The following is a 121,896-nucleotide window of genomic DNA, read 5'->3' as shown; positions in this document are numbered from 1 at the left end:
CTATTGTAAAAAGAAAGATTGTGTAAATGGGAGGGAAGGTAAGAAGTGACCTTGTATTTTCCTTTTATTTACTTCTTCTGTTCTTTTTTATTTGATCCGTTTATTTTATCACGCTTGTCAATGCAAAACTTTATAACTTTAATTCTCCCTAATTAAAGAATATAAAAGTTATATATTATGATACTACTTATTGAGACGAATTCAAAATGATCCAACATAAATATGTGTTTCCTTACATATAATTCACAAAACACGGTCAAAGGAGGTGTGGTGAATAGTGTAAAAGTCAAATCGGGTCAAGTAAAAAAAACAGAGGAAGTAACTTTTACACTATTTATATACTTTACTTTGACTAATTTTGTTAAATTATGATTAAGAAAAATAAATAAATTTGGAATCGCGTTAGATTTGTCCCACTTAATAGTTATGGTTTTGATTGTAAAAGTTTTTTATTTTTATTTTTATTTTTTATTTTTTATAACCAAATAGGAGTAGTTTCAATAAGGGGTGGAGTATATATTACTTCGTATAAACATTGACTGAATGAGTAATCATTACACACAGCTACAACCGTACAAAGTCTAACCAGTTCACAATATAGTTACGACATTTGACACCATGCCACATCAAATCAAAATCGAGCACCTTTAAATCAATTTAGTACTCCAACAACGTCAGTCGCCAGATTACATAAATAAAATTCAATTCCAGAATTCACAAGTAACAAAATAGAAGAAAAAAAAAAACAATCAAATTTAAATTAACATACATACAAATGTACAATAACCTAATCACAAAGTGCATCATAATAGACGATTAGGATTTAGGAGTAGTGTTAGTAAGTGGTAGAGTATAAATTATAGACAAAGACTCCCAAGACTAATCGTTTGGCTATAAAGAACGCTCACATCTCATCTGCTGTCCCTACGCCACCGACCTCTCAATCCCCAAAATCTTCTGCAAATGATAACAACTCTCCCTCTTTCTCTCTCTAACACACTCTTACAAACCTCACACCTTCCTCCTTTCTTACCCGTTTTCTTTTCTCAACTATCAATCATCTCCTTCTTCCATGGATAACACTAAACACAATCACAATGATAACAACAACATTAACAATAATTACACCAATAATAATAATAATAATAATAATAATAATAATACCTCTCATTTCTCTTCCGATTCCTCCGCCGCCGCAGAAACCACCATCTCCGCCGGAAACAACAACAATAGAGACCAGTTTCTAAGACATCTCAACAAACTATCACACAAGATCTCTAAACCCAGTTCCCTAAACCTCCCACCTTCCAACCTAGCAAGTTCCGGTTCCAATTCCAATGCTTCAACGTTCAGAAAACCACCCAATGAACCGCCGCTACCACCCCCAGTTCACCCACCACAACAACAACCCCCAGTTTACAACATCAACAAAAGCGATTTCCGTGATGTTGTTCAAAAACTCACCGGCTCACCAGCTCACGCGGCGGCTCCGGCGCCGCCGCCGCCGATTCACGCGCCCAAGCCGGCTTCTTCCCGGCTCCAGAGAATCCGACCGCCGCCATTAGCGCAGCTTAGTCCTCGTCCTCCTTCGATGCTGGGTTGTGGGGTCAACCCTCATTCTCCTCTTCCACCACTGCCGACGTGCCACGCGGCAGCTGAGAGTCCGATCTCGGCGTACATGAGGTTTCTTCATAGCTCCGTTGATTCCTCCTTTAATCGGACGGGTCAGATGTTGCCACCTCCTTCTCCGCCGTCGACGGATTTTTCGACGGCTCTTCCTCCTTTTGGGTTTTTGCCGTCGCCAAAGTCGCCGTTCCCTTTTGTTCCGCCGAATATGATGTTTTCTCCGACGGGAAATAGTCCGTTAGGGTTTCCAATTTCGCCGACTGTTCCTGGAGTTCCTAGCCCTAAATGAGAGGAAGAAGGTAAATTTTCTAGGAAATATTTTTTATTTCATTATAAAATTTATATATAAATTTATAGATTTTTCATGTGATCATTTCCCAGAAATGTATGATGAAGGAATTGATAGAATTTAGTTTTGTGGTTTTTGTTGGCTAAAGTTAGGGATGTGCAATTGTGCATATGATGGTTGATGATGTAAATGGAGTAGTGAAGAGGAGAAATTTGATATTTAGATGTTAATGGAAAGGAAATTTGATTATACTGTAGTTTTTATGGTGAAATGTGATGAATTTTCTTGGATTATGAATTTACAAATTCGGTATTCGAATGTTTAGTCATATGAATACTTATATGATTCTCCGCAATTGGTAATCACAGCCCTTTTTTTTGGTGAAATTCTTGAAATTGCATGTGTTATTATGGTGGTAGACTGGTAGTCCTCTATAATTGCTGTTAGCTTAGACTTTCTTGTATTCTACGTAGTATGATGTTAGACTTAGAATTAAGTCATTGGTTGAAGAATTAATCTGGTGAAAAAGCGCGGTTGTTCTTAATGGTTTCTTGGTTCATTTGAAAATCTTGGTAGTGTTGAAAATTTGAGTGTATGGGTAACCTTTTGATATGCTGTTGATCAAAGTTCATGACTGTACATCGCAACCTGTTTTTCAATTAACAAAATGAAGTTTTTGTTAGTGAAATGTCTGATCTGGCTGTTGTGGTTGAATTTTATGCAATTAGAAGTATTGACTGGATCTACTGTGAGGTGGTGCTTTGAAGTTTTGTAGGTGCTTAATCAGCTTACGTCAACCTCCTCTTCTTTTATGTAGTGTTAGTTGCATGTCTGCTTGCAATAAGCTTCTGGGGTGGCAATTAAATTCCCAGTATATTTCCTTGTTCCCTTTCCTTCTGTAGAAAAGTTCAACATATGATTGGTTGCTTTGTTGCTTAATGAATGGGTATGACCGTATGAGGGTATTCTTTTAGAAAACAACATCTCTTTGCCGATTTAGAATTGCAAGGAGTAAGGTTTCGTTGCTGCCTCACTTTGATACAATGGAACCTATAGGCATAGCAGGTGGTGATAGTCTTTCATTATGATACAGGACATACTAATGAAACACAGCTGAACATGATGTTTACTTATGAATTATGACTGCATGATGCATTATCTTCTCAATATACATCTGTAAGTTAGCTTCTGTCAAAGCAAATCTATCATTACCAGTGTTTTAGGTCCAGTGCTGGAGATTACGTTCAATCTGCCCATGTTTGAGGTTTAGCTTTGTCATCAAGAGATTTAATGTTACTTTCTCTTTGCTCAGTATTCCTGTCTGCCAATGTCGTGTGAGCTGTAGGATAAAAAAACTTCTTGCAATTATGAATCTGTCGGATATATGTGTAGCTCTCTCTTATTCACTACTTGTGTTGCTTCCCTTGCTAGATATTTTTGTGTTTGGTAATGTGAGAAGTTGCTTGACACTGCTGAAGTCAACTCATTAAACCCTGGCTGTGGCGCTGTGCTAAATTGCCTTCAGCTATGTTTAATATCTGATATATATGTCAATTTGCTGGTTCTTTATCCCCTCTATGATCCTGCTAGTGTCCGTTGTTCTGTGTCTTTCGTTGCATCCTGGTTGAAGGTAAGTAGCTACCTCATTGCATTCTGTAGAACCTAGAAGCCCCATATGGCGTGTTCTAATCCTTTGACCTTTTGATATGTTGGTTTATATTCTGGATGTCACCCATTTTCTGAAATTAATGTGTTTTTTTGTTTTTGTTGTCAACTCTTAACTATGGGTTTACATCCTTCATCCCGACCTCATTTTTCCTAATTTTGGTTTCTCTTTAGGCAAAGAACATGGTTTCACGCTTCAGGAGACGATGAACATGTAGGTCTAGGAGTCATATTGCATTATAGTATTGATTTAAGGTAGGTTGTTTATGGTAAAAAAAAAAAAACTCATGGGTAACAGGTTTCTGCCTTTTCTGGGGCATGTGCAGTCTTAATTGTAACTAGAAACAAAGTCAGCAATCAGTGATGATATACTTGTATAATGCCACTATCTTACATGTTTTGATAGGTTCATCCATGTGTTAAACTGTTTTTTTATTACCGTATTTCGCTGTATGGTTATTTAAATTTATTATCAGAAGATTGATTGGCGTTGCTCGTAATCTTTCTTGCATACGACGTATCTTGTTGAAGTTTTCTTTTCACCATCATCTATTTTTTCCCCTTTGCACGTATTCTTTCGTGATCCTAGATGGCAACCCATATGATCCGGAAATTTGTTTATGTGATAGTGCCATACTGCCATGTTTAATTGTTTATAGCGTTGGATTGACTTGGTAATACTATCATATTTGTGTCAAATTGGAGTTATTATATTCAAAATTATTTGCTTCTTATTGCAAGGGATGAGTTGCATGTAAACTCCATGTTGTATCATGTTGAAACATTTGTTACTGAGCCTTTTTGTTCAAATGAGGCAATCGTAGAGGGATGGCATAAGTCAGAGTAGTTGCTAGTCTAGCTACCCATGTAGTGTTATTTATTACAGAGAAAAGTAGTAGTTTCTGGACGTTACAAAGGTGTTCTTGATAATGCAATATGTGGTAAAATAAAAATAATTGGCTTAAAAAGTTTCTCCTGTTTTGGTCTATGCTATAATTGCTAGATTTGGAAATCAGTCAAAGAACACTTTGTAAAGAGGAAAAGGTGGGATTAGAAAAGAAATAAAGGAAAGAAATCAGCAGGGCACTGTGCTTCTTTGGTGCTTTGTGAGCTAACTCTTACCAATTTGCTCTGTAAAAGTGTTGGTTTTCATGGTTTTTGGTGAAGTTTTTTATGTTTTTTGGTGAAGTGGGAATCCTTGCTTTGGCCCCCTTTGTTTTGCTTTACGGAGGCCAATCTTTTGGGAAATGAGCTTGATAACGCTCTACTTTGCTCACCCATCATAGGCCAATACTCACTACATCCACCATCAAAAGCAAATACAATGAACTGGTGAGAAAGAAAATTAATATCGGCAAAACTGATTTGTATTTGATTATCGGACATATACGAGTATTTATTTGTGTATTACGCCCAAGCATTGAGTTGAATTAAACAAGATTTTATTTGATATTCCCTTCCGAATAACTAACATGCATGATAATAAGATAATTATTACGAGCATATCCAATTTGATATATGTACAAAATTAGAGAGTCTATTATGTTCACCCGGGTGTTCTGTTCACTCGGAGTCATTTGATCATTCAATCAACAAACAAGTGATTAAATGAGCAAATGACATCGAGTGTATACAACAAATTCTAACAAAATTATCCTATCTTGCAGATGTAATAAAAAACAAATTGATTAGATTTCAATCCAATTCAAATGATCTATGGAAAACATCTTTTGTTTGTTATTGTAATTTTTTTTGTTAAGTTCCATTAAGTCTATGTCTGTTATTGACACAATATTTTCCTTTCACCTTTATTTGTTAATAATAGTAGTATAAGAAATATCGTAGTAGTATTTCCTTTCACATGAGTGGGTGAATGTTGTTAATGTTGCTTTAAAATGTCGTTATCCTAGTGTTGAGGATTGAAGGGGAATGAGAGGCCCACTCCAAGACTAGCGCACACAAGTTGGGCGAGTCTAAAGGCTTTTTCCTTGTAAAAGTGATGTTTTGAATTTTAAGCTTTCATCCGTCCATTAACCTTCTAATTAATATGCTCTTTGCATATGTGATAAGATGGGAGAAATGATCTTGTCAAAAAAAAAAAAGTATGGGAGAAATGAGAACCTACTTTTATGCGGCCCAATTAAGAGCAAATTTAGATATCAATTTGATTAGGAAATTGTTATAGGCACAAGCAATGTCTTGAGTTGTTGCTTAAGGAAATCGTACATGGGAAATATTATCTCAAATCAAAATCCGCGAAAGTTAGAACTCTTAGAAGGCTTTTGAGGGGGGTGGGGAGGGGGAGGGGGGGGGGGCTCATACATATATGTTTGGAGTTATTATTTGTGTCCTATCTCCCTACAAGGTGGACTATGATGATTCTGACTCTTTTAGTATGAGAAAACAAACCGAGTACATGAGGAAAATAAAGAAGATAGTACTCTCTAATATCATTGTAGAGTAAGAAAATAGAGGGTCTGACCAGCACATGTTTGCTTGATATTTTTCACCACAGCCAAAGCATCACCTTCCACCCTCATAGCCAAGTCGAAGAGCACATTGCAAGATTGCATGCTGTAGCCTCTGCCATTTCTGTATCGCTTTCCACCTCAAACCTCTTCACTGCAGCTACAATGATTTGCCTCAAATGATCCCTCGCCACAACACTAACGCTCACATACGATCCCTCCACAATATGTGCATCAACGTTCAGCATAATAGTTCCCCAGGGAGGCTTGGCCTGCGAAAGATAAGGTGGGACAGTAGCAACAGCAGCAGGATTACCACAAACACTCATTGTTGAGAGTCTCCCAACTAGGGCCAAACGAACATGTTCACCTAGACAAACGGAGCAAGCTTCAGTTCCCGGCTTTGTCAATGGCTAAATGAGTGAAAAATCATTAATTATTCCTAATACGAGTATTTAAATCATTGATTAAACCCTGACTAACTCCATAGAAAGAAAATAATAATATCACATAATGGTCTAATGGATAATAGTCCTACTTTTGAATGAATGGGACAAATTCTTAATGAGGATTGAGGAAATCATGGTATAATATGGTACTCCATATGACATTTTTCGTGTGTTTGAATAGAATGACAATACGACATTATTTAGGTGTTTTGAGGAGTTGTAGTAAAGTTTACCCTTTTACTTATTCTTATACTTGTATAACTTGTACCAAGTACTTTACATACAACATATAAGAAGTTATCAAGCTTTGCTTGGTGGGGAAGTGGGGAACTCACTTTGTGACTTTAAGGTCACAAGTTCAAGCCCTACTAATTACAAAATGCTTGGGAATAGAGGGATTTCCATACCTTTTCCCTTCACTCTCAAGCGTTGACCTACGAGGAAAAAAAAGAAAAAAAAAAACATATATGAAGTACTTTCTAACAAACTCTCATTGGTAAAAAGTAAATAATAAACAAATAGCTCTTCTTCTCTTCTGTTGCTCAATCAAAATAGTAGGTTATTCTCTATTTGCAATAACTTAATGAAACTACAGTAACATACAGCTTGAGAATTGGAGTAACTATAGACCACTACCAGGTATGGATAGTTGGAAGCCCATACCATAATAAAAAAATAATATTTATAAAAAAAGAAAAATTCACTTTCTCTCTCTTCCCCTCTTCTCTTCTGGGTTGCAGCTCCTCTTTCCCTCTCTTCCCCTCTTCTCTTCTGGGTTGCAGCTCTCTTCTATGTTGCTGAGTGCAGACCCTCCTCTTTCTCTCTCTTCCCCTTTTGGCCTTTTCTTCAATTTCACTTTCAATTTTTCAAATTTGATTTTCAATTTTCCCCAATTTCCTTTTCAATTTTTCTATGGCTTTTACAACTTTCAATACTTCATCAACTTCTAGTGTTTCTAGCGACCGTGTTTCTGCTACTCGCTTCTTCGCCAAAGCAGCAATTGGCCGCACCACTTATGAAAGTTCAGAGTTCGGTCGAAATTGACGACGATAACTGGTTGTCGGTGCTCAGCTATTATCAACATGTATACTGTTATTATTGACTTATATACTGTTATTATTGATTTGTGTACTGTTATGGTTGATTTCTATGCAGTTATTATGGAGTTGAATATTGTTATTAAGAGAGACTAATTTTTTACAGCATAGGAATTATTACGCAAAATTACATTTTTACCCCTGGTATGGACCCAACGAGCCCATAACTGATAGTGGTCTACACTACTCTGAGAATTGGATTTCTATATTGGAATTGGACCGATTGCCATGCTTGGATAAGGAAATTTTAGAATAGGCCGAATTTCATCCTATTCTATAAAACAAAGTTTATAAAAGGCCCATTTGAGCTGTAAAAAAAGGCCCATTTAATTATTTAACGACACCTTGTCATTAATCCAACTAGTCTTACAAAAAAAAAAAAAAAAAAAAAAAAAAAAACAACAACAATCATCCTGTTTAGGCACAAGTTGTCAATTCGGGTTTGGGTCGGGTCGGGTCAATTCGAGTTAATGACGTAACTTATGCAGGTCGGGTTTGAGTTGGGTCATGCTTGAGTAGGGTCACGTCGAGTCATATATCTTATCGGGTTTGGGTCGGGTTACATTTGGGTCAGGTGAACAATAGGTCGGGTTTTCAAGGGTTAAAACGGGTTAGGGTAATTCTCGGGTTCGAGTTGGGTTCGATTCAAGTCAATAATTTGCGGGTTAGAATCGGGTCGAGTCATTCTCGGGTTTGGCCTAGATCGACTTGGTCTCCCTAGACAAAATGTTTTGATCAACAATAATAAGGTGGTCTAAATTGAATTTAGGTGATTTGAAATCAAGTCAGGAACAATTTGGGTTGAATTTAGGTCGGGTGAATAACAAGTCGTGTTTATTTCAAGTCGGGTTTGTAACCAATCGGATTGAATTTTTTGGTCAGGTAAAATTTAGGTCGGGTCAATAACAGGTTGGGTTGAATTTGGGTCAGGTCAATAACAAGTTGGGTTGATTTCGGGTCGGGTTTGTAACAGGTTAGGTTAGGAACGGGTCGGGTTGAATTCAGGTTGGGTTAGTAATAAGTCAGGTTAAATTCAGGTTTTGATGGGTTAAAACGGGTTTTGGGTCAATTTCGGTTCAAGTCGGGTTTGGTTCAGGTCAATAATTTATGGGTTATATTCGGGTCAGGTCATCTCCAGGTAGGTTCATGTTCGTGTTCGGGTCTCACATACTCGGGTCAACTCGGGTCTAGAGTTGGTTTTATGTCGGGTTTGGGTCACCAATTTTTTGGGTTCAGATAGGTCGGTTAATAATCAGGTGCGGGTCGATATTTCAGGTCGATTCAGCTTTAAACAGCTCTACCTAATACCCTCTGGTAGTCCAATTGGGTGGGTGGAACCATCCAATTTGCCTTTAAACGACCAATTTACCGATTTACAACTTGTATCGATTTCATTAACTCAAGCTTACCACGAACATTTATGACAACATATAATGATCATATATGGATCCAACCGACATTACATGACCCCGAGATGTATCCCTTAAAATCTCAATGTTTTTTTACACTGGGCCCCAAACCTTCGAAATTTCTCAAAAAACGTGGATATTAGACTTCAATTTTGGAATTTTTTGACTTTTTTTCGCCCGGATATAAAAATTGCCAAAATTTTTACCATGGTCCCAATTATCCTTCGGGAGTCCAATTGGGTGGGTGGAATTTTGCCTTTAAACGACCAATTTACCGGTTTACAACTTACACCGATTTCACTAATTCAAGCCTACCACGAACATTTATGACACCAAATAATGATCATATATGGTTCCAAACGACATTATATGACCCCGAGATGTATTCCCTAGAATTTCAAGACTTAACGACACCAGGTCCCAAAGACTCCAAAAATTCTCAAAACGCGTGGATATAGACTTCAATTTTTGAAATTTTTTGCCTTTTTTTCGCCCGGAAATAAAAATTGTCGAAATGTTTACCATGGTCTCTAATACCCTTCGAGAGTCCAATTGGGTGGGTAAAACCATCCTATTTGCCTTTAAACGGTCAATTTACCGGTTTACAACTTGCAGCGATTAAATTAACTCAAGCCTACTACGAACATTTATCACAACATAAATGATCATATATGGTTCCAAACGACATTATATGACCCCGAACTGTATCCATTTAAATCTCAAAAATTTTCGACACCGGGCCTCGAAATATTCCAAATTACTCAAAAAGCGAGGATTTCAATTTTGAAATTATTTGACTTTTTTTTTACCTGGAAATAAATTTTCCAAAATGTTTACCATATTCCCTAATACCCTACGGGAGTCCGATTGGGTGGGTGGAACCAACCAATTTGCCTTTAAATGGCCAATTTCCCGGTTTACAACTTGCACCGATTTCATTAACTCAAGCCTACCACGAACATTTATGACAATATGTAATGATAATTTATTATTCCAAAAGGCATTATATGACTCCGAGATGTATCCCCTAAAATCTCATTTCTTTTCGACAGCAGCCCCGAAACTTTCGAAATTTCTCAAAAAGCATGGATATTAACCTTCAATTTTTAAATTTTTTTTCTTTTTTTTCGCACGGAAATAAAAATTGCCGAAATGTTTACCATGGTCCCTAATAGTCCAATTGGTTAGGTGAAACCATCCAATTTGCCTTTAAACGACCAATTTACCGATTTACAACTTGCACCGATTTCATTAATTCAAGCCTACGACGAACATTTATGACAGCATATAATGATCATATATGGTTCCAAACGGCATTATACGACTCCAAGATGTATCCCCTAAAATCTCATGCCTTTTCGACATTGGGTCCCGAATCCTCCAAAATTTCTCAAAAAAGCGTGGATAGCCTTTAATTTTGGAATTTTTTTTTTAATTTGCCTGGAAATAAAAATTGCCAAAATGTTTACCATGCTCCCTAATATCCTCTGGGGGGTCCAATTGGGTGGGTGGAACCATCCAATTTGCCATTAAACGGTTAATTTATCGATTTACAACTTGCACCGATTTCATTAATTCAAGCCTACCACAATCATTTATGACAACATATAATGATCATATATGGTCCAAACAACATTATATGATCCCAAGATGTATCTCCTTAAATCTCAAGCCTTTTGAACACCTGGCCCCGAAACCTTCAAAATTTCTTGAAAAACGTGGATATTAACATTCAATTTTGGAATTTTTTGAATTTTTTTCGCCCAAAAAAAAAAAATTATCCTGATATTTATCATGATCCTTAATACTAGGGGTGTGCAAACCGGGTACCCGGTCAAAATTTTAGGACCCGGACCCGGAATTGCTTGTAACTGGATCCTAAAATTCGGAACCAGAATTGGAATTAGTTCAACCGGGTCCTAAATTTAGGACTTGGAATTGGAACCACCGGGTACCAGTTCCGGTTCCAGTTCCAGGTACCCACTTATTTAAATAGTTATTAAAATATAATATAAATTATACTTATTTAATTTTATTCTCATTTTTAGCGTTTAACACTTGTATTTAGATGTACATTAAGATATTTTATTTATGTTGGGTATTAAATTTTTTTTTTTTTTTTTACTAACTAGATACATTTAACATATTTTTATTTTAAAAAACTTATTTGGTGTAGCATATGTTAGTTAAACGGGTACCCAACCGGTTCTGGGTCAAAAAATCAAGAATTGGAATTGGAACCGGTTGCAACCGGTTCCTTAATTTATTACCTGGAATTGGAACCACCGAGTCCGATTCCGGCTCCGGACCCACCGGTTCCTAACCGGTTCCAATTCCGAGTACACGGAATTTTTTCTCACCCCTACTTCATACCCTCCGATAGTCCAATAGGGTGGGTGGAACCATCCAATTTGCCTTTAAACGGTCAATTTAACGGTTTACAACTTACACTGATTTCATTAACTCAAGTCTATCACGGACATTTATGACAACATATATAATATGACCCCCGAGTTGTATCCCTTAAAATCTCATTTCTTTTTGACACCGGTCCCCGAAACCTTCGAAATTTCTAAAAAAAGCATGGATATTAGTCTTCAATTTTGGAATTTTTTGACTTTTGTTCGCACGGAAATAAAAATTGCCAAAAATTTTACAATGGTCCCGAATACCCCTCGGAAGTCCGATTAGGTGGGTGGAACCATCCAATTTGCCTTTAAACGACCAATTAACCGGTTTAAACCTTGCACCGATTTCATTAAATCAAGCCTACCACGAACATTTATGAAAAACAATAATGATCATATATGGTTCCAAACGATATTATATGATCTCGAGATGTATTCCCTATAATTTCAAGACTTTTAGACACCGGGTCTCGAAAACTCCAAATTTCTCAAAAACATGGATATTCGCATTCAATTTTTGAATTTTTTGACTTTTTTTTCGCCCGGAAATAAAAATTGCCGAAATGTTTACCATGGTCCCTAATATCATCCGGAAGTCCAATTGGATGGGTGGAACCATGCAATTTACCTTTAAATGACCAATTTACCGTTTACAAATTACACCAATTTCATTAACTCAAGCCTACCACGAACATTTATGACAACATATAATGATCATATATGGATCCAAACGGCATTATATGTCCCCGAGATGTATCCCTAAAATCTCAAGGATTTTCGACACCAGGCTCGAAACCTCCAAAATTTCTCAAAAAGCGTGATATTAGCCTAAAATTTTGTAATTTTTTGATTTTTTTTTCGCCTGTAAATAAAAATTGCCGAAATGTTTATCATGATCTCTAATATCCTCCGAGATTCCAATTAGGTGGGTGGAACCATCCAATTTGCCTTTAAATTGTGAATTTACCGGTTTACAACTTGCACCGATTTCATTAATTCAAGCCTACAACGAACATTTATGACAATATATAATGATCATTTATGGTTTAAAATAGTATTATATGACCCTGATATGTATCCCCTAAAATCTCAAAGCTTTTCGACACCGGGCCCCTAAACCTCAAAAATTTCTCAATAAGCGTGGATATTAGTCTTCAATTTTGGAATTTTTTACTTTTTTTTCGCCCGAAAATAAAAATTTCTGAAATGTTTACCATGGTTCCTAATATCCTCTAGTAGTCCAATTTGTGAATATGTGGTTCCTACAGGCGTAGGTACCTTGCAGCATACAGTTATTTCACGGAAAGAACATACTGTATAAATGTAAAGAACGTACGGCTATAATGAAAAGAACATATTATTAAAATATAATGAACATGTACCTAAACTGAAAAGAACATATTTACACCCAAAAAAAGAGTAAAAAGAACATATGTTCATGTTCTTTGACTGTCAATATAATATACTTTTATTTATAATATTATGTTCATTGCTTATTGTGTATTGTTCTTTGAATTTTGTTTTAAAATTATGATGGGTATATATAAATAATGTTCATTACATAATATTTTCATGTTCTTTATTAATATTACAGATGCTCTTTAGATATATACGAAGTATAAAAAAACATAAAATTGGATGTTCTTTATAAAACAGTTATATGTTCTTTATAAAATAATTATATGTTCTTTATAAAGTAGCTACATGTTCTTTCTACTTTTCTTGTCTGTACCAAGCAAAGTAAAGACTGTTGTACCTTAAAATTTTCACAATTTGGTGGGTGGAACCATCTAATTTGCATTTAAATGGCCAATTTACCGGTTTACAACTTGCACTTATTCCATTAACTCAAACCTAACACGAACATTTATGACAATATATAATGGTCATTTATGGTTACAAACGTCATTATATGTCCTCGAGATATATCTAATAAAATCTCATTTTTTTCGACACCTGGCCTCGAAACATTCGAAATTTCTCAAAAAGCGTGGATATTAGGCTTCAATTTAGAAATTTTTTTTACTTTTTTTGCCCGGAAATAAAAATTGCCGAAATCTTTACTATGGTCCCTAATACCCTTTGGGGTTCAATTGGGTGGGTGGAACAATCCAATTTGCCTTTAAAAGACCAATTACCGGTTTACAACTTGCGCCGATTTCATTCACTCAAGCCTACAACGAACATTTATGACAACAAATAATGATCATATCTGGTTCCAGACGATGTAGACACCCATTTGTGTCTCCCCAAAACCAAACCCAGTGATGAGTACCTTTTCACATCGAATCATAATCGAATGAAGCGAAAGTGTGGAAAGTTTAGTGTTGCGGATAGTTTTAATTTTTTTTTTCTCTTCTCTCTGTTTTTGAAAACTTATTTTAAGAAAACAGTCAATCCAGTTTGGTTGGTCCATGATATGGGTCAAATATTAGTGTAGTTGGATGGGGCTTGACAAGAGCTTTTCAACGATATATTATAAGCCCAATTCCGATGAAAATTGAGGAAGTTACAGCCAATTTACTAAACTGGGCCTGGTTTGAGCCTTATATGCGGCCCAATGATCTAGGGGAGGGCCTAATATGATTTATCATTCCTAATGCAATTATGAATGGTTTTAGTCTTCTAGATTCTTCTAGAAGGTTCTTTTCATTCCTAATTCAATTAGCATTGATAAATTGACTTTCGTTGACTTTTCAGAGTTTTAATTAAAATCAAAAAGCATTTTCGAGGAAAAGATACGATTTTATCCTCTAATACGGCAAACTTATCTGATTTTCAAAAACGCGTCAAAAACAGGCCTGGCGCCTGACTCCAGGCATTGGCGCCTGGCGCCTGGTGCTAGCCATTGGCGCCTGGCGCCAATAAGCTGGTGCTGGCGCTAGCTCTGTTTTACGTGCGTCAAGTGCTCTGTTTTGATATTTTATCTTTCTGGATGATTTCTCTATAAACTACGTATTAAAAACTCCGTTTTCATTCATCAATTCTCACGAATTCTCACCTACAATCAGTTTTCATTCGCAATCATTAATTCTCTAATTCTCTCTTAATCATTCACCAATTCTCATCAAGTTTTCTTGATTATTTCATCTCTCTCTCTCTCTCTTTTTCATACAAAATTCCGCATTCGCAAGATCCAGAAACACCTAGCCATATTTGAAGTTGCCTTCGCCCTAGACGTGAAAGGTTTAATTTCTGAGGGTTTGGTCCCAAATCTCTCTTTCAATTATTTAATTTAATTGTTTGTTTATTATTTTCCTTGAAGTTACTAACGTGTGTATTTTGTTATCAGAAAGAGGTACGAGGCATTAAATTAAGTACTTTAATGGTTTTAATTGATTTATGATATAGAAATCATGTTTACATTGTTATTATGATATTCCTAGTATCATGTTTAGGGAAAGAGTTATAATATCAAATATGCTTATTATGATTCCTGCGATGCTTCCTATGTTCTTCCTAATATTTATGATTGTTAGTACCATGTTAGGGTTAAAGCTTTGATTTTTATTGCTTAGTGACATGCTAGGATTTGTTATTTAATCTTGTTAGTATCATGCCTAGGATCTTGCTAATATTATTATGCTTTAATATTAACATGAACATGATTATGATTATAATTGTTATAATTTATGATGATTATGATATTATTATTATTATTATTATTTTGATGATGATTATTTTATCTATGATGATATTATTATTATTATGACTATTATAATGATTGATATTGATTGATTATTATGTTGCTTGATTATATTTATTGTTATTGCTTGATCACGCCTTTTATTACATGTTTAAAGGGAATTGGTACTTGTAATCATGCTTAATAAGATAATTAATAATCTTGTTAGGGTTAATGTGATTATAATTCAAGTGATCGCCAATAATAGTTTTATTTGTGCATTAAATTCAAGCAACATAGATAAACAGGTTTAGGGTTAGTCTTATTGATTGCATGTTAATTAAGTGGATTGCTAAACATCGCCCGCAAATCTCCACATAAAGCCCACAAACTTATATTGAAGTTACAATATTGCCCTTGACCTTAAAAAAAAAACACAACCTCAATAAAAATCAAAGTACGGGGATGTCGAGGCTCGTGGCGGCAAGGTGGTTGGCTCGTGGCGGCAAGGTAGTGGTGGCTCGTGGCGGCAAGGTGGTGGTGGCGCCAGGTCCGGCAGCCACGTCCACCGGCCTGGCGTCTGGGCAGGACGCCCAGCCACGGTGAGTGGCGTTTGGGACAGGCGCCAGTCACTGTGGCTGGGCGTCCTGCCCAGACGCCAGGCCGGTGGACGTGGCTGCCGGACCTGGCGCCACCACCAGCCACGGGCCGTCCTGGCCAGGCGCCCCAGTTGCCTTAAATTTTTTTTTTTTTAATTTTTTTTTTTTTTTTTTTTTTTGGAAAATCCGAAAATTTTTCTATTTTTTTTTTAATGTGTTTGATTTTTTTTTTAATAATTATTAATTTTATGTGTTATTTTTTATAAGTCTAGTATATATATTTTTTATAAAATCAAATAAAAAACATAAATTTCCACATCCTAAATCAAAACATAAATTTAATAAACATAATTAAAAAAAATAAAAAAAAGGCAAAAAAAAAATAAAAAAATTAAAAAGTAAGGGCGGCGTCCAAACCAGACGCCAGTGCACTGGTGGTGGCGCCTGGCCTGGACGCCAGTGCACTGGTTGAGGCGCCTGTGCTAGACGCCAGTGCACTGGTTGTGGCGTCTGGCCTGGACGCCAGTGCACTGGTTGTGGCGCCTTGCCTGGACGTCCTTGCCATGGTTCCGGCGTCCAAACTAGGCGCCACCTCGTTTTCCGTCGAAGACGACGTATCTCCGGCAACCCTCGCCTCTCCGGCCTCCCTGGGCAACCCAGTACGACTCTACATTTGTTAGATCGAGATTTGTTCACTTTGGGTACGATTTTAGAAATGGGCAAAATTGTCAAACCATGTCTAATTTGTGGGCTTTATGTGGAGATTTGCGGGCGATGTTTAACAAATCCCATAATTAAAAAGCGCACATGAATACGATCAAAATAAAGTAGAGGCCTATTATTAGGGCAGGTTCAATCTCTTTTAGGTTGGATTTGTACCTTCATCCCCGAACCCTTATTTGGTTCAAGACCTTATGGAGTTGACGATCTCTTTGATCGTTAAGGGGTGTAATCTTCACCCTGTGAATGGTTTACAAGTTCCTAAAACTTGTTGGCGACTCTTTTGCTCTATCTTCTTCCCTTTTGGACGCCACTGTACTTTAGTGTATGATCACAGTGGGGTTCAAGCTAGGGGTTAACGTTTGAAATTTATTCCCCATAGACGACATTATATGACCCCGAGATGTATTCCCTAGAATTTCGAGACTTTTAGACATCGGGCCTCAAAATCTCCAAAATTTCTCAACAAGCATGGATCTTAGACTTTACTTTTGGATATTTTTGACTTTTTTTTCCCTCGGAAATAAAAATTGGCGAAATGTTTACCATGATCCCTAATACCGTTTGGGAGGCCAATTGGATGGGTGGAACCATCCAATTTACCTTTAAACGACCAATTTACCAATTTACAACTTGCACTGATTTCATTAACTCTAGCATACCATGAATATTTATGACAACATATAATGATCATATACGGTTCCAAACGGCATTATATAATCAAGAGATGTATATCCTAATTCTTTAGGCTTTTCGACACCAGGTCCCGATACCTACAAAATTACTCAAAAACCGTGGATATTAGCCTTCAATCATTTTGACTTGTTATTGACCAGACCCAATTTCAACCGACTTGTTATTGACCTGACCCGAATTTTACCGTACCTATTACTTACCCAACCTAAAAATTCAACCCAATCTGTTACTAACCCGACTCGAAATTAACACGACTTGTTATTGACCCGACCTAAATTCAACCCAAATTGTTCCTAACCCGATTTCTAATCAGCTTAAATGCAATTTAGACCACCTTATTATTATTGATCAAAGCATTTTGTCTTGGGAGATCAAGTCGGTCCAGGCCAGTAAAAGAAAGGAGCACCATCATCCTCAAATTTAAGAGTTAAATATAGTATATATTTGTTGTATGGTCAAAGGAGATAATTATCTTCCTAAATTATAGACTATAATTCCCTAGTATATTGTCATATATATTATTAGGGGTGTTCATAAATCGGTCCGGACCAAATAACTGGACCGGACCACCCAGGACCGAACCCGGACCGAACCGGACTGAATTAATCGGTCCGGTCTTCGGGTCTTGAAATTCATTTTTCGGGTCTTCGGTCCGGTCCGGTCTAAATCCCTATAAAAACCGGTTTTGGACCGGACCGGTTTTTTTTATTAAAAATATGTGTGAAACCTTAAATAATGGTTAAAATTATCCTTAATAAGCTTAGAAAACTTTAAATTTATAAGTTTTTTCGCACTAAACATACAAAAAAAGACGTAAAAATGACGTTATAACATAGTTTTTCCAATATTTTTTTTGTGTTTTCCTAAACTTTGTAAAAAATTTAGTATTCTTTTAAAAACAATTCGTAAATCGGTCCAAAGCGGTCCGGCCTGGGTTTTGGACCGATTCTTTCGGTCCGGTCCGGGTTTGGTCCTAACTTAATCGGTCCGGTCTTCGGTTCTTAAAATTCTAATTTCCGGTCTTCGGTCCAATCAGGGTCGGTCCGGTCCGGTCTTGGACCGATGAACAACCCTATATATTATAATCAAAAGAAATAATTAGTATGATAAAAATGATAATTATATACTTATAGTTAGTTGAACCAGAATATGACCTGACTTGGAAATGACTCGACCTGATTGTAACCTGTAAATTATTGACTTGAACATAGCCCGACTTGAACCCGAGGATAACCCGAATTGAAAATGACCCAACCTGATTATAACCCCCAAATTAGCGACTTGAACCGAACCTGACTTGAACCCGAGAATGACCCGACCTGATTATAATCCACAAATTATTGACTTGAACCGAACCTGACTTAAACCCGAGAATGACCCGACCTGATTATAACCAATAAATTATTGTTCACCCCACCCGAATATACCCGACATGTTATTAACCCGATCGAAACCAATTAAGAAGTATGACCCGACGTGACCCGACTCAAGCATTACCTAACCCAAACCCTACCCATATATGTTATGGAATTAATCTAAATTGACCCGACCCAAGTTGACCCGACCCAAACCCAACCTGCTTACACGAATTGACGAATTAAACTATGTACTATTACAATCTAATACAAAATTAGTTAGGAATTGATGTACTATTATGACGATTTAAACTATGTAGTGGGCATGTAAATGACTAATAATAATGTTGTTTTTTTTTTAGAGTTATAATCTAATATTTTTTTGAATAAAATTATAATTTAATTTATACCTATGAAATATTTTTTTTGAGGAAATTATACCTATGAAATATAGTTATGAAATATACTAGGGAATTGTAGTTTATAAGTTAGGAAGACAATTACGGAGTATCTCCTTTTACTATACAACAAATATATTTTATATTTAACTCTTAAATTTGAGGATGATGCTTCTTTCTTTTGTTGGCCTAGATCGACTTGGTCTCCCTAGACATAATGCTTTGATTAACAATAATAAGGTGGTCTAAATTGCATTTAAGGTGATTTGAAATCGGGTCACGAACAATTTGGGTTGAATATAGGACGGGTCAATAACAAGTCGTGTTGATTTTGAGTCAGGTTAGTAATAGATCAGGTTGAATTATTGGATCGAGTTAGTAATAGATTTGGTAAAATTCGAGTCGGGTCAATAACAAGTCGGGTTGAATTTGGGTCAGGTCAATAACAAGTCGGGTTGATTTCGGGTCGGGTTTGGAACAGGTTGGATTAAATTCCGGTCGGGTTAGGAACGGGTCAGGTTGAATTCAGGTAAGGTTAGTAACAAGTCAGGTTAAATTCGGGTTTTGACGGGTTAAAACGGATTTGGGTCAATTTCGGTTCAAGGCGAGTTCGCTTCAAGTCAATTATTTATGAGTTACATTCGGGTCGGGTCATCTCCAGATCAGTTCATGTTTGGGTTCAGGTCTCACATATCGGGTCAACTCGAGTCTAGGGTTGGTTTCAAGTCGGGTTTGGGTCACTATTTTTTCAGGTTTAGATGAGGGTTAATAATCGGGTTTGAGTTGGGTCAACTTTGGACAACTATAAGACTCATGTTGAGACTTTGCTCAAGACTTGCAATAAACTTACCCTAAATTACTTGAAATAAATTCAAATAGCACAACCGTCACTTGTCACCTAACTCAACTCTATAGCATTAAGACAATCTCTTTCCATCCCCTATTCCCCTCTATCCATCTCGTCACATTCTTCTTTCTTTGAGAAAACCCCAAAAGGCCAAAGAGGATTGATAACCAATGTGCATCAAGCATTAATCATTATAATGATTCATTATGATAATTCATAGGCCATTCTCATCATGCAATCATGTACCCGCCCAGTGTCCTTTCCAAGATTTTAAGTCAGAATGTAACGAGAACACAATACACACGAAATTTTCTCCCATTTCCGTGTCAAATTTCTAATGGTGTTGTATGTAGGGACAACATACAATGATTGTATGTGTATCAGCTCTCCCGAATGTAAAGTAGGCTTCCTATAATTTCAATCAACACCACATTGTTAAGACATAAAAGACCCGGTCATACTACTTTGTACCTTCACAGGGTAGACTTAAGACTGCCCACTTGAAAGAGATAACAATCGTTATCCGAGTAGCGTGACCCATGGAGCCGCACCGTATTCTTCCATACCATCACAAGTCATTTTCATTAAATCGAAAAGTAAACAAAAAAAAAAGGATTATCTTACACAAACTTGAGCTGGACATAAGAATCTCATATTGTAGTATGTAATACTGTCTACCGATTTTAGTCAATAACTTTATGGAATAGACATCACTACCATCAGTCCATCAGCAAGGACGCTGGCAATCCCACCTTTCTCAATCCTCATCCATTATTGTCGAGCAATACAATTCGATTTAATAATATGAATCATATGATAAGAATTTAAAGACAACTGGACGATTAAATTATATCCCATTCTTGCTGTGTTGCCAATTATAGATAGATTAAAGCTATTCAATAAACAACATAATCCCTTGTTTTTCAAAGCCGCCGAAAACTGTAAAGTGTTCACATTACCTATTGTTGAAAACAAAAGGCAAAGTTTTTCTGTGATTAATTGAAATTCAGCTAAATATAACAAACAAACAAAATTGGTGTTAATACCTCTTAATTTTGCAATTGGTTATTAGATTCAAAGTATTTAAATAAAACCATCTAATCAAAAGGGCTAAAAGCCATCATCAATAAACTGAAAGATATTGATACCGAACATTTGTACTAATGAACAAACTTCCATACACTATTACACTGATTGCTTAATAGACCATGCTCCATTATGTACTATGAATCTATGATATGACAACGCTATTACTATTCTCCAATTATGTATTATAACTAATACACCAATTCCTTCACACAAGTAGCAGTATTTTGAAACCAAACTTCATTAGAAAGGTTTAAGTGGCCAATAAATTGAATAATGCACCGAAGAGATTAAGCTTTTCCAGAAACTACAGTGCAAAGGAGTTCAAGTTTTTCTACAAAAGTGCCTGAATTGTTGTGTCATAACAAAAATTCCCTATCTAGGTGAAATCCTAGTTTACACCCCATAAACCACATAAAACCTTAATGTCACTAACAAACAACACCCTCGAGCAATAAAACATCAAGTTTTCCATAATTCAGATGTAAATCATCACTCACTGAAGAGCCAAACCATTAAACAGAAATATGAACCTGTTAACTATTTAAAATCAATCAAGTTGCGTAACTGCATAAGGTCCAACAACCTAATCACAAGTTTCCTCAGTGACCAGTAAAAGTAACACAAGTTGCAGTTGTAACTATTAAGGCAATGGCCTAAGGTATTGCTAGATTAATGGACCACAAACCTCAAAATTAAAGTAAACATTAGATAGGAATCCACAGCTACATTGCTATAAGGAATCGCATTAATTGCACTTGGACCACAAACCTCAAAAATAAAGTAAACATTAGTAGGTACCAGAGGAGATTGAAGCCACTTCAAATCAAACTACACAAGAAAATAGAGGCAGACAGATTTGCCATATTAATATATAAGAATGGCAATCATAGACATCACCCAAGTTGACAATGTTGAATCAAAGCAATACTTGTTCAGAATGAGAAAAACCCCTAAAATCATAAACAAGCACCCTTCTCCTTTTAAAAACCACTATGGAGAAGGTTTAAACCCTAATTCCAACGTTAAGACACTCTTACTGTTGTTCACCGCCTTCTGGCTGCTTGGGAGCCTCCTTGATCTCATCAGCGCCATCATCCTGTAACAACATTAAGCAAATCCATATAAGAAACAATAGATCCTCCACACAAGTAATTTCCATGAGATACCAAACATAAATTGTTCTTAGCACAGCAAGCCAAAAAAAAAAGCAGCTAATTATTAGGGTAAAGAAGCTTTACCTGCATATCCGATGTCCACAAAGTAAGGTTGTCACGAAGAAGTTGCATAATCAAAGTGCTATCTTTGTACGAATCTTCTCCTAGGGTGTCTAGCTCAGCTATGGCTTCATCAAAAGCCTGAACAAAAAAGAACAGAGCAAAAGTATAAGGCATACACCTTTTTGAATAATCAATGAGATGTTCTTATGTAACTTTTATCAGATACATTAGATGGCATACACACCTCGATATATTATAATTTATCACAAAAATTTGCGTATCTTCTAATTTGAAGAGCAAATACCTGCTTTGCAAGATTGCAAGCTCTGTCAGGAGAGTTCAAAATCTCATAGTAAAACACAGAGAAGTTAAGAGCCAATCCAAGTCTAATAGGATGAGTAGGAGCAAGCTCGGCATTTGCAATATCCTGAAATAAAATTCACAAACACAAATGCCATGAGAATTACACTCTACTAAAAGATATAATTTGTTCAGAAATAACATGTATCATCCCACAACAAAAATTTGATCCTGCTCTAGTCAAATTCATACCAAAGTAAATAATTGTAGCAAATGAAAGCTTCATTCATAGCCTCAATATTTTGACACCAACTGAAATTCAAAGTTTATTACGGAATATCCTAATTCAAAGTCCAAATTCCAATTATCTTCTAAAATTAAATGAGAAAATTACAGAAAATGAAAACTTCAACCTCCATATCTCAATTTTTGAAATCTACCAAACTTGTAACATAACAATCAAATTTCAATCCGCAATATTGGACAAGTGGCTTAAAAACAGATCAAATCCTCAAAATAATTTCTCAAAAACCTAATTCCAGCAAAATGCACAAAATTATAGCAAATCAACGCAAAAAACACAAACAAAAACCAAATCCAAACCCTAATTAACAGATCTACCAAATAAATCGAAAAGAATCATTTGAAAAATTAATTATACCTGAGCAGCCTTGTAGGCGGTGAGAGTACTCTCAGCGGCTTCTTTCCTCTCAGCACCAGTCTTAAACTCAGCCAAATACCTATGATAATCTCCCTTCATCTTCAAATAAAACACCTTAGAATCACCATTACTAGCAGCAGGAACAAGCTTAGTATCCAGAAGTTTCAAAATACCGTCACAAATATCAGACAACTCCTTTTCAATGCGAGATCTGTAATCGCGAATAACAGAGACATGGTCTTCATTGCCACGACTCTCCTCCTTCTGCTCAATCGAAGAGATGATCCGCCATGAAGCACGTCGAGCTCCGATGACATTTTTGTAAGCAACAGAGAGAAGGTTTCGCTCCTCAACGGTGAGTTCCTCGCCTTCCGACGCCGCTGAAACAACCTTCTCCATGAACTCCACCATCTCCTCGTAACGCTCGGCTTGCTCCGCGAGTTTCGCCATGTAAACGTTCTCTTCCCTTGCTGAGACCGCCATTGTTGGTTAGAGAGAGAAAGCTTGGGGAATTTTAGAGAGAGAAAGAGAAGGTTGAATTTGGGGATCCTTGAGTTTTGTTTTTAGGTTTGTGTTTTGAATTGAAAGGGGAAGAGAGAGAAGGGGGGTGTATTTGATTGGTGCCAAGCTGTAAATTGGTAATGATTGTGTGGGGGGGGGGAGCAACTTTTTTGGGGGGTGAATGAGGGCCGTTGGATTATGATCGGACGGTGGGAAGAGGGGTGTCAGTTGTTGAAGAGTGAATTAGTGATGTGTAATTAAATTTAATGTTTTTTTTTTTGGATTTGATTGACAGCGTGGTGTACGGCGATCATGTTTTTTGACTTTGAATGTTTGGGCTGTGGGAACTTAGATGTGTGGTGGTCCATGATAATGAGGTTTAGAAAGTTGGTGTAAAGTGGGCTGGGCTTGTTTTTAGGTTGTGTTTTTTGTGGTTTGGACCAAGGTGGTTTGTTAAATATGGTAGATAGAATGAATTAGTAGGTTGTTGTAGCTACCATCATTGTGCTGCATGACAAACTGGGTTTATTATTTAGAGAGTACTAGACTAGTGTGTGTAATTGTGTGTTGTAAAATTGAGGGTTATGAACTTGAATGAGGACAGAGTGAAGGATAGCTCAAGTGGTTAGAGCTTCCCTCTCGGTTTTAGGAGATCGTGTGATCGATTCTCACCACTGCCTTTTTGGCTCTCTATGCACCAAAAAAAAAAAAAAAACTTGGATGAGGAAAGTCACTTTAGGCTATGTTCTATTCATCTGTTTCAAATTCTTAGACAAATAAAATTAAAAAAAATTAAAGAAATCAAACTAGAGCATATAAAATCTTCATATATTCATATTTTATGGCCAATTATGTAATAAAAGTTTTATAGATAAGATATTTGAAAAAAATACAACCCTAACCTAAGGTCATGGGTTGTCACCTAATTTTCATTCATTTCAGGTCTCATAAGATCATACTACCTCCATTACATATTAGTTGCAACTTTGGGGTATTATTCGTGAGACATAAAAAATTCCAAAGTTGCAACTAATATGTAACATAGGTGGTAAATTTATTTTTGATAATATGGAAAAATAAGTTCTGATAAGGGTTACCGAATTTTAAATTACAATTAAAATAAGTTCATATAAATCAAAATAAATAAGTTCATGTAAGTTAAGTGAAAATCAAGTAAATAGAACATACCCTAAAACTATATTTTTGATAGAGTTTTTTCCCTAACATAAGACTGTGAAATATATGAATAAAGTTAAATCAAATTGAAATATAGGATCAAACCTTAAAACAATCAAACCAGATATGAACACCTTATATGATATAAAGAATAAACGTCATCCCTTTTAAATAAATGATCATATAATATGAACTCACACCGTCCATACGCACCAATCGGTTAGCATTCAAAGATTTCAAACGACCCCATATGCTCAAAAATCAAAAACCCTCGTAGAAAATCATAGTATACCTAAATCATTGTCCATGAAGACATTGATCACATCATCATCCTCCTCCCCTAAACCAAAAAATAGAAAGCAAGGGGAAAACGTGTTGGGCTACCTTTGTATTTTAGCGAGAACAAGGGCCCAAAAGAAGCAAACTTCCTTTTTCCTCTCAAAGAAAAAAAGAATCTCCCAATTTCCTTTTCTCTTTCTCTCTTATCTTCAATTGTCATTGTAAATTGTGCTCATAATAGTACATCACTTTCCTACTTGTCTTTCCTACGGCTAAATCTAATCCTTCAATATCAAAACTTCCAAATATTTTCACAGTTTTTTAAATGCTTCACTGAAAGCTTCAAGATATACTAAGTACTATCATTTTATTTCTAAATTATTAAATTCTCTTTTACTATACCTCATTCACTTTACCTTAATAAAATATAGATCTTGCTAACATACGCCTCAAAGCATTGGATAAGCATTTAAAACATTACTTAAAATGATATTAATTTGGAAAAAACATGGCAAAATCACGCGTCGATCGACGTAATTAATGTTCATTCAGGGCGTCTCATGGGCAGCCGGCCACACCGTGTGGCCACTTAAAGTAATTCCTATAACATTGATTGAGTAATCCCTTTAATACCGATGGGTTAACCCATGTACCACCGACTGGGTAACTTTATAACAATGATGAAGTAACCATTTTAACACTGACCAAGTAACCTCCATTACACTTGCGAAGTAACCCTTATAGTGGTTGGCCACACGGTGTGACAAGCCATATATAAGACTTTATGGTGTTTATTTTAATTTAATCTTTCTATTTTTAGCTAGCTTATCCTACGCCTCCGGAGCGTTCGTTAGCTTTTGCATTAAAATAATATCTAGTAAAAATGATTCATTTTAGTAAAACAATTTCAGTTTAGTAAAAATCAATACATTTAAAGAAGAAATATATAAAAAAAAAAAAAATTTAGTTCAATCATAACTATTTAGTTCAATAAAAATAGGATCTATTCTCATACGATTATTTTCAGTTCAGCTCTAAGCCTCTAATGAGTTCAATTCAGCTCCTAATTTCCTTTCTCTTATAAAGTTATAATATATTCATTTCAGTTCAGTTTAGTTCAATTCAATTTAGTTCAACTCTAATAAGTTCAGTTCAGTTCAGTTCAGCTCATTTAAGTCAATGAGAACATACCCATAATTCAAGTTCGGTAAAAATAAGGTGAAGTAAATATAACCTTAATCTCTTGTACTCTTGTTATATGGATTCTCGTTATTTTTTTTCACAACCACACTATACTGTAAAAATTATTTAGGAGACCGCAATTACAAAAGTAATGCATCTATCTATATATTATACTAAAAGACAAGCGCCTCAATGTGAGGATGACAAATGTCACTCTTTCATTGGCTTATCTTATGTATAAAATATATCTATATAATTATTGTTTACATATTCAACCATAGTTATTTTTGTTAAACTTCAAACAATAAAAGCAAGTTTCTATACATGCATAAGATTTTCATGATTTCCTAACATAAATATTGATTTAATTTTTTTTATAATAAATATATACTTTCCAATACTACAAATAATCCATAAAGTCTTTCCAATCTTTATTTATAGTCAATTTAAAGAATAATAACTAATTTGAAGCAATATGATTAAAGTGGCATAATTAAGGAACAAATATTACGTATTTTGAAAGGCTAATATTTTTTTATGAAAATTAAATAAAATCGATAGAATTTAGTTTGACGTCAATTATGAAATCAATACAAACATTTTTTAAAAAAATCAGATGTACAATAAAATATTGTGCACCTATTATAAAATCTACCCTGTAATGAATGAAAGTTATTTATGCTTTATTGATAAAAGTTACCCAAAATAGTCTACAAGTTATCTGAAGGGTCTGTTCTCTTCCGTTGAAATTCAGTTCAGTTTTGTTCAATTTAGTTCAGCTCAGTTCAGTTCAGTTCAGCTCTTAATTTACGTCTAATGATATTGCTAATGATATAAAGCCAAATTTCATTCTTTTAACCTCTTATTACAACGACAACAATAACAACAACAACAACGACAACAACGACAGTAACGACAACAACAACAACAACAACAAACAACAATAATAATGATAATAATATTAACAATAATAATAATAATATTAACAACAACAACAACAACAATAATAATAATAATAATAATCAATAAGTAATAAATAATAATAATAATAATAATAATAATAATAATCAATAAATAATAATAACAATAATAATTGAAATAATAATACTAATAATAATAATCAATAAATAATAATAATAATCATCAATAAATAATAATAATAATAACAATAATCAATAACAATAATCAATAAATAATAATAATATGTACATTTGTATATACACATATGTATAGTAATAAATAATAAATAAATAATCCGTAGTTAAAAATCACTAATTAATAAGTTCAGTTCAGTTCAGTTCAGTTTAGTTCAGTTCAGCTCAGTTCAGTTCAGTTCAGTTCAGTTCAGTTCAGTTCAACTGAGTTCAGTCAATCGGAACAACCCTAAATTCAATTCAATTCAAGTAATCGGATGAATACAAAAGTTTTTGATAATGATACAAAATAGTGTAAAAATTACTTTTATCGTTTGTTGTACTCCTTGACAAATATTGAATGCTGAGCCGAAATGTTGTCTTGGAAAAAAAATACATAATCTTGAACATAAATTTAATTTTAATCGGCCTTTCATTTTCTATACAACGTCTTTTACAATGACCTTTTGTTTTTCTTGCATAAAAAAAAAAAAAAAAAAACTGAATCAATAACCAATCTAAACAAGAAGAATAAAAGTTAAATTGAATTAGACATTTGACGGAAAAAGGACAGATATAAAATGTATTATAACTATTACTCGTGTTTTAAATTGTAGTATTCGTAATAACAATGTTATTACTTATGAATTTAAAAATCGTGCATTGCTCATGTACTATACTAGATATACAACAATCATGTGCAATAATTTATGTTGTTTTATACATAATAATACTTTTAACTATAATAGTATGTGTATATAATATAATATTTTTTATAATATAAAAAAGTATATGTATATAATATTTTATAACACGTGTCCTCCATACCAAGTGTAGTCCCAATCATCACTACACCAATTGGTTGTTGGTGTAGTGGTGATTGAGACTACACCAGGTAGCGAGGACCTGTGTTCGCTCTCCTGCAACAACAATCGGAAGGGGAATGAAACCTAATAACCTAGCTCAAATCTGGATTAGCCCAAAGGGTGAACCGGATAGAACACGCAAAACTCAATGCATATATGACGGGAATTAACTTATCCTTTATCAATCTTATACAAAACTCCAAAGTCTAAATTTTTTTTCAAAATATAATAATAACATTTGTAAATTTTTGTTAATATGAAAGATATAAACCTATCAAATTGTATATATAGTTAAATTGTTTAATAACTTATATCGAATGCGTAGTTTTATTAAAATTATTTGCATGTAATCATTAAATGTGTTGGATGTTGTGTAGCAATGTCCAAAAATTTAGTTGAGCGACTTTGATTTAGTGACTGTTCGGTAAAAAGATATTGACTTCAATCTTGAAACCTAATAGTCTAATAAATTCTAAATAGAAAAATTAAAACAAAAGGAAATGAAAATAGTAAATGGCTTTAAATATTGAAATAAACATAACCTTTTAAATCAATTTAGCGAAATCAAGAGACAATTTTAAGGCTTTTAAAATTAAATGGGGGAAAATATATGTAAAAAGAACATTTTTATATATATAAATGTCCATGCACTATTATAAGAGTTTTGTTAACCTTTTTATAATTAAGGTAGGGATAAATCTTAGTAATATATACTCCGTATATTTTATTTATATAAAATTATCAGTATCCATACCTATATACGAAGTATTTGTGTTGTATACTATATTTAATCAGCTGTTGGTTATATATGTGACTATTATATAATATATAGTTTTTGGCACAATGGTTAACTTAGGAAAATATATGTTCTGGTAGGTCAAATATAAGGCTATTATTGTGTTTATAGATTTAATGAGTGCAACGGGTAAATAAAACATGTATATATTAGATTGATTGTAGCTACTGATGTGGATGGTATGATAAGAAAATTATAGTTTTTTCTCAACAGGAGATATAAATAAATTAGTCCACTTCTTATATAGCTATGTGGAGTAATATTCAATTATTTTTCAATTAATAGAATAACATTATAAAAAATTAAAAGAAATTCAAATAACATAAAATACTATTCAAATAACGTTCCTTTAATTTTTTTTTATTGACCATTAGTAACCAAGTCCTTTAATAGTAAATGAATTATCTCTGTTTTTATTTTTATTTTTCCTACGGGTTTAATAATTTGATTTATAAAACGTGCATCGCACGGGCACTATGCTAGTATAATAACAATGGAGGATGTATTTTAAATGAAATGAAAATTGATTTTAAAAAAATGGAAAGAAAATTGATTTTAGCAAAATGGAAAGAAAATTAAATTCATTCTCAATTATTTTTCTTTCCAATTTATACTCCCCTTTAATTTTGCCACGTTTCCACTTTCATCTCTCTCCAAATCATTTTCTCATTTAACAATTTTAACTTTCTCTCTCTAGTTTGTTTACTCTTTGTCGTTTTCCCTCTCTTCATGTGCTCATAAACCCAGAATATATCTTACTTAAAACCTCTCCACGCTACTACCAATCTCAAGAACTTCCTCAACCCAAAAAATATAATTTTATTTTGATTTGATTGGGAAAAAAATGGAGAGGTATGAAATAGTAAAAGATATTGGGTCTGGAAATTTTGGTGTTGCTAAGCTTGTTAAAGATAAGTGGACTAATGAATTTCTTGCTATTAAGTTCATTGAAAGAGGTCATAAGGTTAGCTTATTTATTTATTTTTTTAAAATTTTTTAATTTAATAAAGTAGCTAAAATTTACCTTTTTTTTTATGTTCAAAAGTAAATTTGGTGGATGATTTGATCTGGGTTAATGGTAAATTTTTTGTATAGGATTTATGAAGGTTTTTGTGATTTTTTGTTGTAGATTGATGAGCATGTACAAAGGGAAATAATGAATCACAGCTCTTTAAAGCATCCCAATATTGTTAGATTCAAAGAGGTAATTTTACTCATTTTTATTAATTATGAATTAATCATGCTGGAATTAATTGGGATAAAATAGCTTGTTGTTTTAATAGTTAGTCAGTTTTTTAATCAATTAATTAAATAATTTTTGTTGTTTGTGGTTGACTGCAAACTTGTTTGTGAATTGGACTAAAATTGTGGTAGTAATTTGATATTTTGGGTATGTTTTTGGTTTTATTTTAAAAAAAAAATAAAAAAATTTCGATTTAATGAGGGTAGTTTTGGAACATCGATGAGAGATTGGGGCCAATCCCGGGGAGGCGGGATTGGCCAAGCAATTCTCGTGTAATAGTATAACTTGATGTGATGGAATGTTGTGTTTTATTGTAGCTTTTTTCATTGAAGCTAGGCTTGTTATTAGACTTAAAAAATTGTAAGTGAAAGGAAAAGGTTGATCAACAACTACCAAATACTAGTACAAACTATGTCGAGAATAAATGACTAAATAATTTGGATCGTACAAGCAACTTAAGAAGCATTAGTGGACAAACCACGAACTTAAGGTGGAGGATGACAAAGACATTAGTTATATAAGTCAATAAAAAGCATTGGCTTTTTTGGTTAATAATAGTATATACTAGCAAATAATGCACCTTACCATTAGAGCTACTCAATTCGTCGTTCCTTCCTTGACAATATGATTCTTGTTGTGAGGAAATGGTGTCAGCACCTCATCTGAATTTATTCTTTGATGTTCAGAATCAATTTTTGGCCAATCAGTTGTAGGGTAATTGCACCATTTTCTTGGAAGTTAAGTGCTCGTTGGTATAGAATTGATGTGGACAACATGATTGGCATACAAATTAAAGGAATAATCGAGTGCTTAAAAAGTTGGAATGATGGGATTACTGCATAAGGCAATTGCAGGCTTACTCTTAGAGGAATGAAATTTTCTAGTGAAAACAGAATCAACAATTTTTTATTTCGTTTGAAAATATGTTGAAAGAGGAATTTCGGTTGCATTTTCTAGACTTTGGTAGTGTGTAAAAATTTACAATCAATGTGATCTGAACTTCTCTTGCAGGTTTTGCTGACTCCGACACATCTTGCAATAGTTATGGAATATGCTTCAGGTGGAGAACTCTTTGAACGGATATGTAAAGCTGGTAAATTTAGGGAGGATGAGGTACTGAACCTTCACTTTTGTGTTAGAATTTTTCAGAAAAGAATTACTGTTATCCATTCATTAGAAACAACAATGTATAACTCATACTAGTTGAATGACTATATGAGTAATTGAAATGTCCCCCCATATTCGCTTTTTTTTTTTTTGCTTTTTTCTTATTTCTGATTTATGCTGTTGTAATAATCCTTTCAGTAATAATCATGTATGTACCTTACATAAGCTGTCCTGTTTTTCTTTTTTGTCTCAATATGTTTACCTCACCAAATAGGGGGAAGGGGTGAATAAATTATATCATAACTAATCACTTCTCTCTTCTTTTTTCATTGTATGTATCAGGCAAGGTTTTTCTTTCAGCAACTAATTTCCGGAGTCAGTTACTGTCATTCGATGGTATATTGTGATCTTCCTTTTACTTGCTTCTTACTTTCCATTTCTCTGCTTATAAACATAACAGTCATTATCCTAAAGGAGATTCCTTTGTGCAGGAAGTATGTCATAGAGATCTTAAGCTAGAAAACACACTCTTAGATGGAAGTGCTGCACCACGAGTCAAGATATGCGATTTTGGTTACTCTAAGGTAAATGTTGCGGAGTATCATTCAATTTCCCTCTTAATACTAATCTGTATCAAATAACTTGGTAAGGGATGGGCGAGAATTCTGATTATTAGTCACAGAGGACACACAACCTGGATGCTACATGAACTAAAAAGAAACAAACTTGATGGACTTATAGTGCAGGATTTTCTTCAAACTACTTGCTACCCTACCTTGCATATCTAATTTTTTTTTCCTGCTACACTGGCCTTGTCTTTGCAGTCTTCAGTGTTGCATTCCCAACCAAAATCTGCAGTTGGAACGCCAGCCTATATTGCACCAGAAGTGTTATCCAAAAGAGAGTATGATGGGAAGGTAATTTGTAGTTTATAGCATATATTGGTATAATTGTGTTTTGTTTACCTTTTAATGGTGCTATTCTGAGCCTGAGCCTTGGAGATTTTCATTAATTTATATTTTGGATTGTAGATTGCAGATGTGTGGTCTTGTGGAGTCACCTTATATGTCATGCTAGTAGGAGCTTATCCCTTTGAAGATCCAACTGACCCAAAAAACTTCAAGAAAGCCCTCGTTGTAAGTTTGGCATCAATTATCGACTTAAAGTGTGTAGCTGAATTCAACTTATTATTAACATTGTCATTCTTTTCTTTGCTGAATATGACTATATAATGTGACAGCGGATACTTAATGCACAATACTTGGTCCCAGATAATGTTCCAATATCCCTAGAGTGCAGGCACCTTCTATCCCGGATATTTGTGGCCAACCCTGAGAAGGTAATTTATGCTTTGATCTTTTACTTTGTATGACTGTATAGTCTGAAGAGGTGAGTTGTTGAATATCCTGCTTGAAACTTGTAGAAATCCACATCTAAAGCCCCCAAGCCAAGCCATATGGAGAGGATAATGTTGTAATTTCACCGTTTCCTGTATATAAAATACTAAGTATAATCATATGACATACAAAGTATCACTTCGAAATAAGAAGATTCTGAGTTATAAGCTATGTTTGAGGTGGGACATATGTTCCACATCCTTTACAGTGATAAGTTGTTGGATGATTAGCTCATGCTTCATTCCCTGATCATCTTCATTTTTATTTATCCTTGTATTTATTTTGCTTATTTGCTCTCTATCTTTCAATACGTAGTGAAAATTGACTATACAGTTAAGGGTTACATTAAAAACGTACCTAACTGAGTTTATGTGTTGGGTCTTTGAACAGAGAATAACAATTTCAGAAATTAAAAACCATCCTTGGTTTTTGAAAAACTTACCAGTGGAACTCGGAGAAGGTGGAAGTTGGCAAAGCAATGATATCAATCAACCACCCCAGAGCGTCGAAGAGATATTGTCTGTAATTCAGGAGGCACGACAACCTCTTCAGCCACCTAATGTTACAAGCGGACTACTTGATTGTGGTAGCATGGATTTTGATGATTTGGATGCAGATGTAGATCTTGATTACATGGAAAGTAGTGGTGAATTTGTATGATTGTGATAAATTATTTACAGTGTTACAAAAATGTATCATATGTAAATCATAAACTCTTTCGCCCTCAGGAGTAGGCAAGCATGAGTGTCGTGCAAAGAAAATGGCCAAATGAGGCAATATATATATTTGTCGCGTTCACTATGTGTAATTTCCATGCCAATGGAACCAAGTTCAGCTATAATTTTAATCATCAATATACTCAGTTGTCACACAATCAGTTCGTTTTAACTCTGTTTTATTTTTGTTTTCTTATTGGTGATGCAGATTAGAGGTGGACCAAGAGGCCAACCCATTGACCTAACCACACTCATGAACCAGCTCATGATGTGATCTGAATGTTTAATGGAACAAGAGGCCACCCTATTGATCAAACCACACCCATTATATTTAGCCGCTCTTGTTTATTCAAAAAAATAATAAAATAATAAATAAAGGAAAATGCAATAGCTCCTGGCTACATATATGCTAAAAATTACAATAAGTGAATATATAGCATTAATTATACTTTTGTCAACGAAAAAACTTATACTAATTAGCGTAATTTTGTCATGCAAAACTAAATTAATACCAATTTTTTTTTGAAATGTATTAAGGGTTTGTTTAGTTCTTTTAAATAAGTAAAAATGAAACGAACTAAATGCCACATCGTCGGCGAGCCTCTGATCTACTTTCTTAGGGTGTTTTTTCGTTTTTCCTGTTGGTTTTTGGTCTGGTCGAACTAGCAACAAGCGTCGCTGCCCCTTTTCGGCCGCCTCTTATCCTCACCGGCCTTGAAGCCGGCATGCCGCCGATCTTCTATTCCGCTTCCCCTTCGTTTCTCTGCTCCACCGCCTCGACCGTCGTCGCGGCGTTTTGTATGAGAATGGAGAGAGAGAGTTATCTCCCTCTGAGTCCCTCGCGTAGGGCCGTTCTCAGTCTGGTGCTTCCAGCCGTCGCTGCCGCGGTTCAAGGGTTTGTGGGGTTTGGGCCTCTCGGGCGGGTCTCTGCGGTTCGGGCCTTACTGTTCGGCGGTGTCTGGTTTGGGTTGGTGAATCTTGGAGAGTTGGTGGTGGTGCTCGGATGGGCTGCGGGGTCAGTTGTTATGTTTACGTTCTTAGTTTTCTTTTTTAGGTTTCCTTCTGTTTTTTCTATTAGTGGTGTGTGTGGTTTTTAGGTCTCTTTTTTCTTTATTTGTGTGTGTGGTTTATTCGGGTTTGTTATTTTTTCTTTTTGTGTGGTGCGTTTGTGTGCTATGGGGAGTGCAGATCGGTGTGCCGATCTTCTGGTGCAGGATTTGAGCCGGGTTTTTTGGCTATGGGGTTTTTGTTTGATCTTCTTTTGGTTTGGGCTGAAGGGTTATGCTTCCAAGCCGAAATCCGTGTTTGAATCGGAGATTGTTTTGTCAATAATAAATTGTATGACACCAAATTTGAATTCAGGTCGAGGAGTACAGGCTTCTGAGTCAATTAAGGTTCACGTCAAGAACTACAACTTATTGCCAAACCCCCTTGCAAGAGGCTGCATAGGACAGCGTTATATGAGACAAGGGTATTTCAAGAAGTCGATTTGCGCATGCAATTGTAGTTTATTTTATTTCGAACTTGTAATTGGTTCAATTGGCTTAGTAATGTTCGATTACGATTTCTTATGTAAGTGTCGTATGGCTTATTATTAATGAATTTTAATCTTCCCCCTAAAAAAAAAACATGTAAATAATTACTTTTTAAGTTTTAACCCTAAGAGCTACTCCGTACAAAGTAATAGTATCCATAAATACAGTAACAATAATACCACAATACTCCGTAGTATTTTTTTTTTTTGATAAGATGCAATAGTAATATTGTAAATATATATACCACAAGAAATGACACGTGTCATTCTTGGTGTCAGTTTTACTATGGAGTATTATGTTATTGATGATGCTTTCGAGTTGTACATACCCTACTCTTACTTTAATGATTGTTTAACTCCTCGAGGACGTTTGTAGACCCGACAAATGGGTCATTCGAGTCGGGTCAATTTCAGGTCAGGTCGAGTCAAATCGGGTTTCAGGTATGGCTCGAGTCAAGTTCAGTTCGGGTCAATTTCGGATTGGGTATGTTCGAGTCAGACCATTTTCAGGTCAAGTTTGATCAAGTCATATTCGAGTCAGGTTAAAATCAAGTCGGGTCATGTTCGAGTTGTTCCATTTGTGGATCAAGCTCAAATCAATAATTTAATACGAAGTATTTTGTTATTATTGTAATGTTCTGATTTACTGAACTGAGCTGTACTAAATTGAACTGAATATTTTATGAGAGAAGGAATTGAACTGAACTGAAATGATCTAAATTAAGCTTAATAGAACATACTCTAATTCGATTTATGAGTTTGGCTATGCTTGAAGATGAACAATTTGAGTTACTTTGGCACTAGACATTTTTAGTTCAATTACAGGGTAATTTTAGTTTGGGTCATTTCGAATACCGGGATTGTTCGGGTCAAATATTTCGGGTCAATTTCAGGACGGGTCATTCTAGTTTGGGTAAATTATGGGTCACATCGAGTTAGTTCAGATGTCGGGTTAAGGTTGAGTTAACTCTATTTTCGAGTCAAGTATGGGTCAATTTCAAGTTTCGAGTCATTTTCAGGTTGATGTTTTTGGGTCAATAAATGGGTAGGGTCATTTGTGTCGATATTTTTGGGTCAATCAATAGGTCTGGTCATCCGAGTCTGGTCTTGGTCAATATCGCCAGGTCTAAACTAGAAGTAATAAACCTCGGCCCCACGCGAAAATAGGGTGATTTTGGAAAAGCCTAAAAAGGCATTTGTAGTTAAAAGCCCGAATCAGGTCCGAAAAAGCCCGAAAAGCCCGAATTCGGTTCGAAAAAAAACCCGCTACTTTTTTTGTGGGTTTGGTCACGAGGTTTATGTTACGTTAAGGCCCGGCCCGACCCGATTTGTTGGTCACCTCTAATCTAGAGCAGATCACACTAAGCCCGACCCGATTTTTAAAAAAGTTCGGACGGGTTTGGGAACTGGATTTTTGCATTTTTAGTTGATTTTTTTGGCCTGGCCCGTCCGAAAAGCCCGTATGGCCCCAATAGGTCTATGGTAGACCCTGGTTCATCTAAAATAGGTGGACCACTAACCCAAATACCACAATCCATCATCACAAACACATTACAAATAAAGCGGCCCAACCTCTCATTTCTTTCTTTCCACTCCAACAATACTCTGACATAATAAATTCTGAACTTATAACCATCAACACAAACACTACGAAAAATTCTCGTTTCTCTCTCCTCTGAAAATTCAAGCATAGCCATGGATGAAAAGCAAGAAAACAATGCAGAAAGGTAAATAAAATTTCTGAACTTATACTTTGTTTAAATTTCTTTGAATTGCAATTAGTCGTTCGTAGTTGTTATAATTTGTTGAAATTTCATTCGTAGTTTTTGTAAATTGGGTATAATTTTTGAACAATTTTCACATTTTTTAGGGGCCCAAATTCTTCTGATAGTGATGAAGATCAATTGTAAGTAAATTAAAACCCTATATAATTGTTGAATTTTGAAATTAAATGATGAATTGAAACCCTGAGTTATTTGAACAGAACAATTTCTCAAATCCGAAACAGAAGGAAGAAGAAATTGGATATAACAAGTCCAATTGTTGATCCAAAGATAGATAAGCAACATTCAGAAAATGGAGAAACCGGGTAAATCATAGGATCAAATATTTCGTGTTTTTAGTTCATATAATTCGTAATTGCTGTTCAAATGATTTGTGGTTTTAGTACATATAATCTATGATTATCGTTCAAATATTTTGTGGTTTTAGTTCATATATTTTGTGATTACTGTTCAAAAATTGATATTGTTATTTTTTAAACTAAGAAGCATTTATTTTATAAGTTCAAATATTTTGTGTTTTTAGTTCATATAATTTGTGATCAATGTTCAAATATTTTGTGGTTTTAGTTCATATAATTTGTTATCACTGTTCAAATGTTTTATGATTTTATTTCATATAATTTGTGATTCCTGTTCAAATTTTGGTACTGTTATTTTTTAATCCAAGAAGCATTTGTTTTATTACAGCAACCAATCTGAACTTCAACCCAAATCCACCACCCAACACCAATCCAAGAAGCTGAGAATCAAGCTCAAAAGGAGGTTGAGAATCAAGCTAAAAAGGAAAGTCAAAAGGAGATTGAAAATCAAGCTAAAAAGGAAGCTCAAAAGAAGGCTAAGAAAGAGTCTCAAAAGAAGAAAGTTCAGAAGAAGCAAGAAAATGTTAAGAAGAAGAGAGAGGAAGTTTAGAAGAGTGAAATTAAGGAGAAAAAAAGAAAAAGAAGAGATAATGTTGATGATTTCTTTGATGTAGACAATGTTGTGGATCTAAATTATGATCGAAAAAGAAGTAAAAAAATCAGATTAAATAAGGAAGAGTGATCTTATAAAGAAGGAAAAAAAAAGTTAAAATGGCGGGATTTGAAAAACAAGGTGAAGTTGTGTTTAATTAAGAGAAGAGTGTGTTTAATGTCTGGTCCACATAGGATAGGTGGACCAGGGTCTATGTAAGAATTTGTACGTATGGCCCGACTAGTTTGGGTGGATTTGGGCACACGTTTTCCGCCCTGAAGCTTGGCCTGACCCGACCCGCCCCGAGAAATGGGTAATTTTTTTACCTTGGCCCGTCCATTGATCACCTTTACTCTAGTCTAAACGTTGTCTAGCAAGATCCATATAAAAAATAATATAAGGGAAAAAAAAAACCGGCAAACGAAGTGGTATTGTTCATGGAGTAAAATAAACAACAGTGCCAAAGCCCATTTGAAAAAAGAAACCCATTTAAAAGAAACGATTATATCTGACGGCCAGAAATGCCCTAACCTATTCGGATCTAAAAATGATCTCACATTAAAACGGGTCATACCATTCAAATATATAGTCATCCTAACTTAAAACCCTAGAACTCTCTATTCTATATATCAGTCCCTCTCTCTCTCTTCCATTTCCCTTAAGCCGCTCTTGCTCTCCAACCATGAAGGTTTGTTCATCATCCTCCTTAACAATATTTCCTGGGTTTTTATCTGATTCTTTGAATTCCTCAAATTTCTGGGTTTTTATTTATTCAATGTGTTTGTTTCTGGGTATTGATTTTGGTTGATTTTGTTTTGTGTTTGCAGTTCAATATTGCTGACCCTACTACAGGGTGCCAGAAGAAGGTCGAGATCGATGATGACCAGAAACTGTGAGTTTTTTCTACCAATCACTATTAAATTTTGATTTTTTTATTAGGGTTTATGAGATTTATGAATAATCTGTCGTTTTATTCCTTATTTTTCACATGCTTTTGAATTTTTATTTACATGGATTTAAATCTGCCTATTTGCTTGTGTGCTCAAATATGAAAAATGATTAGTCTGTAATGGTTTGTATATACTGCAAATCATCTGTTTTTAGACTGATTATTAATAAAATGTTGGTAGTATTGTGTTAATTAGCTGACGAATTTGTGTAAGATGTGAATTACTCTCTTAGTATAGGATTAATATCTTATTGTATGATTTCCTGTATTTATAATTGGATAGTATCGATTGTATGAATGACTTAGCTAAATTATTGATTAAACTGAAATGAGGGCATTCCTTTTTGTTTGAGGTTATGATGACTGAGTGGTTGAGTAAGAAGGGTGTGTTTCAGAATTTACATTGGGTTATAGTTTAGGAAAATGTAGTTGTTTTATTGATCAGTATGCAATAGATGATCTGGGTGATTGTGGTTAATGGTTTTGCCATTATTCGCTTGTTAGTAGTTTAAGGCAATCGTTAGCGTTGCTGGGGCGCTGTGCTCATTGAGCAGATGGTGCTTTCAGCCCTTTACATTGCCGATAGCTGTTTGAGCTAACCAATGCTTGCACTACTGCCCTTACTTTTGATGGCTGCGTGCACTTAGGTTCTCGTATATGTTACATGAGTTTGCATTTCACTGTACAATATGTTAATCATTGGGAGATTTTCTAGTTTTGTTTGTTAATCATTGGGAGATTTTCTAGTTTTGTTTGTTAATCATTGGGAGATTTTCTTTGAATTCTTGTGTTGATGGATTTTGTTGATGATATTTAAGTGAGGTAGTTACCCTTGGTGCACTTGGTTGATTTAAGCTTATGTACCTTTTGTTTTAAACAGCCGTATTTTCTATGACAAGAGGATTTCTCAAGAAGTCAGTGGAGATGCCCTTGGAGAGGTATGTATGCTTTTTCTTTATGCAATTTTAAGTTTTGAATGTTGCTGGAAGACTAATGTTTTGTTGCCATCCTTATCTGCAGGAGTTCAAAGGGTACGTGTTCAAGATCAAGGGAGGTTGTGACAAGCAAGGTTTCCCCATGAAGCAGGGTGTGTTAACTTCTGGAAGAGTTCGTCTATTGCTCCAGAGAGGTATGTTATGGATTCATGCTTTTGTTCTCTTGCTAATTTGTTGAGTTACAATTACGTAAGTAATATTAAACTTGGTGTTTGTTAATACTCTTTGCAGGAACACCTTGCTTCCGTGGTTACGGAAGGCGTAATGGAGAGCGTCGTAGAAAGTCTGTCCGTGGGTGCATTGTGAGCCAGGACTTGTCTGTGTTGAACTTGGTTATTGTTAAGAAGGGTGACAATGATCTCCCTGGTCTTACCGACACTGAAAAGCCAAGGATGAGGGGTCCCAAGAGGGCATCCAAGATCCGAAAGCTCTTCAACCTTTCCAAGGAGGATGATGTCCGCAAGTATGTGAACACATACCGCAGGGAATTCACTACCGCAAAAGGTATGAGCTTTAGGATACTTTTATAAGGATGTATGATATAATCTGGTTTCCTCGTTATCTAATATCTTCCTAATTTGATGGACAGGCAAGAAGGTTAGCAAGGCTCCTAAGATTCAGCGTCTTGTTACTCCATTGACCCTGCAAAGGAAGCGCCGAAGAATTGCTTTGAAGAAGAAGAGGATTGCCAAGTCCAAGTCTGATGCTGCTGAGTACCAAAAGCTCCTTGCTTCCAGGTTGAAGGAGCAGAGGGAGAGGAGAAGTGAAAGTTTGGCAAAGAGGAGGTCTAAGCTCTCTGCCGTTACCAAGCTACCATCTGAGGCTGCATAGTTTGAAGCTTTCTTGTTTTGATTGAATCAATTGATGTTGTCTTGAAGTAGTATTGTCATGAGATAATTTAATATGTTTCTCAAAATTTTGAGTTAGAGACCTGAGTTATATCTAGTTTCATCTTTTTGAATCAGGAGAGTAACATTCTTGTGGATGCTTGTTTTTTTCAGAGTTGCTCAAATACTTTGGGTTATTATTACATGTTTTCTTAGAAATATATTACCTGCATTTCTGTATTTATTATGTTAAGTATGCCTGATTCTTTTTTTCTAGACTATAATGTGTGGTCGGGTATTCAAGGGCTGGGGTTGGGTATGGAAATTGGAAATATGCTACTCAAGTACTCGGGCTTCACAAAATGTTTAGGTAGTTTTTTGTACTGAATTTAAGTTAAATTGAACTGTAATTGCTGTTTCAAAAATCAATCTTAGAAGCTGAATCCATGTCCGTTTTGGGTTGTTTGATGAGTTTTTCATAGATTCATTGAAATAACTTAACAAGCTATACAATTTATCAAATGTATTTTTTTAATTTATTGCAGTTCATAGCCGTTGAAAGACATTTTTTTTGATATGAGTTCAAAAACTAGTGTGTAGCTGTGTACTTAGCAATCCCATTTATAAGATTAGAACTCAAATTTGATAGAAGTTTACAATGTTGGAATCTATGAACTTGTTAAAAAAAGGATCTTTTCCTACGTTGTAAAAAGTTTAAGAATACTCTTACAAACAGCGTAAAATTTAGCATTTTATAAAGCAAAGTTGTTTTACACAATTTTACAGGCAAGTGAAAAAATATCTATTGCTGAAGAAAGGAAGTTACAAAGAATGGTATATAGAAATCCACAATTGGAAATACATTCATGAATGATGAAAGTCACAGCACTGACTAAGATAAATCCATACTCTCGTTTAGAATTCCCCAAACTTGATCCTCAATATCTTCCCACGAGTTGGCGTCCTTCAAGTCCTCCCATATGCTAAAAATAGCTCCCAGAATGTTATCCTCATGGAGAATACAATAGCACCTGTCAGCAAGCATTCAAATTACACTGTTTAGCGTTCAGGCATAAAATTCTAAAAATGCTCTGTACATCTCAAATTAGAAAGAGAGGGTGGAATTCCTGCTTTAAATTACAGAACTTGAGCTACCATAGATATCACCCTGTTTAATATACATTCCTGGAAATCCTACTGTATTATTATCTGTAATAAAACCTTCATACTTCTTTAATAGGGCCGGCCTTAATGGTGATATTAAGCCTATTAATTTAAATCGTGGCCTATATTTTGGGATGCCTGACAGAATCATGACCTATTTTCAACAACAGAGAGTATTTATTACATTCAATACAAACACTTAAACAGCAACCATATTACATCCCTAGAAATCCTACAGTAATGCCAACCTGAAATGTTAAATATTGGTGGCTCATGTATGTATTGACATGCAAGCAAAAATACACATTCAGATGCATGCATATTATCAAAAATAAAAGAGTTCAATTGAGTATTAAGCAATTCAGTCTGCATGACAGCACGAGTCGCATAAGATACTTTGTATAAAATAGCTATAACTCACATTGCACGGTAAGAGGCCCGCTGAAACTTCATGACCTTTTCGGTCAAATTATTTTGAGATCCCTCTTTGAAAAATGGAAGCTTATATCTGGATAGTAGCTGCTTAAGCAAGTGCGGATTTCCTTTAAATATATCTAGGTGAATAGGGATCAAGTCGAGAATAGGATCACCTGAAAATGGAAGCATGGGACTAATTAGTACTGTTCAAGTGCTAGAATAAACTAGGAACATCAGATTATTAGTCAAGAGCTCTCACCAACTGATAGATTGCTGAAGTCAAGAATGTGAGAAGGTTTCCATGACTGCACTTCTCCATTTTTCATGCTTCCATTTCCAGATGGATTGTCAGAATGGTCAGATAAATGGATGCTACTTTGAGGCTCTAAATATAAGTTGTCATCCATGATGTCCGAATGTATCCAAGAACATGTTGCTCCCTGAAATATATCATTATTTTCTTGATTTTGTGTTTGTCAATGAATACAATATGAAATACAAAAGTACAGGATTACAGCATGAAAATACTTTGTACTTTCACCATAAGTCAACTATCAATGTAAGGGTTAAGAATTGTACCTCAAATACAGAATGCAACTTCTTGATATCATTGGGAAGGTATCCAACAACTTTCTCAATGAGGCTATCTGGTATAGGGTTTCCCCTGCAAATAGCACGCCAGTATAGTAAGAAACAATGTGGATCCAAGAATATAGATGTTGCATAAATTTAATATTGTAAATGATACAGAAAGGTCTTTTGGTGCTTGTTTTGATTTATATTGAGTCTTTGAGCATAAGAAATCGTAAAAATTATCCAATATTTTAATTCAACAGCAAAGGTTTATCTCCTTTTTGTTCTTTTTCAAGTGCACAATGTAGCTGTGACAGTAAGCAGTAAAAACCACAGCAATAAAGCTCTGAATTCAGAGAAAGAAGTATATATCAGGCTTCATATAACTATATCTTCCAAAAGCGGAAAGGGTGGAATGATTGCATTGCTCAAGTCATATATGTCAAGGTAAAAGTACCAATCATTGTATGCTGGCTTAAAATTTTCAGGAGTTAGATTATAACCTTAAATTATCTCAAAAGTCAAGGGTCATGATGTGTACTCTGCTTTGATGGAAAATTTGTTATAAGATATAAAACCAAACGTCATAGTATGAACATGAAGGTTCCCAAGTCTCTTTCTTACTGTATGGTTTTCCCAACAGAGGAGGGAAGAGTTTCCAGGAAAAATGAAGACAGAAGCTGTTATAAAGAATGATACAGGCAGAAGCTGTTATAAAGAATGATACAGACAGCATAGTAAGTAGAACATGGCATAAAGGAATTTTTCAGCAACATAGAAGCCTTTCAAACATATTTTATAAACCAAGGAATTCAAAACACAACAAAAAGGGCATGTAATCTCAGATTACCATTTTTTCAAGTGGCTCACGACATCCTTTTTAATAAGGCTGTGGAGAAATATTTCCCAGACTGCAGCATCATTAGAATCAAGAGAGTCAATTTTCATTGAAGTAATACTGGGAGCCAAGCCAAGTTCCCTTCTGATATTTGCTAAATTTAAGTTATCATGCTGAGGTAGGGGCAATATATGAAGGTTATGTAGTTGCTCCCCTAAGAAAGAAGCCAAATCCAGTGCATTCTCCCAAGACAGTGAATCCTGTCTGCAGTAAGCAAAGATAAATTCAGTAAGATAACTAACATTTTTTTATATAGATGCTAAAAAGGAAAAGGGAAAATAAAACTAATTTATGCTTCCAGGGTCAACTTACAACTCAGCGAAAATTTTTCCTTTGCATCTTTTTGTCACAATGTAAGGCCAGATCTTCGTGTTTCCAGGTAGATTACTGATTTCAGAAGCATTGAGTCCTGCATTTTTGTAATCAAACAACTTTTTGCTCCATAAACCAAAAGAATTGCCATAACCTTTGCAGCCCTCGATTGTTGAAATGTTGTCAGCTATCACATGAGGCATTCCTTTACCATCCCAAGGTACGATAGTGTAATATCCATTGGCAAGAGAAATAAAACCACTGGCCAAGACATCAGGAACATGCTCCTTCAAAGGAGATTTCTCTTGTAATAGTAGATTGTAAAACTCAAGCTGCATGTTAATTAAAGGTCAAACTGATGGCCACACTATCTTTGTTCTAACGGTAAAGGAAAATATCTCTGGATATTAAAGTCAAATAATATACCTCAGTGCCCAAACTATAAACTGAAGATTCCAGCCCTCCTTCAACATAGATTTTAATTACATTCTCCGCAATCAAATAAACCTGTACAGAAACAAAAGAGAGCCAAAACAATTCAGTTGACACCTTAGCACCTAATGTATCATAATAAGAAGTCCAAATCTCTAAGACCACGAGACCAGTTTGTCAAAAAGCTAGAAAGAAATCAGGCAAAGAGGAAATCCAAAAATAGAAACCCCAACACTAGGTGGAACTCATCTTATTGAGAGAATTTGGTCTCAGCCAAACTTAACCTCTTAGAACTCAGTGAATCTAACACCAATATAGTTCAGCATCATAACACCTGAACATGGACCTCTCATTGTCTAATAATCTTTTCTTTGCATGATTCGAGAGGGGAGTTATGGGGAGAAAAATTTTGGTTAGCTGCAACATGCAGAAACAAGGGTCTACATAATATCATAGTTATACCTTACAAAAAGAAAATACAGAAAGCTTTACTACCATTCTCTAACCAGGTACATTGAAGGGTCTAATACTCATGATATAATACAGGACACCAACATAGCATAGCTCATTCAGACAAAGGACTTACAGGATTACTGCCTGTGCCGACAGGCAACTTTTCATCATTGCTAGGAGAAGCCAAATTGTGATACTTTCAAACCTGCTCAATGCATTCTAACCATTCCCCTGCATTAATGGCAAGACATGCTCCCTGAACATATAAAAGATTTTACAAATAAGCAGATTGTAGGAAATTGCATCACTGCAACAAGTAAGTAAATTGAATAGCATGCAATGAAGCAGTGGGGCAACATCACCACTAGCACAGCCCACTAAAGCCCATGCAAAAGTAAAATCTGTACCTAAGAGGATATAGACTATAGATAGCCTATTTCTGAAAATGCAATAATACGACAAGAGCATAAATGGGGAAGAATATATCATTTATTAACAGAAGACAAAGGAAAATTTAACTTATAAACATGTTCTCATTAATTCATCATAATCTGAGCGATTTAAAGAAAAAAAAGAAAATCAGCTACCAGTGTACATCCAAGATGATTACAAAAGAAGCAAGGGAAACCCATCAAGATTATTCACTAGTCTTGTCAACATAAAGAGGGATAATAGGACGGATATGGTTTATAAATAAACACACCTACCGCATCCTCTAATTGTGAAAAAAGTGACAATTTTACAGCAGAATCAGAGATTTGGAACACTATAACCATGTTTTTTTTTTTCCTTTCCATTTTAATTTTATATTAAAAAAGCTCTCTGGTGACTAATACATCACTTGCCTTAAAATAGCCAACAAGATGAGGCTACTTTTCATAGAATTTTGATTTAACTGACCTTTCCTTTTTCGCACAAAAAGGATAATTGAAAAATGATACTATGCTAGTTACAATTCAAATCCATTTCCTTGGCAAGAGGGTCACCAGGGAGACTTTACTAGCCACATGCTTCTGACGGATTCAACCTCTGAAGCCATATGATGAAATTCAAAACACTCTTAATAAAGAACATAAAAGAACATCTCATTGCATTATTAGAAGTCCCAATGTATATGTCTACTTAATAAAGCTTGTGTGGCATTTCTCACTTTCAAAACACTCTTAATAAATTACCCCCAACCCCTAAAAATGTCTTATTTCATTACCAAACCTAATGTACCTAAAATATATGGAAGATAAGTTATTATAGGTCCCAACTCCCGAATAAAGTGGACAAATCAAACAACATACATTACAAAAGCAAAGTGCCTTAAACTTTGTTAAATATAGAGGAGTCCCTTTTTGAGACAGAAATATTAGGGATCCAGGAATAGCAGTTGAATTACATAAACTCATGTCACAGCCAAGAAAAGCACTTGCATTACAATATACACAGACAGCATTGCAGACATCCATAGATATACATGCATAAATAGTGTTCATAGAAGTAAATCATCAGAATGAAATGCTATAGTGAATTACTGAATTATATTAAATAATTAATAATGTATCTTAGTCATATTTTCTCCTCAGAATCATGATCTGTGCTGCTGGAAATTATTGCCATTCTCAAGCCATTGGAGCATTGATATTAAAATCTACAGGAGGGAGAGGTTATAGCAATGAGAGGAAAACATACCTTCCATATCAAGTCTCTCATTTCTGGTTTTCCTATCCAAAGCCTCCATAACCATTCTCTCATCTCTCTCTGTCCGATGCAGTTGGAAGAGCTCCACATAGAGTTGTAATGATCCCGATGCTCGTCCAAAAACTTTGATAAGAAATTAATATTATATGGAAGGTCATTATTCCAGACATTACAACAATTAGCAGCAGCAGCATTGCTAGCACTATCATGGCACACATGGTCTGATCTGATTCGTTTTTCTTTCCTAAGCACATCTCTTGGTTTCGAACAATTTCTAGCACAGGATGTGACCTCATCCACATCCTCAATATTTCCATCATCAAGAGCAAGAAATCCAGCACGGCAAACCCCTTTATGACGGAATCCTGGAGCCAAATCCAGACATACATACTCAAAATTTGTGGAGTTAACAAAATTTTGTGTAACTGCAACAGTGGGCTCCAGGTTCAGCACACAATGCCACCAACCACTTGGGACAAATATTGTTTCACCAGGCAATTGAGTACACTCCAAAGGCTTGTCTTCATCAGGAAGGAGTGGATAAAATTCCAGCCACCACTACTAAGACAAAATCAAAACTAAATAAATACATAAAGGTGACTGGTAGAACCAGCAAGTACATGAATTGACACTAGTACAAGTTTACATCAGTTTACCTGTAAAGATGATGGGGTCTCGATATTCACATCACCGTCCTCTTCATTTACATGCACAGTAACACCTAAAGGCACTTTACCTGGAGGATACAATGCCCACCTATTGTGACAGAAATTTTAGGGTCAGCAACCAAGCCTTTAAAAGGGAACATTTACTTATCTTCAATTTCCATTAAATTAAAAAAAAGTCATTTCTTTAATTGAAAGCATTACTATTTTACCGATAGGCTAAGAATGTCAACCATAAGCAAGTAAAAATATGTCAAAAGAATTCATCTCCCCCTCACATACAATTGTTGAGCTGAAGAATATGACAATCAATAAGCAATAGCCAAGAGGGAAAAGTGCAGAGAGAAAAGTATAAAAAGCTTCTAATTTAGGTAATATCCGCTGAATGGCCATAATACCATATCACCATGTACTTCTTAGAGAGTTTTAATAAGAGCTACTTCACAAGTAATCACCTCATAGAATATAAACAGCTTGATTGCTTTCCAGAACCCAAACTTTCATTAACCCTTGTACTTTTTGCTTGGCTATTCCTTTGAGGGGTTGTATTGTGATGCCACCAAGCTACCCCAAGCCTCAGATTAACCTTACCTAAGCTAGGAGACTTAATAAGAACAACTTGGAGAATATACCTTTAAGGCCTTGGGGAAGAGGTTGTGTCTTGTGTATGGCAGAGGGTTGTAGAGTGAGAAAGTTATGTAAGAGGTCAAAAGGTGGAGAAATTAGTTTCTATAGTTCCATTAATAAAATCCTTCCCCAGGTTTCCTTCCCCCGCTCATAATTTCAAGTTTAAATCCATTCATAATTCGCATTCTATACCAGGTTGTAATGTTCAGCAGAACTAATAGTAGATTTTATTACCAACTAACGACAATTTCAGAAATTTCTTGAAAGAATTCAAAATAACTTGAAGTAGAAATAATTTGCTAGAAAAATATTAACGGCGGCTGAACTTAACATACTTCTGAGGCCCACAACTGCATACTTTTACTGCACAATACATTGGCAGCTGAGAGCCTCAGAGTGATTTTAACGCCATGGATTTTTTTAGAACAGTTTTTTTGGAAATATGGTAAGAAGAAAATTTCATTACTCATCCAGCCATTCTGCAAGTAGTGCTAATCAACAAAAAATAGCAAAAAATTAATTCGAATGTCAATACACTATAAAACACACCAGAAAGGCAAAATATCAATTATTCTTTTATCCACCAAGCTTTTCAGTGATAAAAAGAACACTAGATTTCTGATTTTATAGAACTAAATCCCAATCTTTCTATCCTTCATTTCAGAATCATAATGAAAAACCTAGAATAAATGATATTTGTTATGTGATGCTATTTAATACACCGTACCAGATTCAAAGTCTTTCAAGTGATAATGCATTCTAATCTCTTCTTGATTGTCTTTCCAAGTTAATAAGGGTAGAAGTAAGATATTGCCATCCTCCACCCTCAAAAAAGTAACCAGGGACAGTCATACCTGCTAGAAATTTAACATCCTCAACATGGATAGAGAAGAGATGAAAAGGAGATGCTATCAGAAGCACACTTGCAGCTCTAGTTAGAAGAGTTTTGGAAGATCTAGCACTACTGAAAGTTTGAAAGCCGCAGACACTATCAGTATTAGGAGATAGAATTGCACTTTACCTAGCTACTTATGACAACTATAATTTTTTAATTTCCTGTCAGATCCCTCAACAATATGGTCCCCATCCAAAGGATGCATGTTAGCTGAGGGTCCCTATCCAAAGAACGAATGTTAACTGAAAGCATTTCTAACATGCAGAGGGCTACACAGACTTCTATTCGCCAACATCCACCTAATACAAATCCTCCTGTGGGAACGGGATGGTTATAATAAGTGGTACTTGATAGAGGGACAAATGGACAATGGCTTGTTATGGATGCTATAATAAGAAATCATATAGTGGGATTAAGAAGAGATTATTGACCTGTATGTATACAGAAACTATAGGCTATTGTTAGCTATTTGCCTATTACTGACAAAGGCACAACATTTGTGTTCCATTTTATTATAAGTTGGCTGTTTGGGATAGACCCAAGATATGTAAAGAGATGGCCAAATAAATTTCATGTAAGCAACAGAATTTCCAAACGTCATAAATTCAGTAAAAAAAATTGACTGAGTAACCACTAGAGAACAAAATTAAACACAAGCTTTACCTTTTACGGCCACATAGAAGAGTGTTCCAAGCACTAGTAAGAGCTGGATCCACATGCCAGGAAGCTCCAGACCTCTCTGGTCCTATGATGAACCACCTATATGGTGGACGTTGATCTGGGTTCAGAACATTAAATAAGTCCTCTTGAAAAAGATGAGGCACAGCATACTCCTTCAGAAGACCTGGTGCCACTTCTCCAAACTGCAAGCAATATATGTTTAAGTTTTCAACTAGATAAATATAACTTCAGCCATGTAACATAGTTGTGATTGCACCTTTTCATCAAATATATATAGAGGATCTTCATCATGCTGAAGTTTCATGTAGGAGACATAATCCTTAAATTTCATCTTAATTTTCCGAGGACTCCGTTGAGAAATTTTGAAAGTTGTATCCCCATAATTGAGCAATAGTTGGTCCAAAGTCCATTTCTCTCTTGCTGGCCAGGAATCAGCTAAACCAGCAATCAAAACCTGTGTAGTAGTCAATAGTCAGATCAGAATCGTCAGATAGTATGGAAATTCTCGTATTTCCAGGCAGAGCATCATTAAAAGCCAACGTACAAACCATTCAGTAAATTGTAGCTATTTAGGACCCACAATCAAAGAGTTTGCATCTTGCTCAGAGTGGTGAATTGATGAAGAAAAGGTGGATAAAGGAGTTGGGGAAGGGAGGGTGGTGTTATTATTTTACTTTTTTTTTTCTCCCAAGTCAAGTGTTTTTCCCACTAAACTTGCTTTAATGTTAAAATTCCTGTAACAGCCACATATAAGTCAAACATACCGGCTTCTTTCCATCATACTTGTTTTGGAAGTCCTCCATAGAAAGATTGATTTTCCTCTCCACATTTCCATTATCCACGGAAAACCCGCCCAGTGAGGTATAGCAACGGTACCACCTCTTGTACAGGAACAATGAGTAAAATCCTGCATTGATATAGATGAAAGCTTAGCGAACAAGAGCATAGCAGAAGTGATTTATCAACCTCAATCATTCATATCATCCTATAAAGAAACTCTTTATTGACACCAGGAATCCAATATGAGAAAACATTACCTTCAAAATGCAAGAGCTTCCTGAGAGGTGCTTCATTTCCATGTGCAGTATTTCTATAATTAACATTCGAAAGATGCAAAATTCATTGGAAAATAGTTCAATATACACAAGAATTTTAATCAAGAGACTTGTCTTGTAAAACATACAGTTGAAGTGTCGTGTTCTTCCATGAACCTTTATATTCAAGAAGACCACTTGCAGTTTTTAAGCATAGGCTCATCCAGAGAGGCTCTTCATTGCAAAATATGTACATTACACTGCATATGATATTAAGAAGAAAATGGCTTCATAAGAATAATTATTAAGAAACCATGCACAAAAACATGGGCAACACTTCAAACTAAGACCTACTCCACAGATAAAATACTTACTACACGTACGTTGTGGAGTAGGTCACATAAGAATATTTATTAAGAAAACATGCACAAAAACTAATAACTAGATCCACAAACAAAAGTTCTTCAAAAGCGATTTGCCTCACGCATGTGCATACTAGAATACCTTCTCAAAAGATGCCCCATCCAAAGAATACTACAAGTCTAAAACTACTGTTAGCTAATCATCTCCCCCTAGCCCCCTACCTTCACAAAGCACAATCTAGAATGCCCAAATTAGTGTGTGGTACAAAATATAAATTCATTTGTGGGCTAATTCCTCCGTTCTATAATACGCAGTTTAGAATTTTTATTACCAAAAGCGATTTGCCTCACGCATGTGCATACTAGAATACCTTCTCAAGAGATGCCCCATCCAAAGAATACTACAATTCCAAAACTACTGTTAGCTAATCATCTCCCCTAGCCCCTACGTCCCTACCTTCACAAAGCACTATCTAGAATGCCCAAATTAGTGTGTGTTACAAAATGTAAATTCATTTGTGGGCTAATCCCTCTGTTCTAGAATACGCAATTTAAATTTTTTTTACCACTCATATACTTTGACTATAGCTTTTTTAATATTGTATGAATTAAATAGGCCGTAATGTAAAGTTTCATAACACTAACATTTTTTATATAATCTTTTTAATTAATATTTAATTATACATATATATTAATGGTTAAACTCACGCATTAGCATATGTACCAATTTTGACTGCGTTAGTACTTAAATCAAAGCCAGTAGCAAATTACATCATCCAACTACTATTAAAGTACCAGATTTCAGGCAGCATTGATTCCAACTTTCCAATTTCCAACCCAAGCACATTTTACAAAAAAACTATCTCAGGCGGTATCTCCTTGGTATAGATAGTACCATCAAATCTATTTAAACACTCTTAACTACATTCTAGATGTTCACCTATCTCAAATACTCGACAAAGATAACTTAAACCCTATTATTCTATTAGACCCCCAACATTGAGTCAACATATGTCCAAAATTTTACGAACTTGATTCACTTATAGTGTGTTTAAAAAATTAATTGCAATGTATACATGAGTCACATATCCTTTCTCCCTTCACAACCATATATAAGATATCTTCCACCATTTATCCATACCTTCGCTTATATTCATTACAACATCATCACCACCACAATGCCTCTTAAGAAACTCTCATCTTATACAGGGTGACAAATGTATGCAACTGTACCATGAAATAATAAAAAGTTATTGAGTAACACATAACCAGAACCATCTCTTATTTCACTAATAACTACTCCGTATAAGCCTTAAGTTGTTACACAATGACCATCTCCTACTTCTTAATAAATAAGAATGCAAGTATTTTAATGAGCCAATAATGTAGTACAAGTAGATCATAATCCAATTCAAAAACTTGTAAATCTTTGTCTCTACCTCTCAATAGTCTATATACTCCCTCCGTTCTAATTTTGCAACTTTCTACTCTCCAAAGTATGTCTTATTAATCTTCCTAGTATAAGAATTCTCGGTAAGGGAAAAAAATACTCTTAGTTCGTAATCCCTCTCTTTTTGAGATGCAGCACATAAAAATTAATGCATGCATCATACAAAGTAGAAACCCCTATGACATCCACACCAGCTCACTTATTCTTATAGTCGATTCCCTCCATTTGGAATTAGTTATCACATTGTTCCAATAATCAAAGATATGTTCTGAATCGCAAAAATGATTTCTCAATTCTTTCCTTCCTGCATCACTAAATTCGAATAGTCGCTAGGAAATCAAATCAAAAGCTACCACTTCATAGTATATAACAAACTTTGGAGTCATCAATTGAATATAATTTCCGATTTCAATTCAATCATAATAGACAAACTATTAGCATCAATTAAAAATATTTACTACTGATACATTGTTGCTAAATAAGCACAATAACAGACAATTTATCAAAAATGCAAAAAATGCAAAAAAAAAAAAAAAAAAAAAAAAACTACTCAAACTAACAAGAACAAATTAACTATACAATCTGTAATCTTTCAAGTTCAAAATTCATCCATTATTAAAAAACAGATTCAAAATTTCACAATCTTAAAAATCCCAAATTAACAAATAAGATCATCAAAATGATGAAAATTATTAAAAATACCTGCTAACACAAGAAAGACGAGCAACATCTTGAAGAGAGAGAAAACTGATAATTTCACAAACAACTTCATCTGGTAAAACTCTAAGATTTCCTAATGCTTCAGCTCTTCGATCATTCTTCATCACCATTTCTCCTCCACCTCCATCAATTTCCATTTTTTTTTTTTAATTTTTATTTTTGAATTTAAGAATGATCAAATTATAGAACAACGAATTTAAATCTAATGTATAATTTAATTGAAATAGAAATTGAATTTACAGGATGATTCGAAGAAGAGCGGTTGAAAATGGGAATAAAAGCATTGACAAAAAGACGAGCTGACGATGTAAAGAGTTTTGGGTTGCGTGGATGTTATGCGGGGCCGTGTTTTCTTCTCCGTGTTGCTTCTTCTATTTACGCGTCTCTTTGTATGAAATTCTCCTTTGATGTTGGGCTTTTCGATTTGGGCCTTTCGATTTGGGCCTTTTAGGTAGTGCTCTTTTCATTGGGTTGGGCCTGGAATATGATTCAAATAAATCGAGGATGTCAGCTTACTGATTGAATAACTCATGTAGTAGAGATTTTTAAACAACTGATTTCCTTATAATCAAATGTAAACCATTATATCTTTCAAAAAAAAAAAATGTAAACCATTATATAAAGATGAATATGTAAATAGTTAATCATCACAAGATTCATAACTTCACAAGTGTAAAATCTCAATTTCTTTGACATCTTCGACTAATATAGTATGTTTGCTGTTGTGCCTAAATTTTTACTACAGGTTCAGATTTCTGCAGGTTGTTAGGTTGCAGGTCACAGGTTGCTAGGTTACAGGTTACAAATTTCTACGTGATCAACTACTTGGTTCCATGTATTAAACAAAATCAAACAAAGATATTTCCAAGGAATATTCTAAGAGAATCCAAGTTTGAACGAAGGCAAAGTTGTTCAAGGAGGAAATATTTCCCACCGGGTATAAATCAATTAGAAATGTTAAATGTATCTGCACCACAAATAAGTCCACATTCGTTGAAGACCAAATCAAGGAGTCAAACTACTTCTCCTATTTTCATGGAGGACACTCCCACAATTCTCCAACTAACCACCAGCAAAGAACAAGTCAAAAGGCAAAGGATAAACACAAAGAGAAAATGGCATGAATCTCGGAGCTGAACCTGGCAGCTAACTCCTACTTTTCAAGGAATCATCAAAGGAACTGTTACAAGACTTCAAAAGACTCCCCTATTATAAATAGGATGGAAGACCATTGTAAAAACACAAGATACGAGCCCTAGGAAACATATTTCATAGTCATTAGCAATTAGTATTAAATTACAGATTCATTTTTAGTCACAAAACAACCTGTATTGTACCTGTAATTCATTCTCAAACTAGTAGATTGATGGACTCAACGCCACCCGCAGTTTTTACCCTTATTCCTGGGGTTTTCTGCGTCACCATCTTGTGTCTCTTCTTCCCTTTCCCCTTTGTTCATCTTTCGTAGGTTATTTACCCTCATTCATTGAACCTACGCTACCATTTGCATACTTTTTAATCTAGTTGTTGACCTATAGAACCTGGTCGAATCTAGCGAGCAGATTTTGGCCAAAACATTTGCACATTATAATTTATAAGTTGTCTTTGTAGTAAACAAAAAGTATTGGGTGAGTCTGTTTCACGAAGAGTTCACCCACCTAAAAATTGAAATATGTGTCTAATGATTTGTAAGAAGTTTTCCAAAAACTAAATGAAATGTCTAATAATTCTTACTTATCTCATCATGAATCCAAACTCACACAATATCTTTTCATTCAAATCAATGATTGACATAAGATGATAAGAGGCAAAAAAATTATTAAAATATGGTTATCGGCAAAATCTAACGCAATAGTGCGGCCATTGGTATATCTGGAATTTTTCGATGGCTTTAAATGCGTATAATGCTCCCTGGTTACTAAACTAGTTGCCCAAACCCATTTCATAAGCGTATAAATGCTCCGCTTATGCCACTAAACCGGATAATATGTGATTTGCCCAAACGCCGCCGTTGTTGCAACGGCTAATAATCGCATACCCCAAAAAAATTGCAGCTGCATAAGGTATTGTTTCCGCTAGTGTAAAGAAAATAATTCAAACAAAACTTAATGTAAGTCAGATGATACTCAAGACTTATAATCGAATGTATCATTGTGTGCAGCTTCACTCGGTTGCAAAAGTATAGCCGAGCCAAGCCAACAAGAATTCATGGGTTTAAACTTAAAAGTCCTCTAAAGTCAAGTTTAAACTTTAAACTACCAACTTATCAAGTATTTGTATATTCTTATTTTAAAGCAGATGTATATTCTTATTTTAAAGCAGGTCCTACAAAGCAGGCCAACAAATTCATTCATTATTCATATTATCATTCACCAACCAAAATGTCATCATAATCAATCGCCATTTTTGACCAAGCTCCTTCTTACTCACTCTGCACTCAAAATAACATGTCATGGTCAATTGTTTAGGTATGATCTCGCCAACAAACATGATTATAGTATAGTTTACTTATTTTAATTAAATCATACTATCATAAGACGAAGTATTATTTTAACAATACAAATTTTGTAAATAAGTAGTCACATTTTATTGTCAATTGTCACGGTCTCAAACACCAGAATACTCGATTTTTGGTATTCAACGGTATACACATACAGTACACAAAATACACTTCTAAAAGAATCCGGTACTTAAACATGTATTGTTATAAATATTCGTACAATAACTAAACAACACTTTCGACACACCAAAAAGAAGTAAAAAAAGAAGGGGACTCTGTTTAGGAAGTAAGAGATGCTTGGGACTTCATCCTCCTATTCCTTAGACGGTCAGCAATGATGAAAGCAAGCTCCAGAGATTGGGAGGCGTTCAGCCTGGGGTCACAGTGTGTGTGGTAGCGTGAGCTCAGATCATCAAAGGTCACAGTTTCGGCCCCACCGATGCACTCGGTCACATTTTGTCCTGTCATCTCTAGGTGAACTCCACCTGGGTGGCTTCCTTCTTGCTCGTGGACGTCAAAGAAGGCTTTGACTTCGGACTGTCAAATACGAGAAAAGGAACAACGATGTAAGCACGTTAGCTTGTTGCAAGGGAAACAAAATTAAAGAATATAAAGATGCCACAAGTTGACAAGTATAATCCAGTCCCCACAATAAATCAAACATCCACCCACCAAAGCTAAAAGTATCTAATTTAAAAATATCAAGCCAACATGGTAAATCATACTCGTATTACTAATCAAGTAATCATGAAAGTATAAGAGACCATCAAGCTACACCTTCTAGCATCTTCCCACCTACCACACCCTACCTACCAAAACTTACAAATAAACATCCACAAGAGTGGAAGAAATATGTGTGAGAAGTAATTAGTTTGTTCTAGCAACCACAAAGTTCCAGCCAAATACCGGAGCCCCAATAACTGGGAGATACGGCTTTTGCCTTGTGATCAAATGATGTGTGCATCACAATAATTGTGGCGACTCTTGATTCTTACGATTCAAGAAAGCATTGATTAGATTCCAAATTGCCAACTATAGCTTTGAGGGGCCATAAATGGTAATTTGAAAGTATTGGTTATAATTGATATTTTTACCATTTACATTGTAATAAGATGACTTTACTACAAGATCTAAAAGCATGTAAAAAGTGGCCCCTCATAAAAATGTCTTGCCCTACCATAACAAGTGACTCAAATTTATTTTTTCCCCAAGTACATTTAGTTAATATGAATGTGGTCAGTTGTCTTTTTGGCATCATACTTCCCAAATCCAACCCCATATTCTTTTGAAACCCCCACCCGATTGGTAAATTGCATCAATAATTTGACCAAACACCCAAATCTAACATCTAATTGAATGTGGTGAACTATAATTTGTAAGCATTGTAACACACATTTAACAAAGACAGGACAATATTAAATGTCATTGCATAATATTAGCAACATACCCGAATAGCATCAAAAGGCCTAGTTTTCAGACCACAAGGAGCTTTAATGGTATTTCCGTGCATAGGATCACTGACCCAGGTCACGATTTGACCTGCCCTACGGACAGCTCTAATCAGATGAGGAAGCTTCACTCTCATGTTCTCAGCTCCCATTCTAGTGATTATAGTGATTCTCCCTGGCTTGTTGTCAGGGTTCATAATGTCGATGAGCTTGATGAGCTCATTGGGATCCATCTTGTCACTCACCTGTAACACCGACAAATATTTATGTTGATCCACATTAGTTCAATCAATTGATTAGCAGCTAAAATCTGACTTAAACTACGTGTAATCAAACAACAATATGGAAAAGAATAAAAAAAAGGGCTTGAAATGGATAATGCATTCTTCAGTTACCTTAATTCCAAGGGGATTGGCAATTCCTCTAAGGAACTCAACATGAGCACCATCAAGCTGCCTAGTACGTTCTCCAACCCAAAGCATGTGAGCTGAGCAATCATAGTAGCGCCCAGAAGTTGAATCTAACCTTGTGAGAGATTGTTCATATGGCAACAACAAACATTCATGGGAAGTCCAGAATTCAGTAGCTTGCATTACAGAATTGTCAAGTGTAAGCCCGGCAGCAGCCATGAATCCAAGGGCCTCATCAACTCTGTGAGCTAATTCCTGGTACCTGGAACCATTTAACACGGTACTATGTCAAATTCTGATTAAAAATTTAAAAAATTGCACATGGCTGAAGATGACACAATCAATTAACGGTAAATGCCCTGATCAACAATTTCATTACTCAGGTGTACAATTTCATTTATTGTCAACATCATAAACCAAGCAAAAGGGCAACATTTAGCAAATTCGTACCAAAGTTTTGGAACAAGTGGAGTAAATTGAGGTCACCAGCTAAATACATTCGTCCCAAAGTTAAGAGGCCCAACCATAGGCAAAAATGCCAATAAGAAGTTGGGTCGAAAGCAACATATACTGGTAAATGGCTAAGGTAGCAAAGAACTACACTTTGAAATAAATACCATCACACAATCCAAGCAGAAAAGATCTGCATCATAAGAAAAGAATCTAACAAATTATAGTTACATGACCTTATTTGACAAAAGACCAAATCTTTATATACCAAAAGCATGAGCAATTCTAATGCCCATATTTAAGAGCATCCAACTTGGTGCCCACTCAAAAGCTGAAGGGTCAAGAAATATGATGGTACATCTAAGGCAGCAAATTGAATTCACGCGCATTTAAAATTGAATGGAAATCAATGCCACTATAATGTCCCGAGTTATCAAGCCCCATAATAGAATGAAGACATGAATTAACCCCCAAATTGGAAAAATCAACTGCCTCAGCCTACTATATTTCACCAAGAACTTTTGATCAAGGACAAATAATGGAATATAATTCATTGACCTCAAGGTTGACAATGATAGGAAATAAAACTCAACCCAAAACAAGATCCCAAAACAACCAAAGATGTGTCGATAACAGCCAAAAACACCTACATCAATAAAATCTCAACCCTATAGATTGATTCAGTATCCCTTCAATGGTCCAATTCCAACTATGACCAATTCAACCAAGAAATTTTCTGAATTCTATTGTATAATCACGTGTACCATACGAATAAATCTATTAGTAGGAGGTACAATCACAAACTGATTCTACCACAAACCTATTGAATAATCCCTTCATCCTAATTTGCAATATGCAAAATCCAATGAATTCTACTTCTATTGTTCCAATTAAGGGTCCCCCCTACTATTCTCAACAAAGTAAGAGTTTAACATATAACAAGCATCCCAAAAGAACAAACTTACAAATTTCTAGCAATTAACAGTTACTATAAAGGGTTAGAAAAAAAGTCAACAAAAAAAAAAAAAAAAAAATTCATAGTAAAACATACTTGTCAGCCTGTTCACTGTGCTCAGCAAATCCCAAATTCCACTGAGTAACCCTTTGCATAGCAGCATAACCACCAGTTGCAAAGGCCCTCAACAAGTTAAGGGTAGCAGCTGACTGGCAGTAAGCCCTGATCATCCTTTGTGGATCAGGAATCCTCGATTTCTCGTCGAATGTATCTCCATTAATATTATCCCCTCTGTAACTCGGCAGTTTTACTCCATCCCTAACCTCGAACCCGTCTGATCTCGGCTTGGCGAATTGCCCCGCCATTCTCCCCACCTAATATTCCAATCAATGAGTTATGTCAATACTAATCGAATTCACCAAAACAATCAAAACAAAATTAAATTAGGTAACTCAGTAAATCACCTTAACGACTGGCATCTGACCACCGTACATAAGAACAGCACCCATCTGAAGAAGAACACGGAAGGTGTCACGAATATTGTTGGCGTTGAACTCTTTGAAACTCTCAGCGCAATCGCCGCCCATAAGAAGGAAGGCATTGCCGAGAGCAGCATCAGTGAGACGCTCTTCAAGGATACGAGCTTCACCGGCGAAGACAATTGGGGGGAAATCTTCGATGGTTTTAAGAACATTCTCGAGTTCTTTCTGATCTGGGTATTCAGGCAACTGCAATGCCTTCTTAGACCTCCAACTATCAACGGCCCATTTCTGGGTCTTGGCCGGAGTAGTGGAGGGGATAGCGGTGGTTGATGCGGCGGCGGAAGGGATGGTGGGTTTGGCGGAGGTAATGGGGGTGTTTTTGTCGGAGGATTGGACGGCGGAGATGTGGCGGGGTTTGCGGGGGAGGAGAGAGAAAGAGGCGGAGTTTGCGGCGGAGGAAGGGGTGGTGGAAGGTAAGAAGGAGGTTTTGGTGGGGAGAATGGTGTTGGTAGAAAGAGCCATTGTTGTTGAATTTGTGGAAGTGTTAATGGGGTTGTTGAATTTGGAGTTGTTCTGCCGCCGAAGTTGGAGAGAGAAAGACGGGGTTTAGAGTTGAGGAGAGAGAGAGGAGAGAGAGGGGGTTTTATAAGGTGGGGAAGAGGGGGTAGTTGGAGAACTGTTGGTGTTAGGAACGGAGATGGGACAGGTAAGGAAAGAGAAGAAGTGGGACAAAATAAAAGAGTTTTTAAGTTTGAACTAGGTTTTGGACTCGAGTGATATCCCGAGTTATTACTCCGACTATTTTATAGTAATCCCGTAAAAATTACAAATTTATAAAAGTATGAAGGAGTAGATTTTTTTGCGAAAACTACATAAATAATTTGAGTGGTTTTATAAAATTATCTTAAAATTTTAAAGATTTTATCTAATCAAATATTGAATGAATAAAAATCGCAAAAATATAAATCTAAGAATCTAAGATTATAAAAGAGCTTATATGAGTATTATAATTTAATTTAAAATTTAAAAGTTCAATTATAAAACTAACTACTAAAATATGAGTGTTTTGTGCTCATTTTGATAATAGTTTTTCATTTAGGGCATGTTCACATTTACTTAATTTCAGTTCAGTTCATCTCTAATCAATTCAACTCCTATTTTCCCTCTCTCATAAAAGATTCATTTCAGTGCAATTCAGCTCCTAATTTTCCTCTCTCACAAAATATTCAGTCCAACTCTAATTAGTTCAGTTCTGTTCAGCTCCAATCAGTTCAGTTCAACTCATTTCAGTAAATATGAACAGGCCCTTAATCATCAAATGAATAGCAAAAAACTAACATTAGGTCAATTTGATGTACGGTACATAACTATCATTAAAAGAATAGCAAAATCTAACAAATTTCATATTTTATATGAAGTAATAAAATATTCAAGTTCTACATAGATAATAATCATCACTATTTTTAAAATAATTCAACTATAAAATCTAAAATGAAAAACACAAATTTTTATACCATATGGTGTGTCTACCCCACATATAAGGTAATTAATTGCATATTAAGGATTACAAATCTTACAGTGATGAGTAAGTGGTTGGGGTTACCTTGATGTATAGAAGATTACTTCAATGGAGGAAATATATAGGGTTCCTCTCATAAAGACATCGAGTTATTCTTTCATTAGTCAAAAAAATAAAAAGTAGGGTTACTCAAATAAACAAATTAATGTGTGTCATAATGAGGTTACTTATTTTTTAAATTATTCGACATTATTCATATAATAATTTTTGGTTACTTTTATAGACAAATAGACCACTCTTACAAATAAATGAGATTACTCATTCAGATGAATAATAATTACTCTTATAAACCAATATGATCAGACTGTGTGGCTAGTCACAAAAAAAAATGTAATAAAAATACACACACACACACACACACACACACATATATATATATATATATATACACCAATAGAAAGTTGAGGGTTCGTTTGGCATTGTTGTGGTTTTCTGTTTTTTGGTTTCTAAAAGTATATGATATGTGTGTCATAATGAATCAAAAATTATATAAACTTATTAAAATTATGATAATTTTGAAAACTGACAACAGAAAAGTGAAAACACCTTTTTCTTGTTTTCTGTTTTTGGTTTTTAAAAAAACAGAAAACTAATAACCAAAACTGATGCCAAACAAGCCCTTAGTGAAAAAATTATGTTTAAAAGTCATAGATTAAGATTTTAGGCCCTTTAGCTAGCAGGCAAACTCGACTCGTTCAATAGGGCGAATATAAACAAATTGTCAACCTCGCATAAAAGGGTTTGTTTTTGCTATATTAGGCATGTTCGACAAAAAAATGAAGTATAGGTCGAACTTGTTTTCTCCCAAACCTACAAACAATCACCTCTAATCAAAATCTCACCGACATAATTAATAATTTATATTCACTAATGAATTATGATTGTCATGATTGAATCTCTTTATGTATTTAATTTATTAACATACTTGTATTATTTTGAAAGGACAACATATTATATTTAACTAGTGAGTAGCCCGGGCGTTGCCCTAGGTTGCTACTGTTGTAGACGTGCAATAGGTAATTTTATTAAGAAAAATTTCAAAATTGAAGTTGTCATTATTAAACCAAAATTGAGTTATTCTAAGAGTTTTTTTTGTTTGTTTTTTTTTTTTTCATTGAACCTTGTGATTTGCACATATATAGTTTTCTTTACATTTGACTAGCATAGTTGATATTTGTCTTAGATGGTTAAATAGTCAATTTAGTTATAAGAGGTTGAGGGTTTGAGTCTCCATATGTTTTTATATGGAGTAATAATAGTTTCTTGGGTGATGTGGCGTATGGACTAATATTGTGGCGTCTTGAAATATTAGAAAGATGACATGGCGGAATACAAAAGGGAATACGTGGCACATCGACGTAAACTTTCCCTTAGGTTTTAAATAGTAGTAAACTTTTTTCTTCTCAACCAATGTGAAGTTGACCCTCTCTATTTAGGCCCCGATCTTTTGATTTTTTTCCCCTATTCAGTTTAGTTTAGGTTATCTCGGTTCATTAATCTACTTCCTTTTAGATCTATTCCGCTCATTTCATTTTACCTCAATTCAATCAATAATTCAAAAGAAGAGGACCTAACTATGTTTCTCTTACAATTTATTTCCTTCCATCCTCCTTTTTTTTTTTTTGACGAGTCCTTCCATCTTTCTTAATATGTGTGCAAACCTAACATAAAAATTATTTGGGGACAAAGATCATATGACATAGCGTAGTGTAGAGTTGACAAACATTGTTGTGTCATACTCTGGTCGCGTTCAGGCATTGGAGAACCTCAACATTAACTTGACCCGATCGTTTAATTAAATGTGTCAAAAACCCTCTAGACTAACCCACTTTTTCATATCATATTCGTGTCATATTGCCTAGTTATATCATCATTTCCATATTTTTATTCTTAGACAAGTTGAATCATGTTAGGAATCTCACCACCAACCCATCTTGTTTAATTAGACGGGTCGCAAACCAGTATTACTAGTATCTATTTTTTCGTTATACAATTTGTATCGTGTCGATCAACTTTTGCCAACTCTTAACATTGTGGTTTTTGAAAGAGAGGGAACATTGTGGTTATAACCTTGATGTTTACTTTGATTTACTTATTGAATAAGTATAATGTTATATATAAACATGTTTAGAATCTAGAAACGCTTTTTTTAATATACTCAAGTAGTACAATTGTAAAACATATTTAGAACTTGTATTTCTCAAAAAAAAAAAAAAAAAAAAAAAAAAAAAAAAAAAGTGAGAAGTGGGGATTTAGGGGAAGTGGTGGTGGTAGTTGAGGGTTTTTGTGTAATTTCAGTGTAAATTTAAGGTATTTTATAAATATAAAAATAATGTAGTCTCGCTTCTCACCTACTAATTGCAAGTTCGTCACACTTCTATATTTTTAATTCGCTGGCATTCAGCTGCGCCAACTTATTTGGGCTTAGCGCAAGAAGCCACCATTCGGCATTCGCACACAATTATTTTTTACTGTTTTCTTTTGAGGGACATTATTACGGAGTATTTTGTATTTTATTTTCTCTTTTTTTTTTTGTAAGACAAGAAAGGGCTTATACTTTAAAATTTTAAGTGAGTCATACGAGATTTGATCCCTATGTTTCAGGATATAAAATGAAAGCGATATCTCTAATCCACCACTTTTACCTCCATTGTTCTATACTTTTTATTTGCATCAAGGGAAAAACAAAATATTAATTACACTATACATGTTAGTAATTTGATTTATGTAATTGTACATTTTTAATTTTATAATCGGATTAAATAATGGACAAATAAAGTTATGGAGTACACTCCGCCCATCCCATATTTTCATTAAATTTAAAATAGTTGACTACAAATTGTTACTCCGTATTATATGTAAAATTTTTGTAAAAAAAACATAATTTTGTGAGGAATCATTGAATACCTTACATAGTCATTTAGTCTATATATTCGTTTTTAATATAATTAAAGAGAAAGTATTTTGAAATAAATGGAATAGTTATATTATACGTAGTGTATATATATTCGGCATAATAAAATCAGAGTTATGGCAGGTGCAGTAGTAGTCTGGTATTATTGTATCATTCATGAGCTGAGTTTGAGGGACCAAATTTTATTCAGTGTTAGTTTGGTTCAATAGTTGAATACCATAAAGAATTGGTTGCTTTCGACTATTATTATTTTAAAGATTTCTGACAAGGAGACTAATTGGAAAAGGTCAAACTAATATACGTACGTACATGCACGTTGCAAAAACGAACGAAATTGTTTATACTGTATTATTGATGTAAATAGGGTTTAATTGTTCGATATAAAAAAGGAATGATCTGTAATTTTTGTGGGAAAATTTATGGAAGAAATCATCACATTTTCTTCTAATATACTGTACAAAAGAAGAGATAATCTGTAATTTTTGGGGAAATATCTTGGAGAAAGTCATTGCATTTTCTTCTGATAGGCTATTAGAATGGAGTTCTATCAGAAACTATACTTGTGGTATCTAGGGCTGAGCAGAGTGCGGTCTAGACCGCACCAAACTGCAAACCAAACCGCAATATTACGGTTTGGTGCGGTTTACGGTTTGGAAAGTACGGTGCGGTTTTCAAATTTGACCAAACCGCGGTTTTGCGGTTTGGTGCGGAAATTTTAACCAAACAACACCGCAAACCGCAATCGTAAACCGTAAAATCAATAAATATACTAAAATTTAAAAATAAACTCAAAAAATAAAAAAAATAAACAAATAAAAAAAATAAAAGATCCTAAGATTTTTTAGGGTTACTGATTTTATTTTGCAAAACCTAGTAGCCGACATATTCATCTCTTATCCTCATCTTAGTCACTATCCCTCTTCTCCCTCATTTTTCTTCCTCTCTGACTCTTTATATCAATTTCATAATTTCTACATCTTTTTCTCCTTCAAATCTTAATTATTGTGAGATCAAGACCATTGATTTTCAAACAAATCGACCACCACATGCAATCATATTGTTAATTGCTCGCCTCCAATACAATATTCACAATGAAATCTGAAGTAAGTACGTAGTACTTTTTTTAAAAAAATAATTAAATCTTTGTTTAGAAATCTACAATATTCATGTGTAAATCTTGTGTTTTACATGATCAATTGGTTATAAGCATGCGTTTTATACATAGTGTTTGGGTCCAATTTAGTCCAATTGGGCCTAGACATTAAATGATCCAATTAAAAGCCCAAGGTCAAGGTTCAACTCTCCAATTGTGCTAAAGTCAAAGGTCAGCCCTCAAAGCAAGCCAATTGGGCTAAGGCCCAACCTCTCCATGTATGAAGAGGTATAAAAGCCATCAATATTGACAGATTCACATATTCTCATTCATTCGCATTCTCATATATTCTCATATATTCAAGCAAAGCCTCAAGCAACTAATTCTCTTGCATAGTGTTCTCTTTCTACACATTGTACTGACTTTAGCATCGGAGGGGCCTTCCTCGGCAACACCCCCGAGGCTAGTTTACGTGTGTTTACTGTGCAGGAAACCTTCGGCCCAGCATAACTTGGACCGAACCCAGTCTTCTCCGTTTCAGCGGACCTTCGGCAAGGTCCCATTGTTTTCACCCGAAACAATTTGGCGCCGTCTGTGGGGAAGGAGTTCACGAATCTTTAAGCCAAATTTCTAACCAAGATCATCTTGCAATTATCTTAGTAGCAATGGCTAAGAACCGCAAGAGCAAAAGCCTCCGTCAAGGAGCGGGCGAAAAGCCTAAAACCCCTACACCATCACCCTCGCCGGACCGGAACTCTCCCAAGGGTGCCAGCTCGGGGGGAGGATCATACAAGGAGGATTCCCTTTCTCCCGTAATTCATGACTCTCATTATAGGCCGAGTCACTCTCGGTCTAGCAGGGGTGAGTCCGATCATAGGACACATTCAGTGCCCCAAAGCCAACCATCGGCTGCGCGCCCTCATTCCCATACTCGGCCGAAGACCCCTTTGACGGGGCCCAGCTCGGAAGAGGTGGCAAGAGCGCTGGCAGTGCTCATGGAGGCGATGAGGGCACAAAATATGCCACCACCTCGTGATCGAACTCCTCCGCATACCCGGCATCAGCGGAGGAAGTTAGACCATGATGGTGGGAAGCTTCCTTCCTTCCGGGAACTGGAAGAGTGGGAAGAGGATTCCTGGAAAAATGAAAAAGAGAGGAAAAAGAAACCTCAATTTTTAAAAGGATCCTCATCCTCAAGACCAGAAGCGCATAAGAGCAGCAGCTCAGCTTCTCGGCCAGAATCTACTCACCGAGAACCTGAGACTGTTCGCCGAAGCGTCCTTGACCGACTCGGCGGCAAGGAACCGAGCGTGCGCAGTCGCCTCTCATTCCCTGCAGCCGAGGCCCAGACTTCCCAGCCAGGGACGAAAACCACTCCTACCTCTCTAAGAGGGCGGAGCGCGGTCCCTTCGGCCAGGAACAAGGGCAAGGCCGTTATGCTACCCGCCAGTTCACCATTCGAGCAATGGATACTGGAAGAGCGCGTACCCACGGTTAAAATACCGTCGCACATCACATACGACGGGACCTCGGATCCGAAGGATCACGTGGCCTCGTATGAGACTCATATGCATCTTTGCCCCAGATCCGAAGCGACTTGGTGCAAATATTTCCCAACCACTCTCAAGGGGGTCGCGCAAACGTGGATCTCCAAGGGAGTAAGGCAAGGCTCCATAACAGGGTGGGATGATCTGTCCTCCAAGTTCAGGAGCAAGTTTTCCACGACAAACCGCCGAGAGAAGACTACTGCAGAGCTCATGAGTCTACAACAGGGGGAAACCGAAAGCCTCCGAGACTATCTGACCCGTTTCAGTAACGAGTCATCCAGCGTCTCTCAGCTGGACCAGGGGCTAGCCGTTTTTGCAATGCAGAATGGCCTTCAGCCCGGAAAGTTCCTAGACTTCATGGTCATGCATACCCCGCAGACCTTGGAGGAAGCTCTGAATGCCTCGGATAAGTTCATCCGAGCCGAAAAATGGAACAAAGCGAAAACCCAACCTCAATTTGGGGGAGGGAAACAAAGACAAATACCCTTGTCTGAAGGCCAAGGCCATAAGGCAAAGGGAAAGTCAAAGGCCTCGGAGCAATCTTTGGCCACCGACCCAAAGAAGGAAAGATCTGCCTCATACACAGGCAGATACGAGTCCTACACTCCGCTCTCTCTTCCACGCGCCAAAATTTACAGCGTGACGAAGGAGGAGCAGAGTTACCGAAAGTCGAGACCACTTCCAGAGTGGTATCAGCGAAAAAATAAAAATCAGTGGTGCGAGTTCCACGAGTCTTCGGGACACAACACTGAGGAGTGTATCCAACTGAAGGACCAGATAGAGGACATGGTCCGGAAGGGATACTTGAAAAAATGCATCGCGGATCACCGCGAGAAAAAAGAATCCGAGAAGTCAGCAAAGGACTCTCGGCAAGACCTCGACTTCCCCCGGAAGAACAGTAAAAAGCCGGAGGAGAAATTCCCTCCGATCAATGTTATCTCGGGAGGAATATAGTCTCGGAGGGAGCACAAGCGACACCTTAGGGCTTTGACTCACCAGGTGAACAACGCTGACATTCAATCTCCCCAGTCGCCGGTGCCGAACATGACGTTCACAGCCGCCGACTGCCGGGGGATTACGTTCCCTCACGAGGATCCGTTGGTGATCATCGCCACGGTGGCCAACCACGACGTCAGTAAGGTCCTTGTTGACGGTGGCAGTGGAGCAAACATTCTGTTCCGAAAGGCCTACAATCAAATCAAGCTAAAGCCCAAGCACCTTACGCCGGTACCCTACCCGGTATCCGGGTTCAATGGGGCTTCAACTTATCCAGATGGGAAGGTGACACTTCCTGTCACCATCGGCTGCGATGAGGCAGCCAGGAACGTCATGATTGAATTTTTGGTCATTGACGCTCCTTCAGTGTACAACGTGATTTTGGGGAGACCCATAATTCATGAGATCCAAGGGGTCGTCTCAACTTATCACCAGCTGATGATTTACGTCTCAGACGCCGGCTTCCCCGAAAGGATACAGGGCAACCAAAAGGACGCCCGAAGGTGCAACTACCTCAAACCATCCAATAGTCGCCCAGATGACAAGGATGAGGAGGAGAAAGAAAAAGAAAGAGAGCCGAGCACAAAAAAGCCGAAAGGCTAAGTGCTTCGGCCCAAGGATCTGTACCCAGAGGTAAAGGGCCCGAAAGGGAAAAGGCTAGCTCTTCAGCTGAGCCGCAAGACTCAGAGAGCCAGCCGAAAAACAAAAAGACTGGGACACCTGCCGACATTGGCAGCAGGCCAGATTATGAAGAGTCCAGTCCATCAGCAATGGACATGGACCAACAGACTGAAACAGTTGAGTTGGCCGAAGGAGACGTTGAGAAATGTGTAACAATCGGGATGGACCTTGATCCGAACACCCGTTGTGAACTTATTCAGCTCCTTCGGGACAACAGAGATGTGTTTGCTTTCTCGGCAGCTGATATGCCCGGGATAAGTTCAGACCTCATCTCCCATAAGCTTAATGTTGACCCGACGTGTCGACCAGTTAAGCAAAAGAAGCGGAATTACTCCGCCAATAAGAACCGAGACATCGCAGCCGAGGTCAAAAAATTGTTGGAGGCAGGATTCATCGAACCTTGCCGATATCCAGAATGGCTGGCAAATGTGGTGATGGTTCAGAAGCCCAATGGTACCTGGAGGATGTGCGTTGACTTCACGGACCTAAATAAGGCTTGTCCAAAGGATTTCTATCCCTTTCCGAGGATCGATCAGCTAGTCGATTCGACAAGTGGCCATGCCTTGCTTAGTTTCATGGACGCATTCTCGGGGTATCATCAGATCTTTATGCACCCCGACGATCGAGCAAAGACAGCATTCGTCACGAACGCTGGGGTGTACAATTACAAAATGATGCCCTTCGGATTGAAAAATGCGGGGGCAACCTATCAAAGGCTGGTGGATCAAGTTTTCGCCGATCAAAAGGGCCGAAACATGGAAGTCTATGTTGACGATTCGATCGTCAAAAGCAAAAAACCCGAGGACCATGTAAAGGACCTGGCTGAAACTTTCGCCACCTTGAGAAAGCATCAAATGAAACTGAATCCGAAGAAGTGTGTCTTCGGCGTGAAGTCAGGGAAATTCCTTGGGTTCATAGTCAGCAAAAGGGGGATTGATGCCAATCCCTCTAAAGTCAAAGCGGCGCTCGACCTTCCTGAGCCGAAAACGAAGCGGGATGTTCAGCGGCTCACCGCAAGAATGGCAGCCCTCTCGAGGTTCATTTCCAGAGCTTCGGATAAGGGGTTACCTTTCTTCAAAGCCCTGAAACTTCCGAAAACAAAAGAGCTCGTTTGGGAGGAAGAGCAAAAAGACGCCTTTAAACAGCTTCGGGAGCATCTGGCTCAACTCCCAACGCTGGCTAGCCCAGCTGAAGGAGAAACATTGTACCTATATGTGGCCGTTAGCCCAGCCACCATCAGCGCAGTATTGCTGAAGGAAGAAAGTAAAAGTCAGCAACCGATCTACTTCGTCAGTCATACACTGACGGATGCCGAGACTCGCTATCCTCTACTCGAGAAAGTCGCTTTCGCGGTAGTAGTAGCTGCTCGGAAGCTGAGGCCCTATTTTGATTGCCATCAGATAGTGGTCTTCACTGATCAGCCGTTGGAAAAAGTTCTCGGCAAGGTTGAAAAATCTGGTAGGCTAGCCAAGTGGGCTTTTGAGCTCACCGAATTCAGCATCAGCTACCGTCCGAGGGCTGCCATTAAGGCTCAAGCTCTAGCGGATTTCTTGGCCGAATGCTCATACCAAGAAGCGCTAGACAGTGAAAAGAAAGTCTGGACCGTGTTTACGGATGGATCTTCCACCGAAGACGGTTCGGGGGCAGGAGTGGTGATAACTTCTCCCGAAGGCAAATCCTTTGAGTATGCACTAAAGTTTTCTTTTAAGGCCTCGAATAATGAAGCCGAGTATGAGGCAACAATCGCCGGCCTAGAATTGTGCATCTCCCTGGAAGCCGATCATGTCTGCCTAAAAACAGACTCTCAGCTAGTTGCATATCAGATCAGTGGCAGCTACGAGGCCAAAGAGCCCTCCATGATAGCTTATCTTGCCAAGATCAAATCAGTCATTGCAGAGCTGAAAACTTTTGAGGTTCAGCTGATCCCAAGGGGTCTAAATACTCAAGCCGATGCACTCTCCAAACTTGCCAGTTCATCTCTTACCGAGCTGAACAGATCTGTATATGTAGAAGTGCGTTGAGAGAGAAGTGTCGACGAAGCACCTGAAGTGTGCTGCGCTGACCCAGAGCCTAGTTGGATGGACCCCATCCTAGCTTTCAAGCTTCGGGGAGAAACTCCCGAAGATAAAGCTTTGGCCTCCAAGATGAAGAGAACCAGCTCTAGGTTCATTGTCTTCAGGGGGGAACTTCTGAAAAAGTCCTTCTCAGCCCCATTGCTGAAATGCGTGGGACCAACAGATGCAGATTGAGGGCTGGATATTACTGGCCCACCATGATCGCAGATGCTAAGGAGCTGGTTCGGAAATGCGAAAAATGTCAAAAATACGCTCCAGTTATCCATCAGCCAGCAAGGGATCTTCAGCCGATCCTTAATCCACTCCCGTTTGCCCAATGGGGACTGGATATACTGGGACCATTTCCAGAGGCTGTGTACCAGAAAAAATGGCTGATAGTTGGAGTTGACTACTTCAGTAAATGGATCGAGGCCGAAGCAGCCTCGAACATTACAGAGCAAACTGTCAGAAAATTTATCTGGCAGAATATCATCACTCGCTTTGGCATCCCGAGAGTATTTGTCTTCGATCATGGGAGGCAATTTGATAACTTACCGCTGAAGCGGTATACAGATCAGTTCGGCATCAAACTGGCATATTCAGCGGTATGCCACCCGCAAAGTAACGGACAAGCCGAAGCTGCAAATAAACAGATCTTAAATGCCCTCAAGAAGAGGGTGGAAGATCAAAAGTCCAAGTGGCTGGAGGAGCTCCCTGGAACCCTTTGGTCCCTTCGGACAACTGAAAAAGAGGCAACGGGCCATTCACCTTTTGAACTGGTGTATGGTGCCGAAGCCGTCCTTCCAGTGGAAATTGGCTCTGAGAGCCTTCGAGTGCATCACTTCTCGGCTGAGAATGAGCGACTGATGAGGGAATCTCTCGATTTCCTCGACGAAGTAAGAGACTCAGCCCGAGACAGGATGGCCTCTTATAAGCAGAGAATCATCAAATTTTATAACCGAAGGGTCCATGCAAGGCCTCTCAAAATTGGAGACCTTGTCCTTCGGAATGCTGCTGCAGTTCAGAAAGGCCGAATCCATGGGAAACTCTCAGCTGCATGGGAAGGACCTTATGAAATCTATGATGAGCTTCAGCCAGGGACATACCGACTTCGGCAGTTGGATGGAACTGAGTTGAAAAATCACTGGAACGCTGATGTACTGAAAAAATATCATGTGTAAACCCTTCGGGGCAGAACAATCTTTGTAAGTACATTTTGAATTAATGAAAGGCCTTGGAGCCGCCATTTATATAAATGTTTACAACTTTTTATCCTTTCAAAGTTTTCTTCGTTCTATCTATTCTTTAAGGGTTTTTTATTCAGCCTCGTCTGAAACCTTCGCCTTCGGGTAACTGGGTTTCAGATTGCTGACAAAACTCGTCTTTTTAAAGAACATTGGTCTTTCAGCTGAATTCCAACTTCAGTAAGACTTGTTCTCCAAAGACATGAGTCCATGGACAATTCTGGGTTATTGCTTTAACTGAGCCTTGTATCCCAGAAAGCCATTATCCGAAGCATTGCCTTCAGTTGGCCCTGTGTTTCGGATATGCGTCTTTTAAAGAACACAGGTCTTTCAGCTGAAGTCCAACTTCGGTAAGATTTGTTCTCCAAAGTCATGAGTCCATGGACAATTCTGGGATATTGCCTTAACTGAGCCTTGTATCCCAGAAAGCTAATATCCGAAGCATTGCCTTCAGTTGGCCCTGTGTTTCGGATACCCATTTTAAAGAAGTGAAGAAATTGTTTATTCAGCTGAAGCCATACTTCAATTTCTGGGGGGGGGGCAAGAAGCACTATCAGTGCAAGTTTATGTTCGGCAGAATTGAAGAAACAGTAAAGCATTCAAAAACAAAGCAGCTGAAGAAAAGAACATCAAATTAATAATTTATGCTCAGAAATTGAGCTACAAGTTCAATTAAACTGTATCGGCAGCCGCCCACAAGCGGAAAATAACAGCTGCCGAAATACGTACATAAGCAAAAAAAATAAACTGTTGTACGACAAGGCAAGCTGAAGCAAAAACAAGGCAAAAAATTCAGAAAGCGGCAAGTCTAAAGTTAAGCGCATGATGAACCGCAAGATTCTGAAGACGACTGCCCGAGTTCCTATGCTTCAGCCCGAGGATCAAACTGATCAACGTTGTTGAGCCCCATGGTGGCCTCAGCCCCAGCAGCAGAAGAAGCAGGCTTTGCACTCTGCCGAGCCTCCCTTTCCCTCTGTTCAGCCTCCAACTCCATTCTCTCAGCTTCCTCTTCGGCTTCCTCAGCCTTAAGAATTTCAGCTTCGACTGGAGTTGCATACTTCATATGAGGGTCTTCGGGATTCTGGACCCATTCAGCACATTTGGACCAGTCCAGCTTCGGCTCAGCATGAAGGCAGACTCTTCGGCATACTCTGAACCCGTTTCTGAAACCCATTTCATATTCTTCCTGGGTATAGACACGGACTTTGAGTAGAGCCTCAGCATCAGCCAGCTTCTTCTAGGTCTCCTCCAAGTCTTCCTTGGATTTCTTCAGCTCATCGGCGAGCTTGGAGGAGGAACCTTTCAGCTCATTCAGCTCCTGCTGAACTTGGGAAGCCTTTGTCTGAGCCTGGGCCACTTCTACTTTTTTGGCCATCAGTTGATCCTCAGCCTCATGGAGTTTAGCTCTTTGAACTTCAGTAGCAGCAGCAGCCTCTGAGAGTTGGACATCCCTGGCTTGGAGCAGCTCTTCAACAGCCATTCTGCTGGCTTCAAGAGCTTCTAGCTGTTGCTGCACTTCAGCTTGTGCAGCAGCTCCTTCCTGAATACGGCTCTCAACGGCAGCCTTGAATTTGGAGACGTCCACTCCCATGTGCTCCTGGAGGAATTTTTCCCCTTCCATCAGTGGGGGAAAAACTTCCTTCTCCATAGCGTCGCAGAAGGTTTTGAGGGCTTCTGCAGCTTTTTTCTCATACTCCTCACCCTTCTGCTGCTTCTCTTCAGCTGCTGCTTGCTTCAGCTTAGCAAGCTTTAATTCCTCTTCAGCTACCTTCTTTTCGTGCTCGGCAGCGTCTACCCTATCTTGTAGGGTATCTATCAGCTCTACAATGAGAGTCTGATTGTGCACGAACTGAAAACAGGAGCACAAGTTAAAAAATAAAAGTAAATAAAAATAGAGCTGAATTTTAGAGGAAATAAAGGCAAGGAAAATCACCTGCATCATCAGCAGTTGGTTAGACCTGGCTGGGTCAGGAACTGATCTGCTGGATTCGCCCATCCCAGCAGTGGCCTTCAGCGACCAGATTCTTGCCCTATCTACTTCGGACATGCCAGCAAAATCGCCGAAGTAGGCTGCAGCACCTTCACGGTTCTGACCCCATATGAGGTCCCAGATGTGATCTGGGATTGGAATTCGGGGGGCCGAGAAACCCATTTCTCCAGATTGCAGAGTCTGGAAGGAGGGAAAGGATGACGACGGAGCTTGTTTAGCTTTGAATGGCTCAGCATCATCCTTCTCAGAGGAGTCAATTACTATGACCTCCTCTTCTTCAGGGGTGAGGACGAAAGCCTCAACCTCTCTTGCAATGTCTGCCGTGAAACCCTCAGCACTGGGCATCACGGCATCTTTATTCTTGTGCTCAGCAGCACTCTCCTGAATTTCTTCTTGGACCCCTCCCTTAGATTCGGGAGTTCTCTGATCCACCTCCATCTCAGGAGGTGGCGGAGGGGTCTTTTGAGGTGATTGGGGTGGTGGCCGGGGAACCCTCGGCAATCCATTGCCTTCCTCGGGTTCCCTTATTTCAACGCCGATGGTCATCGGCCTCCGCTGAAAGTCATGAGGGCCGATGATGGCCATTCTTCGGCGCCTTTTCTGAAGAGGCTGCTCGTCCATGTCTGAGTCTGAAGACTCTTCTTGTATTTGGTCTTCGGGACGAACAGGGGCTTTCCCTTCTCTGTGTCTGTTACTCTCTTCAGACTGTAACAGACAGGGGGGAGGAAGAATGTGAGTGCAAAAAAAACAAAAAAAAAAAAAAAAAAAAAAAAAGAAAAGAAAAAAGAAGAAAGACAAAGTTAAGTCTGAAAGATCACCGAGGTCTTCAGCAAAGCCTCGTCTTCTTCAGCTGCCCTAGCTGCAGCTTCTTCTTCAGCAGCTCTGGAGGACCCTTCTCCTCCTTCGCAAGCTTCGAGAACCCGTGCAACCTCTTCGGCTGTACGGGCAGCTTCAGCTTCTTCGTCCAGCAGCTGAAACCAGGGGTCTCTCTTCTTCCACCAAGGCTTCTGCCTCTGATACAGAGCAACAGCCTCAATTTGGAAGTGGGAAGAGTCTAGATGAACTTCCCTATGCCTCGGTTCAGTGATAGACGGGGCCCGATCAGTTACAACTCGTTATCGGTTGACACCAAGACGAGCGTAGTTAATGCCAACGTTGGTCTCGTCCCGCTCTGAAAAAGAAAAGGGGAAAGGTCAGTTCAGATAGGTTGGCACAGCATAAAAAAGCGAAGTGAGAGAAGAAAAAGAGATAATTAAAAAGCCTCGGCCCCAGCCGAAGAAGCTTACCATCCTTAAACTTTCGGCTGAGGCCAACAGCTGCTAGCATGTTCTCTTGGAAAACATAATGCGTATCGGGGAGCCAAGTCTCCGGGATATGCTGCATTCGGCCGCTGCCCCCCCCCCCCCGGTTCGGCAGCTTGCCGAAGATATTTTGTTGATAAAGGTTCGGATCCGGCCCGTTATCTGCGGGGGGACCTAGACTTCCCATGTCGGGATCAGGCTCAGCAAGGTACCGGGGAGCGCTGAAGACGCAAGGGTGGCCCGGATCTGTGGGTGCCCTAACCCAAATCCATTGACCTCTCCAGTCCTTGTCTGAAGAGTCGTTCGGCCACATGGTCAGGTACTGGGGCCGAGACTCAATTCGGTACCACCCAGAACCATGGCTTCCGTGCCCACTTTGAATATTTGGCACTAGCCGATGAAGCTTTTTGAAGCAGTGCAGGTTCGGCACATACTTGAAGAACTTGCAGACCCATAGGTATGTCATCACCCTTCGGATGCTGGTAGGAGTTAGCTGACATAGGGAGATATTGTAATGGATCAGCAAGTCTCGGACAAATACGTCCAAAGGGAACCTCAGCCCGTACTGAAGCTGTCTTGTGTACACCCCCACATACCCTGGGGGTGGACGATGTATTCTATCGGATGCCGCGGGCATTCGGCACCAATACCCATCAGCTTCAAAAATGTCGTAATGCAACTCAATTTGCTCGGCAAACCGATATTGTTCGGCATTCTCCACCCACCATGAGTAGGGGCGGTTCTTTATCATGGCCGAAGCTACTTCGGCATTCTCCCACTCTGAAAACCCGGGGAGGATATCCCAAAGGACAGCGGGAACTTCATCGTCCCGTCCAGAAGCGCTCGGCCCCTCCGTTCTCTGAGGAGGAGCCGAGGAAATTGGAGTCGCCCTAATCCCTTCAGCAGGGTCAGACTCTGGCCTTTGTCCATTCCAGGTCCCAATCCTGTTCCTAGGATCGGGAATTGGCCTTGCTCTTCTTGGAGCACGGGCTCTACCTCTAACTCCTCTTGCCATTGATTATTTCGAAGAAAAAAGTCGAAAAAAAGGGAAGGAGTTCGAATTCGAAGAAAAATAAACTGAAATCAAAGGAATTTACCTTAATCCGAAGCGAAAGTTGCCGATTTACGAGTTCGTAGTGGCAAGTCTCAGTTTCTAAGCTTAATGCTCGGGGAATTTGCGAAGTTTTGATGCGGGTTCTTGGTTTCTCTCGAGAATTCTGGGTTTGTGTTGGTGAATAAGTGAGGAGAGATGACGCACCTCTGTTTATATCTCCAGGAATGGGAATACGGGGAGTCCGCGTTTCAATTTCTCTTAAATACCCCACTAAGTAACCGTTAAACACACGACCTTGCGATTAAACTGCCCATTATCCGTCCAACTTCCACCATCATCCGCCTTAACCGTTGTTATCTCATTAATTACGGTTTAAATTCAAATTTTTGGATTAATTAAATCATTTACTTCCCTCCTTTTCTGAATTAAATCAAACCCGACCCGTCATCCTTCCAAATCGGGTCTGGGGGGCAAGTTGTTTGGGTCCAATTTAGTCCAATTGGGCCTAGGCATTAAATGATCCAATTAAAAGCCCAAGGTCAAGGTTCAACTCTCCAATTGTGCTAAAGTCAAAGGTCAGCCCTCAAAGCAAGCCAATTGGGCTAAGGCCCAACCTCTCCATGTATGAAGAGGTATAAAAGCCATCAATATTGACAGATTCACATATTCTCATTCATTCACATTCTCATATATTCTCATATATTCAAGCAAAGCCTCAAGCAACTAATTCTCTTGCATAGTGTTCTCTTTCTACACATTGTACTGACTTTAGCATCGGAGGGGCCTTCCTCGGCAACACCCCCGAGGCTAGTTTACGTGTGTTTACTGTGCAGGAAACCTTCGGCCCAGCATAACTTGGACCGAACCCAGTCTTCTCCGTTTCAGCGGACCTTCAGCAAGGTCCCATTGTTTTCACCCGAAACACATAGTATCAAATTTGATTTTTTTTTTTCATTTTATTTTTTGTTTATAACCTCTCAAATTTACAAGTCACAATTTTATGCATGTAATTTGTGTATAGTCTGATAGTGTCTTTAACTTTAAAATTTGTGCAACTAATTTATTAAATTTTTTTGGTCTAGTTTGTTTGTCTCATACAACGGAGTCGAGTACTGGGTCTTGCAAAGTAAGTTATTACTTCCTCAATTTATTAGCATTTTTCTACAATTGTAAATCATGTTTATTGATTTTACTTCCAACTGATTTATTTTTGATATTTTGACGTGTAGATGTCAAGTGCAGAAGGCAGTCCAAGTTTTGTTGGGACTCCCCTTGCTGATGATGATAATGAGAAGGTAGCCCAAGAAGGAAAAATCGCAAACCGCACCAAATTGTATATTGCGGTGCGGTTTGGTGCGGTTTGTATATAATTGCGATTTGGTGCGGTTTGAAAAAATCACAAACCGCACCGTGCACAGCGCTAGTGGTATCCTTTACATGGAGATCAAAAGTCAAGGAGTCATTTATTTGACTCTTATTCATTTAATTTTGACTCTACTTGAAATTGAACATAAGTTTTTAAGATTGGCCAGTTTCTTGCATGTATCAATTTTATTGTCTAAATTATTCAACAGAAATGATGACAATTTATGAATTTGATTTAGAACAAGCCAGTGGCGGATCTTGGCCGAAAATATTATAGGGGCCAGGTTTAAATATTTTACTTCATGTTCAAAACTAATCACTATACTCCAATATTTACTTCTTGTTCAAAACTATTCATCAAGTATAGGCTATTTAAGTTTATTAACTAATTAATTATAATAATTTACGGGGGACCTGGCCCCGGTGGAAGGTCCCCCTCTGGAACAAGCATATATAGCGCATGTCATTTGGTTGACACATATGAGTAAAGTTTTTTTTAAACAAGCTAAGGTCTCACGACATCATCTTTTTCAATAACTAGTTATAACTTAATTACACTGTTGCATGATGGATAAAAAAAAAGGACAGGAGAATGATAATCCTGATCTCGCTTGATTGCCTTAAAACGAATAAACAATTAAATTCGAGTGGATGGTGCACCTAATGGTATTATAATTAGCTCATTTTAATGATTATTGTAATAATCAAATAAGCAAATAAACAATACTCTTTATTCATAAATACATTACATATGCACCTGGGTTTATTATAGTGTAATTTGTACGACAATAGCAACCTTTTCATAATTTTTTATAAACAATTTTCAACAAAAAAAACTATATTTAAAATGTGAGTGATTAACTCACAAGTTGGAAAGTATAGTAATATAGTTTCCTATATTAAGAATACCCAATATAACACCACTCGAATATAATTTATTTTGTAGCAGGTTGAGCAGACATAATTTGGCAATTAGGCACACTGCACACATGCCATATAAGTTGCATAGACTATTCCTAAATTATTTATAATATTAGTCTCAGAGATATATACCTACTTGTTTAATTTGTTGTTCTGTTATTATTAAGTATATTACTATTTAGTAATGCTGTGTTTAGGCTGCTATGCTTAGCTGAGCTGGCATTCTGTTATCTTTCTTTTTGTCATTTAGCTTTCTGTTATTTTGGTACAATGCATGTGTTAGATTCTTGCCAGCTATTGTAGCTCTGCTGATTGGTACATGTATTAAGGTGTAATGCTGTAACGGTTTTCATTCAAGCAATCAGAAAATATTCCTCCCTCTTCTCTTCTCTAAATTCTCTCCCTGATTCATCATGAATTTCCTCTGCTTTGAGCACTGAAATCACTTTATTACAGTCTTTAGTTATTGGATGCAATTGACTAAAAAGCATAAGCAGCCGAATTATTTAACCATTTTTAAAATGCAACATATCATAGAATAGAGGGTGTACTATTGTCTTATCTCTTTTACTATATGTTCCCATTTTTGAATTGCCTCATCATAAGTAAGCCTCAAATAAACAAATCCTACCTCGCTTTTTTATAAAGAAACACAACCAAGTTTGACCAGATTTAAAATTAAGTCCAGTCTAAAATTTGCATAATCAAAAATCGATAACATGGTAATAATTATACTAGTATTTGATTTGATTGACTTATCAGACCGATCGCTCGAATATGACTTGAGCTAATTTGAATGGGTCCAAATAATATGTTTTATATGCCTTTATAAATATATAATGAAAAACAAATGAAAGGTAAACAATTCATCTAAGTCATGGTACAATGTATGTATAAACTTGTTGAATGGAAAAAACATGTTAGTGATATTAGAGTAATACTATAATAATGAGATAAATAAATAAATAAATAAAAGAAGTTATACAATATTGTTCATGAAACCAAATACTTGATTTTGTACTATTAGTACGTGTTAAACTATATATGCACCCACTTTGTTGCTGATAATTTTTTTCACGATAACATAATTTAATAATAATAATAATAATTAATAGCCACTTGTAATTAACTGATTACCTTAATTAATTAAGTAAATGACAATCATTGAAAAGACTTTTAGGAGAAATTAAAATCGAGTGCTCATGCCTAAGCTATGAAGTTGGTCAAGTAAATCATCCACCTAACTTCTTCACAAACTAATTTAAAAGTTCAAAACTTTCAAATCTTACCAACCCTAATGAAAATATGAAAGGGATGGAAAAAGGAAGGAAAATTCCACTATTTGTCCCAATCTCATCCTCTAAATACATTCCAAATTCCAATTTATCTTAGGAAATAAGTTAGTTGTATTATGGCATATTAATTAGTATATTCCTTTTTTTTACAAAAAAGTTGGTAGTATTTTAATTTGGAATTTGTCGAAATGCACATACATAGGGCATCCAACTTACTTATCAATAAAAAAAAATAAAGAGGACATTTATGATTATTAAGTAACATTGTATCACATCATAGATTCATAAAGTAGTGTATCTTATCTTGATCTATCAAAATATAGAAAATTGCTTAGAGGTATCAGGAATATATATATATATATATATATATATATATATATATATATATATATATATATATATATATATATATATATATATACATATATATATATATATAGTATTGCATTCATTATAACATGTGTAGGAAAGAATTTCACACGTATACTTTTTTTTATTATCCTTCTATCCCGACCCTTCCGGAAAAAAAAATCCTCTCTGTCTCCTAAAACTTTAGATTACCCTTTAGATTCTTGGCTACTTCACAGTCCAATATTATCCTTTATACATCTCTATCTTAATTTTAATGCAACGTTCATTTTGGCCTATATGAAAAAGAGTAGAAGAAAGACAATGGAAGAGGCATCTAATTACTAAGCAATTAACCAATTGGTTGTTGGTGTAGTGGTGATTGGGACTACACTTGGTAGGGAGGACCCGTGTTCGATCCCCCGCAACAACAATCGGAAGGGGACTGGAACCTAACCACCCAGAACTGATCCCCGAATCCGGATTAGCCGAAAGGGTGAACCGGATAGAACACAAAAAAAAACAAAACTACTAAGCAATTAGCCAATGAAAAAGAGTATTGAAAAAGATGAATGTAGTCTCACTGTATAATTAACTGGTCAATTTGTAGTGTAATGGACCTAATAGTACTTTATTAAATGTGTATAATGATACTTCACATGTTTACAACGATACTCCAAATAATTGAATGTTACTTATGTGACATAATTAGTTTAGTTCTCTCTCTATTTATGTGTCTTTCATTTAGTCGTTGGTTTCTAATTCACCATCATATTTCTCTATATATATTGTTTCCTCTTACCTACACGGCTAGTTATTTTGTTTTAATATAAAGTTGACATATTCATATCCAATCATTTAAATTTTAATCGTGCTGATTATTCAAAGATGCATAGCAGTTAGCCAAAAAAGACCTCAATTGTTTGAGCATGTTTAAAACAACTTCCTTTATAGCATAACGAGACCTCAATCTGCCCAATGATGATCCGCATAACAATTTTTACCCAAGTTGATCAATTGCTAGAATACAAGCAGGCTATGATTTAAGGGACATCGTTATTGGCTTGTGAGAACGACTCTTTAGTCTTTATGCTAACAAATCAACCCCGTACAAAACTCATCCTATGTAATTGTCGTGGAACTTAAACACAATCAATTTAAGTCCATCCTATGGTCTATTCCTTTTGGAGAGTCTTTATCAATTTTACAATGACTGATTGAAAGATTTGTAAATTATACCTCGTAGTCAATTTCATTTAACAATCAATTAATAATATTTTGGCTCGTCAAATACTCTAGAAAAACATGAGTTTTTTTTAAAAAAAAGAAATAGTAAAATTGACGCTATTAGTCTCAACTATGATCCAATTAATATCTCAACTATTAATTAACTTAGGGCGCTCTCAATTCTCAACTTTAAAGCTCTTCCCTCGTTTTATAATGACCGGGTTTACCCGATTAAGATATGTGGGGATTGCAATATAATACTCCGTAATAGAATAAGTTGGCCATATTAGGCATATGAAACTAGGAGGGATCCATAAAGAGGTTTCCAACAGGATGGTTCCGGTTTAGCCTGATTCGGAACATTCCATTTGGCAAGTAGGATATGTACTTCTATCAATTTTGAGCCAGCATCCTTGTTAACTAGACAAAATTTGAACACAATTAGACTTACTGATCTTTCAGTACATGACCGGCCCTATTCTGTTTCATTGTGCCTTTGTGGGCCAGCTCCAATTTTCTTCATTAAGCACAGCTGCTCTTCACTCCGATCATACAGCCCAGCCCAATATCAACCAGGCCCATCACTAAAGAGGAACAGAGAATAAAAATTCTAGTAAAATCTAATGCTCACAATTAAATGCACACACAAACAATGAAACAATAGTCTGTACGCAAGATAGTGAGGCATACTCAAGTGGTTAGAGCTTTCTTCTCGATTTCAAGAGATCCTAAAACCGATTCTCATCACTTTCCCTTGTAGCTCTCTAAAAACCAAATAAAAAAGACATTCAACCAATATTTTGTCTGACTTGAATTGTGATTAACCAAATAAAAAAGACATTCAACCAATATTTCGTCCTTTTTTTGTTGTTGTCATCTTCGTCAATTGTCAATGTTATTAGATTGATACTTGTATATTTTAACAATTTTTGCCTAATACAGTATGAGTGTTAAAACAATTGACCACGATGTTAATGGTATGAACAGCCTTACATGTAAGATGTAACAAATATTTAGCTCACTAGAATGTTGGCTTTATAGCCATATTCATAGTGAAGCACTGTTTCTTGCACGGTATCATAGTGTTGTGCCAAATCGTGTGGTATTATATATGGAGTACTTTTAATTAATCTTAGTGATTTACAAAGTAACAAAAATCCGTACGCATAATAGTTGTTTTTGAAATAGATTAATTCGCAATTATTTGTTCCCATTGCGTGTTTGAAATCTATCAATCCTAAGAAGTGTATTTATTAGATCAAGTAACAAGTTGATCCCTCGTACAAGTAATACAAATTGAAATTAATTTCCTTACATCATTTATATTAAAGCATTTGACAATTCTAATGAAAGCATCCTTCTAACAAACGCTTGGTTTAAGTACTTGTTCTAAAACGACGAGTTGACAATCCTTAAAACATAAAATATGCGTCCCTTATAATACCAAAAAAGAATATAAGAATTGAATAATTTCACTTCAAATGACATGAATAAAATTATAAAAAAACAAGTATGTACAATTCATTATACAAGTAACAAATAAATAAAGCGCGCACAAGGAACATGTCTAATAAAAAAGACATAACCACACTCATAGATTAGGGATGGGCTGGTGCATGGTGTTCAAGGGGATCTAGGGCTATTACTGGGGGAAGCTAGTTGTGGTTTGGCTCAATCGGCATTTGGCTTTGCATGTGGAAATGAACGCTTGTCTAAAGGCTCTTCAATGGGTTGCGACAAGGTCCTTGCCAGCAGTAACTATATAGATGGACTCGTCATCTATGATCCTACTACCGTGGGATACACAAGTGAGTGAAATTCATCATCATTGGCCAGCGGATTGAATCCGACAATTGAGCACAGGTTTTGATTGGTGTTAAGTCCATAAGGTAGCTATGACATAAATAATTAAACAAAAAAGACACAAGTCTCTAGTACTCTACTAGTGCCACCCCGCAAAACTTTACCAACTAAACAAAAACCTTATCGACTAAATAAAGATCTTATTAATGGTTAGGTAGCTATGAGTTCAATTAGGATTAACTGGAGAACATGTGCAATAGCAGCAAGGGAAAAAAATGAGGGATTGACATAGTATAAAAATACAAACAGACATGAATAGTTTTCCAGTGTTCAAAGCACGCTTGAGTACAAGATCCAAAGTTACAATCACATGAAATCATGTGGCCGCTGATTTCTTGTCTCTTCCATCTAACTAACCCACAAACGAAACACACTACTTGTGTGAACGAACTTCCGACATTAATCTTTGGGGTTACAAATATACACTAATTACAACCAACATTTTTAAGTAATCACTTACTCATACGGAGTACCTTGTTTCGGATTATACAAAGTAACCGGTTTTACAAGTTGCGTCTGTAGAGAAGCACACGTTAAAAGTAATTTGAAACAGAGGAAGTAAATATTTGCCGACCGATCTTGTTTACAATTACTTACTATAGCAAAATCTCAAAACATGATTGTAGGGTAAATAGAACAAAAAACAGAATATAAGTGTACTCGGGACATGCAGGCCTACCACTACTTACCACACAGAAGACACAGGGAATCAATTAAAAATAGACCCACCAAAATATGGTAAAAAGAAGAGCACATAAATTTGAACATGAATATCAATATCAACATCAACATCCATGCAATAATGTCAGGAATAATATCAAGGTTTTTTAATTTTCAAGCCTCATAAATTAAATCTGAATATTTCACCAAATCCTTAACAAATACAAAATAATGCATACGTAGGAGTATTCCTACAAATGAGATGCCGTATTAACTTGGTAATATATAATTAATACGATAAGATAAAATCACGCATCATTTAGTGTTATTCAATTCGCATGACATCAAAAACAAAACAAACATCTGTCTGTAACATTGAATATACAAGAATGAAGTTTATCAATATACCGATATATGAAGTATACAAGAACATAACTCTTTCCATGGTTTTCTTAGGTGAAACAATCAGATACATACTTTAATGTTTGAGATCAGGAAAGAAAAAGAAACAAAACATATACAAACTGCAATACTTCATTAACATTAAAGCGTCTAGATTCACATAACGGGTGCCTATTTCTAGTGCAATGCTAATACTTAAGGGGGTAGACTCTTCACAAATTTCACAAGGAGTGAAATAACACCAAGATCACAACATTGCTACTATCAACTATTCCGTACTAACTACTCGGGCTAGGGAGATGGAGGCCAGCCAAATTCATACATGTTATCAGGACCTTCATAAATCCTGAGCTCTATGTCTTCATCATCCCACATACCATCAAAGCTTTCATCGTCGCTATAATCCATGTAATCATAATCCGAGAAGTCGGAGTCTGAGTAATATTCATCGAAATATGCTCTCCTTTCGAAAGCACCCATCACCACTTGAGGTCCAAGAACCTCCAACTGTGGGTGCCGCTTCTCAAGGGCCTTTTTGTCTAGATGGACATCCCAACACCCTCGCAAGTCCAAGAATTCAAGGTCGGGGCACCCTGAAAGGATGTCAAGGACACACTCTGTGTTGATTCGAAGGTAAGCAAGCTCAAGCTCTTTAAGCTTAGGCATTGTTTTGGCAATAGCATGAGCTTCATCAACATGTGAAAGCTTGAAAGCCGAGCCTAAAGGGTGCATGTTCCAGCTTAATGAAGACAGCATCTTACAATTTTTTCCAAAGGCTTCTAAAGCACGAGTGCTAATCTGACAACAGTAGCTCAGGTCTAATGAAACAATTCTAGAAAACTTCCCAGCCAACTGCTCTACAATGGAATCACTGATACCGCATCTCCGCATTATAAGATTCTGAAGGGAGCCCGCACTGGCAAATGCAAAAGAAATAACACATCCACACCTCAAAATCACGAATTGAACAACCATTTTACATTATCATAATTAATAATTAACATAGAAACTATTAATCTAGTAGGCTCTCATCAGGCAACATATCTATGATGCAAATTCAGGTTATATGCTGAGGTCCTCTCTTCCTACAAACCTTCCGTTACATAAAACTTCAACCCTTTAACTTCACAAAAAATTAGCATTGAAGGTGAAAACATATATCATGAGCATCATTACAGTGTTCGTTTTGTTTGTTTTATTGGTTGAAGTGGATACATCAAAGATTTGTTTGGTTAAGCAAGCCAACAAATTTGCACAATTCCAAAATCATCCCCTGGAATCCACAGGCCTCATCCCGAAAACGTGATTTTGAAGACATGGATTTGGCATTGGGTGGATATGAGACATTCTCCCTATACTTTTTCCTCAAATGAATGCTCCCAGATCCACAAAACACCAAGTCCATGACTATAATGCATGGTCCCCAATATTCTTTCCATTGTTTGCATAACAAACCATTATTGATTGATCTATCACATTAACTCATTGGTCCCCAAATCACACTTAACTCCTCACTAAATTATCTTCATAATCAATATGATAAGGGAAGGCAATCCGAAGGAACACGTTTTCCTCCCCTTCATTTTCGCCTTTTCCCTTTGCCTAACGTCGTACCAGAAACAAAGAGCATTTACATTCAACATTCAATAATCACAATAATCTAGCTATAAGCTAAAAACTTAAAACATAGAGATCATAGTTAGGATGCTTACTTTTCAGCAATGAAAGCGAAACTCTCATCATCATTGACACAAGAAACTTGAAGCTTACGAAGCGAGCCAGCACTACGAGTAATAAGCAATCGGAGCATCAGGTCGAGTTTATCCGGCTCGCAATCAACACTCCACTCATCAAGATCTATCTCTTGCCAACAATAAGGCCCTTGAGCAGCTTTCCCCCATGCCTTGCAAACTCTAGGAATCACTGTTAAAATGTCCTCTAATGACAACTTCTTAAATATTAACCCTAATGCATCTGGAATTAACTCATCCCATTGTCGAAATTCACTTCCTTCTTCCATCTTACTCTCCCCACCTTCAAATCAACATAATTCTCCACAAATTAGTTTTTTACACCAAAGTTTAAAACTTTACAAGCTATAAAAATCAGTATTGATTGAACTTAATATACTTTACAAGCTATAAGGTATAATTGATATAATCATATAAAACAGATCTTATGACAAATTGAACATAATATACTTCAACATAAATCAGTATGGTAAGCTAATATGTCTTCAAACCAGTGTTTTTGTTCCAAAGTTTTAATTTTTTCAAGTGGGTATCCTAAATCAAGCAAGAAAATTGAAATTTTCACACACGCATAGAAAAATAATTAAAATTGCAGCTTTAAAACAGGACAAGTGAGATAAATAATTCAAGAAACAGAGAAATACCTAAAATGAGAGCTTCAAATCAACATAGTACGGAGTACAAATTAAGGGGAAATTGGAAATTTTTTCACCAATTTCTAAACTTTAATTTTTAAATTGGAGGAGGATTTTATGATTTATCAAGAAATGGGATGAATTTAATTCCCCAGCTACCCAAAACCCAGAAAAATAAATGAAAAAGATAGATCAACAACAAGTTTATAGAGCAATAAATGAATTAAAGCAGGAGTTTCATGAAATAAAAAATAGAGTAACAGATTCAAACATAAATTAATATAGAATTGAGTGAGGTTTTTGGATAATATTTTAATAATTACAAGAATAAACATACCTAAATTAAGGAGGGAGAAAGATAAACTTGAAAGCTTCAACCTTTTCGCCCGAACATGAAGAGGGAACTCCGAATTATCCGCTAAAAGAAGAGAGAGAAAGTGAATTTGTGTGTGAGAATTAGAGAGAGAAAGTTGAGGTGAGTACAAATGTTTATGTTTTACCTCTCACTAGTGGAGTGGTGCTAACCAACGGATTTAAAACCACCGACAAGAAAAGTTGTAGCTCTAAAAAGTTTATTAATTTATAGACCCCACAATATCACATTTTTTGCTAAATTATAGGGAAGAAATGAACACATAAAAGGACTCTTGTCACTAATCTAAATTTCAAAAGCACATATTCTTTATTATCGCATGTATTACACGCTATTAGTTGATGGTGTAACGGGTTTAAATTTTTGATAACACCATTTTATCATATTGATTAATGATTGTGTAGAATTGAGATAAATAATCGTATATGAAGTTCTTGTATAGTTGTATACAATAACTAGATTAAGGATAAGTATTGAGGTTTGTGTTGATGCATATATGGAGTTGTTATTTGTTAATACAGTATCATTTACGAAGGAATAGTGGTAATAATCTCATATTCAATTTAGCATGTGTTGTGTGCACAATTGCACATAGAAGATGTGTTGAATCGAAATTATTTTGTACTCAAGTTGCTATTGAAGCACTTAAATTGCCTTAAGACACCAATCACAGTCATAATAATAATAATAATAATAATAATAATAATAATAATAATAATAAATAAATAAATAAACAATTATTAAGAGATACTCCGTACTATAGCTTTTACTATATAGAAATAAATAAAAATAATAATAATAAATAACAATTACATTTAAACTATCTCAAGTATTCCCTCGGTTCCTTTTATATTTGTACCATGGGTTCACTTTTTGTAAGAGTTTTTTAGATCAAATGATGCAAACAATAAAGGATAAAGGGAGTGAGACAATAGAATTATTACATGTTAAGTCTAGCATATCTTGGTTTCCAAAAAAAAGTAGACAACAAAAAGATTAGATATATTACAAACATAAAAAGGATTTTACTAAGCTTTACATAGTATAGTATTCTAAAGAATTGGAACAATAATGTTAATAAAAAAAATAATAATAAGAAGAGAGAAAGAAGAATCATACCAAGACAAAATATAAGTATAGATATAGATACGAATCATACGATACAAATCATACGATAGAAAAATTCTTGTAGCAAAATAAGGGAAATTAAATGGAATATACAGGAGTTGTAAAAATTAAAAAATAGGGTATGTGAAAATGAAGTTATACAAAATAATAGTGAAATCAATATATAGTGGAGGGCAACAAGGTTACACGCAAAATGTCAAATAAGTTTAAGTTAAACCTTGCACGTCAAAGGTGCGTGAATAATGCCTGAGAATTGAATTGAAGTGGTATAAATTTCTGATAGCTTTGGAATTATGCACTTTTGCTACGATTTTCTGCAGATATTGAACACTTTAGTCAACAAAGGAATATTAAATTTATACATAACAATTAATAAAGGTTGCAAATTTCAAGACGGTTGAATTTGTATGGGGTGGTAAATTATTAATTCATCATCATACGCTTTAGTAACGTAAGCATTGGTGTGATTACTAAATTTGCATGTCAATATGTGGTTTTTATTTACTTGTATGCTTTTGGTACCATAGAAATACAACTATATAAGTATATGCACGCACTAGTTTTTTGATTATCCAATGGTTATTTTTATCAAAAATATAAAAAAAATTATCTTAAGTTTTTAGAAATTTTTTTAACATAAAGCTTGATTTAAAAATGAATAATGTTTGTTCCAAGTTGAGTTCTCCATGTCTTTTAAAATCATACTTCGTAAAACTCAAATAAACAATCTGATCCGAACTTTATCTAATTTATAAGGAAAAGTAGCTCAACCAAAATTCTAATACCCAATTTGGCTTTTAAGGGTTATGGATTTATTGCCTTTTAAACATTGACAATTTGACCAAGAATTAAAAGTTAATTAATCAATTTAGGTTACCACTCCTTTTTACAATCTTCTAATAATGCAAGTACAAACAACTTTTTCAATGGATGAGAGAGGTTGAATTGGACTTTTAATTTCATTGGGATTTTAACACGAAGAATTGTCAAACTTTCTCATTCTATTGTTCTATAGTCTTCATCTTGAAACCATACTCTTGTAAATCAAAAGCTAATGCCATAGTCCCGTTAATTTAATTACTAGTGATAGTAAATTAGGGTCTGTTCTCATTGACTGAACTAAACTGAGCTGAACTGAACTGAACTGAACTTAGTAATTAGTGATTTTTAACTACGGATTACTGATCTTTGATTATTTATTGATTATTTATTACTATACATATGTACATATTAAATTATTTATGAAAAATATACTTTATAATTATAATATTTATGGAAAATATACTATAAACATGAAACCCAAAAACATTACACATATACTATATAATTTAAAAATAAAATAGTATTATGACAAAAGAACACAAAACACTTTGTTGTTTAAATTTTTTTTTTAAAAAAAATAAAATAAAATTACGTTTTCAGTTGCAAATAATCGTTGCTTGTTGTACTCTACACAATTTTATTCGTTTACATGAACTAGGGATTCCATTCACGCACCAAGTTGAAGTCATGGAGCGAAGAGAAGATCATACTATGTACGATCCTAATAGAAAAGCAGCTATGGATATTGTACGACAAGAAATAACTGATCAAATATGGGAGTCAGTTCAGAGGAATGCCGAGGTAATGGAGGAGCTTGGTGGACAAGAAGAAGATGAAGAACTAACCGATTATGAAAATTAGTTTAAGTTGTGTACTACTCTAATTTTCTCAATGAGTTTAACAATAGAAATGTGTATCAAAAAAATAGAACCATTTGAACAATGAATTGTATTAATATTAATATTAATATTAATATTATTATTATTATTATTATTATTATTATTATTATTATCGTCGTTGTAATAAGAGCTTAAAAGAATGAAATTTGGCTTTATATCATTAGACATAAGCTGAACTGAACTGAACTGAGTTGAGCTGAACTGAACTGAACTGAACAGAACTTAACTTAACTTAACTGAATTTCAACGTATGAGAATAGTCCCTTAGTACTCGTAATAGATAAGTTTATTTGATAAAAAAAAAGTGATAGTTATAATATTATTTATTCATTAAAAATCAATTTATTCAATAAAAAATAGTTTTAATTTAATTTAATAAATGTTATTTAGAAGAAAAAAAGTTGTGTTCAGTAAAACTTAGGTAAAATTATACTCTGTATAAATAATTATAGGGATCTAAAATAACAAGTTATTAGTACGTATATTGTACATAATCAAACACATTTCATTATTTTAAGATATCAATAAAAAAATAAATGTAGTCAAAGTAATTTTATTTGTGCTAGATTGTTTATATCCGATAATGGGATTTGGTTTTTTTTTTTTTTTGTTTGTTTTTTTTTTAAGGCTTTCGAAGTTTCAATAATGTGATTAATGATGTTTTAGTAAAAACTGTTAATCTTATTGGTGGATTTTCCTTGGAAATTCCAAAGAGTTAAGAGCAATACACCGTATGAACATAGTCTACCAGATCTCATGTAGTTCACACCAATCCTCTTAGGGCCTGTTCTGATTTACTGAAAACAATTGAATTTAAGTTACTGGAGTTGAATTGAACCGAAATGAAGTATTTGTGAACGAAAGAAATTAAAAACTAAACTAAACTGAACTGATTATATTTAAACTGAATTAATCTGAAATTAAGCTAAACATAACAAACTCCTATTAAATTATTATGGTTTACAAAAAATGGGAGGAAAAAAATTAAATGCTGCGGTTATTTCGTAATGAGAATATATAGAAGAGAAATGTAATAAATAAAAATAATAAAAGATGAAAGTAACCCCACTACCCTACTCTAATAGAGTAATCAGTGAAGCATGATGATCACGCAACAAATCGGGAGAGACATAAAGGGTTGTCTCTAGTACCGTTCTTCTACCATCACTTGGTCCACTTCATGCAATATAAAATGGACTAATGGAGAATAAAATTATTAATTAGGTTTTGGATTTGGGTTTATTTATTAGTGAATCTCATTAATTGCTTCGTTCTTGGCCCAAATTTATATATCTTGGGCCCGCCCACAATTAGTGTTGCTTAAGCTAAGCCATTAGCCCAATCTTGCAAGGCTACATTCAGTCTAATTATGAGAGGAAATTAAGAATGCTCAATGGCAAATTGGCCATGAAAAATCTACAAGGAGTTTGGGATAATTTTGTCAAAAACTTAAACCAACATCAATAATAACTCTTTAGTATTATCAACAATAAATGATAATGATGATATGTACAAGTATCACTTATTCTTATATCGGCCTAGATATGTTTACTGTCTACCATCTTTAATTTTTCATCTTTAGCGACGTCCATTCACAAGAGCTCGTTTATCAGTTATTGTAATAATATCGACTTATTTTTCAACAATTTTACCAACAATTTTCTTCTAGATTGGATCGTTACCATCCCCTGCACAATTTATCAGTTACGGATTCTTTGTCAAAGGAACATTTTCATAATCACTTCCGTGGCAATAAGAATCTTGCATAACTCCCATAAGTACAATACCTATGCTTTAGTCTGTTTCATTTTTTCAAAACAAAATTAAGTACGTACTCATGTTATGTAAGTAATTGACATGTGAAAATTGTGAACCAATAAAATTAACATAGTACAATATGGTATATAGAGTATTAAAATTGGACTTGTATGACCCGGAGCATGCATCTACTACATGAACCCATTTCTATTCATTTCATCCATTACATGCATAACACTGCACTCAAACTAGGCACCACGTAGCTCGGACAATGTTTTAAGAACCGTCTAAAATGTCCAAAATTATTAATAATCTCAAATGAAAAGAGGCAACAATAATCAACGAGTGAAATTGTAAAGCATTATCACTTAGCTCAAAATTAGATTAAACTAGTACTAAAATAACATGATATTACCTTTAACACATTAATTATATAGCTAATACAAAAATCGAATTGATAAAGACAAATATGTTTCTTCATAATTACTAAAACAATGATCAATATAATGTAATACAAATAGAGACAATCAAGTAGATGATACAACATGCAACTCTACATGCTTCAAATGTATTAAAGAATAAGCGTATATTTACACACTTTTTTTTCTTCTTCTTTCTGTTTGACCAAAAGATACTACGGAGTACTAGTGTACCCAAAGTGCTAGGCAAGGCGCCTCATACAAGAGTTTTACAAGCCGAAGTTTTCGGGTCCCACATAGCTGGAACCAAATACTTACGCCCGTGGGCCCCATATGCGTTATAACTTGCCCCGGTTGTTCGGTCAATTAGGAGCTTACCCGGATAACCCGGGTATGAACCCGACCCAAATATACCCGTACAAGCCGATACCGCTTCCAACCCACCATCAGCCGGGCCTTGAAAATACCCGTTATCAAACGGGTTTGTTACAGCTCCAGCTAACACGGTAGCCAAGTTCATAATCATACCATCAATACCAACGTCGTTATTCGGGGCGACGAGTGGTGGGGTTTGTGGGCCGTAAATGGGCTGATGAAAGGGCCATGCACACTGACCCGGACATTGTTTTTCCGGGTTACCCACCCATGCATAAGCAAACTTAATTTTCTTATGTTTTCCCGCTAAACCTGACCCATGTGCACCGCACGTGCTCATGCAAAACTCGTCCGGTGTTACGTCAGCAGACGTTAAAACCACGTTAATTGAGTTCCTATGAGGGAGTTTAGAGGCTAAAGCGAGGATTTGAGCTGGGGTTAGGACTTTTCCTAGGGAGTATGTTTGGTCGAGGAATTGTTTCCCTAAGGTAAGGGTGGATGGTCCTCCCCTATACCTCTCGATAGTCTGCCACCATGATGAAACCGACGGTTGTGGTGTACGTGCTGAGGTGCTGGACAGTGACTGTATGAAGTCAATGATTATGGAACGTTGGATTGGGGTGAACTTGCCATACCAAATAAGATTGACGAATAAATTACCTTTAAGGAGGGGGCCGTTGTGGTATTCGAGTATAAGGGGTTCAGGTTGCACAAGAGCTAGCTTGCGAGGGGCCGTAGCCGAGCAAGGTAGCAAGAAGCAAGACACTACTAGAAGAGTGGCTATTATTAAGAAATGAGAATTACTATAAGCCATTTTAATTTATGAAATAATATATATTTGTTTTTGTTAAGTTTGAATGAAAAGAAGGTTTAAGTTTGATGAGAGTAATGAAAAGAAGGAAGGAGTATTTATACTAGGAAAAGTAAGGAATTGTCCAGCTAAGAATTGGGTAATGCAATGATAAAAGATGAAGAGAAAGACAAAGGAAGTAGCTAGCTTAGCAAATTAAAAACGTAGAAAATAAGAAAAATAGTAATATTATAATAAAAATTAAAAAATAATTAAAGGGAAAATATAATAAAGATAATGAAGTTTGAATGAAGATTGGAGGGTTTTGGGATATTGTTATTGAATAGGGGGGGGAAAAGAGGGGTTGCCCAAGAAATAAGGGGCAGTATTAGCCAAAGGCGCCAGCTGTGGAGTTGATCTTCTTGTAGAGTAGACCCAACTCTTTTTGGACGGCATGGAAAGAGAATAGTGTTTGTTTTAATTAAAGCAAAGACGTTTTCAAGTGATTTAGAGAGGTATGGGCGTATGAGTTGAGCCTCCTATTGTTTTGTTTTGTAGTTCTATTTCTTCTCTTCTCTAGATTGGTTGATTACTTTGACGGTCTGTCTATTTATGTTAGAAAAAATTTCTACACTAGAATTGAAATTGTCTTATAAGATAAAGGATGATGTGAGCCTAACAATTACTCTGTTTACTTATTGTTTGGCCTGAGGCCAGTAAATGACCAGTCTATTTACGTATAGATGCTAGTAGATTATATTTAACTTAAAGAAGATTTTTTTAATTAGATAAAAAGTGCGTGTTTAGTTAGTTGGAATATGTTTTCTCGAAAAATGAATATTGCTTACAAAACATGAAAGGAGAAAAACTAGTTTTAAGATTTAAAATGTAATTGTATTAGGAAAGATAAGATTGTGAATATTTGGGAAATATATCTTAGAGTATTTTGTGAATATCTTTAGGTTATTTTGATCTTGCCCTCCAAGTAACCTAGCCTATATATATTTGTATGCGGCCGTTTATGTGATATACAATTTACAGTGAATATTATTCAATACAATTTAATATGGTATCAAGAGCCTTGTGAGATCCACAAATTGCGCGGTAAGCACGACTTGGGTTGGATAATTGATACCGGAGCCTCGAATCATGTGACTTGTGACCTTTCTTATTTGACAAATGTGACTAATGTGACTCATTGTCCGGTGGGATTGCCGGATGGAACGTATGCTAAGGCCTCTAAAATAGGCACAGTCATATTGGATGGCGGCTAGATGATTACAAACATTCTTTATGTGCCTCAATTGAATTGCAATTTAATTTCCGCAACTCAATTAAGTGATGAATCGAATTGTATTATGCAATTTACTAACAAACTTTGTGTTATTCAGGACCTAACGACGAGGAAAGTGATTGGAGCGGGTGAACGTGTGGATGGAATTTATTATTTCCGAGGTGTTCCAACAGTGAAGACTTTGAAGACGGATGGGGATCAATCTACAAAGTTGTGGCATCAACGTTTGGGGCATCCTTCGGGAAAAGTTCTTGAGCAACTTCCGTTTGTGAGTCGTAGTAGTAGATTTAAATCCTGTGATGTATGTCCTAGGGCAAAACAACATAGGAGTAGCTTTCCTTTGAGTCAAAATAAAGCTAGTCGGATATTTGAGCTAGTGCATTTAGATTTGTGGGGACCTTACAAGACTCCATCATCTTGTGGTTCTTATTATTTTTTAACTATCGTTGATGATTACTCTAGGGGTGTGTGGACTTATTTATTGAGAAATAAAACGGAAGTTGAATACATGTTTTATAATTTTGTTGCTATTGTGAAACGTCAATTTTCTCAAGAAATTAAAATTGTGCGTAGTGATAATGGTACGGAGTTTAATTCTTTGAAGGAGTATTTTTTTAAGAATGACATATATTTTGAGACATCTTGTGTAGGCACACCTCAACAAAATGGGAGAGTTGAGCGGAAACATCAACACATTTTAAATGTAGCTAGAGCCCTTCGTTTTCAAGCCAATTTACCCATAAAATTTTGGGGGGAGTGTGTGCAAGCGGCTTGTCATTTAATTAATCGAACCCCCTCGCGATTACTTGATTATAAAACCCCCTTTCAAATTTTATTCAACAAACAACCTTCATATGAGCATATTAGGGTGTTTATGTTTTGCATATAACCTACAGAGTAAAGGGGATAAATTTGCTAGTAGAAGCAGGAAGTGTGTTTTTGTTGGGTATCCTTTCGGAAAAAAAGGGTGGAAAGTCTATGATTTAGAGACCAAAGAATTTTTTGTTTCAAGGGATGTGCGTTTTATGGAACAAGAATTCCCATATACTACTCCACCTACACCTCCTATTTTTGTTCCTGGCAGATTGGTGAGCGGAGATGAGGGGGCGAGTGATGATGAAATTGCTAGTGTGATGGATGAGGGGCATTTGGATGATGTTGAGGGGCATGTAGAGGGTCGTTTAGGAGATGATGAGGGGTGTGAAGATGGTGGGACAGACCACACCGCAGCTGACCTGCGGCATGAAGAGGCTGCCCGCAGCCAGCCTGCGGAGGGGACTGCCAGCCACCAAGATCAGCAAGCTGGGTCCTCTGCCGCAGCTGGGCGGTGCAGGGCCCCTGGGGGGCAGGCTGGGAGACGAGCAACACCAGCAGCCCGTGCCATATGCACAACCTTCACAGCAGGCCGAGAGTGGCAGTGATGGTGCCTTAGGTAAAGGCATGAGACCGAAGTATCCCTCGGTTAAACTCCGTGATTTTGTGACGCATACTATTCGAAATAAAAGTCCATCTACACATACTCAAAGTTCACTCGTGACATCGTCTTCCTCAGGTACTGTTTACCTTATAATACATTTTGTTGATTCTCACCGGTTTTCTGTGAAACATAGAAAATATATTGCTGCTATTACAGGAGGAAATGAACCCAAAAGTTTCAGGGAGGCCATGAAACACGAGGGTTGGAGAAAGGCAATGGCAGATGAGATACAGGCACTTGAAGAACAGGGTACTTGGGTGCTAGAAAAATTGCCACCTGGTAAAAAGGCACTCGGGAGCAAGTAGGTGTATAAAGAGAAATATGATGAGCATGGGAATTTGCAGAGATTAAAAGCAATATTAGTCATCTTCGGCAATCATCAGGTTGAAGGTTTAGACTACAATGAGACGTTTGCTCCGGTGGCAAAAATGGTGACTGTTCGAACCTTTCTTGCAGTAGCGGCGGTGAAAAATTGGGAAGTCCATCAAATGGACGTTCATAATGCATTTCTTCATGGTGATTTGGAAGAAGAGGTATATATGAAAATTCCCCCTGGTTTTGAGAAAGATAATTCTGACAAAGTTTGCAGGATGCGGAAATCGTTGTACGGGCTTAAACAAGCTCCTCGATGCTGGTTTGCAAAGATCACTACAACTTTGAAAGATTATGGCTTTAAACAGTCATATTATGATTATTCTTTGTTTACTCTGACAAAGGGTAAAATGCAGCTTAACGTGTTAGTATATGCGGATGATTTAATTGTTGCAGGCAATGATAAAAATGCTATGCTCGGTTTTAAATCATAACTGGGAGATTGTTTCAAGATGAAAGATCTTGGAGTGTTGAAATATTTTTTGGGGCTAGAGGTAGCCCGGAACAAACAGGGAATTTTTATTTTCCAGAGGAAGTATGCATTGGATATAATCACTGAAGCAGGTTTACTTGATGCTAAACCTGCAGAGTTCCCTATGGAACAAAATCACAAGTTAGCACTATCTCAGGAAGAGTATTTTCATGATATTGAGAAATATTGTCGCCTCATAGGTCGACTGATTTATTTGTCTGTTACGAGACCCGATTTAGCATATTCAGTTCACATTTTGTCACAGTTTATGCAAAAACCCAGGATTGATCATTGGGAAGTAGCTCTGCGAGTTGTTAGATATTTGAAGAAGAGTCCGGGACAGGGTATTTTATTGAGATCTGATATTGCTTTGCAGTAGGAAGGTTGGTGTGATTCTGATTGGGCAGGATGTCCTCTATCCCGACGGTCTTTGGGTGGTTGGTTTGTGCTTCTTGGTTTGTCCCCTGTATCTTGGAAAACCAAGAAGCAGCCTACTGTAGCTCTCTCTTCGTCAGAAGCAGAATATCGTTGTATGAATGCGACGACTTGTGAATTAAAGTGGTTGAAGCGACTACTTGGTGATTTAGGTGTTCGACATGAGAATGAGATGCACCTTTATTGTGATAGTCAATCTGCGTTATACATTGCGCAGAATCCAGTGTTTCATGAACGAACAAAACATATTGAGTTAGATTGTCATTTTGTTCGGGATGCGATTACAGATGGGACGATTATACCCTCGTATGTTCCTATGACGGTTCAGTTGGCCAACATTTTTACAAAAGCTTTGGGAAAAGCTAAATTCGAGTTTCTACTTCGCAAGTTGGGTGTCCGAGATCCGTACTCTCCAACTTGAGGGGGGGTATTAGGAAAGATAAGATTGTGAATATTTGGGAAATATATCTTAGACTATTTTGTGAATATCTTTAGGTTATTTTGGTCTTGCCCTCCAAGTAACCTAGCCTATATATATTTGTATGCGGCCGTTTATGTGATATACAATTTACAGTGAATATTATTCAATACAATTTAACAAATTGAAAAGTATTCTTCAGTTGCATGTTTGTATGAAAAACCAATTTCAATTAATTTCATTCTGAACCTACAGCATAAATCGCTTAATATACAAACAACTAATTTCACAACTGTGTTGCCAAGACTTATTCCATACTTCGTATTATTATTGATTATTTATTTTGCTTTATCACTAATTGGATACATCCCATGTTAATTTATACATGAGCTCACTCCAGTTGACCAGTTGTTATAATTAGACAATTCTTTTTGTTCAAAAAAAAAAAAAAAAAAAAAAACAAAAAACAATAGATTATTGCATAACGCCTAATGTTTAACCACAAATGACCTAATCGATTGGTTTTAAAATTGGGAAAATATAAAGCGCTTTAGAGCTGGGAACAACATATGGCACATAGATCAGCTATTTTAATTTATTTAATTGGCCATATTTTTTTTTAAAAAAAATAATAATATAATTTGGGTCACTAGTTGCGAGTCTTGTGACAGCTAAGTAACTTTGCTACTCCCGTCATAATCATTGCTTTGAAGTTAATTAATACGAGTATTATCAAAACTAATAAATAAAAATGAGTCGGATGCTCTCCTCTTTACATGGATCTTGTAAAGAAAAGATCACTACATGACTGACTTCAAGAGATTAGCTTTTGAACATTCTCTCATAATTAGTCCTCAACATAATACAAATAATTATTAGGTGAGTATATTTGTCATTAAGTGAGATGATCCGGAAACTTTATTGCTAATTGGATAATGACATAATATTATTGCATGGACTCATACTCGTTGCCTGGAAACCAGGGAAGGGAAAACCTAGTTGCTTAATTGGATCCATTCCGGTTAATCACGATGCGTTCTTTAAATTAAAATTTTAAAAAGGAAAATTTGTCAGAAAAAACCTTTTAAAATTTTTTTGGCCAAAGAAAACCTTTTAAAAAAATTTTTGTTCAAGAAAGCCAAAACCCACTTTCTAACGTTGACTCACAATTCTCCGGCATTGACCACATGTTTTACAACATGTGCCATGCACATGACCCCTATTTTCCTAATTACACCCCACTTTGTCTAATTTAACACCCTTTTCCCTTCAATTAAACACTCTCTCTCCTCCTACTCTCTCTCTCTCTCTCTCTCTCTCTCTCTCTCTCTCTCTCTCTTACTCTCTGTATTCTATTTCATCTCCTTCTTTCCTTTGTGTTTTCAAATTCTCACGCCATTGTTGGAGTGCATCAAAATCGAAGCAGTAGAAGGCTTTGTCACTAATTTTCGACAACAGGTAAGTGATTAATTTGGTAACTCTGACTTTTTCGATTCTTGATTGAGAATTAGGGTTTTTTTTCCCCTTTTTAATTTTTCTCAATTATGCAGCGACTATGGGTCGAGGAGGTGTTACGAGGTGTGGTTGTGGTTTTCCTGTTGCGAAGAGGACTTCATGAACCCATGATAATCCTGGGTTAATGGCCTCGATGTATTCACAGAGAGTAGGAGAGAGAGAGAGAGTAGGAGAGAGAGTGTTTAATTGGAGGGAAAAGGGTGTTAAATTAGGCAAAGTGGGGTGTAATTAGAAAAATAGGGGTCATATGCATGGCACATGTTGTAAAACACGTGGTCAACGCCGGAGAATGGTGAGTCAACGTCGGAAAGTGGGTTTTGGCTTTCTTGAAAAAAAAATTTTTTAAAAAGGTTTTCTTTGGCCAAAAAAATTTTAAAAGGTTTTTTCTGACAAAAAGGTCACTTTAAAAGGTTTTTCCTGACAAATTTTCCTTTTAAAAATTTTATTATGTTGAAAAAAAAAATCAGATATACTATATTAATTGTTAAAAGAATATTTTGCAATAAACCACCTTTTAAATCTTTTTTTTTTTATTTTTACATATAACTACCTTTTAAAAAAAATGTTGCAAAAATATGTATGAGCAAGGACTTGGTAAATAACTAAATACAACCTCTAATTAGTATTAATTATTATAAGCCCTTAAATAAATTCAAACAACATATAATCTTTGTGTAAATGTCAATTACTTTAGTTAATTATGTGTTGAAAATTATACATAACATTTAAGAATATTAGATTGAATTTTGCCAATATTGTTTATGTATTTATTTATTTATTTATTTTGTTTTGTAACTCTCTTTATTTGTAAGAAATAAACAATGCCAAATACAAGTAATGTGTTAGAGATATGAGATATCGGAAAATATGTATATGATATATTTTCCGTAGATATCATTCAGAGAATAATATATTTAAGATATTTATGTTAAGATATTATTTTGAGAATATATCTTTAGGGTTTATGGTTATGTTAGTATATCTTTAGGAATATTGTTTCCTATTTTATGAGCGTAGGTTTTGTATAAATATTTTACCTATCGATGAATAATAATGAAGCTGCTATTCATTCTCTCTTCTCCCTAATTTGTCATGGTATCAAGAGCAGGTTAAATCTTGGGACCGCTCACAAAAATTTTCCCCCCTGCCGGTGGGTTAGAAAGTTAAACCCACCGGTGGGATTCAAAATTTTGCTTCCGTTATGCAATATTAATACTCTTTAAATTTTTATTTTTTTGGGCTAGTACACGTTAATCATATGTGTATGTGAATTTTTTTTTTGGGAGAATTTTTTTTTGTGGGAGTATGTGAGTGGACTTCCTCCACTATAACGCATCTTTGGAGATGAAGACATTAAATAGCGTTATGCTTGACGCAATATTAAAAAAAAAATCGGCTCTCTTTTGTCGTGAGACAAGATATATTTGATTCTCCTTGTGCCGTGAGACAAGGTTTGTGAGTTGATTCGAGCTGATTTTGCTCATTTGGATATGAGAGTGTGGTTTACTCTGAAGACCAATAAAAGATTTGAGTTTGGTTTAATCTTGAAAAACCAATATTTGATTGGAGCTCGGTTTTGCTCAGGAAAAACCAAAAATTGTTATTTGCAGGTTCCAAAAGAATGACGTTCCTGTTTGATTGATGACTGATGAGTTCGAAAAGATGAACGTTCTCATCGTTGAAAAAGAAGAAACAAAAAATTGAAGGCGACATCACAAGAGTGTGCATCTCGACTTCAACAAATTGAAGAATTTCCAATCGCAACGTTCGTGTTACTGCCGTTACGATTGCGGGAGGGTGTTAGAGATATGAGATATCGGAAAATATATGTATGATATATTTCCGTAGATATCATTCAGAAAATAATATATTTAGGATATTTATGTTAAGATATTATTTTGATAATATATCTTTAGGGTTTATGGTTATGTTAGTATATCTTTAGGAATATTGTTTCCTATCTTATGAGGGTAGGTTTTGTATAAATACTCTACCTATCGATGAATAATAATGAAGCTATTCATTCTCTCTTTTCTCCCTAATTTGTCATAATGCAACTTAAAAAACACATTCCATTGTTTAAAACAATTTTAATTTTAACTGGATAGCGTCGTTGACTCGTTGGTACATGTCGGAAAGAGGATAGCTTTCGGCCAATTATGTCAACAAGTTTGACATTTTCTAACACGTGTGACAAGTAACCCTTCTTTGTATAGGTGAGGTTCGCACGTGCGGGGTTAGGAGGAGGTTCATTTCACCTGAGGAAGGCTCCCATCATCCTATGGTTAGGCTCCATAATTATTGTGATACAGCTGCATCTAGCTACCTTGCTTTAGCTAGGTTACTAATTATAGTATTACTATAATTGTAGTAATTAATTATACTACTTTTATAATTAATTGGATGCATCTTGATAAGATCGACTGACTCTACAATTCAGCAAAAGCCAAAAGTAATGTTAATGATGATTTAACCATATAATTGCGTTACTAATAATGATGGACGTACCACAATTTGCACAAACCAAATTGGACCTTTAACTTCTTTATTTTTATTGCTTTACCCATGGAAATCATGCATGGACACTATCATTTTTTTATGGGTTGCTTAAATTATGTCAATATTTTGCTTTTTATGAGTGTATGGTACGGAGTAAAATGTTGTTTTATGGGTGTTTTCTTTAATTTCTATGTTAATAATATTGAATTTAAGGTTCCTACAATAAATATCAAAACATATTCAATTCTAGTTTAACATGCATGTTAATAATGAGAATGATAATATGAACAAGATACATAGAGTTTATGACACGTAAGGTATCTCGTACAGAAATTTAGGGAAAATTCTTTCTAAAGGATGCATGGTAGGATTTGTCGATTTGACCCCTAACTACACATTATCTAAAAGATTGTCGAAGAGATAGCCAACTGTTCTACCTCTTCTGTCTCAAAATAACAATTATTGTAGACAATTTTATTATAAACATAATAGAGATGATGTATATACAAAGTATATAATGAGGAAGTATATAATGAGAAGTATAGATGTAGTATTTTAAAGCTTTCCAACATACTAAGTACAAAGTATAATTGTATACTCCATAATCGGTTAATAGATAGTGCTAGCATACAAAGAATGTGATTTAATTTAAAGAACAAATTCAAACAAACGTTGCCTAAATTATCAATTAAGTGTAATTTACTTTCAATATATATACTCATAAGTTGGAACAACAAATTTTCATTGCGCTTATTTGTCATGAAAAAGTATGTACTCTGTATTCTGTACTACTTATGCAAAGTCCAAAATTTACTATGTAATACGAAGTATTTTGTCCATTTTCTTTCATAGCAATGCCAATTTCTTACAAGTGCTTCGTAACACATTAAACCATGCTTGACACATTCGTACATTTACTGCCAAAACCTTAGATTGTCCTCATTTTTTCTTACCTCACTTCTTCCCTTGTAATAAGGTAACTCACTGAGTGAACTCAGCAACACTACATTGCCATCTTGCAACGCAACAACCATTGTTGCGACGTGGCGGAATTCCATTGGAAATTACCACCGTCATGCAATTCCCTAGCAACTCAAGCAAACCATTGACCAAGAATTGTCCGGCTGCCTTTAGAGGGCGGTCAACAAGTCAACATTGTGTTGACTTCTTAAGCATAGACACTTTGGCAGCTTCTGTAAGAGTTGTGCTTAAATAGTCAACAAAGTCACGGGTCATCCTACATTTCCAAAAATACCCCTTAAATAGTCAGAAATTAACCAAAAACAATTTAGTTGGGCTGGCAATCTGGAAACTAATGGCCCAGGTAATTGCCCCCAAGTTTTACATCAGCCCGTTAACGGCTCACAAAGGCCACCCACCATTTAGTTACTCCGTATTAGTCTACTAGGCATGTCGATCACGAGTTAGGTCAAAAAAGGGTTACAGGACCAATATAAGTGGTCAATAAACGTAGTATATTGTTGAATTACTTATAATTGTTTACAAGGTAAGGAGAAGGACCATAATGACCTAATCAGGCTTTTAAAATTGAGGGAAAAATGCCAAGATTCTTCACCTCTAAGTACCACAGTTAAAAATATTTGATCCTGTAATCTTAAGTTAAAAAAAATCTCCAACCAAATACAAGTCATATATTGTATAACTGGAACCCATTTAATTGAACACTAAAGCAAATCCTAGCTAGTACTATATGCTCATTCTAAAATCAAATCTACTACTGTAGTATGTTATTATAACAAAATAATACCCAATCAATTAAATAGTCCCTAATCATTAAATTCTTCCTTCCTTTGAAGACTTTGCTTTGCTGTAATATCAACTCAGCCATTCGTTAGATAAGTGCTTCCTACCTACAAAGGCTAAAATAGTCCAATTTGATTAGTGTCTCAATGATTAGCCTATATTTGTTAAGAGTGATCGAACATTATCTTCCATGGGCCACCAAGATCGTTATCTCCATTCTACATTCAGAGCATTGGAAGAAATTTCGACTAACTCGTCTCCAAGATGACGATGAAGTTGTTCATCCGTCCATTTTGTGCTATGACCTCAATAGTCTTGTCGATTACATGAACCTAATCATGATATACCCGTCAATTCTAACAACTTATACATGGAAAATCCGTCTAACTTTCTCTCTATGTACCGGGATTAATTATCACATTGGCGAAATCATAGCCAACCCATTATAGTAAAGAACCATAAAGTAATTGATCGATTTTTCTCTCACACATTATATCGATACATAATCTTAACAAGACAACAATTTATATAAACGCGTGTATGTATTGGGATAGATAGAGTAGAATTATTTAACAAACGACTAAAATGTGGTACTACTGGTCTCTTCACATTTACTTAATTATAGTTCAGTTCAGTTCAACTTTAATCAGTTCAGTTCAGCTTCAATCAGTTCAGTTCAGCTCAGCTCCTAATTTCCTTCAATCATAAAATATTCATCTCAGCTCCAATCAGTTCAGTTCAGTTTAGTTCATCTCAGTTCATTTAAGTAAATGTGGACAGGCCCTACCTCCGTTTCATGTTTATTATAACTTTGAAATATTTTATGTCTCATAAATAATATCGTAAAATTGCAAAAAAAAACATAAAACGGAGGTTGTAAATGAAATGAAGCAACATAGAATCTGAGTTGTTGCCGATGTTATTGCAAAGTGTTGAAGCCTTTTCCTAATTGACATAAACAATGCTCCTCAAAAATGGTACACAAAGTACAATAGGAATATAAAATTGTGAATAATTTGGTCATGTTATCGGAAAAGGAACAGTGACGACTTATACCGTGGCACAAGAAGTTTGACATTGGGGTTGCACGTGGATCATCTCTTTTGATAATTGAAGTTTCATTCGTGGGGAATTATGGATTTTCATGCATGATTCATGAGAAGCTTCGTTAGCTGTGGTCAATGCTTCATTAATTAGATTCTCCAACCAGCTAAGCTTTGTGTTAGTTCATGAATATCCTCTAAGATAATTTAATTAAATTATGCTTATAATTGTCACTTTAAACTAAACTAATTTAATAAGCTATAATAATGCAACGGTGTGTTCTATTTCTACACCACTGGTTTTAATTTTGGCAAAATGTACGATTATGTAGTTTTGTCCTACCAAAAAGAAGGTAGGGTATGCAGTATTAAGAGTTTAAGACAAAGTAGCAGAATAGATGATTTTGTTCATTTGTGATCTTATTAGGCACTTCTATAAAACTTGCCTAGTGTTTGAAAAAAACATTTAGGCCTTACTTGGTAAAGAGCTTTTAGCTTATTTTGCTCAATTAGAGGTTTGATCAATTTAAAAAGCTGGATGTTTGGTAAATAGTTTTAAAAGAGGTTTTTGGGCTAAAAAAACTCTTTTTAGAAAAAGCTTATTATAACGGTTTTTCAAAAATTAACTTATTGAACAATTAGGTTTTTGGCTCTTAAATACACTAAAACAGCTAACAATTAATAGCTATTTACCAAACACTTTTAGTCTTTTACACATACAATCAGCTAATTATAACCAGCTTGTAAATTAGCTATTACAATCAGCTACCAGCTAATTACCAAACAGGGCCTTATGGTCTGTTCTATTACGTTGAAATTAAGTTCAGCTCAGCTCAGCTCAGTTCAGTTCAGTTCAGTTTAGACCAGTTCAGCTCCTAATTTCCTTCTCTTATAAAATATTCATTTCAGTTCAGTTCAGTTTAGTTCAGTTCAGCTCAGTTCAGTTCAGTTCAGCTGAGTTCAGTCAATGAGAATAGGCCCTTAGTCTATGAAATATAGCATGCCATGACTTGAATAAGTAGCATAAGCTCTTGTGCGGAAAGTTTCACGTCCAATTTCTTAAAAAAAAAAAAATCAATTACTACATAAAAATTGATATTACAAAAAATCTGAAATACTACGGAATAACATATATATACTCCCACTGTTTTTAAATAGTTGTCTAAACTTTTCATGCGTCAACATCAACTATATTTTCTAAGTAATTTAATAAATAAACCGTTATTAAATGAGTTTCAATATATCTTATCATATATCAATATTTTATACAAGTGCCTCTTACTAATACAAAATTATATATAATAATGATCAAATTATAATAAAATCAGAATTGATTCTATAACAAAGAGTCATCTAGAATTTGTTAATAATATACACACAGATATACAGTATATTCAGGTGTATAGGCTCGCATAATCATCGAAACCAAGAATCTGTGTAAAAGCCTAACAGGTAAGCACAGCTGCACAGGCGGCACAGAACGTAGTAACCCTTTTCGCTAGAAGCATGCACAAACTTATCTCCTTAATTTATGACAGCAAGCACACTGGCAGTGGCAGCTCCATTTTGACCTTTTCTAAGCTACCTGCCTCTTCAGCTGATATCATCGCATCATTTTCATTCTTATCTACTTGAGATGAGAGTATCACAGATTCCTTTCCTCCCACCATATTAACGCCCAATCTTTTATTATTTTATTTATTAGACAATTAAATTCTCTTAACTCCCATCCAAAATCATCATAATAATTACACTTGGATTTTATATGACTACTTTAAACAATAAGCTTTGCCATTAGTTAGTCTTTGTTATTACGTTATATCTTCCTATATCTAATTTCAACGTTTACTTTATTCATCATTTGTCCACTTCTTCCTAACACTTTCCTATCCTAAATGCTTTACTACGTACTTCATTCTACTATATATATACCCTCTTCTTTATTGTTATCTTCATCCAAAACATTTTATTCTCTTTCTTACTTGCTAAACAACCTAGTTTACTAAACATGGCATCCTCTACTACCAAGATCCTATACCTTGCTCTTTTTCTTTCTCTCTTTAGCTTTTCCGTAGCGGCGAGGCAACTCCTTGAGTCGTCTCAGCCGATGACCTTCCAATACCACAAGGGTCCTCTTCTTAATGGGAAGATTACAATTAACCTTATTTGGTACGGTCATTTTAAACCTGCCCAACGTGCTATTATCTCTGACTTCATTACCTCCTTGTCATCCACCAATAATCAAGCCAAACCATCTGTTGCCACGTGGTGGAACTCCATTGGCAAGTATCACCGCCTTGCTAATCCCAAGAAACTCACCACCACCACTGCCACGTCACTCACTCTCTCCTTAGGCAAGCAACTCATTGATGAGAAGTATCCTCTTGGGAAGTCACTCACCAACAAGCACCTTATCCAGCTGGCATCCAAAGGTGGTCAACAAGTCAACGAAGTCAACATTGTGTTGACTTCATCCGACGTGGTAGTTGATGGATTTTGTAGAAGCCGGTGTGGGACCCACGGTTCATCCTACGTGTCAAAAAGTACCACTCAGAAGTTCACCTACATTTGGGTAGGTAACTCCGAGACCCAATGTCCGGGTCAATGTGCCTGGCCCTTCCACCAGCCCATTTACGGCCCACAAAGCCCACCATTGGTTGCACCCAACAACGATGTGGGCCTAGATGGTATGGTTATAAACTTGGCTAGCCTATTGGCTGGGACCGTGACGAACCCGTATGGAAATGGGTACTACCAAGGCCCAAAAGAGGCTCCACTTGAGGCTGCAACAGCTTGTCCAGGGGTGTATGGGAAAGGTGCTTACCCGGGGTATGCTGGTAATTTACTCGTGGACTCATCTACTGGAGCAAGTTATAATGCAAATGGTATTAACAAAAGGAAATATTTGGTGCCTGCTTTGTATGATCCTAGTACCTCATCTTGCTTAACTTTGGTGTGACAAATTCAGAACATTGTACAGAGTATATAATACGGAGTAGTACTAATGTATTAGTCATTGACTTAATAAAGGCAATTGGACAATCCTTTGACAAATGAAGCATATTTACCAAAGACATTTATTCTCTTCTCGTTTAGTTTTACCGCTAGAGTAATAATCAATACATTTATCTTTCAAGTAAGAGAGGCTCTTCATTAAGACTCATATAAATTAGGGGTGAGTATGGGATGGGTACCCGTACCGTTAGTACTAACGGTTCAGGTATCCGATACCCAAAATTCCTAAAAGTGATATCCATATCCCGAACCGATAAGTTCGGGTACTCGGACTTCGGGTACCCGCATTTTCAGATCGGTTATCGAGTACCCAATAAGATATCTAATAATGATAATTAAACTTAATTATGTAGTTATTATAATATAATTTACCACTAATTAACAACAATCTAATATATATATATATAAAGGGGAGTTTTTTCCCGAGTTTTTAGAGAGCCACGTAGGATCTAATTTTCTCACCGCGCCATGTAGGATTATAAATCTTAGTAGTAGCCAATTAAATAAGAGATTATTAGCTTCTTTTAGAATTAAATAATTTAAATGCCATGTAAGCAAAATTGGCGAATGAGATTTTTAAGTTTAAATTAATTAAATATTATATATTATCTTTTAATATTAGGAATTTTATCTAAATATATAACAAATTTTAGGCTCATAAATACCAAAAAAAAACATTATTTAAAAAAAATCAAACAAACCGTGCATCGCACGGGCTTCATCTAGTATCATATAATTTTGACCAAATTATTAACAATATTACAAATCATTGATATTATAAAATAATTATATAGTAAAGTAAGATTTTAGATTTTAAAAAAATAGATTTAAGTAGGAAAAAAGGCAAAAATATGCTTATCGGCCGAGTAACCGTTAATTTTAAAATGATACCCAATAACCATACTCAATAACAAATTATCGGAACGGGTACCCGAACCATTATGATTATCGAATCGGGTAATCTAATTTAAACAAAATTTTAAAATAGACATCTGAAATGAGTTAAAGAGAACAAGTTCAAGACCTTGATGACTTAATTATTTATTTAATCGTCATATTTTCATCTGAACCTTAGCTTATGTACTTTTTGGTTCAAGATCCAACTATAGCATACATTTGAAAGATGGATGACGCGAGTGTCATATGTGCCATGTTTAGGTCGCAAAATAGTAAGGTGTACACGTGCCACCAAAATACACCTTCAAGTGTATTGAAGAATGTACACTGAACAAGAAGAAAAAGGATGTACGTGGAGGAGAGAGAGTTGGTGGTCTAGCTGCCGTTGTATTTGTTTAGTGTCACTTTAAATATTACTCCGTATGACCTCCAATTTGGATAAGAAGAGCCAAGAGGGGACTGTGTAATTATTAGTGGCACAAACAGTTTGACCTTCTTCCCCCACGTGGACCTCTATTCATGAACTAACCCGGGAAGGGTCAACCACGGGAAGGCTCATTCTCATCTCTACGGTCAACGCCTACGGAGTATTATTACTTGTAATTAGGCATTTATTTAGATGGTTTACTTAATTTGAGGTCGAAGAAAAATAAAGCATTAGATTATCCTTCTAAACAAGAAATATTTGAACTATTTATTGGTAGTGGAATTTTTATAAGTCGTTGTAAGAGCTGTATGAATTAGGGATTGTTCTCATAGACTGAACTGAACTGAAATGAACTGAGCTGAGTTGAAATGAATTGAATATTTTATAAGAGAAGGAAATTAGGAGCTAAACTGAATTGAACTGAAAATAAACGTACGAGAATAAACCCTTACTGTATTAAATTTTACTTTATAATTCATACCATCAACCAAACAAACACTTAATCCGTAGACGAAAAGTAACCATCAACACTGTCACATAGATATACTCGTATTGATGTAAGCCATTTAAAGTGGCATACTGGTATAGCAGGAGCCAGACTGCTGCTAACCCATTAACTTGTATAAAACGTTTACCTCACCACGCACCTAACAAGCTAAGCGTGTTGGCAGCATCAAACCATTCTCAAATCTCAACTAAACCTTTCACAGTTTCACTAGCTGCATTAGAGCTGGCCCAGCTGGCCTTTTTTCTCATTTGTATTTTTTTTTGGTCCATGTCACTTTCACTACTTCAAAACCATTTAAAAGAACACGGTATTACTTTATTACAGTAGTTATGCCCACTAGTTGGTACTACTACAACACACTTTTAGCATTACGTTATTTTCTTCGCTTCTTTCTTCCTAGCAACTTCCTTTCCTAATATTCCTATTCTTAACACACCTATATATACCATCCTCCTTTACCATATTCTTCATTCATCAACTCTCTCATTCTATCTTACTATCTTACCAAAAACATTTTATCCAAAAAGTGACATTTTGTATTATCCATGGCATCCTTACACTTCAAAACTTTGTACCTTGCTCTTTTTCTTTCCCTCCTTGGCTTTTCCTTGGCGGCGAGGCGGCTCAGTGACTCGACTGAGCCGATGGCCTTCCAATATCATAAGGGTCCCCTCCTTAATGGTAAAATTACGATCAACCTTATATGGTATGGTCAATTTAAACCTGCCCAACGTGCTATTATCTCTGACTTTATCACCTCCCTATCATCCTCCCAACACGAAGCCCAGCCATCCGTTGCCACATGGTGGAATTCCATAGGCGAGTATCATCGTCTCGCTGATCCCAAGAAACCTACTTCCACTCTCTCCCTTTCCCTAGGCAAGCAAGTCATAGATGAGACATACCCCCTAGGCAAGTCCCTAACCAACAAGCACCTTGTAGAGCTAGCCACCAAATCCAGTCAACAAGTCAACGCAGTCAACATAATTTTAACCGCATCCGACGTGGCAGTAGAAGGGTTCTGTAGAAGCCGATGTGGAACCCACGGATCATCCTACATTTCCAAAAGTACCTCCCAAAAATCCACCTACATTTGGGTTGGCAACTCGGAAACCCAATGCCCGGGCCAATGCGCTTGGCCCTTCCATCAGCCCATATACGGCCCGCAAAGCCCACCATTGGTTGCACCCAACAACGATGTCGGGCTCGACGGTATGGTGATCAACTTGGCCTCCTTATTAGCCGGGACCGTGACGAACCCGTATGGAAACGGGTACTTCCAAGGCCCGAAGGAAGCCCCACTTGAGGCTGCTTCGGCTTGCCCCGGTGTATACGGTAAAGGGGCGTACCCGGGTTATGCCGGGTCCCTTTTGGTGAACCCGACTACTGGTGCTAGCTACAATGCAAATGGAGTTAACAAGAGGCAGTTTTTGCTTCCTGCTTTATATGATCCTTCAACTTCATCTTGCTCCACTTTGGTCTGATATATTTTAAAGTAAAGTTTTCCATAGTGTAAAGATACTAGACTTTTAGTTCGGTAATGGTGTATTAATTTTATTCAATTTGTAATAGTTAACCTTGTTGAGAATTATAAATTTATAATACTACGAGTTTTGAATACCTAATTATCTTGCACAATAAATTATGGAGTATCTTTTATTTATATTGAATATTTTGTCATTAAAAAAATTACTTATTCATATTAAGATAGAGGTTTAATTCTTATGATCATGTTATGTTTCGTAAAATGATTGTTATTGAGTTATGATTCCCTTCGCTTATCTCGCCTCACCTAAGATTGGAGTAATGCAAAAATTTTAAAAGGCTAATAAATTTCTAAATGCAAAAATTTGATAAGATTGAAACTCAATCACTTGCCTGTATTCATCCAAGGCCTCAAATATTTATACAATCACTCTCCTTGCGCTACAAGGAAGTATAATCATACTAGGAAACTAAAATCTTCCAATATCTTTTCCTAAGATAAGCTAGAAAATATATCAACAAAATATATCTTGCCAAACAAAATAAGATTTAGTAAATATACTAATATATCTTTTCCTAATACCCCCCTCAAGTTGGAGCACTTGAATCAAAGATGCCCAACTTGCTAAGAAGATAATCAAATTGTTGTTTACCCAAGGCCTTGGTAAAAATATCCGCAAGTTGCTCATTTGTGCGAACATGGATTGGAGTAATTAATCCGTCTTGAATTGCATCTCGAACAAAATGACAATCAACTTCAATGTGTTTTGTTCGTTCATGAAACACTGAGTTTTGAGCTATGTGAATTGCCGCTTGACTATCGCAAATATAGGAATAGCACAAGGATGATGGACCCCTAGGCTGAAAAGTAGACCCTTTAACCATTTCATTTCCATGGTTATAGCACACATGGATCGGTATTCGGCCTCATCTGATGAAGTGGCTACGGTGGGCTGCTTTTTGGACTTCCACGCAATAGGAGAACGACCTAAGAAGACCAGCCAGCCAGACACGGAACGACGAGTAAGTGGGCATGCTGCCCAGTCCGAATCGCACCACCCGTTGAGGGTGAGATCGTTGTTCGTACGCAGCAAGATGCCTTGACCCGGCGTGCTTTTCAAGTAGCGCACCACTCGGATGGCAGCCTCCCAGTGAGCTCTTTGTGGAGCCTTCATAAAGTGCGAGAGTACATGCACGGAGTATGTCAAATCTGGCCGAGTTACAACCAAGTAAACAAGGCGCCCAACCAACCGTTTATACAGTTCTGGATCATCAAGAGGGGGGCTGTTATCACGACCCAAGCGATGATTTTGCTCCATGGGTGTTGAAGCCGGTTTCGACCCTAGAACCCTGTCTCAGTTATTATATCAAGTGCGTATTTACGTTGACATAAAAACAAACCGGTACTACTCCGTGCTACCTCAATGCCAAGAAAGTACTTGAGAACTCCCAAGTCCTTCATATGAAAACACTTACTCAAATAATTTTTGAACAATTTCAAGGCTGTAGAATTGTTCCCTGCAACAATTAGATCGTCCACATAAACAAGGACATTAAGTTGAATCGAGCCCTGTGTATAAGTGAATAGAGAGTAATTCGGGTACGATTGAACAAAACCATACTTTTTCAGAGCCGTAGTAAGCTTGGAAAACCAACAACGAGGAGCTTGCTTGAGACCATATAAAGACTTTCGGAGACGACAAACAAAACCCGGTTCATCGGCGGTAAAGCCCGGTGGAATTTTCATATATACCTCCTCATTCAAGTCACCATGAAGAAACGCATTATGTACATCCATTTGATGTAATTCCCAGTGCTTTGCAGCGACAATGGCAAGGAATGCACGAACTGTGGTCATTTTGACAACGGGAGCAAATGTCTCATCATAATCTATGCCTTCGGTTTGATGATTACCAAAGACAACTAATCTCGCCTTCAATCTTTCAATGCTCCCATCAGAGTTGTATTTAATTTTGTACAACCATTGACTTCCAAGAGCCCTCTTACCGGGAGGTAGTTTCTCCAAGGTCCATGTGCCATTATCCTCAAGGGCACGCATTTCTTCCTTCATTGCTTGTTTCCAACCACTATCTTGCATAGCTTCTTTAAATGATCTAGGCTCCTTTCCACCTGTTATTGCTGCAACAAAATTTCGGTGTTTTGCAGAAAACTTATCACAACTAACATAATGTGCTATAGGATACGACATACCTGAGGGAGGTGGAATGACTAGATTAGGAAGATCCTTGGATGGACTATTTCGAGCCACATTAGTATGAGTAACAAAGCCCTTGAATCTTGTCGAAGGAATTTTAATACGATGCCCACGCCCCATTAGACCGGGTGTCGTGGCATCCCCGAGCTCCTCTTCCCTTCCTGCTGCTGTAGCAGGCTGTTGCGGTGGTGACCCTCCCACCTGCAGCGGCGGCACAGACACAGGTGGTGGCAGCAGTGGCCGGCCATCGTTGCCCTCATCATACGGGTGAAAATATTCCGTATCATCACCCAAAGTAATAGTTGCATTCATATCATCAGTAGCAACATCTATATTTGTGCCTACGACATCTAAATAAGGGTATACATCTTCAAAAAAACGAACATCTCTAGATACAAAAAATTCCTTTTTGTCAAGATCAAATAGATACCATCCTTTCTTCCCAAAGGGGTAACCAACAAAGATGCATTTACGACTACGACTCGCAAATTTATCAGCCTTTGCCCGTTGATTATGAGCAAAGCACAACGACCCAAACACACGGAGTTCACTAAAAAAAGGTGGGGAGCCAAACAACATTTGATAGGGTGTTTTATTGTTTAGGAGGACCGAAAGGGTACGATTAATAACATGAGCCGCAGCCAAAGCACACTCCCCCCCCCAAAAAAAATAAATTGGTAACCCCCCCTGAAATCGAAGGGCACGAGCAACATTAAGTATGTGTTGGTGTTTTCTTTCTACCCTTCCATTTTGTTGTGGGGACCTACACAAGAGGTTTGAAATAAAATTCCCTATGCTAGGAAATAGTTTTTCAAACAAAAAAACTCGGTACCATTATCACTCCGTACAATTTTTATTTTCTGTGAGAATTGCCTATCAATCATAGCAATAAATGACATGAATATTTTAAATACCTCCGTTTTATCAATTAATAAATAAATCCAAACCACATGAGAGTAATCATCTACCAAAGTTAAAAAATAATGAGCACCACAAGAAGAGGGTTCGGCATATGGTCCCCATAAATCACAATGTACTATCTCAAAAATACGGGAAGCTTTATTTTCACTTAAAGGAAATTTGTCTCTAGTGTGTTTAGAACGATGACACACTTCACAATCTTTATTTAAATGACCACTAGAATTACTAAGGAAAGAAAGTAGCTTTACAACTTTCTCGGAAGGATGACCCAAACGCCTATGCCATAGCTTCAAGGTGTCTTCAACTGAAATAGCCGCTAATGATGCTTCCTCCCGAAGATAGTATAGTCCATCCATTAGATCACCCGTTCCAATCACCTCCCTCGTGCGTTGGTCCTGTATAGTACAAATCGAAGAGTTAGTTATGACTTCACAATTAGTAGTGGAGCACAATTGTGAAACCGAAATTAAGTTACAATTTAATTTTGGAACAAAAAGCACATTATAAAGAGTGATTTTGTCCGTTAGTTTTACAACCCCTTCTTTCATGGCAACTACACTCTGGCCATCCGGGAGTCCTACATTGCACGAAGGCACATCATGAACCTCCAATAAACAAGAAATATTGCCGGTTACGTGATGGGAGCAACCGGTATCGATGATCCACTTACCATTCACACGATGGGGTGGTGGGGGTGTGTTACCCATAACGGCCATTAAGGCCTGCCACTGTTCGGCAGTGAGAGTCGGAGCAGCCGATGCCGAAGGTGGAGCTGCCGCAGCAGGGGTGGCGTTGGCCTTAATAGGCGCACCTCTGCCACGACTAAGCCCCTTATTATTTTCTTTTGTACTATATTTCTCAATATACCAAGCAGGGACCCCATGTTTGTCAAAGCACGTGGTGGTATCATGACCCTTCTTATGGCAGAAAGTACACTCAAGCGCAGCTCTTTCGGCCCGGGACAAACGCGGCTTGGAGGTGTGCTCCATTCGAACCGCAAAACCAGACACCTCGGGTTGCTCTTCTTTGTGGCTAGAGATTCCCCTAACACGTTCCTCCTGGGAAATAGTTTGAAACGCTCTATTCAAGGTCGGCAAGGGATCTTGAGAAAGCAGGGTAGAGCGTAATGCAGCATAATAATCCGAATTTAGCCCAAGCAAAAATTGTTGGAGTCGATCACCATCACGCCTTGCAGCGTGTTGCTTCCCAATATCGCACGTACACTTGCCGCATTTACAATTGATTAGAGGCTCGTGTTTATCAAGCTCATCCCACAAAACAGATAACTTGCTGAAATACACCGCAACTGGCATCGATTTGGGCTGCTCACATTGACTTATTTCCGATTTTAGTTGCTGAATGCGAGGGCCATTGATGAGGCCAAACCGTTCTTGCAAGTCATCCCACAACTTTTTGGCATTGTCATAATTTTATAGCATAGAACGAACCTTCGAGTCAATTGTGTTCATGAGCCACGAAACGAGCATACAATGTATCGTGACCCAATCATCCTTTGTGCAAGGAGGAGTATAGCTCGTGATAGTGCCATCGAGAAAGCCGAATTTCCTTCGCGAGGACAATGCAATGTAGATTGCATGAGACCACTCATTGAAATTATCAAGTTTTAGTCTTTGAGAGGTGATAAAATCGCCCGGACGATCTTGGGGTCCAAGGTAAAAGGGAGAGGTAGGTTCTATTTTTGTTGGTGGTGGTGGCGGTGGATCGCCAGCCATGGTGGTAGAATGGTAAAAAAAAATTATTGAAGCAACCTTAGCTCCGATACCATGATAAGATTGAAACTCAATCACTTGCCTGTATTCATCCAAGGCCTCAAATATTTATACAATCACTCTCCTTGCGCTACAAGGAAGTACAATCATACTAGGAAACTAAAATCTTCCAATATCTTTTCCTAAGATAAGCTAGAAAATATATCAACAAAATATATCTTGCCAAACAAAATAATATTTAGTGAATATACTAATATATCTTTTCCTAATAAAATTGGAGTAATGTGTAACTAATTTGTTTTAATGAAACAATTTTATGTGCAACAAACGAACGAACTAGAAACTATCTCCGTCTCACCAAGCTTTAAAAGGCTAGAAGTAGCAAAGGAAGAGTAAACATGTGTCAAAGACAATCTTAGCAACCCATATCCATAAAAATTTACTCTTTATTTTACTACTCATTCCTTATTTTGCTCAAGAAAGGCGATATGTTCTTTGTGATAAAAAAAGACGAATTTTTTTAGTCGCGGTTGTTAATGCAATCAAAGAGGACTATGTTCGGGCGGGCGAATCACTAAACATCGCCCTTACAATTTTACTTTCGCGAGGGCAATCAAATGAGGCAATTCTAATATGCCCGAGTTGGCCGTTTATAAAAAGACAAAATTAAAGTTGCTCTCTTTGATCAGAGTTTTTTGTAGTGCTAACTTCAATGTCAATTTGGGTATAAGTGTCATTTCATCATAAGAATTAAATAAGTTATTTGACAAAACTTTTAAAAAGAGCTTTTTGAAAAAGAGATTATTTAGTGGAATAAGCTCTTTAAATAAGTTTCTTACCAAACACCTTAAATTAACTTATTTAACTATTAATAAGCTAATGTTGGTCAAATTAGCTAATTTTGCTCAAATAAGCTAGTGACCAAACACAACCAATATGGTAGATCACTAGAGGTGTCAATTTGGGTGTTTGGGTCGATCTATTTCAAATTTAAGTCATGTCAAATTATTGTTTTCGTGTGAGTCGAAATTCGAAATAAGTACTTTTAGATTGTCATATTTTGACAGTTTTAGCATCAACATTTCTAAAAGATTGTTCAAACAATCTAGGGAGTAAACCCAGACAAAGAATAAGTGCAACTTCATTCTAGTTCATTAAAAATTATACAGGAAGCGTGCACTCTGCATATAAGTTTGGATATATACAGTTGGAAATATTAGTATAAATCAACATTAACTACACCATAATCTATCATAAATTTCATCAACTTACACTCAAATTCTCGCGCAAACCCATTTTCGCTCTGAATTTCCAGCGTACCATTTTCGAATCCAAGTTCGAGACTCAAATCCATCGCTTCCACTGATTTGACCGGCGTATTCCAGCCAATTTGAAGGTAATGTTCTCCGAGCTTTTTCGATTTTCTTGCCCTTTTTTAGGGAAATTCTTATTCTCCCTTCTTTCCTTCTCTGAATTTGATTATGGCTCGAGAAAGGAGGCGTCAGCCGGGTTGACGGGGTCAGGCTAGGGATCCCCGTGACCGCGCCGACGTTTGGAACGGGGAACAAGCCGGTGAAGACCCGGAAAGGGGGATTCCGGCAGTTCCTTTAAACGCCGCGCCGCCTCAGCAGGACGCCGAGGCTGGCGAGGCGGAGCAACCTGAGCAGAGAGAACAGGCTGGGCAGGCTGAAGATTTACCCCTGTGCTCTGGGACCTGCTTCCTGGGCATGCGGAATGGCAGGATGCCGAGGCCCAGGACGCCATGGTGAGAAATACCCCATACTCATGGTGGGTTCGGCATGCCGAAACCTACCGATTCGCCGAGCAAATTGAGTTGCACTACGACATTTTTGAAGAGGATGGGCATTGGTGCCGAATGCCCTCGCCGACTGACAGGATTCACCGTCCCCCTCCTGGGTATGTAGGGGTGTACACTCGGCAATTGCAATACGGGCTTCGGTTTCCTTTGGATCCCTTCGTCAGGGACATTTTAATAAAGTACAGGATCTCCCTGTGCCAATTAACACCCGTTAGCATTCGGCGGGTGATGACTTATCTCTGGGTGTGTCGGTTTTTTGCTGTTGATCCGAATTTGCACTGCTTCCGAAAGATGCATCAGCTAGTGTAGAACCTCCAGAGCGTGTACGACCAACACGGGTCTTCAGGCTGGTGGCGAATAGAGAGTTGCCCCCAATATCTGACTATGTGGCCGAACGACTCCTCGGATAAGGATTGGAGGGGTCAATGGGTTTGGGTGAGAGTTCCCGCTGATCCGGAGCATCCATATTTTTCTGGGGCTCCCCGATACCTCTCCAGGCCTGATCCGAACATGCAAGACTTGGGTCCTGAGGACCCTGATGCCACTAGCCACCCGAGTTATGAGCAAATGAGCTTTTTCGGGAAGCAGAATAACCCCCGGGGGAGTTGGCAGAATGAGAACTCTCCCGGCCAGATGGCTTCCAGATAACCATTACATCTTCCAAGAGAAGATGTTGGCAGTTGTCGGCCTCAGCCGAAAGTACAGGGGTGGTAAGTATGTTCGGCTGGGGTCGAGGACTTTAACTTAGTCAATTTTGATTTGTCTTTGATGCTTATTCCCTTAGTTTAACCTTCGTCTGTTCTTTTCAGAGCTGAGCGAAGCTACCTCGGGAATTGATTATAACCGGCTCGTGGTGAACGCTGAAAGGGTCATTCTAGACCGGGCTCCGGCAATCACAGCTCCGAAGAACCGTCCGCTGCATCTGCACGAAACGGGTCTTCAAATTGAAGCCGCTGCCGAATACACCAAGCAAAAGCCTTGGTGGGAGAAGCAAGATCCCCTTCGGCCTTTATTACCTGAGGAAGCACAGGCTGCTCAGACAGCAGCTGACGTGTCCCGAGTAATCAACTCCTTGGAAGGAGGTGTTGGGACGTCTGGTGCTGCTGAGGGGGATATCCCTGCACCTAGAGTTCATCCGAGGGTTCCAGTAAGTTCCTGACTTGTTTGGTTTTTTTTTTTTTTTTTTTTTTTTTACTCATACTTTGCTGCCCCCCCTTTCTGCAGTCTGAGGAAGGGTGCGGAAGAAGAGAAGGAAAGGAACCTACTCGTTATGAAGATCCATCTTCGTCAGAATCTGAAGAACTGGACGAGCAGCCCTTAGCAAAGAGAAGGAGGAGGTTGGTCGTGCTGGGGCCTCGGCGGTTTCAGATGGGGATGAGGCCTACCGGGGGCATCCTCATACGGGAGCCTGATGAAGGTAGACGCTCGCCGAGGGCTCCCCCTCCGCCGGAAGCTCCGCGTCCTCAAACCCCCCCTCCACCTCCCGAAACTCAAGAGATGGAGGTGGACCAAAGAACTCCTGATCCGAAGGGGGGTTCAGGGACACCCTTCTGAAGAATCTGAGAAGCCGATTGCTGAAGGCTTCTCAGATGATATTGATAGGGAGGTTGACGCTTTTCTTCGTCAACCTGATCTGGGGGAGGAAGCAGAGAAGGTCGTTGTTGCTGTCCCTGGTGGAGACCAACTAGGCTCCGCCGAAGGAGAAGTTCATGCTGAGCCTGAGAAGATTCAGGAGGTTCCCTCTTCTTCCTTCCCCTCATTCCAGACGCTGAACTCTGGAGATTTGGGTTTCTCGGCCCCCTGTATCACTGTCCCAGAACCTGTTTGGGAACGAATTTGGGGCCAAAACTGTGAAGGGGCTGCAGGCTACTTCGGCGACTTGACTAGCATGTCCAAAGTGGACCGAGCAAGGGTTTGGTCGCTGAAGGCCACGGCTGGGATGGGAGAATCCAACCGAATGGTCCCTGACCCTGCAAGAGACAACCAGTGTTTGCTGATGCAGGTACTTAACTTTTTAGTTGCTCTGCTTTCACTCAGCTCTTCTCCTCCTTTCTGGCTCTTTCCTTTTTTTATTACTTTATTTATTTCAACTGATGTGCCCCTGCAAACAGGTTGTGCACAATCAGAATCTTACTGTAGAGTTGATTGACACCCTCCAAGACAAGCTGGAGCATGCCTAGGAGGAGGCAAAAATTGCCCGGGAGGAGGCGAAGCTTGCTGAGCTGAAGCAGCAGGCTGCTGAAGAGAAGCAGCAGCAGAACGAAGAGTATGAAAAGAGGGCTGCTGAAGCCATTCAAACCTTCTGCTCGGCTATGGAGAAGGAAGTTTTTCTCCCGCTGATGGAAGGGGAGAAATTCCTTCAGGAGCAAATGGGAGTGGACATCTCCAAATTTAAAGCTGCCATCGAGAGCCGAATTCAAGAAGGAGCTGCTGCACAAGCTGAAGTGCAGCAGAAGCTGGAAGCTCTTGAAGCCAGCAGGATGGCTGCTGAAGAGGCTCTACAGGCTAGGGATGTTCACCTTTCTGCTGCCCAGGCTGCTGCTGAGAGCCAGGACCAGAAGCTGAAGGAGTTGGAAGATCAGCTGAGAGTCAAGGGAGATGAGCTGATCCAAGCCAAAACCGAAGCTTCCGACGTCCAGCTGGAGCTTGATGAGCAGGAGACTTCTTCCTCTAAACTCTCAGAAGAGTTAGAAAAATCTAAAAAGGATTTGGAGGAGAGTCAAAAGAAGTTGGCTGATGCTGAAGCCCTACTCCAAGTCCGCCTTTACACCCAAGAAGAATATGAGATGGGCTACACTAATGGGTTTAAGGTGGCTCGGAGGTTGGCTCTCCATGCTGAGCCTTCGCTGGATTGGTCCAAGTGTGCGCTTTGGGCTCAGGATCCCGAAGATCCGCACATGCTGTATGCCACTCCTGCTGAGCATGAGATCCTTCAGGCTGAACAAGCCGAGGAGGAAGCTGAGCGGCAAGAGTTGAAGGCTGAACAACGAGCTGCTGAAGCTCAGGCAAGGGCCCAACCTGCCTCCTCTGATGCTGGAACCGAGACTGCCCCGGGGCTTGGCCCGGCTGATCAGTCTGATCCTCCAACTGAAGCATAGGAAATCGGGCAGTCTTCTTCAGAATCTTGCGAATCAACATGCGCTTAATTTCAGACTCGCCGCTTTCTGAATCTCTTTTTGTTTATCTTTTTGCTTCAGCTTGCCTTGATGTACAAACAGTTTTTGTACGTATTTCGGCAGCTGTTATTTTCCGCTTGTGGGCGACTGCCGATATAGTCTTTAATTTATTTGAACTTATAGCTAACTTTCTGAGCATGAATCATTAATCTAATGTTCCTTTCTTCAACTGCTTTGCCTTATTTTGAGTGTTTTACTGTTTCTGAGCTTGAGAAATTCTCGCAAAAATTTGCTAAGTACAAAAGCTTTCGGCTTTGAAGAATTCTGCTGAACATAAACTTGCACTGGTAGTGCCTCTTGCCCCCCCAGAAATCTGAAGATTCAAGTCTTCGGATTACTGAGCTGGGTTTTGTTTCTCTATCTTTTAAAAATGGATATCCGAAACACACGGCCAACTGAAGGCAATGCTTCGGATAATGGCTTTCTGGGATACAAGGCTCAGTTAAGGCAATATCCCAGACTTGTCCATGGACTCATGTCTTTGGAGAACAAGCCTTACTGAAGTTTGACTTCAGCTGAAAGACCAGTGTTCTTTAAAAAGACGAGTTTGTCAGCAATCTAAAACCCAGTTACCCGGAGGCGAAGGTTTCAGACGAGGCTGAATAATAAAAAAAAAATTCCAACAGTTGCTGTTATCCTTGATTTTCTGTCTATCTTTAAAAAATGGATATCCGAAACACAGGGCCAACTGAAGGCAATGTTTCGGATAATGGCTTTCTGGGATACAAGGCTCAGTTAAGGCAATATCCCAGACTCGTCCATGGACTCATGTCTTTGGAGAACAAGTCTTAGTGAAGTTTGACTTCAGCTGAAAGACCAGTGTTCTTTAAAAAGACGAGTTTGTCAGCAATCTGAAACCTAGTTACCCGGAGGCGAAGGTTTCAGACGAGGCTGAATGAAAACCCTTAAAGAGTAGATAGAACAAAGAAAACTTTGAAATAATAAAAAGTTGCAAATATTTATATAAATGGTGGCTCCAAGGCCTTTCATTAATTCAAAATGTACTTACAAAGATTGTTCTGCCCCGAAGGGTTTACACATGATATTTCTTTAGTACATCAGCGTTCCAGTGATTTTTCAACTCAGTTCCATCCAACTGCCGAAGTCAGTATGTCCCTGGTTGAAGCTCATCACAGATTTCATAAGGCCCTTCCCATGAAGCTGAGAGTTTCCCATGGATTCGGCCTTTCCGAACTGCAGCAGCATTCTGAAGGACAAGGTCTCCAATTTTGAGAGGCCTTGCATGGACCCTTCGGTTGCAAAATTTGCTGATTCTCTGCTTATAAGCAGCCATTCTATCTCGGGCTGAGTCTCTTACTTCGTCGAGGAAATCGAGAGATTCATTCATCAGTTGCTCATTCTCAGCCGAGAAGTGGTGCACTCGTAAACTCTCAGAGCCGATTTCCACTGGAAGAACGGCTTCGGCACCATACACCAGTTCAAAAGGTGAATAGCCCGTTGCCTCTTTTTTAGTTGTCCGAAGGGACCAAAGGGTTCCTGGGAGCTCCTCCAGCCACTTGGACTTTTGATCTTCCACCCTCTTTTTGAGGGCATTTAGGATCTGATTATTTGCAGCTTCGGCTTGTCCGTTACTTTGCGGGTGGCATGCCGCTAAATATGTCAGTTTGATGCCGAACTGATCTGTATACCGTTTCAACGGTAAGTTATCGAATTGCCTCCCATGATCGAAGACAAATACTCTCGGGATGCCGAAACGAGTGATGATATTCTGCCAGATAAATTTTCAGACAGTTTGCTCTGTAATGTTCGAGGCTGCTTCGGCCTTGATCCATTTACTGAAGTAGTCAGCACCGACTATCAGCCATTTTTTTTGGTACACAGCATCCGGAAATGGTCCCAGTATATCCAGTCCCCATTGGGCAAACGGGAGTGGATTAAGGATCAGCTGAAGATCCCTAGCTGGCTGATGGATAACTGGTGCAAATTTTTGACATTTTT

The 121,896-nt window shown here is 37.0% G+C and overlaps 11 protein-coding genes and 1 long non-coding RNA gene across 13 annotated transcripts; 7 read left to right on the top strand and 5 right to left on the bottom strand.

Annotated features, from left to right (window-relative positions):
- The first annotated feature begins 318 nt into the window (after nt 1–318).
- Nucleotides 319–5,682, top strand: LOC110706621 (VQ motif-containing protein 9-like). Its single transcript, XM_021884565.1, has 2 exons — nt 319–1,925; nt 3,755–5,682. Exon 1 carries the CDS (start codon nt 1,073–1,075, stop codon nt 1,913–1,915), a length of 843 nt encoding a protein of 280 aa, XP_021740257.1. The 5' UTR covers nt 319–1,072; the 3' UTR covers nt 1,916–1,925; nt 3,755–5,682.
- Nucleotides 5,683–21,449: 15,767 nt separating this feature from the next.
- On the bottom strand, nt 21,450–23,516 carry LOC110706620 (14-3-3-like protein). Its single transcript, XM_021884564.1, is given in 5 exon segments — nt 21,450–21,796; nt 21,798–21,836; nt 21,979–22,095; nt 22,262–22,384; nt 22,919–23,516. Coding segments are annotated over 5 exon segments (828 nt in total). The 5' UTR covers nt 23,402–23,516; the 3' UTR covers nt 21,450–21,730.
- A 5,957-nt stretch (nt 23,517–29,473) lies between these two features.
- Nucleotides 29,474–33,486, top strand: LOC110706619 (serine/threonine-protein kinase SAPK2-like). 2 transcript variants are annotated; one of them, XM_021884562.1, is made up of 9 exons: nt 29,474–29,815; nt 29,981–30,055; nt 31,106–31,207; nt 31,544–31,597; nt 31,693–31,785; nt 32,026–32,118; nt 32,233–32,337; nt 32,442–32,540; nt 32,989–33,486. In XM_021884562.1, the coding sequence occupies exons 1-9, from the start codon at nt 29,696–29,698 to the stop codon at nt 33,256–33,258; spliced, it is 1,011 nt and encodes a 336-aa protein (XP_021740254.1). In that variant the 5' UTR covers nt 29,474–29,695; the 3' UTR covers nt 33,259–33,486. The 2 variants fall into 2 exon arrangements, with proteins under 2 accessions (XP_021740254.1, XP_021740255.1); XM_021884563.1 differs by lacking the exons at nt 29,474–29,815; nt 29,981–30,055 and adding an exon at nt 30,675–30,808.
- A 4,672-nt stretch (nt 33,487–38,158) lies between these two features.
- On the top strand, nt 38,159–40,594 carry LOC110706618 (40S ribosomal protein S6). The gene is made up of 6 exons (XM_021884561.1): nt 38,159–38,271; nt 38,411–38,475; nt 39,413–39,470; nt 39,553–39,661; nt 39,759–40,031; nt 40,117–40,594. The coding sequence occupies exons 1-6, from the start codon at nt 38,266–38,268 to the stop codon at nt 40,356–40,358; spliced, it is 753 nt and encodes a 250-aa protein (XP_021740253.1). The 5' UTR covers nt 38,159–38,265; the 3' UTR covers nt 40,359–40,594.
- Nucleotides 40,595–41,080: 486 nt separating this feature from the next.
- Nucleotides 41,081–53,092, bottom strand: LOC110706617 (F-box protein At1g78280-like). The gene is given in 16 exon segments (XM_021884560.1): nt 41,081–41,385; nt 41,940–42,108; nt 42,195–42,375; nt 42,515–42,599; nt 43,359–43,610; nt 43,719–44,050; nt 44,145–44,225; nt 44,737–44,859; nt 46,284–46,850; nt 46,949–47,048; nt 49,143–49,342; nt 49,417–49,614; nt 49,925–50,067; nt 50,198–50,250; nt 50,344–50,454; nt 52,709–53,092. Coding segments are annotated over 16 exon segments (2,889 nt in total). The 5' UTR covers nt 52,864–53,092; the 3' UTR covers nt 41,081–41,246.
- Nucleotides 53,093–55,289: 2,197 nt separating this feature from the next.
- Nucleotides 55,290–59,493, bottom strand: LOC110706616 (phospho-2-dehydro-3-deoxyheptonate aldolase 1, chloroplastic-like). The gene is made up of 5 exons (XM_021884559.1): nt 58,954–59,493; nt 58,586–58,863; nt 57,070–57,346; nt 56,674–56,919; nt 55,290–55,763 (listed from the first exon to the last, which is right to left on the bottom strand). The coding sequence occupies exons 1-5, from the start codon at nt 59,491–59,493 to the stop codon at nt 55,506–55,508; spliced, it is 1,599 nt and encodes a 532-aa protein (XP_021740251.1). The 3' UTR covers nt 55,290–55,505.
- Nucleotides 59,494–64,294: 4,801 nt separating this feature from the next.
- Nucleotides 64,295–76,735, top strand: LOC110706490. Its single transcript, XR_002508362.1, has 3 exons — nt 64,295–64,567; nt 76,507–76,550; nt 76,654–76,735. It is a non-coding gene; the product is annotated as an uncharacterized LOC110706490 (long non-coding RNA).
- A 6,719-nt stretch (nt 76,736–83,454) lies between these two features.
- On the bottom strand, nt 83,455–86,001 carry LOC110706615 (F-box protein FBW2-like). Its single transcript, XM_021884558.1, has 3 exons — nt 85,901–86,001; nt 85,218–85,539; nt 83,455–84,421 (listed from the first exon to the last, which is right to left on the bottom strand). The coding sequence occupies exons 2-3, from the start codon at nt 85,523–85,525 to the stop codon at nt 83,797–83,799; spliced, it is 933 nt and encodes a 310-aa protein (XP_021740250.1). The 5' UTR covers nt 85,526–85,539; nt 85,901–86,001; the 3' UTR covers nt 83,455–83,796.
- Nucleotides 86,002–91,264: 5,263 nt separating this feature from the next.
- LOC110706614 (protein EXORDIUM-like 2) lies at nt 91,265–92,656 on the bottom strand. Its single transcript, XM_021884557.1, has one exon. The coding sequence runs from the start codon at nt 92,477–92,479 to the stop codon at nt 91,547–91,549; it is 933 nt and encodes a 310-aa protein (XP_021740249.1). The 5' UTR covers nt 92,480–92,656; the 3' UTR covers nt 91,265–91,546.
- A 3,394-nt stretch (nt 92,657–96,050) lies between these two features.
- Nucleotides 96,051–96,926, top strand: LOC110706521 (uncharacterized mitochondrial protein AtMg00810-like). The gene is made up of 2 exons (XM_021884440.1): nt 96,051–96,414; nt 96,478–96,926. The coding sequence occupies exons 1-2, from the start codon at nt 96,051–96,053 to the stop codon at nt 96,924–96,926; spliced, it is 813 nt and encodes a 270-aa protein (XP_021740132.1).
- An 8,726-nt stretch (nt 96,927–105,652) lies between these two features.
- LOC110706613 (protein EXORDIUM-like) lies at nt 105,653–106,802 on the top strand. The gene has a single exon (XM_021884556.1). It carries the CDS (start codon nt 105,753–105,755, stop codon nt 106,701–106,703), a length of 951 nt encoding a protein of 316 aa, XP_021740248.1. The 5' UTR covers nt 105,653–105,752; the 3' UTR covers nt 106,704–106,802.
- A 2,167-nt stretch (nt 106,803–108,969) lies between these two features.
- LOC110706612 (protein EXORDIUM-like) lies at nt 108,970–110,216 on the top strand. The gene has a single exon (XM_021884555.1). The coding sequence runs from the start codon at nt 109,137–109,139 to the stop codon at nt 110,073–110,075; it is 939 nt and encodes a 312-aa protein (XP_021740247.1). The 5' UTR covers nt 108,970–109,136; the 3' UTR covers nt 110,076–110,216.
- The last annotated feature ends 11,680 nt before the right edge of the window (nt 110,217–121,896 follow it).

Source organism: Chenopodium quinoa, unplaced genomic scaffold, assembly GCF_001683475.1.
Source record: "Chenopodium quinoa cultivar QQ74 unplaced genomic scaffold, ASM168347v1, whole genome shotgun sequence".
Lineage (NCBI taxonomy): Eukaryota > Viridiplantae > Streptophyta > Magnoliopsida > Caryophyllales > Amaranthaceae > Chenopodium > Chenopodium quinoa.
Note: the sequence above shows the minus strand (reverse complement) of the source record. Positions and strands in the feature narration are given on the sequence as shown.

What these genes read in the sequence shown, in the direction of transcription:
- LOC110706621 (XM_021884565.1), top strand. Translation starts at nt 1,073, where the DNA reads ATGGATAACACTAAACACAATCACAATGATAACAACAACATTAACAAT.
- LOC110706619 (XM_021884562.1), top strand. Translation starts at nt 29,696, where the DNA reads ATGGAGAGGTATGAAATAGTAAAAGATATTGGGTCTGGAAATTTTGGT. An exon ending in TCATTGAAAGAGGTCATAAG is followed by an intron (nt 29,816 to 29,980) that starts GTTAGCTTATTT and finishes TTTTTGTTGTAG; the next exon opens with ATTGATGAGCATGTACAAAG. An exon ending in ACTTCAAGAAAGCCCTCGTT is followed by an intron (nt 32,338 to 32,441) that starts GTAAGTTTGGCA and finishes ATAATGTGACAG; the next exon opens with CGGATACTTAATGCACAATA.
- LOC110706618 (XM_021884561.1), top strand. An exon ending in ATCGATGATGACCAGAAACT is followed by an intron (nt 38,476 to 39,412) that starts GTGAGTTTTTTC and finishes TGTTTTAAACAG; the next exon opens with CCGTATTTTCTATGACAAGA. An exon ending in GGAATTCACTACCGCAAAAG is followed by an intron (nt 40,032 to 40,116) that starts GTATGAGCTTTA and finishes TTTGATGGACAG; the next exon opens with GCAAGAAGGTTAGCAAGGCT.
- LOC110706616 (XM_021884559.1), bottom strand. Translation starts at nt 59,493, where the DNA reads ATGGCTCTTTCTACCAACACCATTCTCCCCACCAAAACCTCCTTCTTA. An exon ending in GTCAGATGCCAGTCGTTAAG is followed by an intron (nt 58,864 to 58,953) that starts GTGATTTACTGA and finishes TTGGAATATTAG; the next exon opens with GTGGGGAGAATGGCGGGGCA. An exon ending in GGCCTTTTGATGCTATTCGG is followed by an intron (nt 55,764 to 56,673) that starts GTATGTTGCTAA and finishes CGTATTTGACAG; the next exon opens with TCCGAAGTCAAAGCCTTCTT.
- LOC110706615 (XM_021884558.1), bottom strand. Translation starts at nt 85,525, where the DNA reads ATGGAAGAAGGAAGTGAATTTCGACAATGGGATGAGTTAATTCCAGAT. An exon ending in TTCGCTTTCATTGCTGAAAA is followed by an intron (nt 84,422 to 85,217) that starts GTAAGCATCCTA and finishes TGCATTTGCCAG; the next exon opens with TGCGGGCTCCCTTCAGAATC.
- LOC110706614 (XM_021884557.1), bottom strand. Translation starts at nt 92,479, where the DNA reads ATGGCTTATAGTAATTCTCATTTCTTAATAATAGCCACTCTTCTAGTA.
- LOC110706521 (XM_021884440.1), top strand. Translation starts at nt 96,051, where the DNA reads ATGAAAGATCTTGGAGTGTTGAAATATTTTTTGGGGCTAGAGGTAGCC. An exon ending in GAAGAAGAGTCCGGGACAGG is followed by an intron (nt 96,415 to 96,477) that starts GTATTTTATTGA and finishes CTGATTGGGCAG; the next exon opens with GATGTCCTCTATCCCGACGG.
- LOC110706613 (XM_021884556.1), top strand. Translation starts at nt 105,753, where the DNA reads ATGGCATCCTCTACTACCAAGATCCTATACCTTGCTCTTTTTCTTTCT.
- LOC110706612 (XM_021884555.1), top strand. Translation starts at nt 109,137, where the DNA reads ATGGCATCCTTACACTTCAAAACTTTGTACCTTGCTCTTTTTCTTTCC.